The following is a 144179-nucleotide window of genomic DNA, read 5'->3' on the forward strand; positions in this document are numbered from 1 at the left end:
CCAGGCCATGCAGTCTACTATTACTACAGGTGTATAACATCCAGCCCAGGCCATGCAGTCTACTATTACTACAGGTGTATAACATCCAGCCCAGGCCATGCAGTCTACTATTACTACAGGTGTATAACATCCAGCCCCAGCCATGCAGTCTGCCATTACCACAGATGTATAGCATCCAGCCCCAGCCATGTAGTCTACCATTACCACAGGTGTATAACATCCAGCCCCAGCCATGTAGTCTACCATTACCACAGGTGTATAACATCCAGCCCCAGCCATGTAGTCTACCATTACCACAGGTGTATAACATCCAGCCCCAGCCATGTAGTCTACCATTACCACAGGTGTATAACATCCAGCCCCAGCCATGTAGTCTACCATTACCACAGGTGTATAACATCCAGCCCTGGCCATGCAGTCTACTATTACTACAGGTGTATAACATCCAGCCCAGGCCATGCAGTCTACTATTACTACAGGTGTATAACATCCAGCCCTGGCCATGCAGTCTACTATTACTACAGGTGTATAACATCCAGCCCAGGCCATGCAGTCTACTATTACTACAGGTGTATAACATCCAGGCCAGGCCATGCAGTCTACTATTACTACAGGTGTATAACATCCAGCCCAGGCCATGCAGTCTACTATTACTACAGGTGTATAACATCCAGCCCCGTCCATGCAGTCTACCATTACCACAGATGTATAGCATCAAGCCCCAGCCATGTAGTCTACCATTACCACAGGTGTATAACATCCAGCCCCAGCCATGCAGTCTACCAATACCACAGGTGTATAGCATTCAGCAACGGCCATGTAATCTGCCATTACCACAGGTGTATAACATCCAACCCCGGCCATGTAGTCTTCCTTTACAGACATTGATGACAAAATGGCTCATTGTAAAGAGCACCCTGAATTCAACCATGGTCCTGTAATAGGATGTCGCCACTTCCACAAGTCCCTTCCTGATATGTCTTCCCTCCTAGATATTCCACCATCACCTGTAAGTGGTATTATTATACAGTGGAAAGAAACACAGCAACTTAGCCACGAAGTGGAGAGCACGTATAGTTAGAAAGCGGTGTCACCAACTGCTGAGGAGCATAGTGCATAGAAGTCCCTAGCGCTTTGCTGACTCCATAACTGCAGAGTCCAGACCTCCTCTCCCATTAACATCACAGCACAAAATGTTTACAATGTACAGTTGCTGAAAGCCCCGGTGTTAGGGCTTCTAGGTTGTGTAGTGGAAATTTCATAGATGATATGTCCAAGCTGGCTATAGCCAAGATCCTTTATTTAACCAGGAAGCTTATCGCCAGGCACTGGAAGGAGTCTGCACCTCCGAATGTATCAGAGTTAATTAGAAATGCTAATAATATGATCTTTATGGAATGGAAAGTATACTTAAAGTGGGGCACTTGAGAAACAGCAGAGAGCTTGGGTATCCAAACCAGGATTGGCCTCGGTGGCCCTGTTGCAGATATATTAAATACCAATTATCGTGTTGTATTATAAAACCCTGTTTTGCTGGGATGGCCCTACGTTGACTGCACGGAAGGATGGGGAAGGGGGGGTTTGTTTGGAGTGATATTGATTATTATTATTGCTGTGCTTCCACGATTAACTCATTGAAGACATGCTTACTAACATATTTGTGCATATATATATGTATGAAAATTAATTAAAAAAACTTGATAAAAAAAAACTGCACAAAGACTGTGCTGTGCCCAGGGTGTTTCATGTCATTGGTTTCCATAAGACATTGTGGACAATTATATGGTGACAGCTTTGTGGGTTAAGTTTGTGGAAGACCCTTTTCTGCTCCTCCATGACTGAACCCAGCGCACAAGTTCCATAAAGACATAATGGGGGAGAATCTGGAGGAACTGACCGGCCGCAGAGAGTCCTGACCTGAACCCCATCCAACATCAGAGCAGAGACTGCAAGCCCGGCCCTCTCCTCCAACATCAGGGTCTGACCTCACACGTTCTTCTGGATGAATGGGCAAAACTTTTCACAGACACCCTCCAAAATCTTGTAGAAAACCTTCCCAGAGGAGCAAAGGGGGATAAACTCTATATTATTGCCTAAGGGTAGAGAATGGGAGGTCATAGAAGCTCCTGGAGATGTCCCAATACTTTTCTCCCTATAGCGTATAGATATACAAAATAGTGACCTCATCAAATTGAGACAGAAACTCTTGATGATCAAACGAGACAAATCAGAAATAATATCACATGGAAAATACCAAAAATCCTGGTGAACGGCGTACCTCACCTCTATTAGTAGTAGAAAATCACACCCTGATTCGGGTGAAACAACAAATGTGTCCTATAAGCAGGATAGCTGTGCCTGCCTGTCTCTAATGAACTGTACTGCGCAAGCGTTCCCACGTGGGTCCTGGAACAAGTGCTTGTCTCCCAAAAGGAAGACTTGGAAAATCTCCGGTAAGCCTGGCCTGTGTAAAGCTGCATGACTGCACCCAAATAAAACCTCTGCCCTCCTGGATACCTGTTCCTAAAAGTATAGTTTTTGGTAAACTACAAATCCGAGCATGTCCTGAAGGTCTGTTTGCAGCTACGTGTGCCACCCACACTGGCCGGCTTTTGACCGTTTTTCGGGTGTTGATACGCACACTTTTATTGCACATTCCCAAGTGTCTGATGATGATACAACATCCCGGTGCCGCGCACAATCCATGGAGGCCTGCTTTTTAAACCTCCCTGTGGTGCCCAGGAAATGCCCCAGCTCTTCCAGGAGCTTCTCGGATATTTCAGGTGAGCTCGTGCTGCAGAGTATTGCACTCAGAGACGGTGCAGAGCATTACACTGGTTTCTATGGACTCCTCACAGACCTGGACAAGATATCCCTGCAGAGCATTATACTACACTGAACAAAAATATAAACGCAACACTTTCGGTTTTGCTCTCATTTTCATGATCTGAACTCAAAGATCTGAAACATTTTCTACAGACACAAAGGACCCATTACTCTCAAATATTGTTCACAAATCTGTCTAAATCGGTGTTAGTGAGCGCTTCTCCTTTGCCGAGATAATCCATCCCACCTCACAGGTGCGGCATATCAAGGTGCTGATTAGACAGCATGAATATCGCACAGGTGTGCCTTAGACTGCCCACAATAAAAGGCCACTCTGAAATGTGCAGTTTGATCACACAGCACAATGCCACAGATGTCGCAACGTTTGAGAGGGAGCGTGCAGTTGGCATGCTGACTGTAGGAATGTCTACCAGAGCTGTTGTCCGTGCAATAAATGTTCATTTCTCTACCATAAGCCGTCTCCAAAGGCATTTCAGACAATTTGGCAGTACATTCAACCAGGCCTCACAACCGCAGACCACGTGTAACCACCCCAGCCCAGGACCTCCACATCCAGCATGTTCACCTCCATGATCGTCTGAGACCAGCCACCCGGACAGCTGCAGCAACAATCGGTTTGCATAACCAAAGAATTTCTGCACAAACTGTCAGAAACCGTCTCAGGGAAGCTCATCTGCTCGTCGTCCTCATCGGGGTCCGGACCTGACTGCAGTTCATCGTCTTATCCGACTTGAGTGGGCAAATGCTCACATTCGATGGCGTCTGGCACGTTGGAGAGGCGTTCTGTTCACGGATGAGTCCTGGTTTTCAATGTTCAGATCTGAAACATTTTCTACATACACAAAAGACCCATTACTCTCAAATATTGTTCACAAATCTGTCTGAATCTGTGTTAGTGAGCGCTTCAAAAGTGCATAAAAGAAGTAAAAAAAACTTGATTAAATTAATAATCTAGGGAAGTATGGTAAATGCGGTAACACTGCTTAAGGTCTCATGCACACGAACGTATTTTCTTTCCATGTCCGTTTTTTTTTGTGGACCGTATGCGAAACCATTTATTTCAATAGGTCCGCCACCCATATATTTATTGTAATCCTATATGCGGACAGGCTTACAGACGGTGGTATTTGTGCCGCGCACAGGAACAGGGCTGCTACTGTCTGGATGCTGTGGGAAGGCGAAAGGGGCCGTCATTGATGGAAGGTATGTGTCACCGAGATTGCTGGCCTCAGTGAGGTAAGTCGGTAGTTTTAAGTGTCAGCGGCAGCTAGTGCTCATTGACACTGTTTATTGTTAGTATAACTGTAAAGCCGATCCAGGCCGGCTCTTACTGAGAGTAGCCAAAGTGCTGGGTGGGTGGCTGCTCCCCACGCTCCAGGCCGGGTCTTTATGGCCTTTATAAAAACTCAGCCAGCAGTCTCAGCGGGGTGTGATTATCCTCCATCTGACAGGGAAGCTGTGAAAACAGTAGAAAACAAATCCAGCTCACCCTGCATATCGTGTCGCCCGCGCACGGACCGAAACCAGGCAAGCTCTCCAATCAGCAAAAGTAGAAAAGATAGTCCAGCACTTTAGGGGGATATCGATACTCCGTCTTTATTGGTACAAATTACAATCCCATACGGTGGACCCCACTGCACACTTGCACATCCAAGTTGACGCGTTTCGACCAGTCACTGGTCTTAGTCGTAACTAAATGTCCCATCTTGGCTCTGGACTTAAATATACACCTCCCACCTGTAATAATGAGGGGGGAGGGGATCCAGCCACAGAGCAAGGTAAGGCATTAACTCTGTTTCATGCAATCACCATTAACCCTATGTGTGGAATAAGAACATTTCTAAAAATACATATAATAAATACAATACAAACACAAGTTAAAAGATGCTCAAACCATGGTCAGATTGCGACGGGAAAAAAAGAGGGGATATATTTGATCTATTTTGCAGTTTTAGTTGCATGTATAGTTCCCCTGGAAAAAAAAAAAAATCGCATAATGTGAACAGGCTTGGTCTACCTTCTCAATAGTGCTGCCTACGTAGAGTAAATTACAGCTAGTGCATTTGATAATATAAATAACACCTGTCGTATTACAGTTAATGTGATTGCTGACACTTCAGCTTACATTTTATTAACCCCTAATTGAACTCTGGTTCAGATAGATATAGTATATACAAGATGGAGTTCTATCTCTCACAGGGAGTCATCTGGGAATGCAAAAAACGCAGGACCGGATTCTACAGCGGTTTTACTGGCCAAGTGTGTTCAGAGAGGTAGAAGAATATTGTAAGTCTTACCCAACCTGCCAGATAACGAGCCCCCAGCCACATTTCCGTAGTCCCGTGGTAGCCCTCCCGATTATCGAGGTCCCGTTCGAGCGGATCGCTATGGATCTCGTAGGCCCGGTACCAAAGTCTGCTAGAGGGCACCAACACATCTTGGTCGTCCTCGACTACGTCACTTGGTACCCAGAGGCGGTGCCACTTCAGCATACATCAGTCAAACTCATAGCTAAGGAGTTAATGGAGATGTTTTCTCGTGTGGGTCTGCCTAAGGAGGTTCTGACTGACCAAGGGATCCCGTTTATGTACAAGGTCATGAGGGAACTCTGTAAGTTGCTCCACATGAAACAGCTACGGACGTCCGTGTATCATCCGCAAACGGATGGCCTGGTAGAGAGGTTTAATCAAACATTACAAAATATGCTAAAAATAGTGGTCTCTAAGGATGGGAGGGACTGGGACCTTCTTCTGCCCTATCTCATGTTCGCAGTGCGAGAGGTACCCAAGGCCTCTACTGGATTCTCGCCCTTCGAACTGCTATACGGCAGACACCCTCGCGGTCTGTTGGACATGGCCAAAGAGGCGTGGGAACAACAACCCACACCGCACAGAAGTGTTGTTGAGTACGTCACCCAGATGCAAGGATGGATGGAAACAGTGTTACCTCTGGTTAGGGAGCATATGGAGGCAGCGCAGCGAGCCCAGAGTAGGATCTATAATCGGCAGGCTCGGGTCTGGAACTTTAACCCGGGTGATCGGGTATTGGTTCTGGTACCAACCGTAAACAGTAAGTTCCTAGCTAGGTGGCAGGGGAACTATGAGGTACTTGAAAAAATGGGAGAGGGTGATTACAAGGTACACCAGCCAGGGAGTCGAAAGCCGGAGCAGGTGTACCATGTGAATCTGCTCAAACCCTGGAAAGATAGGGAAACCTATTCGGAAGACGGCCCATGACCAGGGTTCCTAGGGGAAGCGGTTTCGGACCCTCTGTCTGAAGCAAGGGAAGCGGCTGCCACAGAGAAAATTGCTGACAGTCTCTCCTCTAAACAGGCTCAGGAAGCCAGGAAGTATATTAGTCGGAACACGGAAGTGTTCTCGGACCTTCCTGGACGCACTTCCATAATCCGACATGACATTGTCACTGAGCCTCAGGCAAAAGTCCCGTTAAAACCATACCGGGTTCCCGAGGCTCGGCGACAAGCCATCGCGGAGGAAGAGCAGCTAATGCTCCAGCTAGGTGTTATTGAGGAGTCAAAAAGTGAATGGGCCAGTCCGATAGTCTTAATACCCAAGCCGGACGGGACATTGCAGTTCTGTAACGATTTCCGCAAACTGAATAAGTTGTCCAAGTTTGACGCATATCCCATGTCCCGAGTGGATGAGCTTATTGAGAAGGTAGACCAAGCCTGGTATTTTTCTGTGTTGGACCTCACCAAAGGGTACTGGCAGGTACCCTTGACGGAGGCTGACAAGGAAAAAATGGCTTTTATCACGCCAGAGGGGTTGTATCAGTACAAGGTATTACCCTTTGGTCTACATGGCGCTCCCGCCACGTTTCAAAGGCTAATGGACACTCCGTCCACATCGTCGGTACACTTCAGCGTACCTGAACGATATTGTTATCCACAGCACCGACTCGGAAAGTCACCTACCTAAAGTACAGGCTGTAGTGGACTCCCTTAGGAAGGCTGGCTTAACCGCTAACCCAAAAAAGTGCACAATAGGGTTAGAAGAGACCAAGTACCTGGGGTATGTAATCTGGCGCGGAATTATCAAACCTCAGGTGAACAAAATTGAGGGAATTAGGAATTGGCCCCGACCTGTCACTACTCGGCAAGTAAAGTCGTTCCTGGGTATGGTGGGATACTATATGAGGTTTGTCCCCAATTTTGCTACAGTCGCCGCACCAATGACAGGCCTTTTGAAAGGACGCAAGTCAGTGACGGTCCAGTGGAATGAGCAGGCGGAAAAGTCTTTCTCCGCTTTGAAGTCGGCCCTGGGTGGGTCCCCGGTATTGGTGACGCCAGACTTCAAGAGGGAGTTTGTAGTACAGACTGATGCCTCTGAAGTAGACCTCGGAGCTGTACTCTCTCAGGACATCAATGGGGAGAAACATCCTGTTGTTTTCCTGTGCCGAAAGCTTACCCCAGCCGAGACCCGGTACAGTATAGTGGAGAGAGAGTGCCTGGCCATCAAGTGGGCACTCCAGTCTCTTTGCTATTATCTGTTGGGGAGAAAGTTCCGTCTGGTGACCGACCACTCCCTTCTCAAGTGGATGAGCCAGGCCAAAGAGAGGAATGCTCAGGTCACCAGGTGGTTCTTGTCATTACAAAACTTTAAATTTGCTGTGAAACATAGGGCAGGCCGGTTACAGGGAAACGCAGATGCCCTGTCCAAGGGAAAACTGTCTGGCGGGTGTTCACCCCCTCAGGGTTGAACAAATGGGGGAGGTATGTAGAAAGGCGCAAGGGGCCGTCATTGATGGAAGGTATGTGTCACCGAGGTTCCTGGCCTTGGTGAGGTAAGAGCCAGTAGTTTTAAGGGTCAGCGGCAGCTAGTGCTGACTGACACTGTTTGTTGTTAGTATGGCTGCAAAGCCGATCCGGGACGGCTCTTACTGGGAGTAGCCAAAGTGCTGGTGGGTGGCTGCTCCCCACGCTCCAGGCCGGGTCTTTATGGCCTATATAAAAACCCAGCCAGCAGTCTCAGCTGTGTGTGGATGATCCTCCCTCTGACAGAGAAGCTGTGAAGTCTCTGTGCTTTGAGATCTAAGGATGTGTGCCGTGCTAAAGTGCTGAGAGCCGCATTGCTGGGAACCAGGCCCCTAAAGCCTGTTGTGGACTGCTGCTGACAAAACCGCTGACAAGGTGAATGTTTTTTGTTCTGTGGACTTGCCATGGTGTGAATGAACACCAAGACGGGGAACGGTCATTTTGTTTATGTGTGAATAAACACTGCACTGTTTAAGTCAAAGACTTTGTTTTTGCCTCTGTACTGCGTCTGCTAATCTGCCTACCAGAGCGAATCCCCACAATAGATAGATGTCATTATGAGGACATTTTTTTTGTCTCGATATTTTACAAGTAAGTTGTCCCCATTGTAAAGGCCCTTTATTTCCCCAGACTTTAATTTTTGGTTGACTAAAGTCTTGGGCAGGCCTCTTTGACTGCGGCGTATGGTGCCACATGCCACTGTCTTTCTGACTGAAAGGCACCTGAAAAGGGGCACGCTGGTGTAATAATTGGCGACGTACGAGTGGTACCCCTTATCTAAAAGAGGGTGCAAAAGATCCCACACTATTTTACCTGCCACATTGAGGGAAGGGGGTCATTCAGGAGGTCAAAACTGGGTATCTTTGCCTTCATCTGTAGCCAGATCCGCTCTCACAGAGCTTATACATTTTTAGCTCAAATCGTGCCCTCTTCCTTGGCAAATATTGGCAAAATTGAAGCCTGCCTCTAAAAAGGACAAGTGACTCATCCACGGCAATATTTTCTTCTGGGGTGTAGGCCTCTTTAACTTTTTCATTTAAATAATTTATAAGGGGCCTAATTTTATAAAGCCTGTCATGGCTGAGGTCATCACATGGGGGGCACTGTGTGTTGTCAGCGAAGTGAAGAAATCGCTGTCTTGTCATTGTATCCCTGTACATGGGGGTATTATACAACACATCAGATGACCAATAAGATCTCATAGTGTTAGACCCATATTTAGAAGAAGGCCCTAAAAATTTTAAATGTCCGCCACAACAACAGGGCACTATACGCCATTCTTGGTGTAATATGAGGTGGGGTGACTAGTATATGAGAGTATATGACTCTGTGGGCATCCATTCGGGGTCAATGGCGCTAGTGCCAGGCAAAGAGTCTCGTCTGCGAGTCCGACTTTGCTGCAGCTCGTCATCACTAGTGATAGGGGACGATGACGAAATTTGAAACTGTTCTATCTTGCTTGCACTTTCTGTATCAGAACAGATACATGTGTATGCCTCCTCTGCCGTATACATCCACTCAGCCATTTTATATGATGCAAACTACAACTAAAATTGTATTTTTCAAACCGCTAACCCTAACGCTAGTCCAAACAATTTCTATATATATATATATATGTAAAACGAACTCCACGGCACTTCCAAAAACAAGCGTGCGTTTATTCACCAAATAGCAGCGACGTTTCGGTCCGCTCCATGGAACCTTTCTCAAGCAGTGATAACAACAAACTAGTGCTCGATGCAAGTATAAATACACATCCACATGATAATTGATATTTACAAACAATGATGAATACTTATATATAAATATGCATAATATGAATAAAAGACAATAAATTGCATATTCAATGTGGTCCTCAGTGATGCAAATATCAGGTGCTATAGTTCATATAAACAAACCCACAGAGATGATATATAATAAAAGTGTAAAATATAATGACATCATTGTATAAAATAAAAACACTTGTGAAGTCCCAAAATCAAGGCATGATTAGATGAATAGAACCATGTGTGAAAAAACAGGTGTGATATAATTAAAACACGATTGACAGAAGAGGAAAAGGATTCTGTACTAGCCAGCATGGTAATTCATGTGTACACAGCGTCTCCAGTTACAGACTGCACATGTCTGAACTAAGAGGAAACCTCACCCAGTCAGAGAGGAGCCCAGAAATGGTGCTCTGGATGCTGAAGCCCAGGTGGGCAAGTTCGTCTTCCACCATCCATTGAAAGCCTAAGTCATGGAAAGTGGGCAGGTTGTCGGTGACACCAAACCATTAGGAACAATTGGCGAGCAAGGCAATGAGTTACACTCAACCTCAGGGCATGGTGGACCCAGTTAATGGTCCTCTGTGGCCAGTACCACCCATCCAAACCAGTAATATACCGTAAATACAGAAGCCACGAGTGAGGACACCACAATCAAGTACATGGGAAAACTGTGATGATTACCAAAACACCACCAATTTTAGTGTAAAAACCAAGAGAAAAGAGTACATTTTGGTCAACTCTGCCTGTGGTTCTCTTGAGGGTCCTGCTGCCACATACATCAGTAGAAGGAGAAGACGTCCCATACCACAAGAATCAGGAGACATTGAGTGATGAGAACAGATGAGGATGAGGAGCTATTTATTGTTAGTGGAAATATTGGTCATGCAATCAGTGCAGCTTGTTATAGCCCTGATATAAAGGGCCATCAACCCGCGGTTATTGACATAGAGTCAATTGTCAGAGTTGCCAATAGAAGGAACATTCTTACGGCCCATATTCTTACAGTCCAAGTTACCTAAGCCAGTCTTCCACCTTTACCATCGGAACGGTATCATTCCATGGGAGGAATATCTTGCAGTCCAAAGAACATAAACCACGCTTCTACCTCTTTAGTCGAGACTGTACCATTCCATGGGAGGAGCCCGCAGTAGGCCCAGGTTCCTACAGGTGTACAACTTCTGTTATTCAGACTTTGCCAGTCGGACAGTCCATGTGAAGAACATCATAAAAGGCAAATTTTTCTGTACTCCAAGCCAGTCTTCCAGCAAATCCATTAAGACTTTGCCAGTCCATGAGAGGAACATCTAGTAAGCCCATGTACCTACTGTGAATAACAAGTTGGTGGTCCTTGAGCGCAATGGCAAATGTCTGTCCAAATTTGGATGATCACGCCACGCGCATGTAGTTCCTACAGATCACTGCTGAAATTTGCCAGCCTGGCTGATCACGTGTTTGTCACAGAGAACATGAACAAGGATTCACACTCATCTTTGAAACACCGGTCGAGGTTTTATCTTGTGTATGGCCAGCTGGCACCATAACGAGTCATGCACCTGTGCCAACAATATCTGATCAGTACAAGGTTTTCATGGCTGAATCCTCAAATTTTCCGCATTATTACATGCCACGAATTTCACTGTATAAATACAGTACAAATTATTATCTCAGATGATTATTCACACATACATTGTGGACATCCCCTACATTCAACCTGGTGAAGCTGGGTGACAACCTGTAGGGCCAATAATATAACTTATCACACAGGTTGTCACCCACTCTTTTACATTCTTTTGAGGCTGACAACCATCTTTTACCATGTTTTGAGGTTGTCATCCAGCTTTAACCATCTTTTGAGGTTGTCACCCAACTTTTACTATCTTTTGACGTTGTCACCCAGTTTTTACTATTTTTTTAATGGAAAGTCTGCCTAATTGTGCAGCTGGGGGGGGGGGGGGGGCTCATATAAGGGGGGTCCCTCTATTAGGGGTCATGAAAAGGGGGGAAAAAAACAGTTACTACTTGACAGAAGACATCATAACTCCATGATGAGGAGTGGTCATTAGCAACCAACATGATCACTGCTGCCATCTTACTTAATGATTCCCCTATCTATTCCTGAATCGGTAACAATGCAGAATAATTAAAGATCCACTGGACATTATTCACACGGCTTCATATTCTCTGGATACAGATCCTACTGGAAAGGATTTCTCTGGAGGGATTGATTACGGCCTTGTGTGTATAAAACCTCAGCAGCTCATCCCATGCAATCACTTGCACATTATTAGGCTAAATTGAAATTCTATTGCAATATCGTGTAAAATCACAACCTGATATTGTAACATTTAGAAAATAAATTGCAACATTGTTAGATTTTTAAGACTTCATATAGCCATATGATTCCATGTGACCCCCAGAGATCTAGCAAGATAGTCATTAGCCTGCAGACAAGGGGGGGGGGGGGGGGGGGGGCAGGGTGAGATCACCTATGGATCACTGATTAACCACACGTCAATGAAGGGTTACGTGCAGTTCGCGGCCCCTACAGCCGGACATATATGACATTATCTGCCCCCGAGCCTTCGTCTTTGACCTCACGGTGACCAGAGATTCCATTCCTAATTCATAATGGGACATTCATTTTCTGTCCACATACCCTGATTCTTCTCCCCATGAGTCCGCACAGCTGGTCCGGGCATTATCTAGATGGAAGAGTCCACTACTGCCAGACCTGCTCTTGCACGGTGCACTCTCCTGCACTTCGGGAGGTTTTCACTTCATTTTGGCGATAGGAGCGGGACCTGTACCTATCTGACATTGGTGGCTTATCCTACCGATAGGCCATGAATGTCTGAGATGGGAATACCCCTTTAAGCTGGGCATGCACGTTAGATGTATTTTGGCCGAATGTGTACGGGGGCCTCCTGATGTTAGATGTTGGGGAAGATGCGTATCAGGCGGTTGTAGTTCAACATGCCCAATCCTTTTCTTCTCAGGCTCAGCTGAACATATAATTACCAGTGGGAGTGTGGCAGTAAATGCTAATTCCTGGAAGTTATCCCCTTCAATGCAGTGAAAAAACCTTACCAGTCCTACTGGGGCTATCGTCACTTAGCCTGCTATTAGCCCATCTGTGCCTATACAGAATTCCCCAATTCTGTAGGAATCTACAAGAAAAGTTGTATCGTTAAATGTCCCCCAAAAGGTCTTGTTTAGGCCCCTTGCAGACGAGCGTCTCCGGATTAGGTCCAGGTGCGTTGCGTCTGCGATCAGAGAAAAGTTCGGGTTTGGGTTAGGTGTTGTGTAGATTGTATTATTTTCCCTTATAACATGGTTATAAGGGAAAATAATAGCATTCTGAATACAGAATGCATAGTAGAGGGTCAATTGAGGGGTTAAAAAATAAAAAAAATTAACTCACCTCATCCACTTGATCGCGCAGCCGACATCGCCTTCTTTCTTCTACTTTCAGGACCTGCAAAAGGACCTTTGATGACGTAATTGTGCTCACCACGTGGTGACGTCAGCGCAGGTCCTGCTGAATGAAATTAGAAGGATGCCGGCTGCGTGAACAAGTTGATGAAGCGAGTTCATTTTTTTATTTTTTAACCCCTCCAGCCCTATTGTACTATGCATTCTGTATTAAGAATGCTATTATTTTCCGTTATAACCATGTTATAAGGGAAAAAAAAACAGTAAATTGACTTTAATGGGGGTTGCTCATCCCTATCATCTCCTAGGAACCCTGCATCAAAATAGCACCGCATCCGCACTTGCTTGCGATTTTCACGCAGCCCCATTCACTTCTATGGGGCCTGCGATGCGTGAAAAACGCAGAATATAGAACATGCTGCGATTTTCACGCAACGCACAAGTGATGCGTGAAAATCAACGCTCATCTGCACAGCCCCATTGAAGTGAATGGGTCCGGATTCAGTGCGGGTGCAATGCGTTCACCTCACGCATTGCACCCGCGCGGAATTCTCGCCCGTGTGAAAGGGGCCTTAGGCCTCTTGCACACAAAAGTTTTTTTTTCTGTTTACGTTCCGTTTGTTGCGTTCCGTATACGGAACCATTCATTTCAATGGATCCGCAAAAAAAACGGCAGGTACTCCGTATGCCTTCCGTTTCCGTATTTCCGTTCCGTTCAAAGATAGAACATGTCCTATTATTGTCCGCATAACGGACAAGGATAGGACTGTTCTAACAGGGGCTAGATGTTCCGTTCTACAAAAAACTGACTGCACACGGACGTCATCCGTATTTTTGGCGGATCCATTTTTTGCGGACCGCAAAATACTGAAAAAGCCATATGGTCGTGTGCAAGTGTAACATTTTTTTTTTTTAAATGAACAAAAAAGCAGCTTCTAGCCCCTCCCCCAGCCACTATAACCCATAAAACCGATATAGTGAAAAAAATATATATTAAAGGGGTTCTGCAGTTTGTTTAAACTGATGATCTATCCTCTGGATAGATCATCAGCGTCTGATCGGCGGGGGTCCGACACCTGGGACCCCCGCCGATCAGCTGTTTAAGAAGGCAGCGGCACTCCAGCGGTGCTCCAGCAGCGGCGCGGCCTTCTCACTGTTTACCGCTGGCCCAGTGACGTCACGACTAGTATCACTGGCCTGGGCGGGGCTAAGCTCTGTTCACTTGAATGGACCTTAGCCCCGCCCAGGCAAGTTGATACTAGTTGTGACGTCACTGGCCTGCGGGAAACAGCGGAAGGCCGTGGCGCTGCTATAGCGCCGCTGCCTTCTCAAACAGCTGATCGTGGGGGTCCCGCCGATCAGAAGCTGATGATCTATCCAGAGGATAGATCATCAGTTTAAACAAACTGCAGAACCCCTTTTAAATACTAATATTAAAATAAAAATGACAAAATAAAGCCCCGAAAAAAAAAGTTTGACGGACTAAAGAAAAAACTGAAAATGCATCTATGTCATCATCCTTAACATAAAATACATGAATGAAAGGTCACATATATGTCACCGTGACACAGGCATATACTGTGTCATTATGTCGGATGATGAAGTTTGGAGATTTCTGGCTTCCACTCTTGGGTTCCTCTTGTGTAACTTTTCCTAAAATCCATAGATTCCGGTCATTCCAGTGACATCTCCAAATTCTCCAAAGCCTGTGAGGCTTTTTTGGATCAATATTGGTGTGAGCTCTCCAAGGGGAATGCACTGCTGACTCCTCCCTGCAAATAAAGAGACATGGACTCTGTTCTCATTGGTCAAACAATCCATCAGAGACGAAAACTGTGAACGAGGGGGCAGTGGGTGATCCCACAGGTGAACAGCCAGTTTAAGACGGGGGCTTCTACTTCTCATTGGTGACCATTCACTTCTGGTAGAGCCAGATAATGGAATCTTGAGAGGTCTTCTGGTTGTATCACAACAGAGGAGGATAGATCTGACCATGACCTCCATGTCCTCCTGGTGGTGGCTCCATGTTTTGTGCCTAGTTATCCTTCAGCATGTGTGGGTAACTGCGCAAGAGCTGTCCCCGACCAATGGTAAGTCCTGAGCTTTTTTTGTGAATTCTGAAAACAAAATCCTGATTTAGATGTAGCAGAGCAGAATTTATTATTTGGCAATGACGAATTGTTTATGCGACGATAGATCTCAAATAGGTTAGAAGTCAAAGTGTTTTAATATAACAGCTCAACATATTGATTCATCTAATGTCAAATAATTCCTCCCTGCCTTGTGCATTTCATTCTGTGGACACAATGTTATCTTGATATTAGATCTGGGACTGATCCTGAGTTACATCCTGTATTATACTCCAGAGCTGCACTCACTATTCTGCTGGTGCAGTCACTGTGTACATACATTACTTATCCTGTACTGATCCTGAGTTACATCCTGTATTATACTCCAGAGCTGCACTCACTATTCTGCTGGTGGAGTCACTGTGTACATACATTACTTATCCTGTACTGATCCCCTGAGTTACATCCTGTATTATACTCCAGAGCTGCACTCACTATTCTGCTGGTGCAGTCACTGTGTACATACATTACTTATCCTGTACTGATCCTGAGTTACATCCTGTATTATACTCCAGAGCTGCACTCACTATTCTGCTGGTGCAGTCACTGTGTACATACATTACTTATCCTGTACAGATCCTGAGTTACATCCTGTATTATACTCCAGAGCTGCACTTACTATTCTGCTGGTGCAGTCACTGTGTACAGACATTACTTATCCTGTACTGATCCTGAGTTACATCCTGTTTTATACTCCAGAGCTGCACTCACTATTCTGCCGGTGCAGTCACTGTGTACATTACATTACTTATCCTGTACTGATCCTGAGTTACATCCTGTATTATACTCCAGAGCTGCACTCACTATTCTGCTGGTGCAGTCACTGTGTACATACATTACTTATCCTGTACTGATCCTGAGTTACATCCTGTATTATACTCCAGAGCTGCACTCACTATTCTGCTGGTGCAGTCACTGTGTACATACATTACTTATCCTGTACTGATCCTGAGTTACATTTTGTATTATACTTCAGAGCTGCACTCACTATTCTGCTGGTGGAGTCATTGTTACTACAGGATACTGTAAGCAATGTGTGTTTAGCAGAATAATGAATGCCGCTGTGAAGTATCAATACAACTTTGTATGGTTTTATGTAAATTCCAAATGTCCTGTCGGCTCAAGTAGCTGTATTGACAACTAGAATTCTTTGTTTATTGCTTTTAATCCTTACTTGAATGCTGGGATATGATGAACTGAATTGAAAGACCCCATCCCTGAGACGGCTTTACTGAAAGTGTCATAGCTTGTGCTGGTTGGAAGCAGTGATGGCACAGAGCTACTCTCTGAGCCTAACAGGTATTGTCTCAGGGTCCTCCCTTTCTGTCTTCATAGTGTGGCAGTGGTAATATACGGCTGACCTCCAGAAGGTCTCTGAAGATGAGAAACTTGGTGAACATCACGTCCATCTCTACTTGGTTTCTGTAGTTTAGGTCACATAGACCGATATTGTAGACAGTGATGTCCTGGAATTGATGTTACAGAAAGGTTAGAAGAACAATTATTTGTTACATTTTATACTGCCCCATAATTTATGTGTTTCCATTACAGAGACATACTTGGGTAACATTACTGCATGGCCAGATGCTGACAAAACAACTGGAACCCCCAGCCCTACAGTACAGATGTACCCAAGTCATAATACCACAAGACCAGACCAGGTCTATGTCACCAGTGAAGAAACATCTGGGACCCCCAATAGCACTCTAGAGACATACGGGAGCAATGTTACTACAGAACCAGACCAGGTCTACACCAATAGCAAAGAAACATCTGGAACCCCCAGTAGCACACTAGAGATATACAAGAGCAATGTTACTACAGAACCAGATCTTCACTATATCACCAGTGAAGAATCTCTCAGTACTGTTCTAGAGACATTCTCAAGTAATGCTGCTACAGGACCAGACCTCTATATTTTTGAGGATACATCTAGAACACCCAACTCTACAATATACACAAATAATGTTAATACAGGTCCAACCATGATCAGAGAAGAGACATCTAGAATACCCAACACTACTCTAGAGTCATACTCAAGTACTTCAGGACCACCCTTGACTTTAATCAATGAGGAGACATCTGGAACCTCCAACACTACTGTAAAGCCATACCTAAATAATGCTACTACAGGAACACCCCTAAACAGTGAAGAGACATCTGGAACAGCCAACAGTACTTTAGCCTCCTACTCAAGTACTACAGGACCACACTTGACCTTCCTCAGTGAGGAGACATCTGGAATCTCCAACACTACTGTAGAGACATACCTAAATAATGCTACTACAGGAACACCCCTGATCAGTGAAGAGACATCTGGAACAGCCAACAGTACTCTAGCCTCCTACTCAAGTACTACAGGACCACAGTTGACCTTCCTCAGTGAGGAGACATCTAGAACCTCCAACACTACTGTAGAGACATACCTGAATAATGCTACTACAGGACCAATCTTGCTCAGTAAGGAGACACCCGGAATGCACAACACTCCTGTAGACTCGTACTTAAGTAATGTTACTTTAGGATCACACTCGACTTTCATAAACGATGAAACATTTGGACCCCCTTACACTACTCAAGACTCATACTTAAATAATGTTACTTCAGGACCAAACCTGAGCTACATTAGTGATGACTCATCTAGAACCCCTACTTCAGGATCAGACTTGACTTATATCAGGGAGGACACTGCCAGGACCCCCAACACTACTTCAGAAACATACCTATATAATGTTACCAAAGGCTACATTAGTGAGAACACATCTGGAACCCCCAACAGTACTCTAGACTCATACTCAGGTAATGCTACTTCAGGATCACATCTGGCCTACATGACAGAGGAGACGGTCGGAACCCGCAACACTTCTTTGGAGACATTCCAGAATAATGTTACTATAGGCACAGATCTGGCCTACATCAGCGAGGAGTCCACTGCAACCCCTAACACAACATCCTATACTTCAGGTATATTTTCTACATGAGGTGGGGAGGGGATCATTGGGATATCTGCAATAAATATTAACCAAAACGTTGTAGGTGATATATATTATCGTTATAATAATATATCACCAAAAAAATAGTCCCATGTGGGTAATGTTACTACACCACTGAGGAGACCTCGGGACCCACAAGTCACTGCTGAAGTTAGAATGCCTTATGCCAGTGTAACAGTATATATGAACCACAGAGGGGTATTTACAATCGTATCTTTTCAACAAATGGTTATAATTGTTTTCCAGATAAAGTATAGATTTTAGAGAATGTAATCTACTTTATTATATAACAGCTAGGCAGAAGTAGATTCATGAGCTATGATATAGGTCAATACTAATATAAAATAGTGTGCTCCAAAAGTAATAATAATGTGTTATTCACTGGGTTCCAGGTCAGTGCAGATATGATATGTACAAGAGGTCTTGGCCGAGAATATTTCTGACATTATATAGTGACGTAGAAGAATATTACTGAGATTATACAGTGTGTACTAGATCAATACTGACATTATATAGTGTACTAGATTATTATTGGTTTTAGAATATGTACTAGAATAACTAGATTATCACTGATTTTCTATATATTGTGTACTAGATTATTACTAAAATCAAGGAGAGCGTTACCAGATTATTACTGATTATATATATACTATATACTAGATTGTTACTGACATTACAGAGAATGTGTACTAGATTATTACTTATATTATATACTATGTACTAGATTGTTACTGACATTATAAAGAATGTGTACTAGATAGTGATTTTACATATTTTACTAGCAGAAGGACTCGGCTTGGCTCGGGTATATTTCATCTATTTCAGTTAATGTTTCTGTGTGTTGTTAAAAAAATATAGACAGTATCCCCTATAACATTGACCTCTACAGCACCCCGCCCCCTTAACAGTGACCTCCACAGCCCCACACCCCATAACATTGACCTCCCCACAGTGCCCCGCCTTCTTAAAATGGGACCTCCACAGCAGCCCACCCCCTTAACTTTGACCTTCACAGCAGCCTGCCCCTTTAACAGTGAGTTCCAGAGCACTCCACCCCCTTAACCACCTCCGGACCGCCTAACGCAGGATCGCGTTCCGGAGGTGTCAGCGCTGCACACAGTCACGCATATATGCGTCATCTCGCGAGACGCGAGACTTCCTGTGAACGCGCGCACACAGGCGCGCGCGCTCACAGGAACGGAAGGTAAAAAAAGGGATCTCCAGCCTGCCAGCGGCGATCGTTCGCTGGCAGGCTGGAGATGTGTTTTTTTTAACCCCTAACAGGTATATTAGACGCTGTTTTGATGACAGCGTCTAATATACCTGCTACCTGGTCCTCTGGTGGTCCCCTTTGTTTGGATCGACCACCAGAGGACACAGGTAGCTCAGTAAAGTACCACCAAGCACCACTACACTACACCCCCCCCCTGTCACTTATTAACCCCTTATTAGCCCCTGATCACCCCATATAGACTCCCTGATCACCCCCCTGTCATTGATTACCGCCCTGTCATTGATCAACCCCCTGTAAAGCTCCATTCAGACGTCTGCATGATTTTTACGGATCCACTGATAGATGGATCGGATCCGCAAAACGCATCCGGACGTCTGAATGAAGCCTTACAGGGGCGTGATCAATGACTGTGGTGATCACCCCATATAGACTCCCTGATCACCCCCCTGTCATTGATTACCCCCCTGTAAAGCTCCATTCAGATGTCCGCATGATTTTTACGGATGCACTGATAGATGGATCGGATTCGCAAAACGCATACGGACGTCTGAATGAAGCCTTACAGGGGCGTGATCAATGACTGTGGTGATCACCCCATATAGACTCCCTGATCACCCCCCTGTCATTGATTACCCCCCTGTAAAGCTCCATTCAGATGTCCGCATGATTTTTACGGATCCACTGATAGATGGATCGGATCCGCAAAACGCATACGGACGTCTTTAATGAAGCCTTACAGGGGCGTGATCAATGACTGTGGTGATCACCCCATATAGACTCCCTGATCACCCCCCTGTCATTGATTACCCCCCTGTAAAGCTCCATTCAGATGTCCGCATGATTTTTACGGATCCACTGATAGATGGATCGGATCCGCAAAACGCATACGGACGTCTTTAATGAAGCCTTACAGGGGCGTGATCAATGACTGTGGTGATCACCCCATATAGACTCCCTGATCACCCCCCCTGTCATTGATCATCCCCCTGTCATTGATCACCCCTCTGTAAGGCTCCATTCAGATATTTTTTTGGCCCAAGTTAGCGGAATTTTTTTTTTTTTTTCTTACAAAGTCTCATATTCCACTAACTTGTGTCAAAAAATAAAATCTCACATGAACTCACCATACCCCTCACGGAATCCAAATGCGTAAAATTTTTTAGACATTTATATTCCAGACTTCTTCTCACGCTTTAGGGCCCCTAGAATGCCAGGGCAGTATAAATACCCCACATGTGACCCCATTTCAGAAAGAAGACACCCCAAGGTATTCACTGAGGGGCATATTGAGTCCATGAAAGATTGGAATTTTTGTCCCAAGTTAGCGGAACGGGAGAAAAAAATAAAAAATATCAATTTCCGCTAACTTGTGCCAAAAAAAAAAAATTTCGATGAACTCGCCATGCCCCTCATTGAATACCTTGGGGTGTCTTCTTTCCAAAATGGGGTCACATGTGGGGTATTTATACTGCCCTGGCATTCTAGGGGCCCCAAAGCGTGAGAAGAAGTCTGGTATCCAAATGTCTAAAAATGCCCTCCTAAAAGGAATTTGGGCACCTTTGCGCATCTAGGCTGCAAAAAAGTGTCACACATCTGGTATCGCCGTACTCAGGAGAAGTTGGGGAATGTGTTTTGGGGTGTCATTTTACATATACCCATGCTGGGTGAGAGAAATATCTTGGTCAAATGCCAACTTTGTATAAAAAAATGGGAAAAGTTGTCTTTTGCCAAGATATTTCTCTCACCCAGCAAGGGTATATGTAAAATGACACCCCAAAACACATTCCCCACCTTCTCCTGAATACGGCGATACCACATGTGTGACACTTTTTTGCAGCCTAGGTGGGCAAAGGGGCCCATTTTTTTATACAAAGTTGGCATTTGACCAAGATATTTATCTCACCCAGCATGGGTATATGTAAAAAGACACCCCAAAACACATTCCTCAACTTCTCCTGAATACAGAGATACCAGATGTGTGACACTTTTTTGCAGCCTAGGTGGAAAAGGGGCCCATATTCCAAAGAGCACCTTTTGGATTTCACAGGTCATTTTTTACAGAATTTGATTTCAAACTCCTTACCACACATTTGGGCCCCTAGAATGCCAGGGCAGTATAACTACCCCACAAGTGACCCCATGTTGGAAAGAAGAGACCCCAAGGTATTTCGTGATGGGCATAGTGAGTTCATAGAAGTTTTTATTTTTTGTCACAAGTTAGTGGAATATGAGACTTTGTAATAAAAAAAAAAAAAATCATCATTTTCCGCTAACTTGTGACAAAAAATAAAAAGTTCTATGAACTCACTATGCCCATCAGCGAATACCTTAGGGTGTGTACTTTCCGAAATGGGGTCATTTGGGGGGGGTTTGTACTGTCTGGCCATTGTAGAACCTCAGGAAACATGACAGGTGCTCAGAAAGTCAGAGCTGCCTCAAAAAGCGTAAATTCACATTTTTGTACCATAGTTTGTAAACGCTATAACTTTTACCCAAAGCATTTTTTTTTATCAAAGACATGTAGAACAATAAATTTAGAGCAAAATTTATATATGGATCTCGTTTTTTTTGCAAAATTTTACAACTGAAAGTGAAAAATGTCATTTTTTTGCAAAAAAATCGTTAAATTTCGATTAATAACAAAAAAAGTAAAAATGTCAGCAGCAATGAAATACCACCAAATGAAAGCTCTATTAGTGAGAAGAAAAGGAGGTAAAATTCATTTGGGTGGTAAGTTGCATGACCGAGCAATAAACGGTGAAAGTAGTGTAGGTCAGAAGTGTAAAAAGTGGCCTGGTCTTTCAGGGTGTTTAAGCACTGGGGGCTGAGGTGGTTAACAGTGACCTCCACAGGGGCCCGCCTCCTTAACACTGACCATAGGTTACAGTCCCCTTAACTGTGACCTCCACCATTCCCGGCCCCCTTAACAGAGACCTCCACAGCGACTGCCCCTTTAACAGTGACTGCCACAGTACCCCACTCCCTTAACAGTGTCTGCCACAGTACCCCGCTCCCTTAACAGTGACCTCACAGTACCCCGCTGCCTTAACAGGGACTTCACTGCTCCCCCTTTAACAGTTGCCTCCACAGCGGCCGCCCCCTTAACAGTGACCTCTACAGCAGCTGCCCCTTTAATAGGGACCACCACAGTCCCCCACCTTCTTAACAGTAACCTCCACAGCGCCCGTCCCTTTAACAGTGACCTCCACAGCGGCCGACCCTTTATTTGTGACCTCCACAGTACACCGTCTCGTTAACAGTAATTTCCACAATAACCCGCCCCCTTAACAGTGACTTCCACAGAGCTCCGTTCCCTTAAAATGTGACCTTCACAACACGCCGCCCCCTTAACAGTGACCTCTACAGCACCCCGCCCCTTAACACTGACCTCCATAGCGGACTGTCCCCTTAACTGTGACCTCCACCTTTCCTTGCCCCCTTAGCAGAGACCTCCACAGAGCCTGCCTCTTTAACAGTGACTTCCACAGTACCCCCCCCCCTTAACAGTGACCTCCACAGCGCCTGCCTCTTTAACAGTGACCTCCACAGTGGCTGCCTCTTTAGTAATGACCTCCACAGTACCCCATCTCCTTTACAGTGATTTCCACAACACCCCGAACCCTTAACAGTGGCCTCTGCAGCAATCTGCCTCTTAACACTGACCCCACAGCAGCCTGCCCCCTTAACAGTTACCTCCACAGCACTCCGCTCCCTTAACAGTGTCATCCACAGCGCCCTGCCCCTTTAAAGCTGACCTGCAGCAGTGAAGAAAAATAGCTGGGTTGTTATGGAAACCTGGAGTAAAGCTGTGTGTATGTGGAGACTAAGAGCCTGCGAGCTTCTATTGGCTGATAAGGGTCATGTGACCGTGTGTATGGCAGTTGGGATATGAGGAGAAAGACCTGCAGGCATCTATTGGCTAATGTAGGTCATGTGATGTGCCATATTTGCATTTTTTGGGAATATCTCAGGAAGAGAGAGCTAAGACCTGGTCTAAAACCTTCCCGGACACCTGATGTACCTGTGTGCCAAATTTCGTGATTGTAAATGCGTCGGTGCAGATTCCTTTAGCGGACATACACACAGTCAGCTTTATATATTAGATGTACTAGATTATTACTGACACAGAGAGTGTTATAAATTTACTGACATTCTAAAGAGGTTGTGAATTTCATGTATGTTTCAGATTATTTTTTTTATTATTTATTTTACATGTTTTTCATACAGGCGTTACTAAACCACCAGATCTGGTCTACACAACTAGTGAGGAACCCGCACCTGAGGCCCCCCACACGACTCTACAGACCGGAGGAGCTCCGTACATCAGTATGACACCTGTTCCTAGTAATATTATTGACAGATAATTTTTAACGTAGGTTTATTAAAGGGATAATTTGTACTTATAGCCCCATTTTAGAGTAAGGCTACTTTGACACTTGCGGCAGAGTGATCCGGCAAGCAGTTCCGTCGCCGGAACTGCCCGCCGGATCGTCAAAACGTATGCAAACTGATGGCATCTGTAAGACTGATCAGGATCCTGATCCGTCTTACAAATACATTGAAATACTGGATCCGTCTTTCCGGTGTCATCCAGAAAAACGGATCCGGCATTTATTTATTTATTTATTTTTTTCTATTTTTTTTCCGGTCTGCGCATTCTGGTATTTTGAATGCCGGATACGGCACTAATACATTCCTATGGCATTCAGGCAAGTGTCCTGATCAGTCAAAAAGACTGAACTGAAGACATCCTGATGCATCCTGAACGGATTGCTCTCCACTCAGAATGCATGGGGATAATCCTGATCAGTTCTTTTCCGGTATAGAGCCCCTAGGACGGAACTCTATGCCGGAAAAGAAAAACGCTAGTGTGAAAGTACCCTAAGCACAGCGAATGTAGGGGAGGTGACCTTACGGAGAACCCAACTGGATTTGCTAAATGTAAGAGCCAAGACATAATGCTCATCAATAAAGAACTGCAGGGGCTCACTGTAACGAATCCTCAGAATATTCTTCCCTCCATTTACACATTTATCATAGTGTGGACATGTCTTCTGTGGGTGTTGTACGTTCCCATCGCTGTACCCTTCCCTCCAGAGGATGCAGCATTTCTTCTTTAGGGAATCTTCAGATAATGGTTTCCTTACAGCACAGTCAGTGGAACCAAATTGTCAGATCAACTTGGTGCAGTTATATTAAACAGTACCAAAATTGCAAGATCCAGCGAAGCCACTGGCATTAACATTTCCTGCTTCCCAATTGTTTGTAGCCTTAGGGCACAGCAATAACTGCACCGAGCACTTGACCCGGGAAGCTGAAAAAAAGCTACAACTCTCACCCTACTTCAAAAGGCTGCCTGTGGCTATGAAAATTGAATGTTGGGATTTGTAGTTCTGTACAATGTACAGTTGCAAGAAAAAGTATGTGAACCCTTTGGAATGATATGGATTTCTGCACAAATTGGTCATAAAATGTGATCTGATCCTCATCTAAGTCACAACAATAGACAATCACAATCTGCTTAAACTAATAACACACAAAGAGTTAAATTTTACCATGTTTTTATTGAACACACCATGTAAACATTCACAGTGCAGGTGGAAAAAGTATGTGAACCCTTGGATTTAATAACTGGTTGAACCTCCTTTGGCAGCAATAACTTCCACCCAAGGTTTCCTGTAGTTGCAGATCAGACGTGCACAACGGTCAGGAGTAATTCTTGACCATTCCTCTTTACAGGACTGTTTCAGTTCAGCAATATTCTTGGGATGTCTGGTGTGAATCACTTTCTTGAGGTCATGCCACAGCATCTCAATCGGGTTGAGGTCAGGACTCTGACTGGGCCACTCCAGAAGGCGGATTTTCTTCTGTTTAAGCCATTCTGTTGTTGATTTACTTCTATGCTTCGGGTCGTTGTCCTGTTGCAACACCCATCTTCTGTTGAGCTTCAGCTGGTGGACAGATGGCCTTAAGTTCTTCTGCAAAATGTCTTGATAAACTTGGGAATTCCTTTTTCCTTCGATGATAGCAATCCGTCCAGGCCCTGACGCAGCAAAGCGGCCCCAAACCATGATGCCCCCACCACCATACTTCACAGTTGGGATGAGGTTTTGATGTTGGTGTGCTGTGCCTCTTTTTCTTCACACATAGTGTTGTGTGTTTCTTCCAAACAACTCAACTTTGGTTTCATCTGTCCACAGAATATTTTGCCAGTACTGCTGTGGAACATCCAGGTGCTCTTGTGCAAACTGTAAACGTGCAGCAATATTTTTTTTGGACAGCAGTGGCTTCCTCTGTGGTGTCCTCCCATGAAATCCATTCTTGTTTAGTGTTTTACGCAGGGGCGTTGCTAGGGTCTCAAAACATCCGGGGCACAAGCCCCAATAAATATGTTGCCCCCCCCCCCACTTTGCTGTACTTGCTATACAGCAGCACTTACCTGTCACGTCCAGGGTCTCCAGGTGACGTCTCCCCTCTGTTATCAAATTCTCTGTAGATCTTCTCTCTCATCATCTTCTCCACTCGATCTGGACAACTTCTCTCAGCCGCCTCGTCTCTGCAGAGTGTGACACACAGACATCTTAGCTTCCTCATATTTTATCATTATCCCCCAACTGGAGTCCCCACAGTGTTATCCTGCTGCTTGCTGTGCCCCCCCCCCCCCCCCAGGGGTGTAGCTATAAGGGGTGCAGAGGTAGCAGTCGCTACCGGGCCCAGGAGCCTGAAGGGGCCCAAAGACACTTGTGCCGCATAAGAAGACACACAAAGCACTGAGGGAAGGGGGGCCCAAGCTGAACTCTTGCACCGGGGCCCATGAGCCTTTAGTTACGCCCCTGCCCCCCCCCCTCAATACCCCCAAATACTATCCTGAAGAAACATTACTGCCCCCCATAGTAATAGTGCTCCTCATAGTCCCACCAATAGTAATTCCCTTCTAGAATGCCCTCATTAGTAACACTGCCCCAACCGTGATAATGCTCAACAATGCCCCCATTATTAGAAGAGCCCTCCCATATTAATAATACCCTCAAAGAGTAGAAATAAGGACCCCTATTGTTCCCCCAGTGGTAATAAAGCTCCCTACAGACCCCTCAGTAGTAATAAGGCCCCCATAGTGCGCTTAGTAGAAATAAGGCCGATCTATAAGACCCTCCTATAGAGCCCCCAGTAGTAATAAGACCGCCTATAATGTCCCCTGGATCTGCAGTGCCCCCTGCAGTTATAATCCTCCCTCCACCATACAGTCCCATGTAAATAACATCACCTCCTCCCCAGCCGCCTCCAACACACAGTCCCATGTAAACATCACCCCCTAAGGCTACTTTCACACTTGCGTTCTTGCGGATCTGTCCTGTACTTGTACAGGACGGATCCGCACCGATAATACAAACGAATGCATCCGTTCAGGACCGATTCGTTTGTATTAGATTTGAATTTCTAAGTCCCAATACGGATCCGTCCTGACTTACATTGAAAGTCAATGGGGGACGGATCCGTTTACAATTGCACCATTTTGAGTCAATGCAAAGGGATCCGTCCCCATTTACTTACATTGTAAGTCAGGACGGATCCGTTTGGCTCCGCAAGGCCATGTGGAAACAAAAACGCTGCCTGCAGCATTTTGGGGTCCGCCTCCAAAATGGAACGGGGGGCCTTACGGAGCCGAACGAATGCATTCTGAATGGATCCGCATCCATTCAGAATGCATTGGGGTTAAACTGATGCATTTGGGGCTGCTTGTGAGAGCCTTGAAACCGATCTCACAAGCGGATCCCCAAACACAAGTGTGAACGTAGCCTAAACATTAAGCCCCATGTACATAAACATCATTCCCCCCCACCATCCACTTTCAACATACAGTCCCATGAAAATAACATCACTCCCTCCCCCAACCACCTCAAGCACACAGTTCCATGTCAATAACATACCTCCCTTCAGCCCTAACATACATCCTAGTTAAATAACTACAACCCCCAGCATTGCTCTGCCTCTCCCTTCACTTACCTCTCCTCATATATAGACATCAGCATTAGGCTCCTTCTCCTCTTCACTCCGGTCCAATCCTGCACTGGTCACATGATGGTGACATCATCCAGGTCATCCTATCACAGCCTGTTTTGCTGATCACATGACCTGTGATGTCACCACAGGTCCTTCATCTCTTCCCAGTGTATTAGATTCAATTGTATTGCCGTTCTGTGTACGGCAATACAGTTGTATCTAGCAGGCAGGACATTCGGGGAATGGGACAAAACATCCGGGGCCCAGGCCCCGAATGTTTTAACCTAGCGACGCCCCTGGTTTTACGTATCGTAGATTCGCTAACAGGGATGTTAGCATATGCTAGAGACTTTTGTAAGTCTTTAGCTGAAACTCTAGGATTCTTCTTCACCTCGTATGTGCTGTGTTCTTGCAGTCATCTTTACAGGACGGCCACTCCTAGGGAGAGTAGCAGCAGTGCTGAACTTTCTCCATTTATAGACAATTTGTCTTACCGTGGACTGAGGAACAGCAAGGCTTTTGGAGATACTTTTATAACCCTTTCCAGCTTTATGCAAGTCAACAATTCTTAATCGTAGGTCTTCTGAGAGCTCTTTTGTGCGAGGCATCATTCACATCAGGCAATGCTTCTTGTGAAAAGCAAACCCAGAACTGGTGTGTGTTTTTTATAGGGCAGTGCAGCTGTAACCAACATCTCCAATCTCATCTCATTGATTGGACTCCAGTTGGCTGACACCTCACTCCAATTAGCTCTTGGAGATGTCATTAGTCTAGGGGTTCACATACTTTTTCCACCTGCACTGTGAATGTTTACATGGTGTGTTCAATAAAAACATGGTAACATTTAATTCTTTGTGTGTTATTAGTTTAAGCAGACTGTGATTGTCTATTGTTGTGACTTAGATGAAGATCAGATCACATTTATGACCAATTTGTGCAGAAATCCATATCATTCCAAAGGGTTCACATACCTTTTCTTGCAACTGTATATAATATGTGCAAGTTATATGGGTGACAGTAAAATGTCCTAAAATGTTAGCCTTTCTTGTGTATCTTGTTCTCTGACATATTTCTCAAATATTATCAAAGGTGCAGTGTACTGTGTGCAGGATGAAGACTGCCCCCCATTCACCATGTGCACAGGGCAGGGGGGTCTCCGTGTGTGTCAGTGTCACCTGGGATCTTATTTCCATCATTACTTGGGGTGTATCACAGGTAAGATCCAGATATGCACATACAGGGCAGATTCTAGCTTTTCTGCTGCCTGAGGCGAAAAATGAAATGGCGCTCCCCTTCCCCTCCTAAGTACTTAGTGGTCAGGGACAGGGGAGCACCTAGCCTTTCTGCTGTCTGAGGTAAAAATTAAAAAAGGTCACCCAAATGACAAATTCTCAACCTAACCCATTCCCTCCAGACCGGTGGGGATCAGCTTTTTGAGGAGAGGGCAGCGCTCATATGAGAGCTGCTTTCTCTGCTCTGTTCACCCACTCGCCGCACCATTTGCAGTGATGAGCCGGTAAACAGAGCAGAGAAGGCAGTGATCATATGGAAAAAGAAAAAAAAAAGCGGAAACCCCCTTTAAAGACATACTTGGAAAACATTCCATACAGCGCTACAGAACATACAGGGTCATACAGCGCCACATATCTACCTCTTACATCCAGTGACGTCTCCTCTCTGATGTAGACATTCTCTTTCCTCATCTTCTCCATTCAGACCAGACCGCCATGGTGACTTCTTTCAGCCATCCCTTCTCTCTGCAGATTTTACCAAACAGACATCTTAGTTTCCTACTTTTCCATCATCTTCCTCACTTTCTGAACACCCCATTCTGCCGCCCCCAATACCGTGCCCGCTGTGCTCCCCAATACTATACCTCAGAAACAGTTCCCCTAAAAAATACTGGTACCACACAGATAGTGAACCAGTACAAAAAATACCCCTTTACCTTTCATATCAGACCCCATATCAAACCTCAGATGAGACCCCCATCTCAGACCAGACCGTCTTTAGACCTCTATGTCAGACCTCAGATCAGACCCCCAATAGACCTCCATGTCAGAAACCCCCATCTCAGACCAAACCCCCCATGTTTCAGACCTTAGACCAGACCCCCATCAGGCCTCTCAGACCCCCATATCAGACCTCAGACCAGACCTCCAGACCCCCATATCAGACCTCATTAGACTTCCATACCCCCATATTAGACCCCCAGACCCCCATTTAAGACCCTCAGACCCCTATCTCCGACCCCTATTAGACCTCCAGACCCCCATTAGACCTCCAGAGCCCCATATCAGACCCAATTAGATCTTTAAAACCCATTAGACCTTCAGACCCCATATCATACCCCCATTAGACTGCCAGGCCGCCATTAGACTTACAGACCCCCAATCAGACCTCAGACCAAACCTCCAGACCTCTATATCAGATCTCAGACCAGACCTCCAGACCCCCATATCAGACTTAAGACCAGACCTCCAGACCCCCATATCAGACCTCCAGACCCCCAGAGCCCTATATCAGACCCCCATTAGACCTTCAGACCACTATATTAGACCCCCATTAGACCTCCAGACCCCCATATCAAACCTCAGACCAGACCTTCAGACCCACCATTAGACTTCTAGATGCCCATATTAAACCAGACCCCCATTAGACCGCCAGGCCCCCATTAGACTTACAGACCCCCATTAGACTTACAGATCCCCATATCAGACCTCAGACCAGACCTCCAGACCCCCATTAGACCTCCAGACCCTAATATCAGACCCCCATTAGACCTCCAGTCCCCCATATCAGACCCCATTAGATCTCCAGACCCCCATTAGACCTCCAGACCCACATATTGGACATCCAGGCCCCCATTAGACATGCAGACCCCCAATCAGACCTCAGACCCCCATTAAACCTCAGATCCCCCATATCAGACTATAAAATAAATAAAGTAACTTACCTCTCCTGCTCTGCCGCTCCTCTCCTGGTCCGGCAGTGTCCCAGGCTCTTATCTCTTCTCAGGTCCCGCGCTGTACAGTCACCTGACCTCCTGCAGCGTCAGGTCACAGTGCGCTCTGTACATCTTGACGCTGCAGGCAGCCAGAACACAGCAGCGCGGGACCTGAGAAGAGCGAGCAGGAGGAGGGGTAAGTACAGCACTCACAGCACTTCTCTCCCCTGCCCCCTGAATACTAGAGAGAGCTTCCATTATGGAAGCGCTCACTAGTATTCACTTTATAAGATGCACTGCATCTTATAAAGGGAAAAGTACAGCTCTACTGGCAAGGGGGGCATCGGCCCAAGTTGCCGTCTAAGGCTAGATTCTCATCTCGCCTCATGGCAAAAGCGGGCCTGTCCACATTCATCAGAGGTAGACTGCATCTACAAAACCTACAGACATTTGAGCTGTGTATCTGAGACCAAACTCTATATTCCTCATTACCAAAATTTTAAAACACAGTGATTTGCACTCTGATCAGTAAAAATGACATGCCACAGCCACAAATGACAAGCCACAGCAGTACATACTACTTAAAAGGGTTGTCCGAGTTATGAAAAAAAAATATATAGCACCGAAAATCTGATGGGCAGCAATATATAACTAAGCTAAGCAAGTTTTAGGTAAAAAAAATATATATTTCCTCATTTCCCTGGTTCTTTTCTGGCCCTTTGTTTACATTCAATAAAAACAATCTCTGCCCCTCTCCCTGCTCTGCAAAGGGAGTGAATACAAGAGCTGCCCTGAGTGACATGTCTGCCTGCTGGGTGACTCAGCAGCATGTTGTATGTGTAGGACTACAAGTCCCAGCTGTACAATAACAGTGCTGATACACACAGGATCTTCCCCCTACCTGTTCTTGTGCAATGCTCTGCAGAACTCCTGTCAGCTATTGTACCCTAACTCCTTAGCTATGAGTTTGGCCGTGGTATGTCGCAGTGGCACCGCCTCCGGGTACCGAGTGGCGTAGTCTAGAATGACTAAGATGTGTTGGTGTCCTCTAGCGGACTTCGGTATTGGGCCTATGAGGTCCATAGCGATTCGCTCAAACGGCACCTCGATGATCGGGAGAGGTACCAAGGGACTGCAGGAAAAGGTGCTGGGGGCTAGTTGCCTGGCAGGTCGGGCAAGACTTACAGAATTCGTCCACCTCCCTAAACACACTGGGCCAGTAAAACTGTTGTAGTATCCTGTCCTGTGTCTTCTGCATTCCCAGATGACCCCCGAGAACATGCTGGTGGGCTAACTCTAACACGAGTTTGCAAAAATCCTGGGGCACCACCAACTGTTCAATGGATTCACCTTGCATCTGGTTTACCCGGTACACCATATTCTGATAAACCACAAAACGGGGGAACACTGACTCTGCCCCTGGTTGTTGTAGTTCACCCTCTACTATTAATACATTTTCCCAGGCTTGGGATAGGGTTGGGTCCCGACATTGGGCGGTAGCAAAATTATCCGCGGAGACATTGAGGTCTGCCAGCTCAGGACCCGGTGGCAAGTCCTCCATGTCTCCCACCATCACACTTAGCGGGGTTGTCTCCCCCTCTTTCACCGAAGTGGTGGTCACCACTACCGCTGGCCCTTCGGACTCAGGTTCCCAGGGTTCTGGTCTCCCCCCTGAGCTGGGCCACTCTGCTAGGGTTACCCCTGTCTCATAGGTATCAGTCACTCTCATAGCAGGCCACCGTGCCGGGAAGCCACTCCCTATAATAAGTTTGTAGTGTAGATTGGTGGCCACCTCATGGGTCCACCTGCCGGCAACCGTGGATAGAGACACCATAGCTGTTGGATAGTCTTTTAAGTCTCCATGAATACACATGACCCCGACTTTCCGGCCAGTATACTCAGTGGACCGTACCAGGGAAGCCCTTACCAGGGTCACCAGACTCCCTGAGTCCAACAGAGCCTCCGTCGGAGTGTCTCCCACCTCCACCTGGCTGGCACAAGTGATTCAGAGTCTCCGGAGCAACCACTGCACACAGCTTCCTAGTATATAACGACTGACGGAAGCAATAGTTCGTGTCCATAGGTTCCACCTGATGTGGACAGTCAGCTCGTACATGGCCAGGCTCCCGACACCACCAGCAGATTATCAGAGCTGGGTCCACAGGGGGTACATCCCAGGTGGTTTGGTGTGCACAAATCGCCGGGTCTGGGGTGGAGAGTTACGGGATTTGACTACCCCCCTCCCAAAAGAACCTCCAAAAGTTGTACATGGCCACTACTATAACTACTATAATACTGCTCCTACAGTATGTACAAGAATATAACTACTATAATACTGCTCCTATGTACAAGGATATAACTACTATAATACTGCTCACTATGTACAAGAATATAACTACTATAATACTGCTCCTATGTACAAGAATATAACTACTATAATACTGCTCCTATGTACAAGAATATAACTACTATAATACTGCTCCTATGTACAAGAATATAACTACTATAATACTGCTCCTATATACAAGAATATAACTACTATAATACTGCCTCCTATGTACAAGAATATAACTACTATAATACTGCCTCCTATATACAAGAATATAACTGCTATAATACTGCTCCTATGTACAAGAATATAACTACTATAATACTGCTCCTATGTACAGGAATATAACTACTATAATACTGCCTCCTATGTACAAGAATATAACTACTATAATACTGCCTCCTATGTACAAGAATATAACTACTATAATACTACCTCCTATGTACAAGAATATAACTACTATAATACTGCCCCTATGTACAAGAATATAACTACTATAATACTGCTCCTATGTACAAGAATATAACTACTATAATACTGCCTCCTATGTACAAGAATATAACTACTATAATACTGCTCCTATGTACAGGAATATAACTACTATAATACTGCCTCCTGTGTACAAGAATATAACTACTATAATACTGCTCCTATGTACAAGAATATAACTACTATAATACTGCCTCCTATGTACAAGAATATAACCACTATAATGCTGCTCCTATGTACAGGAATATAACTACTATAATACTGCTCCTATGTACAAGAATATAACTACTATAATACTGCTCCTATGTACAAGAATATAACTACTATAATACCGCTCCTATGTACAAGAATATAACTACTATAATACTGCTCCTATGTACAAGAATATAACTACTATAATACTGCTCCTATGTACAAGAATATAATTACTATAATACTACCTCCTATGTACAAGAATATAATTACTATAATACTACCTCCTATGTACAAGAATATAATTACTATAATACTACCTCCTATGTACAAGAATATAATTACTATAATACTACCTCCTATGTACAAGAATATAACTACTATAATACTGCCTCCTATGTATAAGAATATAATTACTATAATACTACCTCCTATGTACAAGAATCTATTTTCTGCAGCAGTGCCCTATGATTATAAGTTACTGTAAGTTAACTTTTTAGTTTTCTTTTTCTGGAAGCCAGAACATTCCTAGCCAGGATTCCTTCCTCCGTTTTGTACTGGGATTCGATATCAGTGAACACGACTGGACATAGCAGTAATGAGGATGATATCAGACATATGGAGGCCGCTCAGTACCATTCTGACATCTTTAGAGTGCGGGTCTTGGTAAGAATTATTGTCTGTGAATAATGTACTTGGAAGGACGGCATTTTGAACAGTTGTTAACACAACCTTTATGGCGTGATTTGGCTTCTTACTTGAACTGAATGATGTAAAAACATTTCCCTTTAATTCCAGTTTCAGAATGTTTTTGGTCACATTCCGGGTTATCTATCTACGTCGGTCACTGATGTCGAGTGAGTAAAACTATGTACTGCAGTACCGTAAATGTGACAGAGAAAGAATCCTATATAAAGATATATACAGCATCTACTAGGGAGATCCCAGGAGATTACTGCATACAGATATATACAGCCACCACTAGAGGGAGCTCAGGAGATTACTGCATACAGATATATACAGCCACCACTAGAGGGAGCTCAGGAGATTACTACATATAGATATATACAGCCACCACTAAAGGGAGCTCAGGAGATTACTACATACAGATATACACAGCCACCACTAGAGGGAGCTCAGGAGATTACTGCATACAGATAGATACAGCCACCACTAGAGGGAGCTCAGGAGATTATTACATACAGATATATACAATTACTGCTAGAGGGAGCTCAGGAGATTACTACATACAGATATATACAGCTAGCACTAGAGAGAGCTCAGGAGATTACTACATACAGATATATACAGCCACCACTAGAGGGAGCTCAGGAGATTGCTGCATTCAGATATATACAGCTACCAATAGAGGGAGCTCAGGAGATTACTACATACAGATATATACAGCTAGCACTAGAGGGAGCTCAGGAGATTACTACATACAGATATATACAGCCACCACTAGAGGGAGCTCAGGAGATTGCTGCATTCGGATATATACAGCCACCACTAGAGGGAGCTCAGGAGATTACTACATACAGATATATACAGCTAGCACTAGAGGGAGCTCAGCAGATTACTACATACAGATATATACAACCACCACTAGAGGGAGCTCAGGAGATTACTACATACAGATATATACAGCCACCACTAGAGGGAGCTCAGGAGATTACTACATACAGATATATACAGCTAGCACTAGAGGGAGCTCAGGAGATTACTGCATACAGATATATACAGCCACCACTAGAGGGAGCTCAGGAGATTACTGCATACAGATATATACAGCCACCACTAGAGGGAGCTCAGGAGATTACTACATATGGATATATACAGCCACCACTAGAGGGAGCTCAGGAGATTGCTGCATACAGATATATACAGGCAGCACTAGAGGGAGCTCCGGAGATTACTACATACAGATATATACAGCCACCACTAGAGGGAGCTCAGGAGATTACTACATACAGAAATACACAGCCACCACTAGAGGGAGCTCAGGAGATTACTGCATACAGATATATACAGCCACTGCTAGAGGGAGCTCAGGAGATTATTACATACAGATATATACATTTACTGCTAGAGGGAGCTCAGGAGATTACTACATACAGATATATACAGCCACCACTAGAGGGAGCTCAGGAGATTGCTGCATTCAGATATATACAGCCACCACTAGAGGGAGCTCAGGAGATTACTACATACAGATATATACAGCCACCACTAGAGGGAGCTCAGGAGATTACTACATACAGATATATACAGTCATCACTAGAGGGAGCTCAGGAAAATACTACATACAGATATATACAGTCACCACTAGAGGGAGCTCAGGAGATTGCTGCATTCAGATATATACAGCCACCACTAGAGGGAGCTCAGGAGATTACTACATACAGATATATACAGCCACCACTAGAGGGAGCTCAGGAGATTACTACATACAGATATATATAGTCATCACTAGAGGGAGCTCAGGAAATTACTACATACAGATATATACAGCCACCACTAGAGGGAGCTCAGGAGATTGCTGCATTCAGATATATACAGCCACCACTAGAGGGAACTCAGGAGATTACTACATACAGATATATACAGCCACCACTAGAGGGAGCTCAGGAGATTACCACATACAGATATATACAGCCACCACTAGAGGGAGCTCAGGAGATTACTACATACAGATATATACAGCCACCACTAGAGGGAGCTCAGGAGATTACTACATACAGATATATACAGCCACCACTAGAGGGAGCTCAGGAGATTACTACATACAGATATATACAGCCACCACTAGAGGGAGCTCAGGAGATTGCTGCATTCAGATATATACAGCCACCACTAGAGGGAGCTCAGGAGATTATTACATACAGATATATACATTTACTGCTAGAGGGAGCTCAGGAGATTACTACATACAGATATATACAGCCACCACTAGAGGGAGCTCAGGAGATTACTACATACAGATATATACAGCCACCACTAGAGGGAGCTCAGGAGATTACTACATACAGATATATACAGTCACCACTAGAGGGAGCTCAGGAGATTACTACATACAGATATATACAGCCACCACTAGAGGGAGCTCAGGAGATTACTACATACAGATATATACAGCCACCACTAGAGGGAGCTCAGGAGATTACTACATACAGATATATACAGCCATCACTAGAGGGAGCTCAGGAGATTACTACATACAGATATATACAGCTAGCACTAGAGGGAGCTCAGGAAATTACTGCATACAGATATATACAGCCACTACTAGAGGGAGCTGAGGAGATTACTACATACAGATATATACAGCCACCACTAGAGGGAGCTCAGGAGATTACTACATACAGATATATACAGCCACCACTAGAGGGAGCTCAGGAGATTACTACATACAGATATATACAGCCATCACTAGAGGGAGCTCAGGAGATTACTACATACAGATATATACAGCTAGCACTAGAGGGAGCTCAGGAGATTACTACATACAGATATATACAGCCACCACTAGAGGGAGCTGAGGAGATTACTACATACAGATATATACAGCCACCACTAGAGAGAGCTCAGGAGATTACTACATACAGATATATACAGCCACCACTAGAGGGAGCTCAGGAGATTACTACATACAGATATATACAGCCACCACTAGAGGGCACTCAGGAGATTACTACATACAGATATATACAGCCACCACTAAAGGGAGCTCAGGAGATTACTACATACAGATATATACAGCCACCACTAGAGAGAGCTCAGGAGATTACTACATACAGATATATACAGCCACCACTAGAGGGAGCTCAGGAGATTACTACATACAGATATATACAGCCACCACTAGAGGGCACTCAGGAGATTACTACATACAGATATATACAGCCACCACTAAAGGGAGCTCAGGAGATTACTGCATACAGATATATACAGCCACCACTAAAGGGAGCTCAGGAGATTGCTGCATTCAGAGATATACAGCCACCACTGAATGTTCATGCACCAGTTCATGCTCCGATGCTCTCCTTTGCCCTGTGCTAAATTGCGCAGGGAAAAGGCATTTTCAGGAGTTCCGGTGACGAACCAGGCTCTCCATGGGGCTACCAGGAAGCCTGGTGACGTCACCGGCACTGATGGGCGGGCTTTAGCGCTGCCCTAGCCAGTAAAACATCTAGGGCAGCAGTAAAGCACTCCCATCTGAGCCGGTGACGTTACCGAACACACAAGCCTCCGTCCGGCAATGTGTTATTGTAAAAAAAAGAGCCCGTGCCCTGCGTGATCTAGCGCAGGGCAAGGGAGCGCATCGGAGCATGAGATGCTCCGATGCTAACATCAGGGGGGCTGCCTGGGTGAAAATATGGGTATGTCGGGGTTCAGCTCTGAACGCGGACAACCCCTTTAAAGTCATAGGAGGGAGCTGTTTGAGGCACTTTCTAGGGTGAGGCTCATGGCGGCTCTGCCTTCTGCAGGTTGGATGAAGGTCACGTGACAATCGCCCATTCATTCTCCACCCTGTATCCAGTCTCTGAGGAGGACGTGTGGAGTGCGCTGACCGTCTCCCCGCCGCCCTGCGCGGAACCTCATCCCGACTGTGTGTCTCCGCTGACCAGTGACAACTATAAGGGTACGATGAGTCCTGACCGACTGTTGTCAGGAAATGTTTAACTTACGATAACGTCTCAACAAGGTGATCTAGAAAAATCTGTGGTAGCAAGCTCCATAACTGCACTGCTCTAACTGGAAAGAATCCTTCCCTCCTATGTCCTCCTGTGTCCACTTTAAGGTTCACTCTCCACCCCCTTACTTACCCCTTATCTTTATTGCAGGTCTTAGCCTATGTGACTATGATATGTGTGACTCCTCCTCCAGTGCCTGCCTCATCCACGGGGGGCTTGTGACCTGCGAGTGCCGTCCAGGATTTTATAAGTTCAGCCCCATGGACCGCTCATGTAGAGGTGAGAGGGACAGCAAGCACTGTTACTGCAGTCTAACCTGTCATTTACCACATCTGCCCGAAAGAAAACCGGGACACCGTGTAATGAAAACTTCTGCAATTTTCTGCTTTATCTTTTCAAGATCTCTGCTTGCTGCCATTGAATAAAAGCATGCATTATTTTTCTCCAAAGGCTGGATCTAATACAGCTGACAGTTTGTTACAATTGTATCCAGTCTAAGCAATCTTCTGTCAGGATTCCAGAGCGATTCCTACTGAGCTGTTACGTTGTAACAAACTATAGTGAGACTTACTATACTGACAGTTACCTGACAGAGAATTGTATAGACTGGATACATTGTATCAGGTCTGTATAGGAGCTTTCTGGATTCAGTAGCACCAAGCAGTGATTTTGATCTGATTGGCCATTCCTTTTGTGTACAGGGACCCCTTTCTCGTGATCTTCAAGGGCCCCAGCAGATGGACCCCCACCAATCAGATGATTATCCACCATTAAATGGATAGATTTGGAATTAGAATCTGTTTTCCCTTAGTCCTGTCAGCAGCACAGCTTATAGGGGATTCTCCGCCCTGCGGGGCTGACAGTACGGGTGGAGATTTTAACTGACACCTAAACGCCATATGTGCAGTGATAAGAGACGTCAAGGAATATGAAGTTTTGTTCTGCAAGTCTCTGATCCTGCAAGCGTCCTGGAGGGGGAGCTTCACTGGGAAGTGCTCTCTGTATGGAGCGGCTTCCCAGCCCTTCCCCTCTCCCCTGAGTGACAGCTTGTTGGATGTTACAGCTGTCACTCATAGCAGAGGGGAAGGGAGTGCTTCACAGTGAAGCTCCGCCTCCTGGGCACTTGCAGGATCAGAACCTGGCAGAATTAAACCTCATATTTACACTACTCCTGATAATAAAAGCTCCACAAAACGTATGAATGTCCTGTCCTTACCTAGTATTGTCACACCTGCTCCCTTTAATAGTGCAAATTTGGGAAATATAAGATATTAAAAATGTATCTTTTTTGGGAGGGAATGGAAAAGACTATTATCACTATTAGCCATTATTTAGATTTTTTTTTACATCTTATGCAATGAGTAAAAGGAAAAGAGAGATTATTTTGCCTTTTTCTTTTTTTTTCTTGCTAAACATTTTATCAAATTTTAAGTTTCTTCCCACTATGGGACTGTAAGAGGCATTCACGTAATCACTTGTATAATACACTGCAATACCTCTGCATAACAGTGCATTATATGTGTCATTCTTTCACTGACAGGCAGCCTGGCCTAATATGGCAGATGGCTGACCTAGAGGCCTGCTGCTGCCATGAGATCCACTCAGGGGCTTTATGCTTGCATCACAGGGCGACCAAAAAGTGTGACAGAGGGAGCCTGTTCTTTTAATTGCTTAGATGCCATGGTTTCTATTGGCAGCAGCATCTAAGGGGTTAAACTGGCTGGATCAGATTATCTCCTATCCCTGAAGTTGTGGCTGAAGCCCGGATGCTGATCTTGTGGGTTCAGTGGCAGCATCCACGACACCCACCAGGACTGTATATATCAGTCATGGATCACAAAGAGACAAAATATTACAGCGTCAGAAACCTTTCAATATACAGTGATTAACACCTACTGACATTAGACTGGAAACCCCCGACAGGATATCTGCATGTAATCTACAGTATATCAACGTGTGCCCTGTGTTAGGTGTCACTCCTGATGTCGATTTATTTTTCACAGAATGTGGAAGCGGATTCCAGTGGACAGAGAACGGGTGTAAGAGGTTTGTACTCTTCTATGATTATGTGGTGCGATGTCCATGACCTGATTTACTGTGTACATACATTACTTATCCTGTATTATACTCCTGTGAGCTGCTATCACTGTGCACATACATTACTTATCCTGTACTGATCCTGAGTTATATCCTTTATTATACTCCAGAGCTGCACTCACTATTCTGCTGGTGCAGTCACTGTGTACATACATTACTTATCCTGTACTGATCCTGAGTTACATCCTGTATTATACTCCAGAGCTGCACTCACTATTCTGCTGGTGCAGTCACTGTGTACATACATTACTTATCCTGTACTGATCCTGAGTTACATCCTGTAATATACTCCAGAGCTGTACTCACTATTCTGCTGGTGCAGTCACTGTGTACATACATTACTTATTCTGTACTGATCCTGAGTTACATCCTGTATTATACTCCAGAGCTGCACTCACTATTCTGCAGTCACTGTGTACATACATTACTTATCCTGTACTGATCCTGAGTTACATCCTGTATTATACTCTAGAGCTGCATTCACTATTCTGCTTGTGCAGTCACTGTGTACATACATTACATTACTTATCCTGTACTGATCCTGAGTTACATCCTGTATTATACTCCAGAGCTGCATTCACTATTCTGCTTGTGCAGTAACTGTGTACATACATAACATTACTTATCCTGTACTGATCCTGAGTTACATCCTGTATTATACTCTAGAGCTGCATTCACTATTCTGCTTGTGCAGTCACTGTGTACATACATTACATTACTTATCCTGTACTGATCCTGAGTTACATCCTGTATTATTCTCCAGAGCTGCGCTCACTATTTTGATGGTGGAGTCACTGTGTACATACAATACTTATTCTGTACTGATCCTGAGTTACATCCTGTATTATACTCCAGAGCTGCACTCACTATTCTGCTGGTGCAGTCACTGTGTACATACATTACTTATTCTGTACTGATCCTGAGTTACATCCTGTATTATACTACAGAGCTGCACTCACTATTCTGCTGGTGCAGTCACTGTGTACATACATTACTTATCCTGTACTGATCCTGAGTTACATCCTGTATTATACTACAGAGCTGCACTCACTATTCTGCTGGTGCAGTCACTGTGTACATACATTACTTATTCTGTACTGATCCTGAGTTACATCCTGTATTATACTCCAGAGCTGCACCCACTATTCTGCTGGTGCAGTCACTGTGTACATACATTACATTACTTTTCCTGTACTGATCCTGAGTTACATCCTGTATTCTACTCCAGAGCTGCACTCACTATTCTGCTGGTGCAATCACTGTGTACATACATTACTTATCCTGTACTGATCCTGAGTTACATCCTGTATTATACTCCAGAGCTGCACTCACTATTCTGCTGGTGGAGTCACTGTGTACATACATTACTTATCCTGTACTGATCCTGAGTTATAGCTTGTATTATACTCCAGAGCTACACTTACTATTCTGCACCTATTTCACTCAAAGTACACCTGGAGGATATCGGGCGTGGAGTTGCTTCTTTTTTGCAACTTTTTAAAAAGTCCCACTTCATAAATATGACGTATTAGTGATCTACTCATCGGAAAAACTGACTAACTTCTCACTCCACTCCTGAAAGTGGCAGGGGTAGGCGCAGCTTTCAAAACATTGCAAAGATTTTGCGCAAATCCACTTTTCCACAGCATACCTGGCGTACCAGATGTGATTAACGTCCCCCATTGTTTAATTGCTTTTGTATGACGATATAAACAGTGTCATCAAGAGAGTGCCCCTATAAACAGCTTCACCCAGAGTGTGCCCCTATACAGTGACATCCAGAGAGTTCCTTCTTCAAATAGTGAGTGTCACTATAAACAGTCACATCTAGAGAATGACACCATAAACAATCTCAATTAAGGGTGACCCTATAAACAGGGTATCATGTAATTGCCTGGTCTACCAGTAGATGGCGGCAACATTGGCAATGTTAGTTTCCCTGGAGAGGAACCTCCTATTTCCATTCCAGCCCTCACTAGAGAGGGAGGAGTTTAGCTAGTGAAGTTCAGTTCCAGCCTACCCTTCCAAAGGGAAGGTTGTGTGTTGGCCAGCAGAGCACTGCCTGCTCTGCTGGGCCTGAAGGCCCTGCCTGCAAGTTCTACATGGTTGCTTGTCCCCTCCTGGGCTCACATTGCCTCAAAGCTAAGAGAAATTGAAGCCAGGAAGAAGTTCCTAGGACTAAAGATCAAGTGAGAGACAGACTACAGCTGAACTAAGTTCCGTCAGAAGAGGAAAGTTCCTATTTACTCCAGCTAGCATAGCAGAGCTGAGATTGTTGCAGAGAAGCATTTGCCTGCCAAAGTTAAGCCAATACCTGCTGATGACCAAGATACCGTTTGGAAACTGGATTACCGTTTATGCCAAGAAAAGCTGTGTTCAACGTTACTACAAGTCTGGACTCCATTTATTTTACTTATTCATCATCCAAGTTCAACCACCCTTTTTGCACTTGCTTCGGACTACACCACGTCTGGGATCCAACGATATCCAGGTAGGAGCACCGTGACTCGTGTAAACAACAGCTATAGAGATTGTACACCACTCTGGCAATCTTACCTTGGGTACACATTGAGGAACATATTTCGTAGAAACCTCCTAAGGGGCAAGGGATACCCCAGACGCGGGCAGGAGGCCACTGCATTTCCACGTGGGTAGAGTCCCACGTTTCATCAGGAGTGATATAGTTGGTTGATGGCTATATAATAAATAGAGATGTCCACCGCTGATGGTGTGCCGACACCCTAGCCCCGGCGCAGTAGTGACCCTGCATTGTTGTACAGAGACGCTGGGTAAATATAATTGAAGCCACGCCGTGACTGCCAGCCAATCAGGAGTTAGGGTGCCCCCTCATCGGCGGAGTGACAGATGCTGCATACGTGCGCTAACAGGTAAAGGAGGAAAGTAACAGCGGCTATGTAAAGCAATCATAACGGACATCAATACTACATGCTGGGCTAACTGTTTTGAGGTGGATCAGCCTCAAGAGACATCAAATAAATGAGTGCTATAAAGTCACACAACAAAGCGGACTAACGCAAATGAGCATGAAAAAAAAATGATGACAGAAAAATAAAGTTTGACATTGGAGCTCAATGATGTATCAATAGGAGAGCCTATCATACCTCTTCCTAAATGAAGCAAGCATATGAAATTGCCTCATTTAGTCCATTTGTACTCCCTGTCTTCATGGTGAATATCCAGTAGGCTTCTTTGCGAAGTAACATGGTGTTAATGTTACCCAATGTCACCCCCTCCGAATGGGCTTTTTGTACCAGCTCAATGCCTTGGAATTTAAGCTAAGGAGCTAAGGGATTGATGATAAGCTTGTTTAATAACTTCCTGCGGATAGCCCCTTGTGGTAAACAGAGTTCTCAAATCACTAGCTGCTATCCTAAAGTCTGCCAACTCCGGGCTCTAAAGCACTGCCCTTTAGGGATACCTCTTTTGGGAGCCGCCAGATGCCCACTATCCAAACATAGGAGATTGTTGGTCACTGTCGTTTTTTTTTTTTTAAACATATTGGTCATAATTTAGCCGTCATTCCCAATTTTGATGGACAGATCTAAGAATGTAAGCTGTCTGTCATTGATGTCACATGTAAAAAAGAGGCCCAGCTGGTTATCATTAAGGGTAGCCACAAATTGCATAAACGCATCTTTTGTGCCTCTCCACAGTAAGAACACATCATCAATGTATCTAATCCAGATAGGGATTAGAGATGTGTATTGATCCATCGATTCATTGAAAACTACTTCTCTTTCCCACCAGCCCAGGTAGAGATTTGCGTTGGTCGGGGCACATGGACTGCCCATCCCAACTCCCCTGGAAAATGTAGCCAGTGCCCATCCAGAGAGTGCCCCTATAAACAGTGTAGTCTAGAGCAGTGTTTCCCAACCAGTGTGCCTCCAGCTGTTGCAAAACTACAACTCCCAGCATGCCCGCACAGCCAAAGGCTGTCCGGGCATGCTGGGAGTTGTAGTTTTGCAACAGCTGGAGACACACTGGTTGGGAAACACTGGTCTAGAGAGTGACCTTATAAACACTGTTGTCCAGAGAGTGTCCCTATAAACAATATAATCCAGAGAGTTCCTGTATAAACTCCTTCAGAGAGTGCCCCTATAAACAGGGTTGTCCTGAGGATAACCCCATAAACAATGTCAACCAGAGAGTGCCCCTATAAACGGTGTCATTCAGAATGCCCCTATAAGCAGTGTCATCCAGAGAGTGCCCCTATAAACAATGTCATCCAGAGAGTGCCCCTATAAACTTTGTAGTCCAGAGAGTGCCCCTATAAGCAGTTTTAACCAGAATTCCTCTATAAATGGTGTCATTCAGATAGTCTCACTATAAACAGTCATATCCAGAGAGTGCCCCTATATACAGTGTCATATAGAGAGTGATCCAATAAACAGTGTTGATCAGAAAGTGCACCTATAAATAGTGTCAACCAGAGTTCCTTTATAAAGTGTCATCCAGAGAGTGCCCCTATAAACAGTGTTGTCCAGAGAGTACACCTATAAACACTATCACCCAGAGAGTTCCTTCTTCAAACGGTGTTATCCTAAGAGTGTCACTATGAACAATCTAGAGAATAGAGGATACTGCTATACACAATGTCAGAGTGTGCCCCTATAAATAGGGTCGTCTACAGAATGCTGCTATAAATAGCCACACCCAGAAAGAGCCCATATAAACATTGTTGTCCAGAGAGTGACCCTATAAACAATATTATCCAGAGAGTTCATCTATAAACTATGTTTTCCAGAGAATACACCAATAAACAGTGTCATCCACGAGTGCCCCTATAAACTTTATAGTCCAGAGAGAGCTCCTATTAATAGAGTTGTGTAGATAGTGCCTCTATAAACAGTGCCATCCAGTGTGTGCCCTATAAATAGTGTTGACTCTATAAACAGTATTATTCAGAACTCTTCTATAAACCGTGTCACCCAGAAAGTGCAACTATAAACAGTCACATGCAGAGAATACCCCTATAAACAGTGCCATCCAGAGAGTGCCACAATAAAGAGTGTCATCTGTACAGTGCCCCTTTAAACTTTGTAGTCCATAGAGTGCCCTATAAACAGAGATCTCCAGAGTGCCCTGTAAACAGTTACATCTAGAGAGTTCCCCTATAAACAGTCATCCAGAGAGTGCCCCTATAAACAGTGTCAACCAGAGTGCCTCTATAAACAGTGTCATCCAGAGTGCCTCTATAAACAGTGTCATCCAGAGAGTGCCCCTATAAACAGTGTCATCCAGAGAGTGCCCCTATAAACAGTGTCAACCAGAGAGTGCCTCTATAAACAGTGTCATCCAGAGAGTGCCCCTATAAACAGTGTCAACCAGAGAGTGCCCCTATAAACAGGATCATTTAGAGATTGCCCCTATAAACAGTATTGTACAGAGAATGTTCCTACAAACAGAATCGTGAAGAGAGTGCCTTTATAAGCAATGTTGCTCAGAGTGCCCCTATAAACATTATTGTTCAGACAGTAACTCCACTTTCCTTTTTGCGATCCATTTTTTGATTGTGTTCCTTTTTGTTTTAGGTGCCCAATAGGATTTGGTGGGTTTAACTGTGAGGAATGTAAGTAATAACGGAACTTTATTTGGACTGACCTCTAGGGATTCTTTAAGGCAGTGGCAAACTTGACAGTTGTCCACGGCTCCAATTTTAAAGTGGATGGCTAGAAGCAAACAAAATTTACCATTTAAACTTTTTCTACCTTGGACCACGCAAGAGTAAAGATATTATCCCTTCACTTCTCTAGACCACCAGGGAATGCAAATGAATCCCTTCAATGCTCTAGATCACCAGGAAAAGTCAAATTAATCCGTTAAATAGTCGCTGTACTTTAAACAATCTATGCATAAATCAGTAGGACAGGTGACAGGTGAAACTTTGTAATATATCATATTAGAGAAGAATGTCTTTTTACAAAAAAAACTGACAGTCTTTGCTGAATCCATCATTGGAAACAAGAGAGCTGTCAGTTTACTGAAGGATCCATTTACATGCTGCCCATAGCAGCCTATGGAGAGGGGTGGGGGAGCAGGGAGAAAGTGCAGAGAGACACACACACAGGCATGTTGCCTATAGACATGAATGGAGAGGGAAGGGGTGAGGAGGAGTGAGCTGCTAGAAGGAGAAAATTGCATTTTTTCTGATATTTATCAAAAATGTTCTACTATTGTTTTGCGCAATAACCGTTTAACTGCCCTAGGACTGCTAAATGTATCCCTGTACTTCCCTGGAACATCAGGCAATGCAAAATTAACCCCTTTAGTATCCTAGACAACCATTAGATGCAACATTAATTCCTTCATTCCTGACCTCCAAGGAATCCAAAGTAAATTCCTTCACTATCCCAGACAACCAGGGAATGCTTATCAATCCCTCTAATGCTCTAAACCACCAGGAAATGTACATGAATCCCTTCAATGCTCTAGACCACCAGGGAATGAAAAATGAATCTCTTCATAGGACATCTAATATCATGGCTGATGGCTTGATTTACCTCTTAGGCCCCTTTCACACGGGCGTTGCAGGAAAATGTGCGGGTGCGTTGCAGGAACACCCGCGATTTTTCCGCGCGAGTGCAAAACATTGTAATGCGTTTTGCACTCGCGTGAGAAAAATCGTGCATGTTTGGTACCCAAACCCGAACTTCTTCACAGAAGTTCGGGCTTGGGATCGGTGTTCTGTAGATTGTATTACTTCCCCTTATAACATAGTTATAAGGGAAAATAATAGCACTCTGAATACAGAATGCATAGTAAACTAGCGCTGGAGGGGTTAAAAAAAATAAAAAAAAATTTAACTCACCTTAGTCCACTTGATCGCGGCCCGGCATCTCCTTCTGTCTACTTTTATGAATAGGACCTGTGGTGAGCATTAATTACAGGAACAGGACCTTTGATGACGTCACTCCGGTCATCACATGGTACGTCACCATGGTAAAAGATCATGTGATGGATCATGTGATGACCGGAGTGACGTCATCAAAGGTCCTGTAATTAATGCTCACCACAAGTCCTATTCAACAAAGGAGACAGAAGGAGATGCTGGGCCGCGATTTAGGTGAGTTAAATTATATATATTTTTTAACCCCTCTAGCCCTATTGTACTATGCGTTCTGTATTCAGAATGCTATTATTTTCCCTTATAACCATGTTATAAGGGAAAATAATAATGATCGGGTCTCCATCCCGATCGTCTCCTAGCAACCGTGCGTGAAAATCGCACCGCATCCGCACTTGCTTGCGGATGCTTGCGATTTTCACGCAACCCTATTCACTTTTTGGGGCCTGCGTTGCGTGAAAAACGCAGAATATAGAGCATGTTGCGATTTTCACGCAACGCACAAGTGATGCGTGAAAATCACCGCTCATGTGAATGGCCCCATAGAAATGAATGGGTCGGTATTCAGTGCGGGTGCAATGCGTTCACCTCACGCATCGCATCCGCGCGGAATACTCGCCAGTGTGAAAGGGGCCTTAAAGTGCACATGATGTATTACAGCATCTGTTGCATTTGTATTTGCTTCTGCATGCATATTATTTATTAGTGGGAACATTTTTTTCTTCTCACCATCGTAAAAACATTCGCTGTAGGGAGGCCGGTCCAATATCCTCTTCGTTTAAAATGATCTTCTTGATCTTGGTGATAGCCAGCTGGCCAACCAGACACATGCCTGACAACATTTGAATCTCAGTTTGCAGAACATTAAGATTCTTTCTGATTCTCCCAGTAGCACCCAAAAAAACCTCCAATAACACCCACTTTTGTGCCTATTTCTATAAGCCACCTTTTGGGGCCATTTTAAAAGGCAATACAGCAAATGTGGGACAGTTGGGCATTTGCAGACATTCTCCAGATGGAGTTCTGGGAAGTCCTGCCAAATGGAAGTCAATAGAAATTATGTAATTGGGGATTTTGGGGTACATTAGGGTGTTATGTGATGTTTGGGGCGTTGTCAATGTCTCTTATTCTTTCCCAGCATACCTATTGGTGGTGATTGTGGAGTCCTGTGTGGGCTGCGTCCTCTTGGTGTCACTGATCACTCTGCTCGTCTTTTACTTCAGGTGAGTTCTGCTACTCTCTACCTGTACTGCACCCAAAGCATGAGACACAAGGCATTAGGTGTTAAGTGCTTCTTTATGTGACACTGATCTCCCTTGAAGATACAGCTATTATAATGCAGCTAGACATAGGCAGTATCAATATCAGTAAGTCAGGTGCACCTGTCCAGATATACCGCAATTTCTTTTTCGGTGTTTTCAGGATCCACCTCCTTTTGGGGGGCTTATTAGCACTGAGCATTCTTCCTGTACTACATGGGATGAATGTTTTGTCTGTTCTGAGTTTTATCTCTGCACTTTGCTCAGTGAACTGATTTTACCATTCTTCATGTTACCACTGATAGTGATTCGCAGTGACCCTGATTTCATGCACAATGTCACCAAAGACCTGGCAGTGAGATGATATTTTTGGGAACATGTGTACAGTCTGCAGGACAAGTCTCAGTTTGGGATGAATGATCCTTCCTTGAATTTCTGTCTGTCTCATGTTAACAATTATCCAATTAATATTTCCATACTCCGCTGCTCCTTGGTCACAGATAAGGTATCAGGGCACCTTGCTCTGGAGAGCCAAAAACATTTAGGCTACCCTTGCCTCCTAGAAGGATGTCAGGGTCCAGTAGGAATCTCTAACCTTAAGCTGAAATAACAAATTCATTTCTTGTAGACTTAATTTGACATTCAGCCTCCTGATAATGTTTCATAATGAGGGACCGCAATGGGCACGTCAGCAACCCAACCCAGCCTACTATTATATTGTATGTATACCTATGTCCTGTGAAGAGACTTTTCATTTCATATGAGGTTCTAAGTGGTCAATGTTCACATCTCTTAATGTGTAATGCCACCTTTAAGATAGATTTTATCATTTACAACTAGATGTAATCTATAATAGGTAAATCCTTTACTTTTTTGTGATGATCTTGGCATTTATGAAATCCAGTCACATCCAGAGATCAGGATTCTCCCGAGCATCCTCTGAATGCAGGTAATGAAGAAAGAGATGCTGAGGGAGGAGAACTTTGGATGTTATTGAAATATAAGAATAAATCGGACACTGTACAGTCATGTAATGTAGGAATAACTAAATCTCCTACAATGCATTGCAGCAGGGCTAAGCTATATATTAGATTTTGGCCTGTTGGGTACTGATGGATTCCAAGTAGCAGATATGAAAAACCACAGAACATTTCTTTATGTTTCTGCCAGGAGAAAGGTGCCTAAGAATCCTACGTTCATAGACAGCATTGTCCTAGGGGTCCCCACTGATCAACCATCCCTCCGGCTGCCAAGGGCTCAGTTTTCATGGAGAAGAGAGTGGGAATGGAACGAACCACCAGGAAAAGTCCTGACAGACATCCACCAAGAGGCAGCTAGTCAGGTAAGTTTATGACACCCATACAAAATGGAATGCTCTGGGAAAAACCGGCACATTGTATTATACCAAGTGCAAGTCCTGAGAGGGCGGGGCATGACACATCAGACCCTTGCCTGCATTGGTCCTGTAACACAGTGTTTCCCAACCAGTGTGCCTCCAGCTGTTGCAAAACTACAACTCCCAGCATGCCAGCACAGCCAAAGGCTGTCCAGGCATTCTGGGAGTTGTAGTTTTGCAACAGCTGGAGGCACACTGGTTGGGAAACACTGCTGTAACAGAATGAGGATTATAGGTGGCATACTTTTTTCCATGTTAGACAAATATAGAGATTGCTGCAGCTCTCACCTCACACTAAGCAGAGCACGGATGTACAGACCTGGACTCAGTCTGGAGCAAAATGAAAAAAGAAAACGAATTCCAGCTCTTCACAATAAAAGGCTTCTTTATTCCACTTCTTTAAAAACAGACATCAAAAGCAGAGTAGTATGCTGTGACGCGTTTCGGGCTGTTATATCTTAGCCCTTCATCAAGACAACTAAACAAACTTAAAATCTCCTTTTTATACACAGTGAGGAACAACCCTTCCCATTTGATTGGTCAGTTTCCATGCTCCAGAACAGCATCAGGTGTTCCTGACCTGTTAATTACTAAGAGAAACACCCCAATCAAGTGAGAAGTGATCCACAGTTTCAGAAAAAGAAAAAATAAATAAAATGAAAATACTTCATTTATATTGTAAAGTTAGGTCATGTTTCCTATTCAATCCTCTAGGTATACATGTTCCCAAATTAAACATCCAGTATGTTTCACGACTGTACAATTTTTGCCTACGGTCTCCTCCTCTAATTGGAGCCGTGACTCTCTGAATTCCTTGCACACAAAACGCAGAGGTATCGCCCTTATGTACTACCGCAAAGTGTGATGTGGCCGCTGAGACATTGCGTGTTGCAACATGTGGGATGTCGCTCAGATGCTTCCGAATTCTTATTTTTAGCTGGTTGATTGTACATCCCACATATTGCAGCATACAAGCACGGCATGTGATGACATAGATTACATATTCAGTATTGCAGTTGATATATTGCCGCATTTTGTGTATGCTATTGTTCGATGTAGATGCAATATCTTTACTCACTGACATGTATGTGCAACATATGCACTTTTTGCTTCCACATTTGAAGTTTCCTTTCGTGCTCAGCCAGACTGGTTCACACCCTGCGTTTTCCATATACAAACTAGGACTGACTTTTTGTCCTACAGTTGGTGCTTTTTTTGCAATGCATCTAATACCTGCCTCCGCGATGTCCCCCCAACCCTCATCAAAACCTATAACCGGGAAATGTCTACGTAAAATGTTGCAGATAAGGGGATATTCTACACTAAAATTAGTGACAAAAGTCGCAGGATTGCTCAAATTTCGATTGCGGACCTGCGTGTTATCATTTTTTCCTCTATTTTTTCTTTTCTTTTTATTCGCATTCTTAGCTTGAGTAAATATGAGTGACTCTCTGCTCACCGAAGTTGCATATTCCTTGGCTTTTCGAATATTTTCTCTCGAATATCCCCTGATCTGTAACCTGGTTGAAATGTCAGATGCCTCCTTCTCAAACAAATCGAAAGATGAGCAATTTCTACGTGCCCTCAACATCTCCCCTTTGGGTATATTCTTGGCCACATGTGGGGGATGGCAGGATGATGCATGAAGCAATGTATTCCCAGCTGTAACCTTACGATGGGTACAGGTGTCAACTTTTTTGATCATATGATCAGCTGATAATACTAAGTCCAAAAAGACAATTGAAGTGGGATCGCTGGTCATAGTCAGTTTTATCGATGGAATACAACCATTCAGAAAATCCACAAATATTATCAAGTCTTCTGCATCACCCTGCCAAACCCACAACATGTCATCAATAAAGCGCCCATACCATTTCAGAGATGTTAGATATGAATTATGGTCCGAAAATAAAAAATTCATTTCCCACCATGACATAAACACATTTGCCACTGAAGGCGAAAATTTAGCACCCATTGAAACTCCGGATATCTGTAGGTAGTATAAACCATTAAACATAAAATAGTTATGCTTGAGTAAAAAATCAGTACATACACAGATATAATTACGGAGTTCCAAGGTGTAATTGCTAAATGTATCTAGAAACCATGTCAAGGCTAAGATTGCCAAGTGGTGGGGGATATTGGTGTACAAAGAGTTAATGTCTGCAGTGACCCACATGAACTCCTTCTCCCATGTAAATTGTTGGAAATTCTGAAGTACACTGCACGTATCTCTCAAATAGCCAGGTATGTGGGGTACAAGAGGTTTTATTTTCGGACCATAATTCATATCTAACATCTCTGAAATGGTATGGGCGCTTTATTGATGACATGTTGTGGGTTTGGCAGGGTGATGCAGAAGACTTGATAATATTTGTGGATTTTCTGAATGGTTGTATTCCATCGATAAAACTGACTATGACCAGCGATCCCACTTCAATTGTCTTTTTGGACTTAGTATTATCAGCTGATCATATGATCAAAAAAGTTGACACCTGTACCCATCGTAAGGTTACAGCTGGGAATACATTGCTTCATGCATCATCCTGCCATCCCCCACATGTGGCCAAGAATATACCCAAAGGGGAGATGTTGAGGGCACGTAGAAATTGCTCATCTTTCGATTTGTTTGAGAAGGAGGCATCTGACATTTCAACCAGGTTACAGATCAGGGGATATTCGAGAGAAAATATTCGAAAAGCCAAGGAATATGCAATTTCGGTGAACAGAGAGTCACTCATATTTACTCAAGCTAAGAATGCGAATAAAAAGAAAAGAAAAAATAGAGGAAAAAATGATAACACGCAGGTCTGCAATCGAAATTTGAGCAATCCTGCGACTTTTGTCACTAATTTTAGTGTAGAATATCCCCTTATCTGCAACATTTTACGTAGACATTTCCCGGTTATAGGTTTTGATGAGGGTTGGGGGGACATCGCGGAGGCAGGTATTAGATGCATTGCAAAAAAAGCACCAACTGTAGGACAAAAAGTCAGTCCTAGTTTGTATATGGAAAACGCAGGGTGTGAACCAGTCTGGCTGAGCATGAAAGGAAACTTCAAATGTGGAAGCAAAAAGTGCATATGTTGCACATACATGTCAGTGAGTAAAGATATTGCATCTACATCGAACAATAGCATACACAAAATGCGGCAATATATCAACTGCAATACTGAATATGTAATCTATGTCATCACATGCCGTGCTTGTATGCTGCAATATGTGGGATGTACAATCAACCAGCTAAAAATAAGAATTTGGAAGCATCTGAGCGACATCCCACATGTTGCAACACGCAATGTCTCAGCGGCCACATCACACTTTGCGGTAGTACATAAGGGCGATACCTCTGTGTGCAAGGAATTCAGAGAGTCACGGCTCCAATTAGAGGAGGAGACCGTAGGCAAAAATTGTACAGTCGTGAAACATACTGGATGTTTAATTTAGGAACATGTATACCTAGAGGATTGAATAGGAAACATGACCTAACTTTACAATATAAATGAAGTATTTTCATTCTATTTCTTTTTTCTTTTTCTGAAACTGTGGATCACTTCCCACTTGATTGGGGTGTTTCTCTTAGTAATTAACAGGTCAGGAACACCTGATGCTGTTCTGGAGCATGGAAACTGACCAATCAAATGGGAAGGGTTGTTCCTCACTGTGTATAAAAAGGAGATTTTAAGTTTGTTTAGTTGTCTTGATGAAGGGCTAAGATATAACAGCCCGAAACGCGTCACAGCATACTACTCTGCTTTTGATGTCTGTTTTTAAAGAAGTGGAATAAAGAAGCCTTTTATTGTGAAGAGCTGGAATTCGTTTTCTTTTTTCCATGTTAATATCATCATATTTCTTGTGTTTTATTTGCCTTGGGTTGCAGGAGAATCATGTGTAGTATCTCTTTTGCTATGTAATGTCTGTAGATACAAGGCCAAGTTCATAACTGTGGAGTAGCAGAGTTGAGTTTGTAACTGTGAAGTACCAGAACTGACCATAGACACATGATCAAGCTTGGTAGTAAGACATAGGGCTGGATAGGACTAGAACCAACACTATGGACCACACATTAAACCTCAAGCAGTGACTTCAACTGCAGGGTTTAAAGTGTAACTGTCTTTACAGTTTATATTTAATCCCTTAAGGACACCACTATACATATATGGCGGAAGTCTGGGGTTTAAACATGGCACTCGCTTAGAAGCTGAGCCGGTGCCATGGCCGATGGGTTTCTGCTATTTTAAACAGCAGATACCCATTGGTGGTATCACCAATCACAGACATTTAACCCAGGTCAATTGTGTCCAAGGCATCTGAGCACAGAAACCCTGAGAGAGTGCGAGCACAACCACCACAGCTGGATTGCAGGGTGGTCATAACACCTGGAAACAAGGAGGCAATATGGACAATCACAATACTTTAGTGAATGCCTTGTATTAACTTTTTCTATGTGATAAATGTCATTTGCTGAAGTGAGACAACGCCTTTAACCCTTTCTGCCCCGGAGGGTTTTTTGTTTTTGCGTTTAAGTTTTGCGCTCCCTGCCTTCCCAGAGCCATAACCTTTTCATTTGTCTGTTCACATAGCCATATGAGGGATTCTTTTTTGCAGAACAAGTTGTACTTTCCAACGCCACTATTTAATATTGCATATGATGTAGTGGGACGCGGGAAAAAAATTCCAAATGGGGTGAAATTGCAATTTTTTATTTACCACGTTCGATGTACAATAAAACTGACCAGTTACTTTTATTCTACAGGTGAGTAAAAATCCGGTGATACCTTATATGTATAGTTTTTCTTGCGTTTTGATAGTGATAAAATAATAAAAAGTGGGAAAAAAATCAGTTTTATTTTTTCGTCGCCATATTTTGACCCATTATGTGTACGGAGCTGTGTTGGGGCGAATTTTTTACGGGGCGATCTGAACTTTTTATTGATACCATTCTGGGGTGTGTATGACTTTTTGATCACTTTCTATAAAAAAAAATTGTAGAAAATGAAGCGACCAAAAACGGCGAATCGTCCATTTTGACGCTTTTTTCCATTTTGCTGTTTGCTGTATGGGAACTAGATTTTTAGATTTTTATACTATGGGCGTTTTCGCACATGGAGACACCCATGATATGCATTTTTTAAATTTTTTTAGTTCTTTTATTTTTATTTTGGGAAAAGGGAGGCGATTAGAATTATTATTATTATTTTTTTTTTTTAAAGAATTTTTCATTTTTTTACACTTTTTTATAGTTCCCATAGGGAACTATAACAAGCAATCATTAGATTGCTATTTTCATAGACCCCAATGCTCTAGCATTGGAGTCTATGAGAAAATTGCTACTTTCCTATGGAGCCCTATTACAGGCAGGGTCTCCATAGGAAATACTATGCAGCAGCCTCCTGTCTTTCACAAAGACAGGGGCTGCTGCACACAAGCTTAGGCTCCTCCGATCGCCACACAGGATTGACCACGGCATCTGAGGGGTTAAATGTCTGCGATCGGCATTACTGCCGGTTGCGCACATTAGCCGCGGGTGTCTTCTATAAGAAACAGCAGGCCACCCGCGGCTATGGCACCCGCTCCGCTTAGGAGTGGGCACCATCTTTAAAGACCCGGCCAGCACCGCACTATTATAAAGTGAAAGCAAAGTTAAAAAAACGTTTTTAAAATTATAAAAATTGAAATCACCTGCTTTCTTTAGGCCAGTGACATCACATTCATCAGTCATGTGGCCTAGGCACAGCTCTGCCCTATTGAAATGAATGGGGCTGAGCTGCGATACCAAGCACAGCACATTTTCTAAAGGAGCTCAAAAAAATGAAAGGCGGAAGCTGATTGGTTGCAATGGGCAACTAAACCAGTGTTCCTTTGCGCCACATTTGATAAATGTAGCCCTGTAACTAGGCATTGCTGAGGGGAGTCTGTCTTCAGTGTTCAGGTCCACTGAGCACTGAAGATGCCTGTGTGTAATGTAGAGAGGCCTCCAGCCCACTCCCTATCCCTGACTCCCTATATGTGCTCTGTCTTTGCTGAATCCCTTCTTACATGACTTGCTGTCAGATCTAACGGATGGCAGCTCTGCTAGTTTAGTTGTTACTAATAGACCGTTCTCGCCGTGGCCGCAGCTTCAATCCGCTCCACCGCGATCCTCAGCACTACCTTCCATTGAAATGCATGGGAGGCAGAAAGGACACGGCTGTTGGCTGGATTTTGGCAAAATTTCAGCACGGCTGTCAAAGCTAAAATTATGCGGTAAAACAGCCATGTGAATGGCCCCTAAGAGAAGCACAGGGAAGAGAGCTAAACAAGTAAAGCTGCCTGAGATAATTGTTAGTGAGGCAAGGATATAGCAGAGATCGAACACATATACTGTAGAGAGGCAGAGGCTAGGTAGCGACAAGAGGCAGTCAAATACGAGCCCTATTATACTAGCAGCAGCTAATCTCCAGAGTCACCGCCGGGTGCAGCACGGACAGCTGGTAGACGGGCTCAGAGTGACTCAATAAGGTCCTGGCAGTTTGTCACAGGTATCTGTAGTGAACAAAACAATCGAGGTGGTCCCATCACTGCTGAGGAGGTGAGGGGGGGGGGGATCCATAGAGTGAACACAACCATCAAGGTGGTCTCACAGATGATCAGTTGAGCTCAAGTCTGGGGAATTAGGGGTAGTACTTGAAAGTCTTGGTCATGCTTTTCCAACTGATGTCGGATATTTCTTGCCATGTGACATGTCGCATTATCTTGCTGGAAGATCCTATCCTCTCCAGGGAAGACAATCATCATGTACAGTCGTGGCCAAAAGTTTTGAGAATGACACAAATATTAGTTTTCACAAAGTTTGCTGCTAAACTGCTTTTAGATCTTTGTTTCAGTTGTTTCTGTGATGTAGTGAAATATAATTACACGCACTTCATACGTTTCAAAGGCTTTTATCGACAATTACATGACATTTATGCAAAGAGTCAGTATTTGCAGTGTTGGCCCTTCTTTTTCAGGACCTCTGCAATCCGACTGGGCATGCTCTCAATCAACTTCTGGGCCAATTCCTGACTGATAGCAACCCATTCTTTCATAATCACTTCTTGGAGTTTGTCAGAATTAGTGGGTTTTTGTTTGTCCACCCGCCTCTTGAGGATTGACCACAAGTTCTCAATGGGATTAAGATCTGGGGAGTTTCCAGGCCATGGACCCAAAATGTCAATGTTTTGGTCCCCGAGCCACTTAGTTATCACTTTTGCCTTATGGCACGGTGCTCCATCGTGCTGGAAAATGCATTGTTCTTCACCAAACTGTTGTTGGATTGTTGGAAGAAGTTGCTGTTGGAGGGTGTTTTGGTACCATTCTTTATTCATGGCTGTGTTTTTGGGCAAAATTGTGAGTGAGCCCACTCCCTTGGATGAGAAGCAACCCCACACATGAATGGTCTCAGGATGCTTTACTGTTGGCATGACACAGGACTGATGGTAGCGCTCACCTTTTCTTCTCCGGACAAGCCTTTTTCCAGATGCCCCAAACAATCGGAAAGAGGCTTCATCGGAGAATATGACTTTGCCCCAGTCCTCAGCAGTCCATTCACCATACTTTCTGCAGAAGATCAATCTGTCCCTGATGTTTTTTTTGGAGAGAAGTGGCTTCTTTGCTGCCCTTCTTGACACCAGGCCATCTTCCAAAAGTCTTCGCCTCACTGTGCGTGCAGATGCGCTCACACCTGCCTGCTGCCATTCCTGAGCAAGCTCAGCAATGGTGGCACTCCAATCCGGCAGCTGAATCTTCTTTAGGAGACGATCCTGGCGCTTGCTGGACTTTCTTGGACGCCCTGAAGCCTTCTTAACAAGAATTGAACCTCTTTCCTTGAAGTTCTTGATGATCCTATAAATTGTTGATTGAGGTGCAATCTTAGTAGCCACAATATCCTTGCCTGTGAAGCCATTTTTATGCAACGCAATGATGGCTGCACACGTTTCTTTGCAGGTCACCATGGTTAACAATGGAAGAACAATGATTTCAAGCATCACCCTCCTTTTTACATGTCAAGTCTGCCATTTTAACCCAATCAGCCTGACATAATGATCTCCAGCCTTGTGCTCGTCAACATTCTCACCTGAGTTAACAAGACGATTACTGAAATGATCTCAGCAGGTCCTTTAATGACAGCAATGAAATGCAGTGGAAAGGTTTTTTTGGGATTAAGTTAATTTTCATGGCAAAGAAGGACTATGCAATTCATCTGATCACTCTTCATAACATTCTGGAGTATATGCAAATTTCTATTAAAAAACTCAAGCAGCAACTTTTCCAATTTCCAATATTTATGTAATTCTCAAAACTTTTGGCCACGACTGTAGGGATGTACGTGATCTACGAGGAAAGAGTCATACCCAGATTGGCAGAAAGACCTTTCACATGGATGAGTGGCCCAAATAATGCCAGGAAAACCTTCCCCAGACCATAATGCTGCCCCCACCATGTGTCCTTCCAGCAATGGCTGCAGGGGGTTTGTTCTCTGATGTTTCTTTCCTGACACGCCAACGTTCATCTGTTCCATTAAGCAGAAAACGTGACTCATCAGAGAAGACAACCCTTTACCAATCAGCGGAGGTCCAATTCTGGAACTGCCACGAAAATTGAAGCCTTTTCTGCTGAGACAATTTGTTTAGCAGAGATGCAGTTGCCGTCCGTCTGTTCCGAAGCCCCATACGCAGTCGGGTTCACTGAACTGTTGTGTTAGAAAAATGTCTGGTCGCCACCTGGTTCATTTTGGTGGTGAGCTGCTCCACTGTAGCGCATTGGTTGGCCCTCACGTCCCTTTGTAGCTGATGTTCATCTTTCATATTAATAGCATGTAGTGCTCGGCAGTTTCCACATCTCTTATTCACAATGCTGCCATGTGTCCACTCACGAAACACTTTCACCACAGCAGCACAAGAACGGTTCACACAGCGCAAGCTCAGAAATACCGCCACCCGGGGCCTGAAAGCCAATAATCATCCCTTCCTTCAACTCTAATAAATCGCCCCTTTTACCCAAGACATCAACAAGGGATATGTGTGCAGACAGCCTATCACACCTTATATACCCACTGAGGGATCTGTGTGCAGACAGGCTATCAGGCTATCACACCTTATATACCCACCGAGGGATATGTGTGCAGACAGCCTATCACACCTTATATACCCACAGGGGATATGTGTGCAGACAGCCTATCCCACACATTATATACCCACCGAGGGATATGTGTGCAGACAGCCTATCACACTCCTTATACACCCACTGAGGGATATGTGTGCAGACAGCCTATCACTCTCCTTATACACCCACTGAGGGATATGTGTGCAGACAGCCTATCACACGCCTTATGTACCCACCGAGGGATATGTATGCAGACAGCCTATCTGTCACGGGGTAGAGTCGCGGGTAAAAAGATAGAGCGGAGGTGCACCCCCTGAGCTGCCACCCGGTCCCCTGTCCCTGCCTACTTGCACCACCCGCCCTAGGTGACGGGGCGCAACTGGGCGACAGTCCCTGACCTGAGTAAGTGCAAGCAGAGAGATAGAGACAGCAGGGAAGCGGACAGCCAATGAGAGGTAGCACTAGAGAGGACAGAGAGGTGGAACCAGCAAGGTACCACCAAAAACGGAAGGGCGAGGCAGGTCAACTAGCCGGGGTCAGTCCAGTAGGTCACATCAGTACAAGAGAAGAGGCAAAGACAAAATCCAAAAGCAAGCCGAGGTCAAAATCCAAGAGGTAGCGTCAAGGTTCAGGGAGCAGGCAGAAGAGGTGTCAGGAAGCAGATCAAGGGTCAAATCCAAAGGTAAGCTAAATAACAATAATAATACACAGCCTAAGGGACCAAAATCACAGGCAACCTGTAGCCAGCAGGTTGCCTGTATTTATAGTGGGGAGTGAGGGTCATGTGACGTGGCCAGTGTCACATGACCGACAGACAAACAAGTCGATGTCACGCCCTCGGTGCGTGCCGCGACATTTTTGCAGCGCATGCTGGTTGCCGGTGGCAACTTGTTTTTATGCATGTGTGTGCGCTTTCCCTTTTAGGATGTTTCCTTTCCCTGCTTTGGTGTGCACGGGGTTAAGGTGTGCTTGGTAGGTGTGGTGGTGAGACCTCAGGTCTCCTATATGTTGGTGTGGTGGAGCCTGAGTCTCAGTTTGGTTTGTTTGTCAGCTTGGTGTGGAGCTCTGCTCCTGGACTGAATGATACTGTCTGTGTGAGCTATCCTTATTTGTTATTTTGTATATCTTGCTTTGTCTGTTGTCCCCTCTGGTGTGTTTCTGTCATTCCTCCCCCCATCTGGTGTATGTAGTTATGGTGCGGGTTTTGCTTGGAGGTTTAATTGTTGTATGAGGCTCCGAAAGAGGCAGGCTTTCCCGGAAGGGTTTAAGCGAAGACTCACCTGTGGGCTTTTCCAGCTTGGAGCCACCTTCCATCATGGCTACGGCAGGTAAGTGAGGATTGCATAGTTATGTTACTGTGTAACTAACCTGCCGTACTGTTTAGCCCATGGTCTTCTATCCTGCTTGACACTGGGCCGTTTGAGACACCATTCATCCGTGGTGTTGGATGAATGGGTGGTCTCTGCCCTGTCATTAGGCCTAGGGCTTTGTAGGGATAGTAGGGTCAAAGGTTGGTGAGCATGAGCCCCCTTACCTTCTGAGGCGGCTCATGCGGTAGGAGTCTAAGGTGAGTTCAGGGTTGTGCTAGGTGGTGACCTGCTCCCTGTTCCTTCCTATCTGGCATTGCAGTCTCTGCCTTTGCACAGTGGGGGGTTTTCCCCACTCCCCTCCGTGACAGTCGAGCACCGAGTGTTAAGCTCGGCGCTCAAGGCAGACCTAGGAGCATGGAGCCTCCCAGCTAGCAAAAGCCACCCTGAGAACGAGGCTGAACACAGATCCTCGCTCCCAAAGCTAAGCAGCAGGTCTGCGGCTGATGGGAGACTGAGTGCACCTTCAGAGCCCCGTTACACTATCACATACCATATATACCCACTGAGGGATATGTGTGCAGAGAGACTATCACACACACCTTATATTCCCACCGAGGGATACGTGTGCAGAGAGCATATCACACACCTTATATTCCCACTGAGGGATATGTGTGCAGACAACCTATCACACCTTATATACCCACTGAGGGATATGTGTACAGACAGCCTATAACACTCTTTATATACCCACTGAGGGATATGTGTGCAGACAGCCTATTACACACCTTACATACCCACCGAGGAATATGTGTGCAGACAGCCTATCACACCTTATATACCCATCGAGGGATATGTGTGCAGACAGCCTATCACACCTTATATACCCACCGAGGTATATGTGTGCAGACAGCCTATCACACACCTTATATACCCACCAAGGGATATGTGTGCAGACAGCCTATCACACCTTAAATACCCACCAAAGGATATGTGTGCAGACAGCTTATCACACCTTATATACCCACAGAGAGATATGTGTGCAGACAGCCTATCACACCTTATATACCCACCGAGGGATATGTGTACAGACAGCCTATCACACCCCTTATATATTCACCAAGTGATACGTGTGCAGACAGCCTATCACACTTTATATACCCACAGAGAGATATGTGTGCAGACAGATTATAACACCTTATATACCCACCAAAGGATATGTGTGCAGACAGCTTATCACACCTTATATACCCACCGAAGGATATGTGTGCAGACAGCTTATCACACCTTATATACCCACGAGAGATATGTGTGCAGACAGCCTATCACACCTTATATACCAACTGAGGGATATGTGAACAGACAGCCTATCACACACCTTATATACCCACCAAGGGATATGTGTGCAGACAGCCTATCACACACCTTATATACCCATCGAGGGATATGTGTGCAGACAGCCTATCGCACACCTTATATACCCACTGAGGGATATGTGTGCAGACAGCCTATCACACACCTTATATACCCACCGAGGAATATGAGTGCTGACAGTATATAACCCACCTTATATACCCACCAAGGGATATGTGTGCAGATAGCCTATCACACCTTATATAACAACCAAGGGTTATGTGTGCAGACAGCCTATCACACTTTACATACCCACCGAGGGATATGTGTGCAGACAGCCTATCACACACCTTATATACCCACCGAGTGATATGTATGCAGACAGTCTATTACACCTTATATACCCACCAAAGGATATGTGTGCAGACAGCCTATCACACCTTATATACCCACCGAGGGATATGTGTGCAGCCAGCCTATCACACCTAATATACTCTCCTAGGGATATGCGTGCAGACAGCTTATCACACACCTTATATACCCACCGAGGGATATGTGTGCAGACAGCCTATCACACCTTATATACCCACCAAAGGATATTTGTGCAGACAGCCTATCACACCTTATATATACACCGAGAGATATGTGTGCAGACAGCCTATCACACCTTATATACCCACTGAGGGATATGTGTACAGACAGCCTATCACACCCCTTATATATTCACCAAGTGATACATGTGCAGACAGCCTATCACACCTTATATACCCACCAAGGGATCTGTGTGCAGACAGCCTATCACACCTTATATACCAACTGAGAGATATGTGAACAGACAGCCTATCACACCTTATATACCAACTGAGGGATATGTGAACAGACAGCCTATCACACCCCTTATATACTCATCGAGGGATATGTGTGCAGACAGCCTATCATACACCTTATAAACCCACCGAGGGATATGTGTGCAGATAGCATATCACACCTTATATACTCACCGAGGGATACATGTGCAGACAGCCTATCACACCTTATATACCCACTGAGGGATACGTGTGCAGACAGCCTACCACACTCCTTATATACCCACCAAGGGATATGTGTGCAGACAGCCTATCACACCTTAAATACCCACCAAAGGATATGTGTGCAGACAGCTTATCACACCTTATATACCCACAGAGAGATATGTGTGCAGACAGCCTATCACACCTTATATACCCACCGAGGGATATGTGTGCAGACAGCCTATCACACACCTTATATACCCACCGAGTGATATGTATGCAGACAGCCTATCACACCTTATATACCCACCAAAGGATATGTGTGCAGACAGCCTATCACACCTTATATACCCACCGAGGGATATGTGTGCAGCCAGCCTATCACACCTAATATACTCTCCTAGGGATATGCGTGCAGACAGCTTATCACACACCTTATATACCCACCGAGGGATATGTGTGCAGACAGCCTATCACACTTTACATACCCACCGAGGGATATGTGTGCAGACAGCCTATCACACACCTTATATACCCACCGAGTGATATGTATGCAGACAGCCTATCACACCTTATATACCCACCAAAGGATATGTGTGCAGACAGCCTATCACACCTTATATACCCACCGAGGGATATGTGTGCAGCCAGCCTATCACACCTAATATACTCTCCTAGGGATATGCGTGCAGACAGCTTATCACACACCTTATATACCCACCAAGGGATCTGTGTGCAGACAGCCTATCACACCTTATATACCAACTGAGGGATATGTGAACAGACAGCCTATCACACCTTATATACCAACTGAGGGATATGTGAACAGACAGCCTATCACACCCCTTATATACTCACCGAGGGATACGTGTGCAGACAGCCTATCATACACCTTATAAACCCACCGAGGGATATGTGTGCAGACAGCATATCACACCTTATATACTCACCGAGGGATACATGTGCAGACAGCCTATCACACCTTATATACCCACCGAGGGATACGTGTGCAGACAGCCTACCACACTCCTTATAAGCCCACCAAGCCAGGTCAGCACATGTGACTTCCTTCATGAGCTACATGCTGCCGACATCAAAAGTAGGAAGTGGTACTAATAATGTGACGTGACCTTGCAGTTGTCTTCAGCGCTACGTGGTGACGCTCAGTTAGAGGACACTGTACACCCTGTTTTCTAGTAAAGAAAAGCACCTTTCACTAAAAAAGTATATTACACAAATAAATTGTTTCCTGAGGCGATGTAAGGTATTTCAACAACTTTATTCAGACACAAACAATATAACAAATGTTATAAACTGTCTTATCTATACAGGTGGCAGTAAACATGTTAACATGTATAACTCAATGATTTTCCTAGTCTACGACGTAAAGTCATAGTTTTATTAAAGACACGGAGGCGAGTATTGCTATCTCTTCCTTTACTCTCCACCAATAGCAGCAAAGAAAAAATTGACATAATCATAACAACAAAGGACCCTCCCCTGTCAGATCCTATATCAAGCAGCTCCTCTTCTGAATCTTCCTCTTTCTTTGTATCCGGACACCATCAGCATAACCGTAACAGGTCCACCAAACCGTAGAATCCATCCAACCTGGCTAACACTTCTGTAAACTCAGAATGACGTAAAACTCCAGACACCGTGGGAACTCAGCCGGAAGTACGGCATCCTAATCCGGATCGACCCTCAACCTGAAAAAGAGAACAGACCATAGGTCCAGGTGAAACATATGCGTCAAGACCCACAGCGTCCGGAAATTCCAGTATTCAAAATATACCCGACAGGGATAGAAGGACAGATAAACAATATAAAATTAATAATAATAACAGTTAAATAGATTTGACAACTCTAATACTAAAAGGTACAATAATAATAAAAACAGTATTAACAAGATCTACCATACCAGGAAAATAAGGAAAATCCACTGCAATAAAAAACCGTGAGGAGACCCCAGGGCGGGAAAAGGGTGGGCAATACTCGCCTCCGTGTCTTTAATAAAACTATGACTTTACGTCGTAGACTAGGAAAATCATTGAGTTTTACAGCAAGACACGGAGGCTCATATTGCAAGTTCAAAGCCGATCTATAATAGAAGAAAACAAATGAGACTGGGGACGAAAATAAAATTCCCTAAAAGTGGTAACATTGGACCAGTCCGCCAAACGCATAACGTCCTCCAATCGGGCCCCTGAAACCGCCAAAGAAGTGGCAGAGGCACCCCAGGCGGAATGCACAGTGAAGACGGAAGTGTCAATCCCAGCTAGTGACATGACCCACTTAAGCCAGCGTGCCAACGTCGGACTAGAAACCGGTCTGAAAGGATGGCGAATAGAAAGAAACAGTTGAGACACCACAGTAGAACAATGGGCCCTAGTCCTGGACTCATATTCCCTCAGGCAAGCCACAGGACACAAGATTGGAGCAGAAGGAAAACTGGGATAGGAAACAGACCTGATGCTAGTCTTAGTGCGACGTGAAATGTTGAAAGTGACCCCCTCCGGGGTGAAAGAACGGGCGTCAAAATGGAGGGCCCGAACATCCGAGACCCGTTTGCAAGAAATAAGACAAAATAAAGCCAACAATTTAGCAGACAACTGTCTTAATGAGAGAGCTGAATTATCCGGCCAAGATGATAAAAAGGAAAGGACCAGAGAGACGTCCCAGGTAGTCAAAAAATGAGGCCGAGGAGGGCGCTCCAACCGAGAACCTCTCAAAAGGCGAGAAACCGAAGGATGTTGACCCGCAGGGACGCCTTCATAACCCAGATGGGTAGAGGAAATAGCTGACCTGAAGAGGTTGATGGTCCGGTACGCCTTGCCCGCCTCAAAAAGTGAGGTGAGGAACTGCAAAAGGTGAGCTACAGGCGCCGAAACGGGATCCATACACCAGCTAGCCCAATTTCTCCATGCTGCCCGATAAGACTTTCTGGTGCCGGGAGCCCATGCGTTGTCCAGTAACTGTCGAGTCGCCTCCGAAATGCCATCGACAGCTCCAGGTGTCCGGAGTTCCGGCATGCCAACAGCCGCAGGGAGCCGTCGAGTAGGAGTGGGTGGTAAAGACCCTGAGGGTTGCGAAGGAGGTTCGTGCGAGACGGAAGAAGAAGAGGTACCTCCACTAGGATCCCCAACAACGTCGGATACCAGACTTGAGACCCCCAGAACGGGACCACTAACACCAAATCCGCCCGATGGCGACGAACCTGAAGGAAAGTCTGTGGGATCATCGCGAACGGGGGAAAAACGTAAAGGCGGGACGCAGACCAGTCCTGGAGGAACGCGTCCCCCGCCACCGCTTCCGGATCTGGACGCCAACTGTATGGTCATTGGGCCCCACAAGTCCGAAATCGCCGAGAACACCTCCAGATCCAACTGCCAATCGCTGCCGTCCGACAGGTAGCAAGAGTTCCAATCTGCGCGAACGTTGCTCAGACCCGGCAAGTATTCCGCCTGCACCATGATGTCCCTGGAGAGGCAAAACGACCAAAACTGCTTCGCTAACCGCGCCAAGGTTGCTGAGTGGGTACCTCCCAACCGGTTGACGTAAAGGACTGCCGAGACGTTGTCCATCCGCAGTCTGATGCATGCATTGGCGATCCCATTGGAGAAGCTCCTGACAGCAAAGGAACCGGCCAGAAGCTCCAAGGCGTTGATGTGGAGGCGAGACTCCTCCACCGACCAAGATCCTCCCGTGGAAACTCCGTTGCAATGAGCCCCCCATCCCTGGAGGCTCGCATCCGACTCGATGGTCAATTCCGGAAGGAAACCGAAGATCGCCCTGCCATTCCATGCTTCCAGATTGGCGATCCACCAACGCAACTCCTCTCGGGCTTCCGAATCCAGGACCACCACGTCCGCAAACGAGGCACCGATCCGAAGATGCACAATCTTCAGCCTCTGGAGAGCACGGTAGTGCAATGGTGGCGGGAACACGGCCTGAATTGAAGATGCCAACAGTCCGATGATCCGGGCCAGGTGGCGTAATGAAAGTTGAGGGATGAGTAGAGCATGTCTCAACTCCTTGCGGATCGCACGTAACTTTGCCATTGGAAGACTGAGGGATTCCGAGATCGAATCCACCAAAAAGCCCAGAAATTCCATCCGCTGAGATGGGATGAGGCATGACTTCTCCGTGTTGAGGAGGAAACCGATGTCCGTCAGCAGGGTCGCCGTCCACTGCAGATGTTCTAGCAGCCCCGCACTGGATTCAGGCATCAGGAGGATGTCGTCCAGGTAAACTATGAGGCGTATGCCCCGACTCCTCAACCATGACACGACCGGACGCAGCAGTTTGGTGAAGCACCAAGGAGCTGAAGACAACCCGAACGGGAGACAAGTGAACCTCCAGATCTCTCCTCTCCACCAGAAATGGAGAAGATCCCTGGAACGAGTGTCCACCGGGACCGTCAGGTAAGCATCCTTCAGATCCAGCTTTACCATCCAGTCTCCCGGTGTCAACAGATTCCGAAGGAGGTGAATCCCCTCCATTTTGAAATGACGGTAGCGCACCACCGTATTCAGGGCGCGAAGGTTGATGACCGCCCTATCTGACCCCCTTTTTTCTGAACAAGGAATATATTGCTGATGACCCCCCACTCTGAAGGAGGGGCCCGTTCCATCGCCTGTTTTTGGAGGAGAGAAGACCGTTCCGAATCTATTAGTGCGCAATCCGGGCGCGACAGCGGTATGGGTGGGGGGGGGAACCATGCACGGGGACCCCGTGAGTTCTATGCAGAAGCCCCTGACCGTGGACAGCACCCATGGATCTGATGTGATGAGGCTCCAGACATGAGAAAAGAGTTGGAGTCTGCCCCCTACACAAGGTACCGTAGAATCCCCAATCAGAGGAAGACTTACCGAAGGGTCTGCGAGATTTGGGGTTGCCTCTGAAGGAGCAAGATCATCACTGGCCTCCTCTGGTCGAGAAGAAAGGAGATGGGTTGATTTGTTCTTAGAAGGGAGGTCTCTGACCAAAGGAACCTCTACCTGTGCCACGGGCCTGAAAGTTTGCATGGCCGGACAGGCGGCCCCTGCTACTGCCGGCCCGATTAGAGACCCGTCCCTGAAATACCCTGCGCATAGATGACTGGGCCTTGTCTAGCGCGGTGAAGGTACCAACAAATCGCCCCATATCCTTAATAAAGGAATCGGCAAATAGGAGACCCTGGGCGTCCTTACCTGCTTCTGTGAGCGCCAAATTAGACAATTTGGGGTCGATTTTGAATAAAATGGCTTTACGCCTTTCGATTGCCAAGGAGGTGTTGGCATTCTCGGCGATACACATCGCCCTTTGGGTCCAACCCCGCAACTCTTCAGGGCCAATAGGGGAGCCCTCCGTCCTAGCTGCCTCAGCTAGTTCAAAAATCTTGGCCAGCGGGCCAAAGATATCCAGCACTTTATCCTGGCAGCTGCGTAGAGCTGAATCCAGGCCCTTTTTAGGGTTCCAACCAGTTTTGGCCAAAAACTGTGACATCTTGGGGTCCACCACAGGGGTGTCACACACCTTGTTGGGGACTAGCGGCAAGTTTATTCTGTGTTTCACGGCTCAGAGGGTGACGCACCCAGTGCTCCAAATAACTACCCACATGTTCAGTGGGAAGCCACTCCGCCGATCTAGGGTGATGCAAGGTGTCGGGGTCGAACATAGGTTCGCCCGCAGAATCTAGCAGTGCATCAGACCGGGTAATGGCGGAGGAGGACGCTACGTCCTTGGCAGAGGAGGCCACAGTAGCGGAGACTGAGGGGCCCTGAACAGGGTGAGATACATCCTCCTCTGACACATAATACACATCCGCAAAAGCCTCCTCGTCCGATGCTCTGTCCGAGTCAGACACATTAGGGGATAGTGCTCTAGCGCACCTCCATGTTCGCGCCCGTTCTGCCTGGCGTGATGAGGCCCTTTTACGTGAGCTATGCACGTTACCTTGGGTGGCAGGATGCGCACCAGTCAAGATCTCCTGTGAAACAGGAGGTTCAGTGTAGGTAGGCTGCGGTGTGTTCTGGGTATCCTGCAGAGCTACTCTGGTAGGCTGCGCTGATAGTGCCTGGGTAATGCTCTGGGACAATATAGTGGTCATGGAGCCCATGGCTGCCATGATAGCATCAGACACAGAGCGCTGAAGTGCCAGCGCCTGTGCATCCTCCCCAGATGCCCTATGATCTTCAGGAGAGGAGGGGGGAACATTAGTGGGAGACTGGGCAGGGTGGGACATGATGAGGCAAAAACAGGAAAATAACTGGCCGCAAGTAAGGGGATGCAACTAGAACTAAGCAATGTCTAGCCTAGCAGTGCAAAGCGCCAAATACCACAATATGGAAGAACTCCCTAGTAAAGACGAGCGGCCGGCAGGAGCAGCATGCAGGGAGGAACGCTGTGGACGAACTGCCCACGAGAAATCGCGTCCAAGTATAAGAAAATGGCCGCCGAGATCTCGCGAGACGATCGCGTCATAAAGATGGCCGCCGAGATCTCGCGGCCGGCAGGGGAACAAGGCCCGAATCGCGGGCAAACTAAGGCGCAGAATGATGGGGAGGGAGGCCCCGCCTCCCAATACAGAGACAAGCGGCGGGAGGGAGGAAGCGCTGTGGAGTAAAACGGAGCAGAGCGCGGTAAGGGGAATGGGAAAATGGCAACGGAGAGCCAACAATGGGGACAGTGAAAGCCAGAAGGCTAGTACAGGAACCTAAAGGGGATAAAGACAGTGGGAAGAACCCACCAGGAAGCGCTGCACATAAGGGTTAGTCACCCTAGATGCAAGCAGCGCAGACAAACAACCTGTAAGCAAAACAGCAATATCACAGGAGAAAATGTAGGTGCACTTAGCTGGTGGAGCAGCAAAGAAAGAAGAAGATTCAGAAGAGGAGCTGCTTGATATAGGATCTGACAGGGGAGGGTTCTTTGTTGTTATGATTATGTCAATTTTTTCTTTGCTGCTATTGGTGGAGAGTAAAGGAAGAGATAGCAATATGAGCCTCCGTGTCTTGCTGTAAAACTCCTAACATCCTCCCTTTCTTGTGAAATCAAGTAATATATAACATAACATTATATCTTGTTGGTGTCCTAATAACCCTAGTTCTAGTACGTCTTGGTGTGCCAGGAGCTTCACATTGTTGCATATGATCATCCATCCCTGTTTCTTCAGAAGTTGTCTCATCTGGAGATGTACCTGGTGTAATCACTTCACTTATTTCAATGTCAGATTTGTCATCCGCAGTCATCAGAAACTTCCTGGTCCATTCTGTACAACTGTCCATTTGCTTCCACTTTATAAGATCGTGGAGCAACTTTCTCCAAACAAATACCTTGTCGCCAAATTTCATCTGTTGGCGACGGTGATGGTTGTATTCGCACTGGCTGACCAATGCTTAGTTCGGGAAGTTCCTTGGCTCCTTTATCATAATATGCCTTTGCTTTTTTGCGTCTTTCAGTTAGGTTCTGGACCACTCCTTTTATAACCTTTGGAAACAGCAGTTTCTGAGCAGTCGGAAGTAAAGTCCTGGTCCTTCTTGACATTAGCCGTTGTACAGGACTACTGCTGGTGCCTTCTGATGGGGTATTTCTCCAGTCAAGAACCGCTTTCCAGATATCCTTGTCATCTCGTTTAGCTTTCTTTATGAGTGTTTTTGCTACTTTTACAGTAGCTTCAGCTTTACCGTTAGACTGACTGTGATATGGGGATGATGTAAGGCTACTTTCACACTAGCGTTCGGAGCGGATCCGTCTGATGTTTCATCAGACGGATCCGCTCCGATAATGCAGACGTTTGCATCCGTTCAGAACGGATCCGTCTGCATTATTACTTAGAAAATTTTCTAAGTCTGAAAGTAGCCTGAGCGGATCCGTTCAGACTTTACATTGAAAGTCAATGGGGAACGGATCCGCTTGAAGATTGAGCCATACAGGGAGTGCAGAATTATTAGGCAAGTTGTATTTTTGAGGATTAATTTTATTATTGAACAACAACCATGTTCTCAATGAACCCAAAAAACTCATTAATATCAAAGCTGAATATTTTTGGAAGTAGTTTTTAGTTTGTTTTTAGTTTTAGCTATTTTAGGGGGATATCTGTGTGTGCAGGTGACTATTACTGTGCATAATTATTAGGCAACTTAACAAAAAACAAATATATACCCATTTCAATTATTTATTTTTACCAGTGAAACCAATATAACATCTCAACATTCACAAATATACATTTCTGACATTCAAAAACAAAACAAAAACAAATCAGTGACCAATATAGCCACCTTTCTTTGCAAGGACACTCAAAAGCCTGCCATCCATGGATTCTGTCAGTGTTTTGATCTGTTCACCATCAACATTGCGTGCAGCAGCAACCACAGCCTCCCAGACACTGTTCAGAGAGGTGTACTGTTTTCCCTCCTTGTAAATCTCACATTTGATGATGGACCACAGGTTCTCAATGGGGTTCAGATCAGGTGAACAAGGAGGCCATGTCATTAGATTTTCTTCTTTTATACCCTTTCTTGCCAGCCACGCTGTGGAGTACTTGGACGCGTGTGATGGAGCATTGTCCTGCATGAAAATCATGTTTTTCTTGAAGGATGCAGACTTCTTCCTGTACCACTGCTTGAAGAAGGTGTCTTCCAGAAACTGCAGTAGGACTGGGAATTGAGCTTGACTCCATCCTCAACCCGAAAAGGCCCCACAAGCTCATCTTTGATGATACCAGCCCAAACCAGTACTACACCTCCACCTTGCTGGCGTCTGAGTCGGACTGGAGCTCTCTGCCCTTTACCAATCCAGCCACGGGCCCATCCATCTGGCCCATCAAGACTCACTCTCATTTCATCAGTCCATAAAACCTTAGAAAAATCAGTCTTGAGATATTTCTTAGCCCAGTCTTGACGTTTCAGCTTGTGTGTCTTGTTCAGTGGTGGTCGTCTTTCAGCCTTTCTTACCTTGGCCATGTCTCTGAGTATTGCACACCTTGTGCTTTTGGGCACTCCAGTGATGTTGCAGCTCTGAAATATGGCCAAACTGGTGGCAAGTGGCATCTTGGCAGCTGCACGCTTGACTTTTCTCAGTTCATGGGCAGTTATTTTGCGCCTTGGTTTTTCCACACGCTTCTTGCGACCCTGTTGACTATTTTGAATGAAACGCTTGATTGTTCGATGATCACGCTTCAGAAGCTTTGCAATTTTAAGAGTGCTGCATCCCTCTGCAAGATATCTCACTATTTTTGACTTTTCTGAGCCTGTCAAGTCCTTCTTTTGACCCATTTTGCCAAAGGAAAGGAAGTTGCCTAATAATTATGCACACCTAATATAGGGTGTTGATGTCATTAGACCACACCCCTTCTCATTACAGAGATGCACATCAACTAATATGCTTAATTGGTAGTAGGCTTTCGAGCCTATACAACTTGGAGTAAGACAACATGCATAAAGAGGACGATGTGGTCAAAATACTCATTTGCCTAATAATTCTGCACGCAGTGTATAGTGTCATCTTCATTGTAAGTGTGGACGGATCCGCTCGCCTCCGCACGGCCAGGCGGACACCCGAACGCTGCAAGCAGCGTTCAGGTGTCCGCTCACTGACGGAGCGGAGGCTGAGCGCTGGCAGGCGGATGCATTCTCAGTGGATCCGCCTCCACTGAGAATGCATTGGGGCCAGACGGATGCGTTCGGGGCCGCTCGTGAGCCCCTTCAAACGGAGCGCACGAGCGGACACCCGAACGCTAGTGTGAAAGTAGCCTTAGATGTTCAAATTCCCACTCTCTACAAAATCGTGAAAACTCTGAGCTGACAAACTGTGGTCCGTTATCTGTAATTACAGAATCAGGGATTCCATGTCTGCTAAAATGTGCTTTGGAACAATCTATAATTGTTTTAGAGGTGGTATCAGAAACTAAATCAATTTCCCAGAAATCTGAATAATAATCAACAATTATTAAGTAATCTTGTCCTGTTAGGCTGGGTTCACACGGGCGTTGCGGGAAAATGTGCGGGTGCGTTGCGGGAACACCCGCGATTTTTCCGCGCGAGTGCAAAACATTGTAATGCGTTTTGCACTCGCGTGAGAAAAATCACGCATGTTTGGTACCCAAACCCGAACTTCTTCACAGAAGTTCGGGCTTGGGATCGGTGTTCTGTAGATTGTATTATTTCCCCTTATAAGATAGTTATAAGGGAAAATAATAGCATTCTGAATACAGAATGCATAGTAAACTAGCGCTGGAGGGGTTAAAAAAAATAAAAAAATAATTTAACTCACCTTAGTCCACTTGATCGCGTAGCCCGGCATCTCCTTCTGTCTCCTTTGCTGAACAGGACCTGTGGTGAGCATTCATTACAGGTAAAGGACCTTTGGTGACGTCACTCCGGTCATCACATGATCCATCACCATGGTAAAAGATCATGTGATGGATCATGTGATGACCGGAGTGACGTCACCAAAGGTCCTTTACCTGTAATTAATGCTCACCACAGGTCCTGTTCAGCAAAGGAGACAGAAGGAGATGCCGGTCTGCGCGATCAAGTGGATTAAGGTGAGTTAAATTATTTATTTATTTTTTTAACCCCTCCAGCGCTAGTTTACTATGCATTCTGTATTCAGAATGCTATTATTTTCCCTTATAACCATGTTATAAGGGAAAATAATAATGATCGGGTCTCCATCCCTATCGTCTCCTAGCAACCGTGCGTGAAAATCGCACCGCATCTGCACTTGCTTGCGGATGCTTGCGATTTTCACGCAACCCCATTCACTTCTATGGGGCCTGCGTTGCGTGAAAAACGCAGAATATAGAGCATGCTGCGATTTTCACGCAACGCACAAGTGATGCGTGAAAATCACCGCTCATCTGAACAGCCCCATTGAAATGAATGGGTCGGGATTCAGTGCGGGTGCAATACGTTCACCTACCGCATTGCACCCGCCCCCCATTCACTGAAGGGGGGACTGCTGAAAGGGATTAATAACTACTGTGAAGGGCCTCCCCCCCTTTCACAGTAGTTATGCCCAGATATGTGCCCCCTTCACAGTAGTTATGCCCACACTGCTTCTAACAGAGGCTCACTAATGGACGCTGAGATTAGATCACCCCATACGAAAGCATTGAATCAATGCTTTCCTATGGGGAAAAATCTGACCCTGGAGGTCATCATGCAGAGTGTGAATAAGTCCAGCGTCAGATACCGGACCAAAGGTCTGTTTTAATCCAGGAAGCCCTCAGGTGGCTGCCAGCGACTAGAGGCTGACTTATTGCTGGAACGTAAACATTGCAGTTTCTCTAGAACATTGCAGCTCGATTTGCAAAAGGGACACTGTACACAGACCACATCAATGAGCTGAAGGTCTGGGTGCCTTTTGTGTCGTTTTAACTTTGAAATCTTATTAAAGATTGTGTAGGGTGTGGCTGGAGGCGGGACAAGGTTGGGGCTTGCAGCAGAACATGGGTGGGGCCTGTATGGGGGCCCTTGATTTATTTTGCCCGGGGGCCCTGAGGGTTCTCAGTCCGCCCCTGGATATTCTGCAAAGTTTATCTCTTCCAGTTCCTTAGAAAATGCATCCTCTGATTGCATCAAGAAAATCTCATAATCTGGGGTGTCCTTGTCCATTGTTTTACGAGGTAATGCTGCTCTTGATAAGAAGTCTGCAATATACATTTCTGATCCTTTTTTGTAAACCACATTCAGGTTGTATTTTTGCAACTGTAGCATCATGCGCTGTAGACGTTTTGGTGCTACTAGGAGAGGTTTTTTAAAAATGCTCTCTAGTGGCTTATGATCAGTCTCAATGTTAATAATATTTTTTCCATGTAAGTACTGATTAAACTTCTGGCATGCATATACAATGGCAAGACATTCCTTTTTAATCTGGGCATATCTATGTTCTGTTGAAGACAGTGTACGTGATGCAAACGTCACTGGCTGACCTCCTTGCAAAAGTGTTGCTCCAAGACCTTTTTCACTGGCATCACATTGGACTGTTACTTCTTCATTGACTTTGTAGTATCTCAAAACTGGATGTTTAGTAACAATATCTTTAATTTGCTTGAGGGCTTTATCATGGCTGGATTGCCAGGCCCACAAGCTGTCTTTGTCTGTCAGTCTGCGTAGTGGTTCACATACATCCGAAAGATGTGGTAAGAATTTTGAAAGGTAGTTTACAAACCCTAGCAGTCTCTGAACTGCTTGTACATTGTCAGGCTTTGGTACCTCTAAAATTGCTCTGACTTTTTCTGGATCAGGACGCAGGCCTTCTGCTGTGAGTAAATGTCCCATGTATGGTACCGAAGATAGCCTCAATCTCAGCTTCTTTTTATTGAATTTTAGGTTCTCTCTAAGAGTCCAATCAAATTCTTGTCATGATCCTTTGTGGCCTCCTCTGTAGTGTCACCACAGCCATACACCAATATATCATCTGCAATAACTTCCACTCCGGGCAGGTCTTCTACTGCTTCATGTTGTCTACGTTGATATTCTTCTGGTGCAGTAGCAATCCCAAAAGGCAAACGCCCAAAGGGAGTTCAGAATGTAGTGAGATAACTGCTTTTAGTGGCCAGTTTTACTTGCCAGAAGCCATCCTTAGCATCCAAGACAGAAAATACTTTTGCATTAAACTTGGTAGGATTTCCTCTATAGTGGGCATTGGATAATGTGAGCGTTTTAGTGCTTTATTTAAGTCTTCAGTATCAATGCATATTCGCAGCTTGCCTGGTTTCTTAACAGCAACCATACTACTTATCCATGTCGTAGGTTCTATGACCTTTTTTATCACTCCCAGTGTCTCTAATCTCTCTATTTTCGCCTTTAAGTCTGCTTTAAGTGGAGCCGGCACTCTACGTGGTTGGTGTTGAACAGGAGGTATTGCTCCATCTATTTCTAGGTTATACTCTCCAGGTAGACACCCTAGTCCTTTGAAAATGTCTCTATATTCAGTTGTGATCATTTCATAAGAAAAGGGTGAAGTTGTAGTTGTTTGCTGGTCATCATGTAATAATACATTATGTTCTACATTCAGTGTAAGGAGGACAATTTTCTGACATGTTTCTGCTGAGAGAAGTGGTTTGTGTTTACCTTGGACAACTTGGAATTGCAGTGGATACGTTTTATCTTTATATGTACAATTTAGATTACATTGGCCCATAGGTATCATATAGGTATCATTGTACCATTTTAATTTGACATTACTCTTCTGTAATGTTGGCTCTCCTTCTTTAACAATTTTGCAATAGTCTTTGTATGTCATAAGGTTGCAGGTGGCCCCACAGTCTAAGGGTCCATTCACATGTCCGCAATTTCGTTCCGCATTTTGCGGAACGGAATTGCGGACCCATTCATTCCCATGGGGCAGCACGATGTGCTGCCCGGATCCGGAATTGCGGATCCGCAATTCCGATCCCGAAAATTATAGAACATGTCCTATTCTTGTCCGCAATTTTCTATGAGAATGCCGGCGATGTGCGGTCTGCAAAATGCGGAACGCACATTGCCGATGTCCGTGTTTTGCGGATCCGTGGATCCGCAAAACACACACGGACGTGTGAATGCACCCTAACTGACAGTGTAACCTTTCCCCTGCTTCTCTGTCAATGCTGAGTTCAAACCACTGTGATCCTGGACTGCTTACTGCTCCTATTTGATGAATAATAGTGAATACTGATTCTTCTGAGCTGCTGCTCTTGATCTGTGAAGCCATATGTATTCTGCCATGTGCTTTCTGCCTTTACTGCAGGTTTCTCCATATGCAGGACAGTGGTCTCTGCCCCAGGGGTGGTTGTTTCCACAGTATCTACATCTGATTGTTTTTACTTTGCTTTCTTTCATGGGCTTTTTATATGTTCTAGCAGTATAATGTACGGCTTCAGTTTCACTTTTGCTTTCTTGCATTGCTTGTATTTGCATTTCTGTAAGTTCATGGCTTCTACACATGTCCATGGCTCTCTGTAGGTTCAGGTCTCTTTCTAGCATTAATGTCTTTTGATCCCAGAACTATTCTGTCTCTGATAAGTTCATCATGTAATACTCCAAACTCACATGTAGCGGCGAGCTGCCTCAGCCTAGTCACATACTGATCTATAGTTTCCAATGGGCCTTGGTTTTTGGTATTGAATATGTACCTCTCATAAATGATGTTACGTGAAGGCATAAAATGGCTCTGTAATGCCTCCAGAGTTTTCTCTGTGTCCTGCTTGTCGGCATCAGAGTGAGAGGTGCTGATGAATACGCAGACCGTCTCTCCCATCACTGAGCGCAGTGTCGCTGTCCTTACCTTTACGCAGACCGTCTCTCCCATCACTGAGCGCAGCGTCGCTGTCCTTACCTTTACGCAGACCGTCTCTCCCATCACTGAGCGCAGTGTCGCTGTCCTTACCTTTACGCAGACCGTCTCTCCCCATCACTGAGCGCAGTGTCGCTGTCCTTACCTTTACGCAGACCGTCTCTCCCATCACTGAGCGCAGTGTCGCTGTCCTTACCTTTACGCAGACCGTCTCTCCCATCACTGAGCACAGTGTCGCTATCCTTACCTCGGGGTCTTTCTTATCGAGTTCAGTTGCCACCTCATAATCTTCCCACTGGCATTTGAAATATGTCCAGTTAACTGCCAGGTCCCCTTTACAGTCCATGGGAGACGGCACAGGGAAGTTGTGTGCAGCCATTTTCTGTAACACGGTGTGTCTCTTATTAATAAATTACCAGAGAAACAATTCTTGTTGATCTTTTGTTCTGATATTAGGACTTTAGTGGCTTCTAAAACACCAAAGCCCTCTCCACTTCTGACACCATGTTTCCTGAGGCGATGTGAGGTAAGTCAATAAACTTTATTCAGACACAAACAATATAACAAAGGTTATAAACTGTCATATCTATATAGCCTACAGGTGGCAGTATAACTCCTAACACAAACAAGCAGAGGAGCAGGCACAACACCTTCTGGAGTATAAAATGTGACCACAATTTATTAAAATACAATAATGGGGTCATACGGTGGAAAACATATACCCAATAAAATAAAATAGATAATAAAATCAATCGAATATAATCACATAAATCCACTGATTGAGGAGGTATAAAAATGAACCATTATCCCTAGATAGAGAGTGATAAGGTTCACAAATACATCATCATTGTTCACCAGAGGCCCGTAAAAATCATCAAAACTCGATATCCAATGTAAAAAAGTCTCCATGTTGGAGACACAGCGATATGTGTATAAAGGAGGTCTCAGTACTGAATACACAGCAGTGTATATAGGAACACAGCCGAATGGATATGATCACAGCCAAGTGTAACTGAGCGCACAGCAATTCAGCGATTCAGAGTTGCCTCACTGAGGCTCTTACCACTCTGTTGGCGATACAGTGTCCGTTCTGTGTAAAGGCATAAGAGCCAACTCACGTGTAAATACGGGCACTGGTTCCAGGAGACGGAGGGTAGTAAAACTCTGTGAGGACAATCCGCCCAGGACGCTGACTCCACGTGATGAGGATAAAAATAATTTATATAGAAAAACGCAGATTACCTTACGTGTTTCGAGGAGACTTGCCTCTTCCTCAGTGGCTACTGAGGAAGAGGCAAGTCGCCTCAAAACGCGTCCCGAAATCTGTGTTTTTCTCTATACTCTCTGAGGGTCCGAACCAAAAGGAAAAAGAACCCCTTTTGCCTGCAAAGAATTACTTTTATCCTCATCGAAATACTGTATTTTCTAGAATTGCCATATAGGACCTGTGACTGACAGGACCTGTGAGTCACATGGCCATAGCAGCTGACCGCTGTGTCTCCAACATTGAGACTTTTTTTACATTGGATATCAAGTTTTGATGATTTTTATGGGCCTCTGGTGAACAATGATGATGTATTTGTGAACCTTATCACTCTCTATCTAGGGATAATGGTTAATTTTTACACCTCCTCAATCAGTGGATTTATGTGATTGATTTTATTATCTATTTTATTTTATTGGGTATATGTTTCCACATTTTATCAAGCGTATGACCCCATTATTGTATTTGAATACATTGTGGTCACATTTTTTACTCCAGAAGGTGGTGTGCCTGCTCCTCTGCTTGTTTATTACTTTTACTTTATACTGGGTAGGTGACCCAGTGAGCAGTGAACCCACCGTTACTCATCCATCTAGGTGTTGAGCCTCCCATTTGTGCACATATTACACAAATGTCTATCATCACTTTTCCTAAACTATAATAAAATAAACTGAAACCGCAGTTACACTTTTAAATATCAGAGTTCTTCTGACGCAGCCAATGACAGGGCACGATGCTGAATAGCAATTGAGTCTGGTCTCGCTGTTTTGCTGAAGAAACAGGGCAAAAACAAATTAGACTTACCAGAGTTGGATTGTGGCCAGACTACATAATGGAAGACTCGAACAAGACACCTGGGTCAAAAGGCATATGGCCAGCAGGGTACAGGTGAGTAACTGCCATAAAATTCTGCAAGTCTGCAGTCACCACTAGAGGGAGGCATATCAATTTATATAGTTTTGTAGTAGTCCTTGGCACTCAGCTGTTGAACACGTGGTGCACATGGTGTAACAGAAATCCGTAGAGAGTACACAGAGGGAGTGTGCATATGTATTTATACAGCTTTCAACTTTATAATAAATCTGTATGCAGTGAGCTCCCCCTAGTGGTGGTTGCATATCACTTTTTGCAGTGAGCTCTACAAAATGGTGGCTTCAAGAATTTTATCTTTTAAAAGTTTAGGTTATGTCATAAAATTGCATTTTTTTCATTTTTCTTGTGTTTCGATTGCCCCTTACCCTGACACCTCCTGGCAGAATTAACCTTTAATTCGCCGTTTCTTTGGGCAGGAAGGACCAGCCATTCATATGAAAACGTTTGGAGTTCCGGCAAGGTTTTCCGCACCAAACATCGATCATGGCCGCCATAATCTATCTTTTATCAGTGATTAACCAGAAGAGCCGTTATGAAGATACAGAGTCTTATAATATATGTGGCGCCAGTTATATCTGTGATATGTGTGATACCTGGTCAGGAGGCACCAGGAGAGATCATGGAGGGGTTAACCAAACGTGATCAATGTATAATGAAAACTTTTGCAACTTTCTAATATACTTTGTGTTTCAATGTTTAACCATTTTTAAGATCTCTGCTTGCTGTCTGTCAGTGGGAACATTCATGTTTACATCCAGAGGCTGAAAACCTGTACAGACCTAACACGTCTCACAGCTGAGGGTGTGTTAGAATTGTGTTGCAGAGGCTGGGCTTTGGTGTGGCCACACACCCAACAAGTGTCACCACGCGTTGCTGCTCTCCAGAAGGGATGGTAATGCGCGTTGCACCCCAATGGGAAGTAAGTCCACAGAGTCAGGGTCTGCAGTGAACCAGTGTGTTTCCTTACTGGAGGAACTCAAGTGCAAAACAATGTGGATAATGCACTGAGCTGGCTACTCCTGTCTCCTCCTGAGCAGAAGAAGGTTCTGTGCTGAGGAAAGTCGTGAGCTAGCTATCCCTCTCTCTCTCCCAGAAGGCTGGTACCCTGGCCAAAGGCTGGTGGCCCAGGGTTTGAGGCTTAGCATCCCCAACACCCATCTCAGCATCTTCTTCTGATCACTCATGAAGTCTGGCAGTGTCTCTCCTACTAATCAGTGGTTCCTGTCTGCAGCACACTAGGGGTTCTGACTTCTCTCCTTATATACAGTTTTTTTGCTGAACTAGAACCTTCTAGTGGTAGGTGTACAGTGGAGAATAACAGCCTAAACAGAAACAATGTTACAATTTTAGTCTGTCAGAGACTTTTATAGAGTTTTGAATTGATGCAAGTCAGTGGGGATGACTAAGCAGCTTTTTAACGCATAAACAGGTCTTCAGACATAAACAACAGTACAGTTTTTATTTTAGGACATGATCAGATATCATAGTCAAATATCAGAATAATGTCAGTTTGAGGCAAAATACTCACCCTGATAACAGACTGTGGCCCCTGACTCTAACTTTGGTATCTGACTATGACACCTGACTCTGAAATCTAACTTTGATATCTGACTCTGACATCTGACTAAGATATCTGACTCTGACAACTGACTGACATTTGACTCTGATATCCGACATGTGACCCTGAGATCTGACATTGACACCTGACTGTGACATCTGACTTTGATATTGGACATCTGACTGAATTTGAAATCTGACTCTGATCCCTGACATCTGACTTTGACATCTGACACTGACCTCTGACTCTAACACCTGCCTCTGATATCTGACATGTGACTCTGAGATCTGACATTGACACCTGACTCTGGCACCTGACTGAGACAGCTGACTTTGATATCTGACTCTGACTGACATTGACATCTGACTCTAACACATGACACCTGACTCTGACTCTATCACCTGACTTTGACCCCTGACTATGACCCTTGACACCTGACATCTTATTTTGACATCTGACTTTGATATCTAACACTGATGTGTGACTACTCAATACTTAAACATATATATATATATATATATATATATATATATACTTAGTTTTTGGAGCTTTACAGACTCAGAAAAGCCAAGGAAAGGTACTATCTGTTTTCTGTATATGAGTCCCACATAGTGGTGTGAGCAGTTTAAAACAGGTAAAGTTGCTGACAGACTCCCTTTAAAAGGCATCTGTCAGCAGTTTTGTCCCTATGTCCCTATGACACTGGTTGACCTTTTACATGTGCCTTAAGAGGCATTCCGTTATTCATTCCATCATAATAGAAGACTATGGCCTGTATAATGGATCCGTCCGGTTTCCGTTATGCATTCCGTCATGGAATTGCATTATGGTCCGTGGTAACGGAATCCATAACGCAATTCAGTAAACGCCACAACCCAAACTCGAATTTCAAAATATGAAGTAGGGGTGCACTTACTTTAGGTGAAATGGGGGTTTAGTTATTTTTGGGTGCAATAAATGGTTCATTTACTTTAGGGTGCAAAAAGAGGTTCACTTACGGGTGCAAAGTGGCTTCATTTACTTGAGGGAGTTGGCAGTTCAAATACTTTAGGGTGCAAAGTGGGTTTACTTATGTTGAATTGCAATAGGGGGTTCACTTACTTTGAGTTGCAATAAGCGGTTCTCTTACTTGAGGGTGCAATAAGGGATTCACATCCTTTAGGGTGCAATAGGGGTGCAATAGCTCCATTTATTCTCTATGGGGCGCTAGAGACAGCTGAGTACAGCGCCGGCTATTTCCAGTGGTCACATAGAGAATGAATGGAGCAGCGGGGAACATGTGTGACCTGTCACACCATTAAAAAGAGGAAACAGGACCCCCGTTCTTGGGATAAATTGGGGTCAGAGCATCAGACCCCCACTAATCAGATAGTTATGCCCTAGGCTGGGAAGAGGGGATAGACTTGAAATCCTCTACTGCTTCAGCACCGGCAGCAGTGATGCCTGTAAATACGGGATATCATCACTGCCGCCATGTAAACCACGCTGCCACTGGAGAATGTGACGCACTGTGCAGAATTTTTGGGGGACATAAGTCTCACCTCTTTGCAGGTCACAACCCTTAACAAACCCCAAGCAAAGGTGCTAGAAGTGCAACATGGGCAAGGGCACAAAAGGAGGGGCATACCTGGAGAAGTGGTATTAGGGGGCACCTGAGACAGGGTAATAGTGGGGGCTCCTGAAGCAGGGGTATTAGGGGGGCAGCGGGAGCAGGGGCGCAAAAGGAGGGGCATACCAGAGAAGTGGCATTAGGGGGCACCTGAGACAGGGTAATAGTGGGGATCCTGGAGCAGGGGAATTAGAAGGGCAGCTGGAGAAAGGGCACAAAAGGAGGGGTATACCTGAAGCAGAGGCATTGGGGGGCAACTGAGATAAGGTAATAGTGGGCATTCTCGAGCAGAGGTATTAAGGGGCCAGCTGGAACAAGGGCACAAAAGGAGGGGCATACCTGAAGCAGTGGCATTAGGGGGCACCGGAGGCAGGGTAATGGTGGGGGCTCCTGAAGCACTGTTACCAGGGGGGGCAACTGGAGTAGGGGTACTAGTGGGGGGCACCTGGAGAAGGGCCAATATTGCGGGAGCATCTAGAGTAGAGGCATTGGGGGAGGCAGCTGGAGCAGGGGCACTTATAGGAGTGCACCTAAAGCAGAGACATTGGGGGACCTAGAGCAGAGTCATTAGGAGGAATTCGGGATAGGGACACTAGAGAGGGGTAACTGGGGCAGGGACCCTTGCTGCAAAAATAAAGCTGAACCCTGCAGAGAGCAGCATGCATACACATACTGTATATAGGACTGACTGTGCTAGAAACAGATCCCCTATTTCCCCCTTACAGACTCCAACCTCTGAAATCAGCCCAGCACAGCAGAGGAGTCCTTATTAACAGCAGCCACATCTCCTGTCGGCAGGAGGGTGGCCAGACATGTTCTCTCCTCCTTCACTGCAAGCAGCACTGGAAGTTTAGTGGATACTGCGGTGCCTCTTGTAGAATCTTACACCACTGTGTGATACTGCCACCTGCTGGATACAATAATTATGTCTCCTGTGAAACAGAACAGCAATGATTAGTCCTGCGTCTTCTGAAACTGTATCTCTGGGTGCAGGAGGCCGTGGGTCCTCAAGGGAATCCATCTCCTCCCCGGTGGGCAAATCCGAGCCTGGAGGATTTACTTACTTTAGGGGTTTTCTTTGGCTATTTGATTTAAGCTAGCAAATTCACAGTGTATCTGAAGCTCATTTGACCCTGACGGGCGAGGAAAGTCAAACATCACTTGAATTTGTCATCTGCTGCCAGACTTGGAACCCAAAACCTAGTAGATATAAGCCATAGGCTACTCCAGGGCACCAATTCCAAACTAAAAAATAGCAATGCAATAGGCAATGAGCTGATATTTTCTTGCAATATTTGAAGAGCACCAGAAAGCAGGATCAACCCCATTAAACCAGCCACACTGCAGTGGGGGTTGGCCCTGCTTATGAAATTGATACCTATCTTGTAAAAATCGATTCCAAGAAAAAAAGTTTTTATACTTTATGCAGATGAAAGCTTCACCGATTGGGGCGGGGGGGGGGGGGGGTCTAGTCCCTCGGTGCACCTTAGCTCCTCAACTTTGCAGTGCAAGTCACGGCCCTTGGTGCACTGAAGCCTTTATTTGCATAGAGAATCGCAGGGGTAAAAATTGAGGATGAATGCTTGTTGCCAATAATTTCCCTGTTGCCACCGATTATCTGACGAACTAGAAAACGCTCATTCATTTGTTGATCGGGTCGGTCTTCCTGGGATCTACAGCCCACAGACAATGAAACTGGAGGATGAGAGACGAAAGCAGTGATTGCTCATCCCCCAGAGCCTCAGGCGGCAGGCAGTATGTGTACCTGGACTGGGGCACTGCTTGAATGGGCAAAGTGGGGGTTGCAAAAATACACTGCAGACGACCAGTGTGCGCTCTCGATGTTCTCTCCTCAGCATAGAGAAAGGAGGGCCGGACAAGTGGAGTTTAGAACAGAGACTGCACCCCCCCCCCCCCCCCCCCCCCACAAACCTGACCCTCTTCCTGCACCCATCCTACTCTGTCATATCACATGCCACCTATAAGTCACATCTATCTACAAAGTGCAGAAGTAAAATCTGAAACCACCGCTCAAATTCTGTGCAGATTCCGCAATCATTTCTCCTGCAGAGTTGGATTAGCTCTGTATAAACCTCATTCACTGGTCCTGTATATACACCCCCATCTCTATATATACCCCCAGCTCTATATATACCCCCATCTCTATATATACCCCAGCTCTGTATATACCCCCAGCTCTATATATACCCCCAGCTCTATATATACCCCCATCTCTATATATACCCCAGCTCTGTATATACCCCCAGCTCTATATATACCCCCAGCTCTATATATACCCCCATCTCTATATATACCCCAGCTCTGTATATACCCCCAGCTCTATATATACCCCCAGCTCTGTATATACCCCCATCTCTATATATACCCCCAGCTCTGTATATATACCCCCAGCTCTATATATACCCCCAGCTCTGTATATACCCCCATCTCTATATATACCCCCAGCTCTGTATATATACCCCCATCTCTATATATACCCCCAGCTCTATATATACCCCAGCTCTGTATATACCCCCAGCTCTATATATACCCCCAGCTCTGTATATACCCCCATCTCTATATATACCCCCAGCTCTGTATATATACCCCCAGCTCTATATATACCCCCAGCTCTGTATATACCCCCATCTCTATATATACCCCCAGCTCTGTATATATACCCCCATCTCTATATATACCCCCAGCTCTATATATACCCCAGCTCTATATATACCCCCAGCTCTGTATACACCCCCAGCTCTGTATATACCCCCAGCTCTGTATATACCCCCAGCTCTGTATATACCCCCATCTCTATATATACCCCAGCTCTGTATATACCCCCAGCTCTATATATACCCCCAGCTCTATATATACCCCCATCTCTATATATACCCCAGCTCTGTATATACCCCCAGCTCTATATATACCCCCAGCTCTATATATACCCCCATCTCTATATATACCCCAGCTCTGTATATACCCCCAGCTCTATATATACCCCCAGCTCTGTATATACCCCCATCTCTATATATACCCCCAGCTCTGTATATATACCCCCAGCTCTATATATACCCCCAGCTCTGTATATACCCCCATCTCTATATATACCCCCAGCTCTGTATATATACCCCCATCTCTATATATACCCCCAGCTCTATATATACCCCAGCTCTGTATATACCCCCAGCTCTATATATACCCCCAGCTCTGTATATACCCCCATCTCTATATATACCCCCAGCTCTGTATATATACCCCCAGCTCTATATATACCCCCAGCTCTGTATATACCCCCATCTCTATATATACCCCCAGCTCTGTATATATACCCCCATCTCTATATATACCCCCAGCTCTATATATACCCCAGCTCTATATATACCCCCAGCTCTGTATACACCCCCAGCTCTGTATATACCCCAGCTCTGTATATACCCCCATCTCTATATATACCCCCATCTCTATATATACCCCAGCTCTGTATATAACCCCAGCTCTATATATACCCCAGCTCTATATATACCCCCAGCTCTGTATACACCCCCAGCTCTGTATATACCCCAGCTCTGTATATACCCCCAGCTCTATATATACCCCCAGCTCTGTATATACCCCCATCTCTATATATACCCCAGCTCTGTATATACCCCCAGCTCTATATATACCCCCAGCTCTATATATACCCCCATCTCTATATATACCCCAGCTCTGTATATACCCCCAGCTCTATATATACCCCCAGCTCTGTATATACCCCCATCTCTATATATACCCCCAGCTCTGTATATATACCCCCAGCTCTATATATACCCCCAGCTCTGTATATACCCCCATCTCTATATATACCCCCAGCTCTGTATATATACCCCCATCTCTATATATACCCCCAGCTCTATATATACCCCAGCTCTATATATACCCCCAGCTCTGTATACACCCCCAGCTCTGTATATACCCCAGCTCTGTATATACCCCCATCTCTATATATACCCCCATCTCTATATATACCCCAGCTCTGTATATAACCCCAGCTCTATATATACCCCAGCTCTATATATACCCCCAGCTCTGTATACACCCCCAGCTCTGTATATACCCCAGCTCTGTATATACCCCCAGCTCTATATATACCCCCAGCTCTGTATATACCCCCATCTCTATATATACCCCAGCTCTGTATATACCCCCAGCTCTATATATACCCCCAGCTCTGTATATACCCCCAGCTGTATATATACCCCAGCTCTGTATATACCCCCAGCTCTGTATACACCCCCAGCTCTATATATACCCCCAGCTCTGTATATACCCCCATCTCTATATATACCCCCAGCTCTGTATACACCCCCAGCTCTATATATACCCCCATCTCTATATATACCCCCAGCTCTGTATATACCCCCATCTCTATATATACCCCAGCTCTGTATATACCCCCAGCTCTATATATACCCCCAGCTCTGTATATACCCCCAGCTCTATATATACCCCCAGCTCTGTATATACCCCCAGCTCTGTATATACCCCCAGCTCTGTATACACCCCCAGCTCTGTATATACCCCCAGCTCTGTATATACCCCCATCTCTATATATACCCCAGCTCTGTATATACCGCCAGCTCTATATATACCCCAGCTCTATATATACCCCAGCTCTGTATATACCCCCAGCGCTGTATATACCCCCAGCTCTGTATATACCCCCAGCTCTGTATATACCCCCAGCTCTGTATATACCCCATCTCTATATATACCCCAGCTCTGTATATACCCCCAGCTCTATATATACCCCCAGCTCTGTATATACCCCCATCTCTATATATACCCCAGCTCTGTATATACCCCCAGCTCTATATATACCCCCAGCTCTGTATATACCCCCAGCTGTATATATACCCCAGCTCTGTATATACCCCCATCTATATATATACCCCCAGCTCTGTATATACCCCCAGCTCTGTATATACCTCCAGCTCTGTATATACCCCCAGCTCTATATATACCCCCATCTCTATATATACCCCAGCTCTATATATACCCCCAGCTCTGTATATACCCCCAGCTCTGTATATACCCCCAGCTCTGTATATACCCCCAGCTCTATATATACCCCCAGCTCTGTATACACCCCCAGCTCTGTATATACCCCCAGCTCTATATATACCCCCATCTCTATATATACCCCCAGCTCTGTATATACCCCCATCTCTATATATACCCCCAGCTCTGTATATACCCCCAGCACTATATATACCCCCAGCTCTATATATACCCCCAGCTCTGTATATACCCCCATCTATATATATACCCCCAGCTCTGTATATACCCCCAGCTCTATATATACCCCCATCTCTATATATACCCCCAGCTCTGTATATACCCCCATCTCTATATATACCTCCAGCTCTGTATATACCCCCAGCTCTATATATACCCCAGCTCTATATATACCCCAGCTCTATATATACCCCCAGCTCTGTATATACCCCCAGCTCTGTATATACCCCCATCTCTATATATACCCCCATCTCTGTATATACCCCCATCTCTATATATACCCCCAGCTCTGTATATACCCCCAGCTCTATATATACCCCCAGCTCTATATATACCCCCAGCTCTGTATATACCCCCATCTATATATATACCCCCAGCTCTGTATATACCCCCAGCTCTGTATATACCCCCAGCTCTATATATACCCCATCTCTATATATACCCCCAGCTCTGTATATACCCCCAGCTCTGTATATACCCCCAGCTCTGTATATACCCCCAGCTCTATATATACCCCCATCTCTATATATACCCCCAGCTCTGTATATACCCCCAGCTCTATATATACCCCCAGCTCTGTATACACCCCCAGCTCTGTATATACCCCCAGCTCTGTATATACCCCCAGCTCTGTATATACCCCCATCTCTATATACAGAATATATATATATATATATATATATATACAGTACAGACCAAAAGTTTGGACACACCTTCTCATTCAAAGAGTTTTCTTTATTTTCATGACTATGAAAATTGTAGATTCACACTGAAGGCATCAAAACTGTGAATTAACACATGTGGAATTATATACATAACAAACAAGTGTGAAACAACTGAAAATATGTCATATTCTAGGTTCTTCAAAGTAGCCACCTTTTGCTTTGATTACTGCTTTGCACACTCTTGGCATTCTCTTGATGAGCTTCAAGAGGTAGTCCCCTGAAATGGTTTTCACTTGACAGGTGTGCCCTGTCAGGTTTAATAAGTGGGATTTCTTGCCTTATAAATGGGGTTGGGACCATCAGTTGCGTTGAGGAGAAGTCAGGTGGATACACAGCTGATAGTCCTACTGAATAGACTGTTAGAATTTGTATTATGGCAAGAAAAAAGCAGCTAAGTAAAGAAAAACGAGTGGCCATCATTACTTTAAGAAATTAAGGTCGGTCAGTCAGCCGAAAAATTGGGAAAACGTTGAAAGTAAGGGCTATTTGACCATGAAGGAGAGTGATGGGGTGCTGCGCCAGATGACCTGGCCTCCACAGTCACCGGACCTGAACCCAATCGAGATGGTTTGGGGTGAGCTGGACCGCAGAGTGAAGGCAAAAGGGCCAACAAGTGCCAAGCATCTCTGGGAACTCCTTCAAGACTGTTGGAAGACCATTTCAGGGGACTACCTCTTGAAGCTCATCAAGAGAATGCCAAGAGTGTGCAAAGCAGTAATCAAAGCAAAAGGTGGCTACTTTGAAGAACCTAGAATATGACATATTTTCAGTTGTTTCACACTTGTTTGTTATGTATATAATTCCACATGTGTTAATTCATAGTTTTGATGCCTTTATAGTCATGAAAATAAAGAAAACTCTTTGAATGAGAAGGTGTGTCCAAACTTTTGGTCTGTACTGTATATATATATATATATATATTTATATATCTTCAGCTCCACATACATACCCCCAGCTATATATATATATTGTGAGAGGTACCTTTCTTTCCGGGGATCATCATCACAAATACCTTCGCAGACAACAGGTTTTCATGTCCCAACTCATGCTTTATTGCAACACAAGCACAAACAAATGATACAAAACAAAATGAAAGCCTGCCCGTCTGGACTCTACCTAAACACAGTATATCCCTGACTCACCTAAGTCACCGTTCACACACACATGAACCCATGCGGCTTTCCCAGCCTAATGTCCATCAGCCTCCGGGCTGTTACCACACCGGTGTCTTTTGGGGGATTGTGGTCTAGTCGTCCACCCGACACTGACCATGCGACCCTTATCCCTAGGCATCGCGGGAGCCCTCAAACCTCAGGCTAATCCCAGCCTGGTGGTCTCTCAGTGCTCCTAGCTCAAACCACACACAGAACCGCTCCAGGCTTCTGTACAACACAAGACACACCGCTCTCACTTTGAGGACAGCTTTATGCTCCGTTGATTGTGGCTCCTTTTGCTGCCTCAGGCCTGACCACTGATGGGAAAGAGATGGAGAATCCTGCCATTCCTCTCTCCTAACAGCCATGAGGCCTGTCACTGTCTCACAATATATATACACCCAGATCCATATAATTACTGATATATACACCTATCAAAGGAATGGCTTCACCAGAAGAAGATTACAGTTTTGGAATGGCTCAGCCAGAGTCCAGACCTGAATCCGATTGACAATCTGTGGGGTGATCTGAAGAGGGCTGTGCCCAGGAGATGCCCTCGCAATCTGACAGATTTGGAGTGTTTTTGCAAAGAAGAGTCAAAATGTGCCATGCTGATAGACTCATGCCCAAAAAGACTGAACGCTGTAATAACATCAAAAGGTGCTTCAACAAAGTATTAGTTTAAGGGTGTGCACACTTATGCAACCATATTATTTTATTTTTACATTTTTTCTTCCCTCCACCTAAAAGATTTCAGTTTGTTTTTCAATTGAGTTGTACAGTTTATAGGTCACATTAAAGGTGGAAAAAGTTCTGAAATGATTTATTTTTGTCTCATTTTTTCACAGAAACCTGACATTTTAACAGGGGTGTGTACACTTTTTATATCCACTGTATATATATATATATATATATATATATACACTCACCTAAATAATTATTAGGAACACCTGTTCTATTTCTCATTAATGCAATTATCTAGTCAACCAATCACATGGCAGTTGCTTCAATGCATTTAGGGGTGTGCTCCTGGTCAAGACAATCTCCTGAACTCCAAACTGAATGTCAGAATGGGAAAGAAAGGTGATTTAAGCAATTTTGAGCGTGGCATGGTTGTTGGTGCCAGACGGCCCGGTCTGAGTATTTCACAATCTGCTCAGTTACTGGGATTTTCACGCACAACCATTTCTAGGGTTTACAAAGAATGGTGTGAAAAGGGAAAAACATCCAGTATGCGGCAGTCCTGTGGGCAAAAATGCCTTGTGGTTGCTAGAGGTCAGAGGAGAATGGGCCGACTGATTCAAGCTGATAGAAGAGCAACGTTGACTGAAATAACCACTCGTTACAACCGAGGTATGCAGCAAAGCATTTGTGAAGCCACAACACGCACAACCTTGAGGCGGATGGGCTACAACCGCAGAAGACCCCACCGGGTACCACTCATCTCCACTACAAGTAGGAAAAAGAGGCTACAATTTGAACGAGCTCACCAAAATCGGACTGTTGAAGACTGGAAAAATGTTGCCTGGTCTGATGAGTCTCGATTTCTGTTGAGACATTCAAATGGTAGAGTCCAAATTTGGCGTAAACAGAATAAGAACATGTATCCATCATGCCTTGTTACCACTGTGCAGGCTGGTGGTGGTGTAATGGTGTGGGGGATGTTTTCTGGGCACACTTTAGGCCCCTTAGTGCCAATTGGGCATCGTTTAAATGCCACGGGCTACCTAAGCATTGTTTCTGACCATGTCCATCCCTTCATGACCACCATGTACCCATCCTCTGATGGCTACTTCCAGCAGGATAATGCACCATGTCACAAAGCTCGAATCATTTCAAATTGGTTTCTTGAACATGACAATGAGTTCACTGTACTAAAATGGTCACCAGATCTCAACCCAATTGGGATGGGGTAGAACGGGAGCTTCGTGCCCTGGATGTGCTTCCCTCAAATCTCCATCAACTGCAAGATGCTATCCTATCAATATGGGCCAACATTTCTAAAGAATGCTATCAGCACCTTGTTGAATCAATGCCACGTAGAATTAAGGCCGTTCTGAAGGCAAAAGGGGGTCCAACACCGTATTAGTATGGGGGCACTAATAATTCTTTAGGTGAGTGTCTATACACACACACACACACACACCAGGCTCCATCTATATATACCCCCAGCTCTATATATATATATATATATATATATACATACACCCCCCCCCCAGCTCCATATATTGTGGGGATTCGCTCTGGTAGTTAGGATAAGCAGGCGCAGTACAGAGGCAAAATACAAGTTCGTAATTCAAACTTCAGTGTTTATTCACACATGGTGCCAAAAACAAAACTTCACTTTTGCAGTATTGGTTCTACAGTACTTCACACCCAATGGCAAGTTAATATAACAAAAAGTCACCTTGGTGGCAGTTCTGCATCAGAAAGTCCAAATACAGGTTTAGGCGGCCTGTTCCCCTGACACACGGGTCTCAGCTCTCCAGCACAGCACAGGCCTCAGATCCCAGCACACAGACATAGCTTCTGAGCCCAGCTGCCTATTTAAGGACAGCCAGGTGCTGCCAAAACCTGACCGGCACTTAAAATCCGGTCCGGTATTTGACCTCACCTGTCTGTAAATCAGTCCAGCAGCACATGCTGGGAGGAAAATACCTGTTTTCCCAGACCAAACCTCTCACGGTGTCACATACAACCCCACCTGCTTTTTGTTTGACCCTGAGGGGGTGAACACATGCCAGACAGTGTACCCGGGACAGGGCATCCGCGTTTCCCTGTAACCGGCATGTCCTGTGTTCAACCGAAAACTTTAAGTTTTGTAGGGAGAGAAACTATCGGGTGACCCGGGCATTCCTCTCTTTGGCCTGGCTCATCCACTTGAGAGGGAAGTGGTCAGTCACCAGGCGGAATTTTCTCCCCAATAAGTAAGGCGTTCCCTTCAACTCCTCGTGCCCTAAAGGAGGGGCCCCTGCCATTTAACCCCTAAAGTACTATATCCCAGCAGATTACATGCATATGAACCCTGTGAAGGGGCCAGTATCAGATAAACAGACCGAAGTGGGGGGAAAAGGGGGACAGACCACCAGTCCCTACGCACCCTCCATAGGCAGTCGGGTGCTATCCAGACTGCTGGTACCGAAAGGAGGGGGGGTGTAACTTTAACCAGCCCATGGCCCCTTCCAACCGCCAACCCCGATAACAAATGACACCAACACATACTTTAACTTTCTTAATTGCTGGGTGGTGATCGGCAACAGCTTCTTTATTAATTTTAACGCGGCAATACCCAAAACATCTCCATAACCATCGGCGCGGTATGCCAACCACTGGACTCCCAGCGGGCAAGTCCGCCATCAGCTTCCAGAAAATCTCCACTGTATTCAAATGCCGCTCCGACCACCACCCAGCAAAAACATGGCCTATTCAACCCCATCCTGAATGCCAGAAAGAAAAATATCTAATCCAATATCTGAGAGATGCACCCCATCTGGTCTCATCAAGGACCGGTTGTCGCCTTCCAGCTGATGGTGGCGGACCATAATACCACCACGGGACCTCATGAAACTGGAAATACAGGAATTACCGTACGTCTACATTTTTCGACCGCCTCTGCATCCCTGGCGCCATGCCATACTACCTGGGGAATAATCTCCGACCACACCAGAACCACTTCCTTGAAAAATGAAGGTATTTGTTCAATGTCAGACCGCATGAGGGTCATGAGCTCCGCCAATTGCAGCAGGCAGAGGTCCTTACTAGAGTTGAGCGAACACCTGGATGTTCGGGTTCGAGAAGTTCGGCCGAACTTCCCGGAAATGTTCGGGTTCGGGATCCGAACCCGATCCGAACTTCGTCCCGAACCCGAACCCCATTGAAGTCAATGGGGACCCGAACTTTTGGGCACTAAAAAGGCTGTAAAACAGCCCAGGAAAGAGCTAGAGGGCAGCAAAAGGCAGCAACATGTAGGTAAATCCCCTGCAAACAAATGTGGATAGGGAAATGAATTAAAATAAAAATTAAAAAAATAAAAATGAACCAATATCAATTGGACAGAGGTCCCATAGCAGAGAATCTGGCTTCACGTCAGCAGAGAATCAGTCTCTTCATGCCATAGCAAAGAATCTGGCTTCATGTCAGCAGAGAATCAGTCTCTTCATGCCATAGCAGAGAATCTGGCTTCATGTCAGCGCAGAATCAGTCTTCATGTCATAGCAGAGAATCAGGCTTCACGTCACCCACCACTGGAACAGGCCACTGTCACACATTTAGGCCCCGGCACCCAGACAGAGGAGAGCGGTCCCGTAACAGAGAATCTGGCCTTATGTCAGCGCAGAATCTGTCTTCATGTCATAGCAGAGAATCAGGCTTTACGTCACCCACCACTGGAACAGGCCACTGTCACACATTTAGGCCCCAGCACCCAGGCAGAGGAGAGAGGTCCCGTAACAATGAATCTGGCCTGATGTCAGCACAGAATCTGTCTTCATGTCATAGCAGAGAATCAGGCTTCACGTCACCCACCACTGGAACAGGCCACTGTCACACATTTAGGCCCCGGCACCCAGACAGAGGAGAGCGGTCCCGTAACAGAGAATCTGGCCTTATGTCAGCGCAGAATCTGTCTTCATGTCATAGCAGAGAATCAGGCTTCACGTCACCCACCACTGGAACAGGCCACTGTCACACATTTAGGCCCAGGCACCCAGGCAGAGGAGAGAGGTCCCGTAACAGAGAATCTGGCCTTATGTCAGCGCAGAATCTGTCTTCATGTCATAGCAGAGAATCAGGCTTCACGTCACCCACCACTGGAACAGGCCACTGTCACACATTTAGGCCCCGTCACCCAGACAGAGGAGAGCGGTCCCGTAACAGAGAATCTGGCCTTATGTCAGCGCAGAATCTGTCTTCATGTCATAGCAGAGAATCAGGCTTCACGTCACCCACTACTGGAACAGGCCACTGTCACACATTTAGGCCCAGGCACCCAGGCAGAGGAGAGAGGTCCCGTAACAGAGAATCTGGCCTTATGTCAGCGCAGAATCTGTATTGATGTCATAGCAGAGAATCAGGCTTCACGTCACCCACCACTGGAACAGGCCATTGTCACACATTTAGGCCCCGGCACCCAGACAGAGGAGAGCGGTCCCGTAACAGAGAATCTGGCCTTATGTCAGCGCAGAATCTGTCTTCATGTCATAGCAGAGAATCAGGCTTCACGTCACCCACCACTGGAACAGGCCACTGTCACACATTTAGGCCCAGGCACCCAGGCAGAGGAGAGAGGTCCCGTAACAGAGAATCTGGCCTTATGTCAGCGCAGAATCTGTATTGATGTCATAGCAGAGAATCAGGCTTCACGTCACCCACCACTGGAACAGGCCACTGTCACACATTTAGGCCCCGGCACCCAGACAGAGGAGAGCGGTCCCGTAACAGAGAATCTGGCCTTATGTCAGCGCAGAATCTGTCTTCATGTCATAGCAGAGAATCAGGCTTCACGTCACCCACTACTGGAACAGGCCACTGTCACACATTTAGGCCCAGGCACCCAGGCAGAGGAGAGAGGTCCCGTAACAGAGAATCTGGCCTTATGTCAGCGCAGAATCTGTCTTCATGTCATAGCAGAGAATCAGGCTTCACGTCACCCACCACTGGAACAGGCCACTGTCACACATTTAGGCCCAGGCACCCAGGCAGAGGAGAGAGGTCCCGTAACAGAGAATCTGGCCTTATGTCAGCGCAGAATCTGTATTCATGTCATAGCAGAGAATCAGGCTTCACGTCACCCACCACTGGAACAGGCCACTGTCACACATTTAGGCCCCGGCACCCAGACAGAGGAGAGCGGTCCCGTAACAGAGAATCTGGCCTTATGTCAGCGCAGAATCTGTCTTCATGTCATAGCAGAGAATCAGGCTTCACGTCACCCACCACTGGAACAGGCCACTGTCACACATTTAGGCCCAGGCACCCAGGCAGAGGAGAGAGGTCCCGTAACAGAGAATCTGGCCTTATGTCAGCGCAGAATCTGTATTCATGTCATAGCAGAGAATCAGGCTTCACGTCACCCACCACTGGAACAGGCCACTGTCACACATTTAGGCCCCGGCACCCAGACAGAGGAGAGCGGTCCCGTAACAGAGAATCTGGCCTTATGTCAGCGCAGAATCTGTCTTCATGTCATAGCAGAGAATCAGGCTTCACGTCACCCACCACTGGAACAGGCCACTGTCACACATTTAGGCCCAGGCACCCAGGCAGAGGAGAGAGGTCCCGTAACAGAGAATCTGGCCTTATGTCAGCGCAGAATCTGTATTCATGTCATAGCAGAGAATCAGGCTTCACGTCACCCACCACTGGAACAGGCCACTGTCACACATTTAGGCCCCAGCACCCAGGCAGAGGAGAGAGGTCCCGTAACAATGAATCTGGCCTGATGTCAGCACAGAATCTGTCTTCATGTCATAGCAGAGAATCAGGCTTCACGTCACCCACCACTGGAACAGGCCACTGTCACACATTTAGGCCCCGGCACCCAGACAGAGGAGAGCGGTCCCGTAACAGAGAATCTGGCCTTATGTCAGCGCAGAATCTGTCTTCATGTCATAGCAGAGAATCAGGCTTCACGTCACCCACCACTGGAACAGGCCACTGTCACACATTTAGGCCCCGGCACCCAGGCAGAGGAGAGAGGTCCCGTAACAGAGAATCTGGCCTTATGTCAGCGCAGAATCTGTCTTCATGTCATAGCAGAGAATCAGGCTTCACGTCACCCACCACTGGAACAGGCCACTGTCACACATTTAGGCCCCGGCACCCAGACAGAGGAGAGCGGTCCCGTAACAGAGAATCTGGCCTTATGTCAGCGCAGAATCTGTCTTCATGTCATAGCAGAGAATCAGGCTTCACGTCACCCACTACTGGAACAGGCCACTGTCACACATTTAGGCCCAGGCACCCAGGCAGAGGAGAGAGGTCCCGTAACAGAGAATCTGGCCTTATGTCAGCGCAGAATCTGTATTCATGTCATAGCAGAGAATCAGGCTTCACGTCACCCACCACTGGAACAGGCCATTGTCACACATTTAGGCCCCGGCACCCAGACAGAGGAGAGCGGTCCCGTAACAGAGAATCTGGCCTTATGTCAGCGCAGAATCTGTCTTCATGTCATAGCAGAGAATCAGGCTTCACGTCACCCACCACTGGAACAGGCCACTGTCACACATTTAGGCCCAGGCACCCAGGCAGAGGAGAGAGGTCCCGTAACAGAGAATCTGGCCTTATGTCAGCGCAGAATCTGTATTCATGTCATAGCAGAGAATCAGGCTTCACGTCACCCACCACTGGAACAGGCCACTGTCACACATTTAGGCCCAGGCACCCAGGCAGAGGAGAGAGGTCCCGTAACAGAGAATCTGGCCTTATGTCAGCGCAGAATCTGTCTTCATGTCATAGCAGAGAATCAGGCTTCACGTCACCCACCACTGGAACAGGCCACTGTCACACATTTAGGCCCCGGCACCCAGAGAGAGGAGAGCGGTCCCGTAACAGAGAATCTGGCCTTATGTCAGCGCAGAATCTGTCTTCATGTCATAGCAGAGAATCAGGCTTCACGTCACCCACTACTGGAACAGGCCACTGTCACACATTTAGGCCCAGGCACCCAGGCAGAGGAGAGAGGTCCCGTAACAGAGAATCTGGCCTTATGTCAGCGCAGAATCTGTATTCATGTCATAGCAGAGAATCAGGCTTCACGTCACCCACCACTGGAACAGGCCATTGTCACACATTTAGGCCCCGGCACCCAGACAGAGGAGAGCGGTCCCGTAACAGAGAATCTGGCCTTATGTCAGCGCAGAATCTGTCTTCATGTCATAGCAGAGAATCAGGCTTCACGTCACCCACCACTGGAACAGGCCGCTGTCACACATTTAGGCCCAGGCACCCAGGCAGAGGAGAGAGGTCCCGTAACAGAGAATCTGGCCTTATGTCAGCGCAGAATCTGTATTCATGTCATAGCAGAGAATCAGGCTTCACGTCACCCACCACTGGAACAGGCCACTGTCACACATTTAGGCCCCGGCACCCAGACAGAGGAGAGCGGTCCCGTAACAGAGAATCTGGCCTTATGTCAGCGCAGAATCTGTCTTCATGTCATAGCAGAGAATCAGGCTTCACGTCACCCACTACTGGAACAGGCCACTGTCACACATTTAGGCCCAGGCACCCAGGCAGAGGAGAGAGGTCCCGTAACAGAGAATCTGGCCTTATGTCAGCGCAGAATCTGTCTTCATGTCATAGCAGAGAATCAGGCTTCACGTCACCCACCACTGGAACAGGCCACTGTCACACATTTAGGCCCAGGCACCCAGGCAGAGGAGAGAGGTCCCGTAACAGAGAATCTGGCCTTATGTCAGCGCAGAATCTGTCTTCATGTCATAGCAGAGAATCAGGCTTCACGTCACCCACCACTGGAACAGGCCACTGTCACACATTTAGGCCCCGGCACCCAGACAGAGGAGAGCGGTCCCGTAACAGAGAATCTGGCCTTATGTCAGCGCAGAATCTGTCTTCATGTCATAGCAGAGAATCAGGCTTCACGTCACCCACTACTGGAACAGGCCACTGTCACACATTTAGGCCCAGGCACCCAGGCAGAGGAGAGAGGTCCCGTAACAGAGAATCTGGCCTTATGTCAGCGCAGAATCTGTATTCATGTCATAGCAGAGAATCAGGCTTCACGTCACCCACCACTGGAACAGGCCACTGTCACACATTTAGGCCCCGGCACCCAGACAGAGGAGAGCGGTCCCGTAACAGAGAATCTGGCCTTATGTCAGCGCAGAATCTGTCTTCATGTCATAGCAGAGAATCAGGCTTCACGTCACCCACCACTGGAACAGGCCACTGTCACACATTTAGGCCCAGGCACCCAGGCAGAGGAGAGAGGTCCCGTAACAGAGAATCTGGCCTTATGTCAGCGCAGAATCTGTATTCATGTCATAGCAGAGAATCAGGCTTCACGTCACCCACCACTGGAACAGGCCACTGTCACACATTTAGGCCCCGGCACCCAGACAGAGGAGAGCGGTCCCGTAACAGAGAATCTGGCCTTATGTCAGCGCAGAATCTGTCTTCATGTCATAGCAGAGAATCAGGCTTCACGTCACCCACCACTGGAACAGGCCACTGTCACACATTTAGGCCCAGGCACCCAGGCAGAGGAGAGAGGTCCCGTAACAGAGAATCTGGCCTTATGTCAGCGCAGAATCTGTATTCATGTCATAGCAGAGAATCAGGCTTCACGTCACCCACTACTGGAACAGGCCACTGTCACACATTTAGGCCCAGGCACCCAGGCAGAGGAGAGAGGTCCCGTAACAGAGAATCTGGCCTTATGTCAGCGCAGAATCTGTATTCATGTCATAGCAGAGAATCAGGCTTCACGTCACCCACCACTGGAACAGGCCACTGTCACACATTTAGGCCCCGGCACCCAGACAGAGGAGAGCGGTCCCGTAACAGAGAATCTGGCCTTATGTCAGCGCAAAATCTGTATTCATGTCATAGCAGAGAATCAGGCTTCACGTCACCCACCACTGGAACAGGCCACTGTCACACATTTAGGCCCCGGCACCCAGACAGAGGAGAGCGGTCCCGTAACAGAGAATCTGGCCTTATGTCAGCGCAGAATCTGTCTTCATGTCATAGCAGAGAATCAGGCTTCACGTCACCCACCACTGGAACAGGCCACTGTCACACATTTAGGCCCAGGCACCCAGGCAGAGGAGAGAGGTCCCGTAACAGAGAATCTGGCCTTATGTCAGCGCAGAATCTGTATTCATGTCATAGCAGAGAATCAGGCTTCACGTCACCCACCACTGGAACAGGCCACTGTCACACATTTAGGCCCAGGCACCCAGGCAGAGGAGAGAGGTCCCGTAACAGAGAATCTGGCCTTATGTCAGTGCAGAATCTGTCTTCATGTCATAGCAGAGAATCAGGCTTCACGTCACCCACTACTGGAACAGGCCACTGTCACACATTTAGGCCCAGGCACCCAGGCAGAGGAGAGAGGTCCCGTAACAGAGAATCTGGCCTTATGTCAGCGCAGAATCTGTATTCATGTCATAGCAGAGAATCAGGCTTCACGTCACCCACCACTGGAACAGGCCACTGTCACACATTTAGGCCCCGGCACCCAGACAGAGGAGAGCGGTCCCGTAACAGAGAATCTGGCCTTATGTCAGCGCAGAATCTGTCTTCATGTCATAGCAGAGAATCAGGCTTCACGTCACCCACCACTGGAACAGGCCACTGTCGCACATTTAGGCCCAGGCACCCAGGCAGAGGAGAGAGGTCCCGTAACAGAGAATCTGGCCTTATGTCAGCGCAGAATCTGTATTCATGTCATAGCAGAGAATCAGGCTTCACGTCACCCACCACTGGAACAGGCCACTGTCACACATTTAGGCCCCGGCACCCAGACAGAGGAGAGCGGTCCCGTAACAGAGAATCTGGCCTTATGTCAGCGCAGAATCTGTCTTCATGTCATAGCAGAGAATCAGGCTTCACGTCACCCACCACTGGAACAGGCCACTGTCACACATTTAGGCCCCGGCACCCAGGCAGAGGAGAGAGGTCCCGTAACAATGAATCTGGCCTGATGTCAGCACAGAATCTGTCTTCATGTCATAGCAGAGAATCAGGCTTCACGTCACCCACCACTGGAACAGGCCACTGTCACACATTTAGGCCCCGACACCCAGACAGAGGAGAGCGGTCCCGTAACAGAGAATCTGGCCTTATGTCAGCGCAGAATCTGTCTTCATGTCATAGCAGAGAATCAGGCTTCACGTCACCCACCACTGGAACAGGCCACTGTCACACATTTAGGCCCAGGCACCCAGGCAGAGGAGAGAGGTCCCGTAACAGAGAATCTGGCCTTATGTCAGCGCAGAATCTGTATTCATGTCATAGCAGAGAATCAGGCTTCACGTCACCCACCACTGGAACAGGCCATTGTCACACATTTAGGCCCCGGCACCCAGACAGAGGAGAGCGGTCCCGTAACAGAGAATCTGGCCTTATGTCAGCGCAGAATCTGTCTTCATGTCATAGCAGAGAATCAGGCTTCACGTCACCCACCACTGGAACAGGCCACTGTCACACATTTAGGCCCAGGCACCCAGGCAGAGGAGAGAGGTCCCGTAACAGAGAATCTGGCCTTATGTCAGCGCAGAATCTGTATTCATGTCATAGTGTAGTGTACGGGAGCTGTAATGCCCGCCACTACAGAAGGGTCACTTGTGTGCTGTCGTTTCCCCTTATTTATGGGGAGGTTGGTACAAGTCATCTTCATAATGTAATGTTATGTATTTCCCTGTTACTGTGAAATGTGCATGTACAGGTCTGCTAGGGGTGTCATTCCAGCTCTGAGTCACTAGAGGGAGCTAGGGAGCCCTAGGTTATATAAGGCCCAGTCAGGGAGAGGAATAGGAGATTTTTGACTGGGTTACAGATCAGACTATGTCTGAGTCAAGTCCAGGCCTGAAGCCTGCAAACCAGGAGAGGGTATTGCAGTCCCTGTAACCGGGTTCCAGATCCAAGGAGAAGGTTCCCCCCCTGAGTTCATACATGCAGAAGCAGGAACACCACCGTTAATCAGCCTGAGGAGACTGGGGAGTTCAGAAGCTTCTAGAGTCAGTGCTGGGAGAGACAGAGGCAAGTCCAGAAAAGCAAGAGGTACTAAAGACGACAGAGGAGGTACTTGATCATTATAAAACCAAGGATATAAGCCAGAGCTAGGGCATTGGGCCTTGGAGAAGAGTTTCTATGTTCCAGGATCAGTCAGGAATAGAGTGCAAGCCGCCTGTACTGCAAGTCCTGTGTTTAACACTCTGAAGTCACCTTGCTATATATTGCCTGCATCAAATGTCTTGAAACCAACTGTCTTCAAAGGAACTGCGCTTCCATCTATGTCCCTGTATGATGACTACTAAAGTTTGAGTTCTGTTTTAACATCACGTGGTTCCTCAGTTATTCCTGCTATCAGCAAACGGCGTGCCACCGTTTAATTGGCACTGGCGTCACGAACATTACTTATCATTACCTGCCCTTGCAGAGAGTCAGCTGTCTCAGGTTAGTGGTCACAATTGCACTACAACACCCAGGAACATTATTAACCCTAACTTGAGTACGCTGCACCTCTCTTTTGGCGTCACGAACAGGATACACAAGCTTTCTAGTGCAAGAAGCGTGAACTTTGTGCCTTATACAGTTGCCCTGTGACCAAAGTGACAAATTGCCTGTTTTATTAAAATGGACTTTGTGGACTGAAAAACATACCAAAAGTGTCCCAAAAACCTCCAAAAAGCACTGTGCAGTGTTGCGCTATCAGGAGGAAAGAAATCGCCACATCGGAGTGTGGTTTTATGGACTTTTTACCATCCTGCTTGCTGTCAGTGAATAGACAGCGTTTCTTGCTAAAAGATGGCCGCTGAGCTTGCTGGATTTACTGCTGCGTCATCTTCATCCCGAAAATGCGGGAAAAGTTGGCGCCTTTTACTGAAAAAGCGGGAAAAGGTTCAAGGTCAGGCGCTGTCTGGATATTTGCATGTCTGCCAGCATGGACTCCGCCTTCCACATACTGGAATACCTGGGGGGCGGCCTCCCAGTGCAATGGGAGGATCTGGCTGAACTTATTGGCGCCACCCTGTCGCTCTCCAGAGAAGGATCGAGCATGTTGGAGAGTGAGGACTGCTTTGCTGCGACGTCCGCCCCTGAGTTACCAAAAATGACTGATATCGGTGTAGAGCCAGAGGACGCTCCACCGGCCTACTCTCCGGGACCGGAGAGACCCGCCTGCCCGCCACCGAGGAAAGAAACAGAGCCCTGCTATGGCTCTTGGAGAGACTTTTTTCAGCCCTCTTTCAAGTGGTCCGCGTTAATGGCAGAGATTCGGGAGGCCGCTATAAAGAGAAATACCAAAACTAAAATATATTATGGAGAGTTAACCAAGTCGATTCATGAGAGGCACACGAATACCCAACCCCACCTGGAAAGGAGAAAGGGGTTGGTGGTGTCCTTTGACAAGACCCGTGGCTACGGGTTCATACAGGACTATGTTACTGGCAGAGACTTATACGTCACCCGGAGATCTGTCAAGAGAGATTACCTCCCTGCGCATCTGCATAATCTCCGCGAGGGAGAGGAAGTAGAGTTCACCCCTGCCGAGAGCCTGCGAGGCCCATATGCAACTGCCGTGTCCCGTCCCAAGAGAGAACCGGAGGACTGGGAGGCAGAAGAGGACTATTCTGGCTGCGAGCGGGAACCTGAACGCTCTCCAGAACCACCAGCCCATCACGCGTTCCAGGAGCGGGGCTCTTTCATTGGTCCTAATGTATTCTGGCAGCCAACCGTGTTGGAGAAATGGGTGAGTCCCTATCCGTCCCCCGAGCTGCCTCGCCGGGAGAAGACCATCCAAGACCTGGAAAATCTCAAAGGACTCCGCGTTACCCTGGAGAATATCCGGAAGGGTAGGAGACCCGATGCGCCACCGGAGCCTGCAGCGGCCGCGTCTGATGCATCCTACACCGTACCTGCGCCAGCGGCGCCAGCAGAAGACAGCGATTCTGACACTGAAAGTATAGGTGACCAGATCGTCCGGCTGGAGGAAAAGTTGCGGGAGCTGTGCAAGATTGCCACCGCCAGGATCCAGACGCCGCCTAAGAAGGACGAGGTAAGGGTGCCTGTCACCACCCGTAAACCACCTTCTGCTAACATTGCTCCGTCAATGTCCCATAGAAGTCCCGCTAATCCTGTGACTTGCTGCACAGAGCCCACCGGACCGCTTGCGGCGGCGGTAGCAAGTCCACCCCAGCCTACTATAATTATGCCGGGACCGGTACGGTCCACAAGAGTCTATACTCCTAGGCCTATGGGGCCTATACCTATCAGGGGTCCCTTCACTTTGCAGCTGCCCCCTGACACTGTGATGTGGGCACATCCTCCTGTAGAGGACTACTACAGGCCATATTTGCCAGCAGAGCCGGGTGATTATGACAGACCCTTTTGAATTAGCCTGCTGGGCCTTTGATTTATTTTGCCCAAAGATGATTTTGAAAATTTAACCCTTCCAGGACAGGAGTTCTGGTTTTTTTTGTCCTTTGTTGCTGCTGCCAGTTACCCACGGCTCAGTGGTAGTGGTCACCCACTGAAATGATAAAGTCAACAAAGCCAAGTTTGTTTCCAGGACCTCCTGCCTGCTTCTGCTATCACACACCAAGTTGTGCCTGTTCCGTTGTTGCACCTTTTACCCTTAACCCCCTTTTCAGGTTGATCAGGGGTATTACAGCACTTGTTTTTAGCTGTCATTTTTATTGTGCAACGGAACTCCAAGAAAATGTGCCCAGTGATAGACTCAAAAGTACCTGAGCCTCTGAGATCTTTGTTTTTAAGAAAATGTGCCTAGAGATGGACTCCACCGCACGAGAGCCTCTGTGATTTATAAGACAGGAACCTGGGTACGGACTCATATTTGTTCTTTGAGCCTCCAAGGACTTTTAAAATGTTTACATTGTTTTGCTGTTCTATTAAGGACAATTTGCACATATGGACTATCCTGGTGATAATGTTACGCTGTGCCAGGTCAGCGCCCCAGTTCCATTTACTATCCTGAGAGAAGAGAACGACGCCCCTTGTCACTACCCTTCACCTTTGCCAATTGGACCTGATATGAATGTATATGCAGATGAATTACGTATGTGTATGCCTGCATGTGTCTTTTTCTATTTCAGGTGAAAATTCCAGTTGGGCGGGCCCTGATGGAGTACGAGGTCGTACTCAGCTTAAAGCAGCGGGGTATGTAGTGTACGGGAGCTGTAATGCCCGTCACTACAGAAGGGTCACTTGTGTGCTGTCGTTTCCCCTTATTTATGGGGAGGTTGGTACAAGTCATCTTCATAATGTAATGTTATGTATTTCCCTGTTACTGTGAAATGTGCATGTACAGGTCTGCTAGGGGTGTCATTCCAGCTCTGAGTCACTAGAGGGAGCTAGGGAGCCCTAGGTTATATAAGGCCCAGTCAGGGAGAGGAATAGGAGATTTTAGACTGAGTTAGAGATCAGACTATGTCTGAGTCAAGTCCAGGCCTGAAGCCTGCAAACCAGGAGAGGGTATTGCAGTCCCTGTAACCGGGTTCCAGATCCAAGGAGAAGGTTCCCCCCCTGAGTTCATACATGCAGAAGCAGGAACACCACCGTTAATCAGCTTGAGGAGACTGGGGAGTTCAGAAGCTTCTAGAGTCAGTGCTGGGAGAGACAGAGGCAAGTCCAGAAAAGCAAGAGGTACTAAAGACGACAGAGGAGGTACTTGATCATTATAAAACCAAGGATATAAGCCAGAGCTAGGGCATTGGGCCTTGGAGAAGAGTTTCTATGTTCCAGGATCAGTCAGGAATAGAGTGCAAGCCGCCTGTACTGCAAGTCTTGTGTTTAACACTCTGAAGTCACCTTGCTATATATTGCCTGCATCAAATGTCTTGAAACCAACTGTCTTCAAAGGAACTGCGCTTCCATCTATGTCCCTGTATGATGACTACTAAAGTTTGAGTTCTGTTTTAACATCACGTGGTTCCTCAGTTATTCCTGCTATCAGCAAACGGCGTGCCACCGTTTAATTGGCACTGGCGTCACGAACATTACTTATCATTACCTGCCCTTGCAGAGAGTCAGCTGTCTCAGGTTAGTGGTCACAATTGCACTACAACACCCAGGAACACTATTAACCCTAACTTGAGTACGCTGCAATAGCAGAGAATCAGGCTTCACGTCACCCACCACTGGAACAGGCCACTGTCACACATTTAGGCCCCGGCACCCAGACAGAGGAGAGGTTTATTCAACTTTGGGTTGCCCCACAATATAATGGTAAAATGAAATTAAAAATAGTATTGAATGAGGAAGTGCCCTGGAGTAGAATAATATATTGTTAAGGGGAGGTAGTTAATATCTAATCTGCACAAGGGATGGACAGGTCCTGTGGGATCCATGCCTGGTTCATTTTTATGAACGTCAGCTTGTCCACATTGGCTGTAGACAGGCGGCTGCGTTTGTCTGTAATGACGCCCCCTGCCGTGCTGAATACACGTTCAGACAAAACGCTGGCCGCCGGGCAGGCCAGCACCTCCAAGGCATAAAAGGCTAGCTCTGGCCACGTGGACAATTTGGAGACCCAGAAGTTGAATGGGGCCGAACAATCAGTCAGTACGTGGAGGGGTGTGCACAGGTACTGTTCCACCATGTTAGTGAAATGTTGCCTCCTGCTAACACGTTCCGTATCAGGTGGTGGTGCAGTTAGCTGTGGCGTAGTGACAAAACTTTTCCACATCTCTGCCATGCTAACCCTGCCCTCAGAGGAGCTGGCCGTGACACAGCTGCATTGGCGACCTCTTGATCCTCCTCTGCCTTCTCCTTGGGCTTCCACTGGTTCCCCTGTGACATTTGGGAATGCTCTCAGTAGCGTGTCTACCAACGTGCGCTTGTACTCGCGCATCTTCCTAACACGCTCCAGTGTAGGAAGTAAGGTGGGCACATTGTCTTTGTACCGGGGATCCAGCAGGGTGGCAACCTAGTAGTCCGCACACGTTAAAATGTGGGCAACTCTGCTGTCGTTGCGCAGGCACTGCAGCATGTAGTCGCTCATGTGTGCCAGGCTGCCCAGAGGTAAGGACAAGCTGTCCTCTGTGGGAGACGTATCGTCATCGTCCTGTGTTTCCCCCCAGCCACGCACCAGTGATGGGCCCGAGCTGCTTTTGGTGCCACCCCGCTGTGAACATGCTTCATCCTCATCCTCCTCCACCTCCTCCTCATCCTCGTCCTCCTCGTCCTCCAGTAGTGGGCCCTGTCTGGCCACATTTGTACCTGGCCTCTGGTGTTGCAAAAAACCTCCCTCTGAGTCACTTTGAAGAGACTGGCCTGAAAGTGCTAAAAATGACCCCTCTTCCTCCTCTTCCTCCTGGGCCACCTCCTCTTCCATCATCGCCCTAAGTGTTTTCTCAAGGAGACATAGAAGTGGTATTGTAACGCTGATAACGGCGTCATCGCCACTGGCCACGTTGGTGGAGTACTCGAAACAGCGCAACAGGGCACACAGGTCTCGCATGGAGGCCCAGTCATTGGTGGTGAAGTGGGTCTGATCCGCAGTGCGACTGACCCGTGCGTACTGCAGCTGAAACTCCACTATGGCCTGCTGCTGCTTGCACAGTCTGTCCAGCATATGCAAGGTGGAGTTCCACCTGGTGGGCACGTCGCATATGAGGCGGTGAGCGGGAAGGCCGAAGTTACGCTGTAGCGCAGACAGGCGAGCAGCGGCAGGGTGTGAACGCCGGAAGCGCGAACAGACGGCCCGCACTTTATGCAGCAGCTCTGACATGTCGGGGTAGTTGCGAATGAACTTCTGCACCACCAAATTCAGCACATGCGCCAGGCAAGGGATGTGCGTCAAACCGGCTAGTCCCAGAGCTGCAACGAGATTTCGCCCATTATCGCACACCACCAGGCCGGGCTTGAGGCTCACCGGCAGCAACCACTCGTCGGTCTGTTGTTCTATACCCCCCCACAACTCCTGTGCGGTGTGGGGCCTGTCCCCCAAACATACGAGTTTCAGAATGGCCTGCTGACGTTTACCCCGGGCTGTGCTGAAGTTGGTGGTGAAGGTGTGTAGCTGACTGGATGAGCAGGTGGAAGAAGAGGAGGAGGAAGCTGAGTAGGAGGAGGAGGAGACAGGAGGCAAAGAATGTTGCCCTGCGATCCTTGGCGGCGGAAGGACGTGCGCCAAACAGCTCTCCGCCTGGGGCCCAGCCGCCACTACATTTACCCAGTGTGCAGTTAGGGAGATATAGCGTCCCTGGCCGTGCTTACTGGTCCACGTATCTGTGGTTAGGTGGACCTTGCCACAGATGGCGTTGCGCAGTGCACACTTGATTTTATCGGACACTTGTTTGTGCAGGGAAGGCACGGCTCTCTTGGAGAAGTAGTGGCGGCTGGGAACAACATACTGTGGGACAGCAAGCGACATGAGCTGTTTGAAGCTGTCTGTGTCCACCAGCCTAAATGACAGCATTTCATAGGCCAGTAGTTTAGAAATGCTGGCATTCAGGGCCAGGGATCGAGGGTGGCTAGGTGGGAATTTACGCTTTCTCTCAAATGTTTGTGAGATGGAGAGCTGAACGCTGCCGTGTGACATGGTTGAGATGCTTGGTGACGCAGGTGGTGGTGTTAATGGTACATTCCATGTTTGCTGGGCGGCAGGTGCCAACGTTCCTCCAGAGGCAGAGGAAGAGGCCGAGGCGGCGGCAGCAGCAGCAGAAGAGGCCGAGGCGGCAGCAATAGAAGAGGTAGCAGGGGGAGCCTGAGTGACTTCCTTGTTTTTAAGGTGTTTACTCCACTGCAGTTCATGCTTTGCATGCAGGTGCCTGGTCATGCAGGTTGTGCTAAGGTTCAGAACGTTAATGCCTCGCTTCAGGCTCTGATGGCACAGCGTGCAAACCACTCGGGTCTTGTCGTCAGCACATTGTTTGAAGAAGTGCCATGCCAGGGAACTCCTTGAAGCTGCCTTTGGGGTGCTCGGTCCCAGATGGCGGCGGTCAGTAGCAGGCGGAGTCTCTTGGCGGCGGGTGTTCTGATTTTGCCCACTGCTCCCTCTTTTGCTACGCTGTTGGCTCGGTCTCACCACTGCCTCTTCCTCCGAACTGTGAAAGTCATTGGCACGACCTTCATTCCATGTGGGGTCTAGGACCTCATCGTCCCCTGCATCGTCTTCCACCCAGTCTTGATCCCTGACCTCCTGTTCAGTCTGCACACTGCAGAAAGACGCAGCAGTTGGCACCTGTGTTTCGTCATCATCAGAGACATGCTGAGATGGTATTCCCATGTCCTCATCATCAGGAAAAATAAGTGGTTGTGCGTTAGTGCATTCTATCTCTTCCACCCCTGGATGCCCTTGGGAAACCCTGGCAGCAGAGTCTTCAAACAGCATAAGAGACTGCTGCATAACTTGAGGCTCAGACAGTTTCCCTGATATGCATGGGGGTGATGTGACAGACCGATGGGCTTGGTTTGCATGCGCCATCTGTGCGTATTCTGCAGAAGACTGGGTGGGAGATAATGTGAACGTGCTGGATCCACTGTCGGCCACCCAATTGACTAATGCCTGTACCTGCTCAGGCCTTACCATCCTTAGAACGGCATTGGGCCCCACCAAATATCGCTGTAAATTCTGCTGGCTACTGGGACCTGAGGTAGTTGGTTCACTAGGACGTGTGGCTGTGGCAGAACGGCCACGTCCTCTCCCAGCACCAGAGGGTCCACTAACACCACCACGACCATGTCCACGTCCGCGTCCGCGTCCCTTATTAGATGTTTTCCTCATTGTTCCCGTTCACCACAATTTTGAGAATGGCAAATTTGGGAATGCTTTTTCAACCCAGAACAAAAAGTCTGCTTTGACGGTCACTACAAATAACTTGACCAGCTAAAACTGTGCAGATTTGGTTGAATAGAGATGTGAGACCTGTTTTTTTTTGCGCTGTGTGACAGTTATAGGTTTAATCACAGAATGACACTTCTATCAGCACGCTAGCGTGTGTCTTAGGTTTTTCTGAATGACACTATCAATAACTTCAATGTAAGATTTTCTTTTTGGGATAGATTTCAAGTAGGCCTCAAATACCACAAACTAGTTATTTTCAGAATGGCAAATTTTGGAATGCTTTTTCAACCCAGAACAAAAAGTCTGCTTTGACGGTCACTACAAATAACTTGACCAGCTAAAACTGTGCAGATTTGGTTGAATAGAGATGTGAGACCTGTTTTTTTTTTGCGCTGTGTGACAGTTATAGGTTTAATCACAGAATGACACTTCTATCAGCACGCTAGCGTGTGTCTTAGGTTTTTCTGAATGACACTATCAATAACTTCAATGTAAGATTTTCTTTTTGGGATAGATTTCAAGTAGGCCTCAAATACCACAAACTAGTTATTTTCAGAATGGCAAATTTGGGAATGCTTTTTCAACCCAGAACAAAAAGTCTGCTTTGACGGTCACTACAAATAACTTGACCAGCTAAAACTGTGCAGATTTGGTTGAATAGAGATGTGAGACCTGGTTTTTTTTGCGCTGTGTGACAGTTATAGGTTTAATCACAGAATGACACTTCTATCAGCACGCTAGCGTGTGTCTTAGGTTTTTCTGAATGACACTATCAATAACTTCAATGTAAGATTTTCTTTTTGGGATAGATTTCAAGTAGGCCTCAAATACCACAAACTAGTTATTTTCAGAATGGCAAATTTGGGAATGCTTTTTCAACCCAGAACAAAAAGTCTGCTTTTACGGTCACTACAAATAACTTGACCAGCTAAAACTGTGCAGATTTGGTTGAATAGAAATGTCAGGTCTATTTTTTAGGCGCTGGGTGACAGGCTCAACTTGCCCCTGATGTAATATATGGCCAAAAAATAACCACACTGTTGATGGTTAAATGCACTTGGGTGACACAGGCTCAGCCTGCAGCTGATGTAGTATATGGCCAAAAAATAATCAGACTGTTGATGGTTAAATGCACTTGGGTGAAACAGGCTCAGCCTGCAGCTGATGTAGTATATGGCCAAAAAATAACCAGACTGTTGATGGTTAAATGCACTTCGGTGACACAGGCTCAGCCTGCAGCTGATGTAGGATATAGCACAAAATAACCACACTATCGATGGTTAAATACACTTGGTGATAGCTCGTGCTGGCGCACCACAAGTCACAAAATGGCCGCCGATCACCCCAGAAAAAAAGTGATCTAAAAACGCTCTGGGCAGCCTCAAAAAAGTGAGCAAGTCAATAATAGCACTTCAATGATCCACAGCTGCAGATCGATCACAGAATGAAGTCTTTTGGAGGAGTTAATCTGCCTAATCTCGCCCTAACGTCGCAGCTGCAACCTCTCCCTATGCTTGAATCAGCAGAGTGACGTGCAGCGCTACGTGACCCAAGCTTATATAGAGGCTGGGTCACATGCTGCACTGGCCAATCACAGCCATGCCAATAGTAGGCAAGGCTGTGATGGCCTCTTGGGGCAAGTAGTATGACGCTTGTTGATTGGCTGCTTTGCAGCCTTTCAAAAAGCGCCAAGAAAGCGCCGAACACCGAACCCGGACTTTTACGAAAATGTTCGGGTTCGGGTCCGTGTCACGGACACCCCAAAATTCGGTACGAACCCGAACTATACAGTTCGGGTTTGCTCATCCCTAGTCATTACCACCCACATTGACAACCAGTATTACCGGACCTGTAGAGCGCAGGCCTATGTCAACCAGCTCCGGGAGGATTTGCGACCACCTGAGGTCCCGGATTCCCCTCCAGAAGACATCCACCTCACGGAAACCCAGCGTCCTCCCGCCGGGTCTGCATTCCGCGCTCTACGCCGCCAAGAAGATTTAAGAGTGACCGACCATCCAAACGGCTGGACGCCCCAGACCTGTAACAAAGATAATTAGCACACAAACACAACTTAAAACCCCAGATTGTTTTCCCAAAGCTTTTTTTTTTCATTTTTTTTATATCAAGAGGTCCGGGCAAATATATCTGGTGAAACAAACGTACCGCCATCTATCTGCCAATCCGCATTACCTCAGCCTTTGGCAAGCCTGCCCTAGCCGCCTCTGTGGCGGCCCCGATACGGAAAGAATGGGTGCCGAATTCTTTCGAATCAGCCACTGCCCGCGCGAGACAAGTGCGAAAGACTGATGTAAATTGGAATCTGGTTAGGGGGAACCATCCGAATGAGAAAAGAAATTGGAGCCCCCCGAACAGACTGCGCTATAGCCTGAGACCAACTGAACCAGGCATGCTGTCCCTGGGACCGGGTGAAGGGGGATCCAAGCCCCTCTGCCGAACTGATCATCTTGGAGCGACGGATGCGAATCCTGAGAGAATTATTGCCCAGGACCACATCCTGACATGACAGGCCGCCAGGCTTACGACTAGAGGGAGCCAGTAACTCGCCAATATGGAGGGCGGCGAAAAATGCTAGGCTAAAGCTTGCAGAAAACAATGCAACCTCAAATGTGAATCACTTCTGCAATATAGATAGTGAGGCGGCACAGCTGCAAACATACCACACGCAGCAATCGAAGCGGACGGCAATCCCACTGGTCTCCCGACCAAACACACTCTCGACGGTGCACAGCTGAAGACAAGTGAAGGTACGTATGCTCAATATCGAAGGAGAGAATAATCAGCGGCACTCACCAGTGTGTAGTTTTGACTTGATACCTTATTCAATGAGCTTCATACCTGGCACGGGGCAGACAGACAAATCTTGCACGCATCAAACAGCGACGGCCGTTTCGCGCTAATTGCGCTTCGTCGGGCTGTGCGTCAGCGCATGTATTTGCGCCGCCCTTTTAAACACAGGCACCGCACGTTGCCATAGAAACAGACAACAAAGTGTGCCTACACAAAGGAACATTACAACATAACAAATAAAGACTTAAAGGGAACCTGTCATGTGGATATTTGAATATAATCTAACTAATTATATACAATCATTAACTACTAAAAAGTACTTTAGATGTATTCACTTACTGGTGTGACAGATGGTTACCTCATAATGTACACACAAAGATGCCACATGCAGCATGCTAATGAGCTGATTTGAGTCCAGCGTGATGTCAGTGAGTCCAGCGTTTTTTTAAAATTCAGAGCTATAGCCACTCCCCTGCCCACCTGCTGCTGATTCATATGGAAAATAACTGTCAATCAGCAGCAGGTAGGCGGGGAGAGTCAGGAGCTCATGAATATTCATGACTCATCATTATGAGCTGGAGATTTTCAATACAAGATGTTGGCAGATTGACTGGGTCAATTAAAGAAAGTGACCCAGCATTTTGCTAAGAGAACCAATCACTTATTTATGTTGCCCTTAGTTAGGACACCATAAAACTGGTGACAGGTTCCCTTTAAACAGAATTCAATATTAGCGGCAACAATAAATAGCACATATATGCATAGTTAGAACATCATTAGAGAAAGACACTCAAATCATTTCTATCATTTAAACCGAGCTCTCCTAATGCTTGGGTCCGTAGAATCCACCGTGCTTCTCTTTGCAGGAGCAGGCGGTATCTACCCCCCCCCCCCCCCCAACTACTGTCTCCAAACCTGCGAAGGATATACAATCTATATTACTTCCATGGACATTTCTTATATGGTCAATGAATCTCGGGCATCCTTTACCTGTCCTGACAGAATTCAGATGTTCTCTCACTCGTTCGTACAGACATCTAATTGTTTTATAGAACCTGCCACAGCTACAAAGCAGTAAATACACTACATATGTGCTCCTACAGTTGATGAAACGCCCAACTCTATACTGGAAACCCGCAGACGCAATAATCTTTTTTTTGGGAATTATACTTACATAATGAACAGCTGCCACATTTGAAATGACCTTTCGGTATACTATCGGTCAGCCAGTTATTTCTTTTAATAGGGGTAAACCTACTCCTTACAAGTTTATCTTTAATTGTATGGCTTCTTCTAAAAGATATAAGTGGCTTATGTTCTGTAAGTTCACCCAAAGTCGCGTCTCTCCTTAAAACATCCCAGTTCTTAAATATCGCGGAGCGGATCTGTTCCCGCCATAAGGCTATATTTAAAAGAGAATGCAAATCTGGTACCGTCCCTTTTTTCCTGTACTTGCCTCCTCCTATTTTTTCTTTCAGTCAGTAAATTGCTCTGGGAGAAAACCTCTTCCACTCTCTTCATGTCCCTATTTAACAATTCCTCCGGATAACCTCTTTCTAGCAGGCGTTGTTTCAGCTCCATTGCTTGTTTGTGGTAACCCTCATCATCCTTGCTGTTTATTCTCCTGAGTCTGATAAATCGGCCATACGGCACGGCCTTTTTAACACTGAGTGGATGGAAGCTGTCGTGGTGGAGCAAGGAATTGGTCGCCGTGGGCTTGCGAAAGCCCTCCGTGACCAATCCGTCGCCCCCAGCCACGACAGCCACATCCAAAAATTCCAATCGTGTGCCCCCGAAATTCAGGGTAAATATCAGCCCCATATCATTCTCATTAAGGTATTACACAAATTCATTGCATTGCACCTCTGTGCCTTCCCATACTATAAATATGTCATCCATAAAACGTAAAAATGCCTTCAAATGGGATAGAAAAGGATTCAAGGTGGAAAAAATGTATCTGTCCTCTAATCTAGCAAGATACCCCGTGTTGCGGGTGTGGAGGCGGTCCTTGACATCGTGACCAATTTGGGAAAGAGCCAAATATTTTGTGAATTCATTGGTGAGGCACTGGGATTCATTTTAACCAATACCGTGTTTAGGTTTGGAAATGATTGGTATAGGCAGAAGTTGGGTACGGCTATGGGGACCCCTGTCTCCTGCACTTTTGCAAATATGTATCTCACTAGATTAGAGGACAAATTTATTTTTTCCACCTTGAATCGAATTGAATTGAATAGAAGTTTAAATACCGCCATAAAGATTAGAATACATGATTAACTAATTGATAATCAATAATACATAATTAAGTGTACAAAGTGATACCAGCAGCGCAGATGGGGAGATAGCAAGAAGAACCCCTAGGGAGGGCCCTCATGCCTGGCAGAACTAAGAATAGTCTGCCCAAAGGCCGAGTACTCAGCTAATCTGGCATCTAGTCTATAATGGGAGATGAATGTTGATTCAGAGCTCCAGGAGGCAGATTTACAAATCATGTAGAGATTGGGAAACAAAAGGATTCCCCATTAGCCTCCTTAATCCATCGACTGATGGATGGTTTAGACGCCTTACGGCCTTTAAACTTACCGGCAAACTGGATTAGAAGATTTTCATCTTTCCTGAACTCCTTGATCTATCCACATAGATCCGGAGGCATCTCAAGACATCCAAAGCATGTATAGCAGGTTCCTCGGAGGAGGTAGAAGGTCTAGAAAGAACCGGGAGGGATATCACCTGGTTGATATTCTGGAAAGAAGGAACCTTAGGCCTAAAGTATGGGAGAAATCTTAAAAGGACCCGGTCTTGCAAAAAAATGGTATAGGGCTCGTGCGCTGATAGAGCTCGAAGCTCAGAGACCCTCTTGGCCGAAGTCACAGCAAGAAGAAAAAACAAGTTTTCATGTGACAAACTTGAAATCTACCTCCTCCAAAGGCTCAAAGGGGGGAGATGCTAACCCCCTGAGAACTACTGATAAATCCCATTGAGGGATGGGTTTCAGTACTGTAGGCTTTAATCTTTCAGCTCCTTTAAGGAACCGTTTAATGAGCGGGTCCTGCGAAAAAGACTTGTTGAAACAAGCTGAAATGGCTGAAACTTGACCCCTCAAGGTAGATGGAGCAAGGCCTTTGTCACGGCCATCTTGCAGAAACTGAGGGATGATGGGGAGGGGCGGATCTGCAGACGCCACCTCCTTTGAGGAACACCAAGAAGAGAATATCCTCATAATCCGTGAGTAGGCTCTCTTAGTAGAGTCTGCTCTTGAATGAGACTGCGTTCTCGGGACCGACTCTGAAAGCCCTTCTATTCTGGGAAGGGACTGATCAACCTCCAGGCTGTCAGGTTGAACCTGTGCAGATCTGAGTAGAGGTGAGTGTCCCATGACACCAGGGTCTGCCGTGGGGGGAGCCTCCAATAATGTCCCCGACTCATCTGAATGAGCTGGGTAAACCAGGATCTCTTGGGCCAAAACGGTATGATGGCTATTACCGAGGCCTGATCCTGACGAATTTTCATCAATACCCTCGGTATGATGGAAAAGGGAGGGAAGATGTAAGCCAGCCTGAACCTCCAGGATATTGACAGAACATCTATCGCCAGGGGGTTGTCCTCCCTGTAAAGGGAGCAAAACCTCTCCACCTTGGCGTTGAACCTTGTTGCCATAAGATCCACCTCTGGCATTCCACACTTGAGGACTATCTGCTTGAATATCTCCGGATGTAAAGACCACTCCACTGTTGGAAGACCGCGGCTCAACCGATCCGCTATCATATTGAAGGAGCCTCGAATGTGGATCGCAGTTAAGTGTGAAAGGTTCAATTCTGCCCAATCCAGAATCACCCCAATCTCTAATAAGAGGGTAAGTGATCTTGTGCCTCCCTGCTTGTTGATGTAAAGTACCGCAGTCATATTGTCTGACTGGACCTTCACAGCTTTGCCCCGGATCTGAGGGGCGAAGTGAAGGAGGGCTAGCCAGATAGCTTGAATCTCGCAGAGATTGGATGAGAGGAGCCGCTCCTGAGGAGACCAGGATCTGTGCACTGGAGAATCGTCTAGATGAGCACCCCAGCCTACTTGGGACGCATCTGTTGTCAATATGACCCAGGTTGGCTGGGTCATAGACTTCCCGTCTAAAAGATGGCTCCACCATCTGAGGGAATGCCGAGTTTGCCAAGACAGGGAGAACAGGGAGTTCAGCCCGGCGCGGCTGCCATTCCATTTGGAGAGAACCTCCGACTGCAGCGGCCGGAGGTGCCATAAAGCCCAAGGGACTGCTTACGCAGACGCTGACATGAGTCCCAACATCTTCATGAGAGTCCAAATTGGAACTCACCAAGGCACGGATAGGAATTCTGCCATGTTCTGTATTCGGGATCTTCTTTCTGGAGTCAACTGGAGAGATCTCCCAACGGAGTCGATTATGAAGCCTAAATATCTTACTGAAGTCGACGGGCTCACGTTCGACTTCTGCCAGTTGATGATCCACCTTAGGTGGAACAGAAAGGAAATCGCTACATGAAGATGGTGGGTCAGGACCACAAAAGAAGAGGCTTTTAAAAGCCAATTGTCCAGATAAGGAATGATAGTCAGTCATTGGAGTGCCAGCCACCACCACAGAAACTACCCCCTTGGTGAAAGTGTGAGGGGCAGAAGAAATGCCGAAGGGAAGGGCAACGAACTGAAGGTGTCTGGTGACACCTGACACCTGGACCGCGATCCTGAGATATTTCCTGGAAGCAGGATGAATCGGGATGTGCAAATATGCATCCTTGAGGTCCAGGGATGCCGTCACATCTCCAGGATTGAGAACGTGAACCACTGACCTGATGGTTTCCATACGGAACCTTACTTTCCTTACGTAACGATTGAAGAATCTCAAATCGACAATCATCCGGAGATCCCCTGACGCCTTGGGAACCAGAAACACTGGTGAGTAAATCCCTAAACCCTGTTCCCCTGCCGGAACCTCCTCCAGAGCCCCCTTGTGGATGTAATCCTGAATGTAAGCCTCCAGAACCGACTGCCTTGCGGCCTGTGGAAGTTTGGTTCTGATGAGAAAAGAAGATTGATTGAGTACCCCTCTGATATGACATTCAGGACCCAGGGATCCGAAATCTCTCGGATCCAGATGTCCTTGAAGTGGGAGAGTTGACCTTCGATGGGAAGATGAGGCAGGGGAGTGGGGAAGTCTTCTGGCAGGATGGCAGGAGTCACGGGAGTCATCCAAGAGCCTTGAGGAGGCCCGTAGTCAGGAGGTGGATTTTTTATCCTTGGCTCCTTCACGAGAACGCCTTGAACCTCTTCGCTGCGCTCCCCAGTCCCTCTGGGCTCTTGACTGCTGGTCAGACCTACCACCACGGTTTTGTCTGCCCCACCCCCGAAAGGACTGTTGGGGAAGACTCTTCCCCTATTAATCTGACAGGTCTTCCATAACCTTATCCAACTCTGAGTCGAACAAACGGTTGGGCTCAAAGGGAAGGCTACATGGAATTGTCAGCGACCCAAGGCTTAAGCCACAAAGGCCTGCGGGCCGCTGACACCAGGGTTATGGTTTTGGCCGCCAACTTCAGCTGTTGTTGCGCTGTATCAGACAGTAAATTCATCGCCAGGTTGACAGTCTTGAAAGGCGCCAGAATGTCGTCCCGAGACACCTTCTGATCCACATCCATCTGGATCTGGTTTAATCGAGACCGGAGGAAGGTAGAAACTTCTGTAGCAGCGATGGCCGTAGACGCGGAAGCTGCAGCTGCCGTATAACCTCTCCTGAGTGTGCACTCTGCTCTCCTGTCAAGGGGATCCTGCAGACTCGACCCAGGGTTTAGCCATCAGAAACATGGTTCTGAATCTTTAGTTAGAATCTGACCCCTTTCGGGTTTCTTCCACTCTGTGCGCATGACAGAGAGGAGGGTCTCATCCGCTTTAAAGACACGAAGTGCCCGACTAGCGGGATCAGAGGGCTCCCCCAGGTCAACATCATGGTCACCCGACCTGATAGACTTAAGTAACTTTTGCGTCTTATCAGGAAGAAAGAAGCATGAAGTAAGCTCCTCCTCATCCGAGGAGGAGGAACTCAAGGAGACTACGGACGGTCTCTCTACTGGAGCCGAAGACTCCATAGGAGTCTGAGTAGGAAGCCTCTCATCCAGCAGGCTTATAACCCCTTTAATGGATCCATCAACATAGGTCTTTACCCACTGATACATATCCTGCATCGTAGGTTCGGTGGAATGTTGAACCCTTGGACGGCAGCCGTCACACCTGGAGTAGGGACAGCTATCCAAAAGCGCGCTACAATCATAGCACGAAAAATGTTTCCGCCTTTCTGCCATTCGAATCCCGTGGAGGCTTTTTTTTTTCTCAAAGTCAACGGAACAAGGGATTCCCAACCAGTCTCCCAAGCTGGTTCCTACCAAGCCCCAAGCTGCTTATCTTCTGCGATCTGACGAGTGCAGGTAAATTCAGCTTAGAATAAGCGTTGACCGACCTCACTGCGGGAAAAAAGAAAAAAAGGATAAGTAAAACATTTGTAAACAACCAATAAATGTTTCAGGAGAAAGGTAAAAGAAAAGGCAGACTGGCGGATAGCTGAAAATGAGGACAAGAAATAAGGCACCAACAAGTGGAGGAACACCAGCTTATGGGACTCTGGGAGCTAGCTTAAAAAGCATGTGCAGCCAGAGAACGACCTGGTTCACAATGTTTCCTTAAATAGGGGAGGGAGTGGCTCAGAGCCGAGTCCCCGCCCCCAGAGGAGAAAACACATAACAGTAAATAAAAAGGTTTCCCCCCAGGAAGGAATACAATAAAACCTCCAACCGGAGGGAAAATCGAGGATTATATATAAAAAAAATCGCAATAATGACGCGAAATCGCGTCGCAAGGAAAAAATTCCGGAAGATGGCGGCGCCCAGCGGCCGCAAGGAAAAGGACCGAGGACGCCGAAAAAAGCACCGCAGTGAAGCACCGCTGCGCAGCGCCGGCAGCAGGTAAGCTGCCGGACAAGCCATAGTAGTAAAAGCGGAGGCAAAGCCCGCAGATAACATGAAAAAAAAGATTCCCCCCTAAGAGAGGGGGAATCACCGCCTAGTCCACCTGTCCGGAGGACAAAAAAAACACAATGGGCTGGAGGCGATTCCCTCCTTTATAGTGGAGGTTTAAGTGTTTAATTATTACTTGGGCTCATTAAAATTCCGCTGGTCCTACCAGTCCATGGGGGGTGGTTAACCCCATCTGTGCTGCTGGTAGGACGTAAGGGAATACATCTCTCCAAAAAAGAAGGAGATATATAGGGATAAGGTGGGGCAACCAGGCAGGATCAATGGCATAGTTACACCCACCACTTTATGGTCTCACGTTAGGGGGCACAGGTTCGTGTCCCTCAACCCGGGAACAAAATAATCCCAAAAGCTCCAAGATCCCAGAGATCCGTATTTGTGGGCACTTTATTAGAGATCATAACCAACAGCAAAGCCCCTCATAAAAGAAAGTAGCATGTATAAACATATTTCCAAATCCCTGTGTCTAAAGTAAAACGAAGTCCACTTGTTGCAATTATAATCCCCAGGAGGCCAGACCTTTAATAATAAATGTAGATGATCTTTGTGTCTCTCAATGCGGATACCAACAGGATGTAGCAGGGAAAGTATGACAAAGTAAATGTCGATCTAACAAATAAGAAGAAAATAGCTGTAAGGTATATGCAAAAAACCCCAAAAAAACGACTTAGTCATAGACATCATTTAAATTACTTAACAGCAACACATGATAAAGAAATTCAACCACCACTGGATATAAGATGAGGCCCAACCTCAACCAAAGAGACGCCACTTGAACTCAGTATTCAGGCCCTCGGGTTTGAGGTTCTGTAATCGGTGAATCCATTGGAGTTCTCTTTGCTTGAGTACCAACTCTCTATTCCAAGGGTGGAATGTGATCCAACATTCTAAATTTGAGATCCTTTGCTTTGTGTCCGAAATTGACAAAATGCTTAGGGACAGGTAAATCTTTTCTTTTTTTGCCGGATACCTGTGTTGGTTTAATCTCGTTTTCAGGTCCCAAGTGGTCTCTCCAACTTAGAGTAGGCCACAAGGGCACTGAAGCAGGTAGACTACATATGAACTGCCACAAGTGAGGAAATAGAGAATATCATGATGTGTCCCCAAAGTGGGGGGTGTGAAAATTGCTCCTTTTAACATATAAGGACGATTGATACAATTGAGACAGGGATAACAACCTAGCCTCTTGGTACCAATGTATGTTTGTACCTGCCACTTGTTAGATATATCGGCCTTCACAAACCTATCACGAAGGTTTGGTGGACGTTGATTGGACATAAGTGGTGGTTAGAGATGTCCCGAACTATTAGCCGGCGAACAGTTCCCAGCGAACATCGCTTGTTTGCGTTCGCCGCGGCGGGCGAACATATGCGATGTTCGGTCCGCCCACTATACGTCATTATTGAGCAAACTTTGACCCTGTACCTCACAGTCAGCAGACACATTCCAGCCAATCAGCAGCTCCCAGACCCTCCCACCTCCTATTAAAAAGCAAGGACAGCATCCATCTTAGATTCATTCGGAAGCTGCAGTGTTAGTGAGAGCAGGGAGAGTGCTGCTGCTGCTGCTGAATTAATAGGGAAATCGTTAGCTAGGCCAGTGTTCTGTGTCCACTGCAGTCCTGAAAGACTCATCTACTGTAAGGACAGCGTCCTGACAGCACCCCAAAAAGCCCTTTTTAGGGCTAGTACATCAGTCTGCTTTATTTTATTTTTTTCTCTGTAATATAATTGCAGTTGCCTGCCAGCGTGTGTCAGGCCCACAGAGTGTACTGTGGCCACTGCCAGTGCCCACCACTCATATCTGGTGGCACAGTAGCTTGCAGATAAAACAGTAAAACAATTTTTTCTCTGTAATATAATTGCAGTTGCCTGCCAGTGTGTGTCAGGCCCACAGCGTGTACTGTGCCCACTGCCCACCACTCATATCGGGTGGCACAGTACCTTGCACACATAGTACCACTAATCTAAAAAAAAATGACAGGCAGAGGCAGGCCACCCCACAGGGGCCGTCGTGGTCGTGGTGCTGTGATTCCCTTTGGCCCTAGAATAATGCCCAGTGTTCAGAGGCCACGTACCCTGAACTCGAAAAGTTCTGAGGACATAGTTGACTGGCTAACACAGGACACCCAATCTTCTACAGCTTCCACTCGGAACCTTGACGCACCATCCTCCTCCAGCTCAGCTTCGGGCACCTCTCAAGTTACCACTCGCCCGCCTGCCGCCACCACCAACACTAGCACTACAGCCACCACAGCCGCTTCACTTGATCTGTCAGAGGAGTTATTTACACATCAGTTGGAAGAAATTAGTGATGCGCAACCATTATTGCCAGAGGATGTAGATAACAGGGATATGTCTCAGTCAGGCAGCATTACACACATGGACGTACGGTGTGATGATGATGATGTTGTACCCGCTGCTGCTTCCTTTGCTGAGTTGTCAGATACAAGTGAAGCGGTTGATGATGACGATGTGTCCGTGGATGTCACGTGGGTGCCCGCTCGAAGAGTAGAAGAACAGGGGGAAAGTTCAGATGGGGAGACAGAAAGGAGGAGGAGACGAGTTGGAAGCAGGGGGAGGTCGTCGCAAGGAGCTAGTAGCACAGTCAGACAGCATGTATCGGCACCCGGGGTCAGCCAGACAGCACGCCAATCAACGCATGCTGTTGCCACCACCAGAATGCCGTCATTGCAAAGCTCAGCAGTGTGGCATTTTTTTTGTGTGTCTGCCTCTGATAACAGCGATGCCATTTGCAACCTGTGCCAAAAGAAACTGAGTCGTGGGAAGTCCAACACCCACCTAGGTACAACTGCTTTGCGAAGGCACATGATCTCCTATCACAAACGCCTATGGGATCAACATATGATGAGTACAAGCAGCACACAAACTCAAAGCCACCATCCTCCTCCTGGTCCAGCATCTTCAGCCACGTCAACCACTGTCCTCCTTGCCCCCTCTCAACCACCTGCCACTCTGCCTCTCACCTTCAGCAGTTCCTGCTCATCTGCCCACAGTCAGGTGTCTGTCAAGGAAATGTTTGAGCGTAAGAAGTCAATGTCACAGAGTCACCTCCTTGCCCGGCGTCTGACAGCTGGCTTGTCGGAACTCTTAGCCTGCCAGCTTTTACCATACCAGCTGGTGGAGTCTGAGGCCTTCAAAAAATTTGTAGCTATTGGGACACCGCAGTGGAAGGTACCCGGCCGTTTTTTTTTTTCACAAATGGCAATCCCCAACCTGTACTCTATTGTGGAAAAGGAAGCCATGGCATGTCTGGCACACAGTGTTGGGGCAAGGGTCCATCTGACCACTGATACCTGGTCTGCAAAGCACGGTCAGGGCAGGTATATCACGTACACTGCGCATTGGGTAAACCTGCTGACGGCTGCCAAGCATTGAATGCGTGGCTCTGCAGAGGAGTTGATGACACCGCCATGACTGGCAGGCAGGCCTGCTGCCACCTCCTCTACTCCTCCTACTCCATCCTCTTCGATAACCTCCTCGGCTGAGTCCTCTTCTGCTGCGGCGTCTGGCTCCATATCAACTGCACCCCCCAGCTCCCCAGGGGCTATTCCACATCCCAGATACTACAGTGTCACGCCGTCTTGGGGTTGACTTGCCTGAAAGCAGAGAGTCACATCGGACCAGCACTCCTGTCCGCCCTGAACGCACAGGTGGATCAGTAGCTGACCCCGCACCAACTGGAGATCGGCAAAGTGGTGTGTGACAACGGAAGCAATTTGTTGGCGGCATTGAATTTGGGCAAGTTGACACATGTGCCGTGCATGGCACATGTGTTGAATCTGATCGTACAACGCTTTGTGCATAAGTACCCAGGCTTATAGGACGTCCTCAAGCAGGCCAGGATGGTGTGTGGCCATTTCAGGCATTCCTACACGGCCATGGCGCACTTTTCAGATATTCAGTGGCGAAACAACATGCCAGTGAGGCGCTTGATTTGCGACAGCCCGACACGTTGGAATTCAACACTCCTAATGTTCGACCGCCTGCTCCAACAAGAAAAAGCCGTCAACGAGTATTTGTATGACCGGGGTGCTAGGACAGCCTCTGCGGAGCTGGGAATTTTTTTGCCACGTTACTGTAACGGTCGCGTACAAACACACACAGGGGGGAGGGAAGTGACCACTGCGCTCCACCCTCACCCCTGGCCCTGCCTACTTGCCTCGCGAGTCCTAATGACAGGGGACAACTGGACGGCAATCCCTAACTTGGAGTAAGTGCAGGGATGACAGACAGACAAACAACAGGACGTGAACGGACCGAGTCAATACCAGGAAAGCTGCAAAGTACAAATGGAGCAAGCAGAGAATTGTCAGGAGAAGCCGGGGTCATAAATACCAGGAGAGCAGAGAAGTACAAGAGGAGTCCTAAGAGAGTAGTCAGGTGGGAGCCGAGGTCACAATACCAGGACGGAAGCGCAGTACAGGAGGAGCAGGCAAAAGGATGGTCAGGGAACAGGATCAGGTAAGTATTCAGCAGTCCAACATATAGCCAGGAACCTAGAAATTAACAGGCAACCTGTAGCCAGCAGGCTGCCTGTATTTATAGTGGGGAGTGAGGGTCATGTGACGTGGCCAGCGTCACATGACCGACAGACCAACCAGTCGAGCGCCGAGTGATCAGCTCGGCGCTCAAGGCAGACTAGGAGCAGGGAGCCACCCAGCTAGTAAAGCTGCCCTGGGAATAAGGTCAAACACAGAACCTCATTCCAAAAGCTAAGCAACAGTTCTGCGGGCAATGGGGGACCGAGTGCACCTTCGGAACCCCGTGACAGTTACTGGACGCTCATGCGCAATTCCTGTTGGCTCATGCGTCCTTTTGAGGAGGTGACAAACCTAGTCAGTCGCACCGAAAGGCACCATCAGCGACATCATCCCATTTGTTTTCTTCCTGGAGCGTGCCCTGCGAAGAGTGCTGGTTCAGGCCGTAGATGAGCGTGAAGAGGAAGAGGAAGAGTTGTGGTCACCATCACCACCAGAAACAGCCTTATCAGCATCGCTTGCTGGAGCTGCGGCAATGCTGGAAGAGGAGTCTGAGGAAGAGGAGTCAGAGGAGGAATGTGGCTTTGAGGAGGAGGAAGACCAACCACAGCAGGCATCCCAAGGTGCTCATTGTCACCTATCTGGTACCCGTGGTGTTGTACGTGGCTGGGGGGGGAGAACAGACCTTCAATGAGATCAGTGAGGACGAGTAACGGGACATGAGTAGCTCGGCATCCAACCTTGTGCAAATGGGGTCTTTCATGCTGTCATGCCTGTTGAGGGACCCTCGGATAGAAAGGCTGAAGGAGAACGACCTGTACTGGGTGGCCATGCTACTAGACCCCCGGTATAAGCAGAAAGTGGCTGAAATGTTACCGAATTACCGGAAGTCGGAAAGGATGCAGCAGTTCCAAAACAAGTTCAAAAGTATGCTTTACACACTGTATAAGGGTGATGTCACAGCACAACGGAAATCTAACAGGGGAAGAGGTGAAAGTAATCCTCCTCCTACCACGACCACTCCGGCAAGGACAGGACGATTTACAGACGTGTTGTTGATGGAGGACATGCGGAGCTTTTTAAGTCCTACGCATCCCCACAGCCCTTCGGGGTCCACCCTCAGAGAACGACTCGACCGACAGGTAGCAGACTACCTCGCCTTAACTGCAAGATATTGACACTCTGAGGAGCGATGAACCCCTTGACTACTGGGTGTGCAGGCTTGACCTGTGGCCTGAGCTATCCCAATTTGCGATAGAACTTCTGGCCTGCCCCGCTTCAAGTGTCCTGTCAGAAAGGCCCTTCAGCGCAGCAGGAGGTATTGTCACTGAGAAGAGGTCCAAAAAGTCTAGATTACCTCACCTTTATTAAGATGAATGAGGCATGGATCCCGAAGGGACTGACAGTGGGGGATGCATTTGACTAAAAAAGGCCTGATGAGATGCCTTGGGCTAAAAATGGTCCACACGCTGCTGTATTTAATCTCTGCATGCCAGATGACTTGCGTGACTTATCTGCCACCAACTAGGGTTCAAGCCAAAATGTTTTAGTGCACTTTCTGCCTGGAAAACATACATTTTTCCGGCCGCTGCTACAGCAGCGGCTGCAACAATACCTAGTTTTTCAGGCATGTGTACATGCCTAATTTTTCTGGCCTCTGGTGCTGCACTGTGGCTGCAAAAACAAAACAAAATAAAAGGCACATACATGTGTCAATTCCCCTTCGTGATCGTTACCTTGTTGTGGTGAAGGGGCTTGCGTATCACAATGAAGCGACCACCTCTATGAGTGTGTTGGCAATGGCAATGTTGACACACCCCAGATGATAAGGTCGTTGCTTCATTGTGAACAGACCAAAAGCGATCGGCTGGATAATTTTGCATAGAAAAAACATTAATTTTCTTTGTGATCATAAGGTGATCATTAAAGCCTACTAGGCCAACAATGGGCCCACACTGCAGAATCATTGTTTTCTGGGTCACTTAACTGTCACTGAACTACCTCAGCACGACCATAGGCTTTGAAAAACTGCCATCGCCTGCAATCTCCCAAACGTGCGCACAAGCAAAGTCATCACTATACTAAGATTGACGCATAGAGGAATAAAATTTATGTTATGAGTGTGTCAACTATTGCCAACTCTTTGCAGTTGTCTAAAATCTATTCGATACACGTCCCCTGATAGGGGACGTAACAGGGATTAAACTTATAAGAATAGTACTACTTAACATACCACTCATATAGGGTGGCACAGTACATTGCACGGCGCACGCGCAGTGCCCCAAATTGAAAGTAAGAGGACCAACCAAGCATCTTTTTCCATCTTCCGGTTCCTAAAATCTATTCCATACACCGGCCCCTGATAGGGGACAAAACAGAGATTAAACTGGTAAGAACAGATTTTTTTAGTTTAAAAAAAAGAGCACAGCCTCTGCGGAGCTGGGTATTTTTTGGCCGCGTTACTGAACGCTCATGCACAATGGCTGTAGGCTCATGCGTTCTTTTGCGGAGGTGACAAACCTGGTCAGTCAAACCCAAGGCAACATCATCGACCTCATCCCATATGCGTTTTTTCTGGAGCGTGCCCTGCGAAGAGTGCTGGATCAGGCCGTAGATGAGCATGACGAGGAAGAGTTGTGGTCACCATCACCACCAGAAGCAGCCTTGTCGTCGTCGATTGCTGGACTTGCGGCAACGCAGAGAGAGGAGTCTGAAGAAGAGGAGTCAGAGGAGGAAGGTGGCTTTGGGGAGGTAGAAGACTAACCACAGCAGGCGTCCCAGGGGGCTTGTTGTCACCTTTCGGGGACCCTTGGTGTTGTACGTGGCTGGGTGGAGGAAGAGACCTTCAATGACGTCAGTAAAGACAAGGAACGGGACATGGCTAGCTTGGTATCCAACCTTGTGCAAATGGGGAGTTTGCGGTTGTGCAAATGGACTGTTTGCGGTTGTTTGCGGTGCGTTAAACAGGGAGTTTGGTCTGTCACTGTGAAGCGGGCGTAACCCTTACACTACCTGATCGATACAACATAATACCTGATAGTATACACACACTGGATGTTTTAAAGCACGTTATTCCAAACAATTTAGGAATGTTAGGTGATTTATGCCCTTTATGGATTAAAACCCGACTCTGCGTCAACTACGTAATTTTCCATGGGAGTTTTGCCATGGATCCCTCCTCCGGCATGCCACAGTCCAGGTGTTAGTCCCCTTGAAACAACTTTTCCACTATTGTGGCTAGAAAGAGTCCCTGTGGGTTTTAAAATTTGCCTGCCTATTGAAGTCTATGGCGGTTCGCCCGTTCGCGAACATTTGCGGAAATTCGCGTTCGCGAACAGAAAATTTTATGTTCGCGACATCTCTAGTGGTGGTACGGTAAATCCTTTAATGTGTTTCAATGTATATAATATAAAAAACTGCGCTGCTTCAACTTGAGTGCAGTTCACACTGAAGGAGACAAAAGGTATCTATCGATGTGATTCCTCAGTTTTGGTTCCCACTATGGTCGATGTTCAAATCTCCTAAAAGTCAAAGAAGAGATGGCCCAACATAGTGAAATATCGCTAACTGAGTTTAAATAACGTGATTTATTGTTCTCACAGATGTGCACGTCCTCTCATAAAACGCCCTGGGCGTTTTATATTCGTGTTGTTTTATGGATCTTGTGAGTACAATAAATCGTGTTATTTAAACTCAGTTGGCGGTATTTCACTATGTTGGGCCGTCTCTTCTTTGACTTTTAGGAGATTTGAGCATCGACCTTAGTGGGTGTAAGCCGTGTACCGGGGTGGGCTCCCCAGGATACAGCGAAGTCACAGACAAGAAAAGCGACACTGACACCAGCTTTATATGCAAGAACAGAAACTTTACTTTAACTATAGTAATAACAACAATATAAGTATACACAGACTAAGTTATATCCCAGGCCCCCAGTCACCGTCCCTGTCCGAGGGACAGGCCTAGCCCGATGGCGCACACAGCAGAGCCTGCAAGTCGTGCTGTGCCTCTAAAGAGGACACACCTAGCCAGTGGCAGACGCAGCAGAGCCTGCAAGTCAAATACTGCGCCGCAGTTCAGTACTGTACGGCCTAGGAAAAACATATAACCCTAATATCTAACTACTTTCAGGGCTAGGCTAGTCTCTGTTACTTCATGCGCCACACAGTATAAGACAATCAGTAACCAGGTGTACTGAGCTGCGTCCATTCTGGGCCCGAGAACGCTGCTTACTCGGGATGGCCACCAACCTCTTAGCAACCGTGCGGCCTTGCTTGATAATCAGACTTCTGCCCACACGCTGTAAATGGTCTTCCTGGAACAATCTCTCTTTCAAAGAGCCGGATCCAGTAAGGGACAACAGCTAATCTCCTTCCTCTGCGTGTCCATTCACTCCCGGACATCCGCAAGCCAGGATGGAATTGGATTCAGTCTCCCACAGAACAATCCTTCCACCATGTAGGATCAGCTCACACTTCCTGGTTCTCTTCAGAAGCACACAGCATGAGTCATCATCTGCTTTACATATCCAAATCCCAGAGTGTGCTGGCTGTAGCTGCAAAACAGTGACCTCTAGTGCCCGGAATGCCAAATGACAGTTTCAATACAATTAGGCACAAACATTATACAGGAAGAGCTGTTCCACAATCTCACATGCCACCCCACTAGACGTTGTTGTCCTCAGCAACCCTTCCCATACGAACTCATCCTGTGCATAGCGCTGTAGAGGCACACCAGCATTGGGTCTCGCTGACCTTCTCAGATTGAAAAGTTCAGAAATACTGGGGACGTCAGGCATATTTGACATGGGAGGAGCTGTTGACTGTTCAGCATTGCACCTGGGTGGAAAACCTGCCATGGCCGGAACCTCTATGGATACCTGGGTAGGGACAACCCACCATTCCTCCTCTTCCTCATATGAGGGACTTTCTTCCATACTCTGAGCGTGAGGAGGCACCCCCTCCACGCACACTGGCTCATCAAAATTGCAACATCTCAACATATTACGGTGCAAGTTTCGTGAGGGTCCCCCTGTCCCTACTGGCTCTACCTCATAGACCGGAATAGAAGGGTCTACCCTTCTCTTCACCGTGTATGGAACCGCCTCCCACCGTCCATCCAACTTCCCAGACTGCTGTTTGGCTTTGACCATCACCTGATCACCCGGGACATACCCATCTTTATGCACTGGTCTTGGGTTAGGGTGTACCACCTGCCCCAGGCGCTCTCCCACAACCTTGTGGACCGCTCTCAGCCAGTGGCGGTGGTCCTGCACCCATGCTGTGGTACTTCTCGGTGGGGGCTCCATCGGGTTGGGCATGTGGAGATCTTTAATCTCCCGTCTGGCTCTTCCAAACATGAGCATATGTGGAGAGTATCCGGTGGTACTGTGTACCCTGTTGTTATAGGCCCACATCAATTCGGGTAGGTACAAGGGCCACTGGGCTTTTTGACTGTCTTCCAGAGTCCGCAGCATCTGAAGCAAGGTGCGATTGAAGCGTTCGCACACCCCGTTTCCTTGTGGGTTATACGGAGTGGTTCGGGAGCGTTCAATCCCATACATATGGTACAGTTTGTTCATTAGAGTACCCTGAAAGCATGCTCCCTGGTCAGAATGTATCCTCCGTGGACACCCGAACACCTGTATAAAATGTTTACAGACAGCTTCGGCAGCCGACTCTGCGGTTTGGTCCTTGGTGGGCACAGCCACCGCATACTTGGTAAAGTGATCTCTCATGACTATACAGTACGAGTGTCCCGAGGTAGAGTATCCAATCTGTACATAATCGATCATCAGAAGTTCTAGGGGCGCTGAGGTGCGGATGGTCTGCACAGGAGCCCGCTGTTCAGTACTCTTACTCAGCCCGCAGGATCGACACTTAAGACATGCCGCGGCCACCATGTCGGCCAGATCTGGACAGTATACAAGCCGTTGGAGCCACTTGAACGTTTTGTCGCTCCCAAAATGAGCTCCCTTTTCATGAGCTTCCCTGGCGGCCTCCGGTCCCAACGACATGGGAATGACAATCTGTTGCCGGTACTGCAGTTCTGACTGTAAGTATATAATCCGGCACAGGAGGCCCTGGGTAATTGTCAGCTTGTCCCACTGCCTTAACAACTTCTGGCCCTCTGGGGTCAGACGGGGCTCGTTCTTCTGGCCGAGGCAAGATCTTGCTCCGAACCCATTCTTTCACTTTCCACAAATCCCAGCAGCCATTCTGGACTCTCTCCCAATCAGTCAACATTTTCCCCAGCACCAGGGTCATTCCAGACGCCACCCCACTTGAATGTGCCACATCCGGGAACAGAGGTAAGCGACCAAGGTCAGGAGTTTCAGTGTCCTCTAACTCCTCATCGGCTCTCTGAGTCGACTGTCCTACTCGAACTCGAGAGAGTGCATCATTGTTGCCGTTCTCCCTACCGGACCGTAATTTGATGCGGTATTGGTACTTAGAAAGGTGGGCCAACCATCTTTGCTTGAGTGCACCGAGCTTGGCATTCTCCAGGTGTGCCAATGGGTTGTTGTCTGTCATCACGGTCACTTCTGCACCAGTCAGGTATTCTGCAAACCTTTTGGTCATGGCCCACACCAGTGCCAGTAGTTCCAGTTTAAAGGAGCTATAGTTATCAGGGTTGCGTTCTGACTCTCTTAGGACCGGCTCCCACAGGCGATGACTCTCTCCCGTCCAACCTGGACTTGGGATAGTACGGCCCCCAGACTATGTAGGCTTCCGTCAGTATACAGCAGGAATAGGGTATCAAACCGCGCGTAAGCCAGGATCGGGCATTGGTCAGCGCCTCTTTCACCGCTTCAAAGGCCTCTTGTTGCTGGGGCCCCCAGTCGACAGGACATTTCTTCCGGCCGTCAGCCTTGTCTCTTGGTAACTCGTTTAACGGGCCCACCAGATCAGCGAATTTGGGTATAAACCTCCTGTAGTAGCTGGCCAGTCCCACGAACGCCCGTACCTCCCATAGTGTACTTGGCCGGGGCCAATTTTGAACGGCCTCCACCTTCCTGGGGGCCGGCTTTACCCCCTCCTGGGTGACCACATGTCCAAAGTACTCTATCTGCTGTCGGAACAGCTGGCACTTTTTGGGCTTTATCTTGAGCCCATGGTCTTGTAGCTGTCCCAAGACTTGTCCCAGCTTCTGGAGGTGATCTTCAAAGGAGGCCCCAAACATTACTATATCAGCCAGTTATATCAACACTGATTCGAAGTTGAGGTCCCCCAGACAGTGTTCCATCAATTGCTGGAATGTCCCCGGAGCATTGGAGAGGCTGAAGGGCAACTGGTTGAACTCGTAGAGTCCCATAGGTAGAATGAAGGCCGTCTTGGCTTTGTCCTTCTTGGCCACCGGCACCTGCCAGTACCCACTAGCCAGGTCAAGAGTCAAGAAGAACTTTGCTTGGCTTTGGCTGACAATGACTCCTCAATCCTCGGAATGGGGTAGGCATCCCGGACGGTCTGAGCATTCAGCTTCCGATAATCCACTCAGAATCGGAGACTCCCATCTTTCTTCCGCACCAAGACTACTGGAGCAGCCCACGGACTTTGACTCTCCTGGATCACCCGGTTCTCCAACATTCTGGCCACCATGTCTTTCACCTCCTAATATATCTTAGGTGGGATCTGCCGGTAATGTTACCTGATCGGTGCAGCATCGCCAGTTGGGATTTCGTGTTTGATGGCAGTAGCACACCTAAAGTCCTCATCATGTCTCGAGAAGACCTCCTGAAATTCCCAAAGGGTGTCCTCCAGCAGCTTTTGTTCCCCTGGGGTCAGGGTTCTGCAGTCCACCCCCATACGGCCATGATCACTTGACCGTTTCACTCCACTGTCGAGGCTTCCCTTGAATGGATCTCCACAGCATAGGTCCAGGCTGATCTCCTATCCGGCTGTAGCGTGAAGCCCCTTCGTCGAGCAATAACCCTTTCGGACACAAACTTTGGCCAGCAGGGTATTTCCAGGGACGGTTATCCCGCAGTCCTCAATATTACAGCAGCATATAGGCACACATCCTTCATAATGGCGAGGGCCCGGGCTACCAGTGGGCGAATCTGTGTTTCTTCTCACATCTCAAATGGCCCGACCGGACAGGTTACTCTTTCTCAGGCTACAGCTCCTCACCATTTGTTGTAAGATCTTCTGGGTAGGCCAGCATGTGGTGGCCTGTTGCTAGTACTTCGGTTCTTCCCTGGCATAGAGTTGATGGTCTAGGTCTCTCAGTACATTCATGCCCAGGGTCACGTCTATTCCTTTCCGGAACGAATGGTCCACCAGCACGACCCCTTTTATGCCAATATTTTGCCCAAACAGTCGGACCCACATCCAGACTATTGCTCGAACATTCATCTCTCTGTTATCAGCAGCCGTCAGCCTGATGACACTCCCGTCTTCGTGCTCCATCATATGACTGAAGTGCCTCTCGAAGAACTCCAGAGGCATAAGGGTGCATTCTGACCCTGTATCAACTAGGCAGCAAACCCTCCGGCCTTCCAACTCGCCTTCTAATATGGGGCTGCTGGCATACAGATCATGTTCTTTTCAGTATATTTCAGTATATTACTGTCTATGTAGTGTAAAAACTGTGGGAGGAGATAGGGTGGTAAATTTGGCTATGATAATAAGAATATATATGTGAGATAACAGTGAGTGGTATTGCCATGCAAGAACACTTAATTATCTAAGAGATATTAGGATTTAGACAAAAAGGGTATTCCTCTAAAGTCATACAGAAGCATTTATCAAATAAATTGAACTACCAATGGTCAGACAAGAAGACAGACAAGATTCCCTTCACGCGTATACCCTTTGTTACTACTTTTTCAGAACAGAGAAGTCAGATTAATGGTATCATCAGAAAACATTGGCCAATTTTGACTAGTAATCTAAAACACATTAAAGAATTTACCGTACCACCACTTATGTCCCATCAGCGTCCACCAAATCTTCGTGATACAGTAGGTTGGTGAATGCCGATGTATCTAACAAGAGGCAGGTACAAACATACATTGGTACCAAGAGGCTAGGTTGTTATCCCTGTCTCAATTGTATCAATTGTCCTTATATGTTAAAAGGAGAAACTTTCACACACCCCACTTTGGGGACACATCATGATATTCTCCATTTCCTCACTTGTGGCAGTTCATATGTGGTTTACCTGCTTCAGTGCCCTTGTGGCCTACTCTATGTTGGAGAGACCACTTGGGACCTTAAAAAAGAGATTAAACCAACTCAGGTAACCAGCAAAAAAGAAAAGATTTACCTGTCCCTAAGCATTTCGTCGATTTCGAACACAAAGAAAAGGATCTCAAATTTACAATTTTGGATCACATTCCACACTTGAAGAAGGGGGGAGCTAGAGAGTTGGTACTCAAGCAAAGAGAACTCTAATGGATTCATCGATTACAGACCCTCAAACCCAAGGGCCTGAACACTGAGTTCAAGTGGCGTCTCTTTGGTTGAGGTTGGGCCTCATCTTATATCCAGTGGTGGTTGAATTTCTTTATCATGTCTTGCTGTTAAGTAATTTAAATGATGTCTATGACTAAGTAGTTTTATTATTTTTTTTTTACATATACCTTACAGCTATTTTCATCTTATTTGTTAGATTGACATTTACTTTGTCATACTTTCCCTGCTACATCCTGTTGGTATCCGCATTAAGAGACACAAAGATCATCTACATTTATTATTTAAAGGTCTGGTCTCCTGGGGATTATAATTGCAACAAGTGGACTTCGTTTTACTTTAGACACAGGGATTTGGAAATATGTTTATACAGTTGCAAGAAAAAGTATGTGAACCCTTTGAAATGATATGGATTTCTGCACAAATTGTTCATAAAATGTGATCTGATCTTCATCTAAGTCACAAAAATAGACAATCACAGTCTGCTTAAACTAATAACTAGAGTTGAGCGAACACCTGGATGTTCGGGTTCGAGAAGTTCGGCCGAACTTCCCGGAAATGTTCGGGTTCGGGATCCGAACCCGACCCGAACTTCGTCCCGAACCCGAACCCCATTGAAGTCAATGGGGACCCGAACTTTTCGGCACTAAAAAATTAACCAATATCAATTGGACAGAGGTCCCATAGCAGAGAATCTGGCTTCACGTCAGCAGAGAATCAGTCTCTTCATGCCATAGCAGAGAATCTGGCTTCACGTCAGCAGAGAATCAGTCTCTTCATGCCATAGCAGAGAATCTGGCTTCATGTCAGTAGAGAATCAGTCTTCATGTCATAGCAGAGAATCAGGCTTCACGTCACCCACCACTGGAACAGGCCACTGTCACATATTTAGGCCCAGGCACCCAGGCAGAGGAGAGAGGTCCCGTAACAGAGAATATGGCTTCATGTCAGCAGAGAATCAGTCTTCATGTCATAGCAGAGAATCAGGCTTCACGTCACCCACCACTGGAACAGGCCACTGTCACACATTTAGGCCCCGGCACCCAGACAGAGGAGAGAGGTCCAGTAACAGAGAATCTGGCTTCATGTCAGCACAGAATCAGTCTTCATGTCATAGCAGAGAATCAGGCTTCACGTCACCCACCACTGGAACAGGCCACTGTCACATATTTAGGCCCAGGCACCCAGACAGAGGAGAGAGGTCCCGTAACAGAGAATCTGGCTTCATGTCAGCAGAGAATCAGTCTTCATGTCATAGCAGAGAATCAGGCTTCACGTCACCCACCACTGGAACAGGCCACTGTCACATATTTAGGCCCCGGCACCCAGACAGAGGAGAGAGGTCCCGTAACAGAGAATCTGGCTTCATGTCAGCAGAGAATCAGTCTTCATGTCATAGCAGAGAATCAGGTTTCACGTCACCCACCACTGGAACAGGCCGCTGTCACATATTTAGGCCCCGGCACCCATACAGAGGAGAGAGGTCCCGTAACAGAGAATCAGGCTTCATGTCAGCACAGAATCAGTCTTCATGTCATAGCAGAGAATCAGTGTTGAGTTTTGGAGTACCGCACTCCAGTTTGGTTCACTGGTGCCTGCAAGGACTTATTCAGTCGCGCTATAGTAGTAAGAAGATTGCAGCACACAGTTTTTCTTGTTGCTTTTAAATTTTAATTTAACATTTTTGTCATCACATAATTAGAGTTCCAGTGCAATTTTTCACAGCTATATGCATAGAAGAGAATGACCAGACGTTTCGGCCTTTCACGGCCTTCCTCAGTGGTCTTAAATCTTGGATGCTGTGTAGTAAGGCACTTGCGCTGGATGCATCCAGCGCAAGTGCCTTACTACACAGCATCCAAGATTTAAGACCACTGAGGAAGGCCGTGAAAGGCCGAAACGTCTGGTCATTCTCTTCTATGCATATAGCTGTGAAAAATTGCACTGGAACTCTAATTATGTGATGACAAAAATGTTAAATTAAAATTTAAAAGCAACAAGAAAAACTGTGTGCTGCAATCTTCTTACTACTATAGCAGAGAATCAGGCTTCACGTCACCCACCACTGGAACAGGCCACTGTCACATATTTAGGCCCCGGCACCCAGACAGAGGAGAGAGGTCCCGTAACAGAGAATCTGGCTTCATGTCAGCAGAGAATCAGTCTTCATGTCATAGCAGAGAATCAGGCTTCACGTCACCCACCACTGGAACAGGCCACTGTCACATATTTAGGCCCAGGCACCCAGGCAGAGGAGAGAGGTCCCGTAACAGAGAATCTGGCTTCATGTCAGCAGAGAATCAGTCTTCATGTCATAGCAGAGAATCAGGCTTCACGTCACCCACCACTGGAACAGGCCACTGTCACACATTTAGGCCCCGGCACCCAGACAGAGGAGAGAGGTCCCGTAACAGAGAATCTGGCTTCATGTCAGCAGAGAATCAGTCTTCATGTCATAGCAGAGAATCAGGCTTCACGTCACCCACCACTGGAACAGGCCACTGTCACATATTTAGGCCCCGGCACCCAGACAGAGGAGAGAGGTCCCGTAACAGAGAATCTGGCTTCATGTCAGCAGAGAATTAGTCTTCATGTCATAGCAGAGAATCAGGCTTCACGTCACCCACCATTGGAACAGGCCACTGTCACATATTTAGGCCCAGGCACCTAGGCAGAGGAGAGAGGTCCCGTAACAGAGAATCTGGCTTCATGTCAGCAGAGAATCAGTCTTCATGTCATAGCAGAGAATCAGGCTTCACGTCACCCACCACTGGAACAGGCCACTGTCACACATTTAGGCCCCGGCACCCAGACAGAGGAGAGAGGTCCCGTAACAGAGAATCTGGCTTCATGTCAGCAGAGAATTAGTCTTCATGTCATAGCAGAGAATCAGGCTTCACGTCACCCACCATTGGAACAGGCCACTGTCACATATTTAGGCCCAGGCACCCAGGCAGAGGAGAGAGGTCCCGTAACAGAGAATCTGGCTTCATGTCAGCAGAGAATCAGTCTTCATGTCATAGCAGAGAATCAGGCTTCACGTCACCCACCACTGGAACAGGCCACTGTCACACATTTAGGCCCCGGCACCCAGACAGAGGAGAGAGGTCCCGTAACAGAGAATCTGGCCTCATGTCAGCAGAGAATTAGTCTTCATGTCATAGCAGAGAATCAGGCTTCACGTCACCCACCATTGGAACAGGCCACTGTCACATATTTAGGCCCAGGCACCCAGGCAGAGGAGAGAGGTCCCGTAACAGAGAATCTGGCTTCATGTCAGCAGAGAATCAGTCTTCATGTCATAGCAGAGAATCAGGCTTCACGTCACCCACCACTGGAACAGGCCACTGTCACACATTTAGGCCCCGGCACCCAGACAGAGGAGAGAGGTCCCGTAACAGAGAATCTGGCTTCATGTCAGCACAGAATCAGTCTTCATGTCATAGCAGAGAATCATGCTTCACGTCACCCACCACTGGAACAGGCCACTGTCACATATTTAGGCCCAGGCACCCAGGCAGAGGAGAGAGGTCCCGTAACAGAGAATCTGGCTTTATGTCAGCAGAGAATCAGTCTTCATGTCATAGCAGAGAATCAGACTTCACGTCACCCACCACTGGAACAGGCCACTGTCACATATTTAGGCCCCGGCACCCAGACAGAGGAGAGGTTCATTCAACTTTGGGTTGCCCCGCAATATAATGGTAAAATGAAAATAAAAATAGGATTGAATGAGGAAGTGCCCTGGAGTACAATAATATATTGTTAAGGGGAGGTAGTTAATGTCTAATCTGCACAAGGGATGGACAGGTCCTGTGGGATCCATGCCTGGTTCATTTTTATGAACGTCAGCTTGTCCACATTGGCTGTAGACAGGCGGCTGCGTTTGTCTGTAATGACGCCCCCTGCCGTGCTGAATACACGTTCAGACAAAACGCTGGCCGCCGGGCAGGCCAGCACCTCCAAGGCATAAAAGGCTAGCTCTGGCCACGTGGACAATTTGGAGACCCAGAAGTTGAATGGGGCCGAACCATCAGTCAGTACGTGGAGGGGTGTGCACAGGTACTGTTCCACCATGTTATTGAAATGTTGCCTCCTGCTAACACGTTCCGTATCAGGTGGTGGTGCAGTTAGCTGTGGCGTGGTGACAAAACTTTTCCACATCTCTGCCATGCTAACCCTGCCCTCAGAGGAGCTGGCCGTGACACAGCTGCGTTGGCGACCTCTTGCTCCTCCTCTGCCTTCGCCTTGGGCTTCCACTGGTTCCCCTGTGACATTTGGGAATGCTCTCAGTAGCGCGTCTACCAACGTGCGCTTGTACTCGCGCATCTTCCTATCACGCTCCAGTGTAGGAAGTAAGGTGGGCACATTGTCTTTGTACCGGGGATCCAGCAGGGTGGCAACCCAGTAGTCCGCACACGTTAAAATGTGGGCAACTCTGCTGTTGTTGCGCAGGCACTGCAGCATGTAGTCGCTCATGTGTGCCAGGCTGCCCAGAGGTAAGGACAAGCTGTCCTCTGTGGGAGGCGTATCGTCATCGTCCTGCGTTTCCCCCCAGCCATGCACCAGTGATGGGCCCGAGCTGCTTTGGGTGCCACCCCGCTGTGAACATGCTTCATCCTCATCCTCCTCCACCTCCTCCTCATCCTCGTCCTCCTCGTCCTCCAGTAGTGGGCCCTGTCTGGCCACATTTGTACCTGGCCTCTGCTGTTGCAAAAAACCTCCCTCTGAGTCACTTCGAAGAGACTGGCCTGAAAGTGATATAAATGACCCCTCTTCCTCCTCTTCCTCCTGGGCCACCTCCTCTTCCATCATCGCCCTAAGTGTTTTCTCAAGGAGACATAGAAGTCGTATTGTAACGCTGATAATGGCGTCATCGCCACTGGCCATGTTGGTGGAGTACTCGAAACAGCGCAACAGGGCACACAGGTCTCGCATGGAGGCCCAGTCATTGGTGGTGAAGTGGTGCTGTTCCGCAGTGCGACTGACCCGTGCGTGCTGCAGCTGAAACTCCTCTATGGCCTGCTGCTGCTCGCACAGTCTGTCTAGCATGTGCAAGGTGGAGTTCCACCTGGTGGGCACGTCGCATATGAGGCGGTGAGCGGGAAGGCCGAAGTTACGCTGTAGCGCAGACAGGCGAGCAGCAGCAGGGTGTGAACGCCGGAAGCGCGAACAGACGGCCCGCACTTTATGCAGCAGCTCTGACATGTCAGGGTAGTTGTGAATGAACTTCTGCACCACCAAATTCAGCACATGCGCCAGGCAAGGGATGTGCGTCAAACCGGCTAGTCCCAGAGCTGCAACGAGATTTCGCCCATTATCGCACACCACCAGGCCGGGCTTGAGGCTCACCGGCAGCAACCACTCGTCGGTCTGTTGTTCTATACCCCGCCACAACTCCTGTGCGGTGTGGGGCCTGTCCCCCAAACATATGAGTTTCAGAACGGCCTGCTGACGTTTTCCCCGGGCTGTGCTGAAGTTGGTGGTGAAGGTGTGTGGCTGACTGGATGAGCAGGTGGAAGAAGAGGAGGAGGAAGCTGAGTAGGAGGAGGAGGAGACAGGAGGCAAAGAATGTTGCCCTGCGATCCTTGGCGGCGGAAGGACGTGCGCCAAACAGCTCTCCGCCTGGGGCCCAGCCGCCACTACATTTACCCAGTGTGCAGTTAGGGAGATATAGCGTCCCTGGCCGTGCTTACTGGTCCACGTATCTGTGGTTAGGTGGACCTTGCTACAGATGGCGTTGCGCAGTGCACACTTGATTTTATCGGATACTTGGTTGTGCAGGGAAGGCACGGCTCTCTTGGAGAAGTAGTGCCGGCTGGGAACAACATACTGTGGGACAGCAAGCGACATGAGCTGTTTGAAGCTGTCTGTGTCCACCAGCCTAAATGACAGCATTTCATAGGCCAGTAGTTTAGAAATGCTGGCATTGAGGGCCAGGGATCGAGGGTGGCTAGGTGGGAATTTACGCTTTCTCTCAAATGTTTGTGAGATGGAGAGCTGAACGCTGCCGTGTGACATGGTTGAGATGCTTGGTGACGCAGGTGGTGGTGTTGGTGGTACATCCCATGTTTGCTGGGTGGCAGGTGCCAACGTTCCTCCAAAGGCAGAGGAAGAGGCCGAGGCGGCGGCAGCAGCAGCAGAAGAGGCCGAGGCGGCAGCAGCAGAAGAGGTAGCAGGGGGAGCCTGAGTGACTTCCTTGTTTTTAAGGTGTTTACTCCACTGCAGTTCATGCTTTGCATGCAGGTGCCTGGTCATGCAGGTTGTGCTAAGGTTCAGAACGTTAATGCCTCGCTTCAGGCTCTGATGGCACAGCGTGCAAACCACTCGGGTCTTGTCGTCAGCACATTGTTTGAAGAAGTGCCATGCCAGGGAACTCCTTGAAGCTTCCTTTGGGGTGCTCGGTCCCAGATGGCGGTGGTCAGTAGCAGGCGGAGTCTCTTGGCGGCGGGTGTTCTGATTTTGTCCACTGCCCCCTCTTTTGCTACGCTGTTGGCTCGGTCTCACCACTGCCTCTTCCTCCGAACTGTGAAAGTCAGTGGCACGACCTTCATTCCATGTGGGGTCTAGGACCTCATCGTCCCCTGCATCGTCTTCCACCCAGTCTTGACCCCTGACCTCCTGTTCAGTCTGCACACTGCAGAAAGACTCAGCAGTTGGCACCTGTGTTTTTCGTCATCATCAGAGACGTGCTGAGGTGGTATTTCCATGTCCTCATCATCAGGAAACATAAGTGGTTGTGCGTTAGTGCATTCTATGTCTTCCACCCCTGGGGAAGGGCTAGGTGGATGCCCTTGGGAAACCCTGGCAGCAGAGTCTTCAAACAGCATAAGAGACTGCTGCATAACTTGAGGCTCAGACAGTTTCCCTGATATGCATGGGGGTGATGTGACAGACTGATGGGCTTGGTTTTCATGCGCCATCTGTGCGCTTTCTGCAGAAGACTGGGTGGGAGATAATGTGAACGTGCTGGATGCACTGTCGGCCACCCAATTGACTAATGCCTGTACCTGCTCAGGCCTTACCATCCTTAGAACGGCATTGGGCCCCACCAAATATCCCTGTAAATTCTGGCAGCTACTGGGACCTGAGGTAGTTGGTTCACTAGGACGTGTGGCTGTGGCAGAACGGCCACGTCCTCTCCCAGCACCAGAGGGTCCACTAACACCACCACGACCATGTCCACGTCCACGTCCGCGATGTTTTCCTCATTGTTAGCGTTCACCACAATAAGAAAAATATTATTCGGGCCAATGTATTGAATTAAAATTCAGGCCTTTTTTTACAGACACCTAACACTGTCTGGCTATCTATTTAGGTACCGTATTACACTAATAAAGGCACAACAGTAATGACAGATTTAGCTGAATATAAATGTGAGGCCTATTTTTTACGCGCTGTGTGACAGGTATACGTTTAATCACAGAATTAGACTTGTATCTGCACTGCAGCGTGTGTGTTAAGTTTTTCAGAATGACACTATCAGCACCTTGAATCTAATATACCCTTTTAGGGATAGATTTAAAGTAGGCCTGATACAGCAGAAACCACTAATTTTGAGAATGGCAAATTTGGGAATTGTTTTTCAACCCAGAACAAAAACTGTGCTTTTACGGTCACTAAAAATAACTTGACCAGCTAAAACAGTACAGATTTGGAGGAATATAAATGTCAGGCCTATTTTTTAGGCGCTGGGTGACAGGCTCAACTTGCCCCTGATGTAGTATATGGCCAAAAAATAACCACACTATTGATGGTTAAATGGACTTGGTGAAAGCTTGACCCTGATGTAGGATATAGCAAAAAATAACCACACTATTGATGGTTAAAGGCACTTGGTGGCAGCTTGTGCTGGCGCACCACAAGCCACAAAATGGCCGCCGATCACCCCAGAAAAAAGTGATATAAAAACGCTCTGGGCAGCCTAAAAACACTAAGCAATTGAATAGCAGCAGTTCAATGATCCACAGCTGTAGATCGATCACTGAATGAAGGCTTTTGGAGGAGTTAATCTGCCTAATCTCGCCCTAACGTCGCAGCAGCAACCTCTCCCTACGCTTGTATCAGCAGAGTGACGTGCAGCGCTACGTGACCCAAGCTTATATAGAGGCTGGGTCACATGCTGCACTGGCCAATCACAGCCATGCTAATAGTAGGCATGGCTGTGATGGCCTCTTGGGGCAAGTAGTATGACGCTTGTTGATTGGCTGCTTTGCAGCCTTTCAAAAAGCGCCAAGAAAGCGCCGAACACCGAACCCGAACCCGGACTTTTACGAAAATGTTCGGGTTCGGGTCCGTGTCACGGACACCCCAAAATTCGGTACGAACCCGAACTATACAGTTCGGGTTCGCTCATCCCTACTAATAACACATAAAGAATTAAATGTTACCATGTTTTTATTGAACACACCATGTAAACATTCACAGAGCAGGTGGAAAAAGTATGTGAACCTCCTTTGGCAGCAATAACTTCAACCAAACGTTTCCTGTAGTTGCAGATCAGACGTGCACAACGGTCAGGAGTAGTTCTTGACCATTTCTCTTTACAGAACTCTTTCAGTTCAGCAATATTCTTGGGATGTCTGGTGTGAACCGCTTTCTTGAGGTCATGCCACAGCATCTCAATCGGGTTGAGGTCAGGACTCTGACTGGGCCACTCCAGTAGGCGGATTTTCTTCTGGTTAAGCCATTCTGTTGTTGATTTACTTCTATGCTTTGGGTCATTGTCCTGTTGCAACACCCATCTTCTGTTGAGCTTCAGCTGGTGGACAGATGGCTTTAAGTTCTCCTGCAAAATATCTTGATAAACTTGGGAATACATTTTTCCTTTGATGATAGCAATCCGTCCAGTCCCTGACGCAGTAAAGCAGCCCCAAACCATGATGCCCCCACCACCATACTTCACAGTTGGGATGAGGTTTTGATGTTGGTGTGCTGTGCCTCATTTTCTCCACACATAGTGTTGTGTGTTTCTTCCAAACAACTCAACTTTGGTTTCATCTGTCCACAGAATATTTTGCCAGTACTGCTGTGGAACATCCAGGTGCTCTTGTGCAACTTGTAAACGTGCAGCAATGTTTTTTTTGGACAGCAGTGGCTTCCTCTGTGGTATTCTCTTATGAAATCCATTCTTGTTTAGTGTTTTACGTATTATAGATTCGCTAACAGGGATGTTAGCATATGCCAGAGACTTTTGTAAGTCTTTAGCTGACACTCTAGGATTCTTCTTCACCTCATTGAGCAGCCTGCGCTGTGCTCTTGCAGTCATCTTTACAGGACAGCCACTCCTAGGGAGAGTAGCAGCAGTGCTGAACTTTCTCCATTTATAGACAATTTGTCTTACCGTGGACTGATGAACATCAAGGCTTTCGGAGATACTTTTATAACCCTTTCCAGCTTTATGCAAGTCAGCAATTCTTAATCGTAAGTCTTCTGAGAGATCTTTTGTGCGAGGCATCATTCACATCAGGCAATGCTTTTTGTGAAAAGCAAACCCAGAACTGGTGTGTGTCTTTTATAGGGCAGGGCAGCTGTGACCAACACCTCCAATCTCATCTCATTGATTGGACTCCAGTTGGCTGAAACCTCACTCCAATTAGCTCTTGGAGATGTCATTAGTCTAGGGGTTCACATACTTTTTTCACCTGCACTGTGAATGTTTACATGGTGTGTTCAATAAAAACATGGTAACATTTAATTCTTTGTGTGTTATTAGTATAAGCAGACTGTGATTGTCTATTGTTGTGACTAAGATGAAGATCAGATCACATTTTATGACCAATTTGTGCAGAAATCCATATCATTCCAAAAGGTTCACATACTTTTTCTTGCAACTGTACATGCTACTTTCTTTTATGAGGGGCTTTGCTGTTGGTTATGATCTCTAATAAAGTGCCCAGAAATACGGATCTCTGGGATCTTGGAGCTTTTGGGATTATTTTGGTCCCGGGTTGAGGGACACGAACCTGTGCCCCCTAACGTGAGACCATAAAGTGGTGGGTGTAACTATGCCATTGATCCTGCCTGGTTGCCCCACCTTATCCCTATATATCTCCTTCTTTTTTGGAGAGATGTATTATGCCATGGACAGTGGTTATCACACCTCCCTTTTTAATATCGCTCTCTATGTACCTTTGCCTCATTGCCCCCATGAATCCATTTAGAGTATGGACTCCAGATATATGGAGTATATTGCTATGTTGGGGGTTATTCTCTCTTTATATATTTCAAGTTCCTGTGTCTGATTATTTTTTAATCATTAATTTCCAATTAAGATGGATGGTTTAAAGCAGTGGTGCCCAGCCATTTTTCGCCCGAGGGCCGCACTAGACGTGGTATAAATGTCGTATGAACAGTAAAAATAGAAAAGATGGATGGCACACTAGTATCTGGTGTTGCAAGGATTAAAAATATCTCAATAATTCATTAGTACACCAAATTACATAAAAAGGAATAAAAAAATTAAATAGTTATCAATTATAAATAGAATAAATTCTATCCCACAATAAATAATACTAGTATAGATTCCTACGTGGATAATAGTATTGTGATGAATAGCGTAACTAGAACCACAGTGTTGGTATTACTAGACGGTAATGGTACTGGTGTTAACAGCAATCTCTGCATCTCTTATATTAATTCAAAAAGGTGGCAGTGAACATAGCAATAAACATAGCCGTCTCTAGATGGCAGCAGTTCACAATAGTATTAAAGGGGTTCTGCAGTTCTGGATAGATCATCAGCATCTGATCGGTGGGGGTCCGACACCCGGGACCCCCACCGATCAGCTGTTTGAGAAGGCAACGGCGCTCCAGCAGCGCTGCGGCCTTCTCACTGTTTACCGCAGGCCCAGTGACGTCACTACTAGTATCAACTGCCCTGGGCGCGGCTAAGCTCTGCTCACTTGAATGCAGCTTAGCCGCGCCCAGGCCAGTGATACTAGACGTGACGTCACTGGGCCTGCGGTAAGCAGTGAGAAGGCCACGCGCTGCTGGAGCGGTGTCGGACCCCGGCCGATCAGATTCTGATGATCTATCCAGAGGATACAGTCAGGTCCATAAATATTGGGACACTGACACAATTCTAACATTTTTGGCTCTATACACCACCACAATGGATTTGAAATGAAACAAACAAGATGTTCTTTACCTGCAGACTGTCAGCTTTAATTTGAGGGTATTTACATCCAAATCAGGTGAACGGTGTAGGAATTACAACAGTTTGCATATGTGCCTCCCACTTGTTAAGGGGCCAAAAGTAATGGGACAGAATAATAATCATAAATCAAACTTTCACTTTTAATACTTGGTTGCAAATCCTTTGCAGTCAATTACAGCCTGAAGTCTGGAACGCATAGACATCACCAGACGCTGGGTTTCATCCCTGGTGATGCTCTGCCAGGCCTCTACTGCAACTGTCTTCAGTTCCTGCTTGTTCTTGGGGCATTTTCCCTTCAGTTTTGTCTTCAGCAAGTGAAATGCATGCTCAATAGGATTCAGGTCCGGTGATTGACTTGGCCATTACATAACATTCCACTTCTTTCCCTTAAAAAACTCTTTTGGTTGCTTTTGCAGTATGCTTTGGGTCATTGTCCATCTCCACTGTGAAGCGTCGTCCAATGAGTTCTGAAGCATTTGGCTGAATATGAGCAGATAATGTTGCCCAAAACACTTCAGAATTCATCCTGCTGCTTTTGTCAGCAGTCACATCATCAATAAATACAAGAGAACCAGTTCCATTGGCAGCAATATATGCCCACGCCATGACACTACCACCACCATGCTTCACTGATGAGGTGGTATGCTTAGGATCATGAGCAGTTCCTTTCCTTCTCCATACTCTTCTCTTCCCATCACTATGGTACAAGTTGATCTTGGTCTCATCTGTCCAAAGGATGTTGTTCCAGAACTGTGAAGGCTTTTTTAGATGTTGTTTGGCAAACTCTAATC

General features: G+C 46.6%; 1 protein-coding gene and 1 long non-coding RNA gene across 5 annotated transcripts; one reads left to right on the forward strand and one right to left on the reverse strand.

The window, feature by feature from the left end:
* The first annotated feature begins 14639 nt into the window (after positions 1-14639).
* LOC121000740 (protein HEG-like) lies at positions 14640-79342 on the forward strand. Of its 4 annotated transcripts, none has more exons than XM_040431362.1 (13): positions 14640-14912; positions 16503-17915; positions 23394-23504; positions 28269-28394; positions 33654-33802; positions 33935-33993; positions 37624-37778; positions 37981-38109; positions 39834-39876; positions 45480-45517; positions 47931-48015; positions 49222-49393; positions 79059-79342. In XM_040431362.1, exons 1-13 carry the CDS (start codon positions 14816-14818, stop codon positions 79158-79160), a joined length of 2679 nt encoding a protein of 892 aa, XP_040287296.1. In that variant the 5' UTR covers positions 14640-14815; the 3' UTR covers positions 79161-79342. The 4 variants fall into 4 exon arrangements, with proteins under 4 accessions (XP_040287296.1, XP_040287295.1, XP_040287297.1 ...); XM_040431361.1 differs by having other exon boundaries at positions 23406-23522; XM_040431363.1 differs by having other exon boundaries at positions 23406-23504.
* LOC121000741 lies at positions 46392-68998 on the reverse strand. The gene is made up of 3 exons (XR_005778887.1): positions 68900-68998; positions 57095-57104; positions 46392-46404 (listed from the first exon to the last, which is right to left on the reverse strand). It is a non-coding gene; the product is annotated as an uncharacterized LOC121000741 (long non-coding RNA).
* Positions 79343-144179: the final 64837 nt, after the last annotated feature.

The sequence above is a fragment of the Bufo bufo genome, chromosome 5 (genome assembly GCF_905171765.1).
Source record: "Bufo bufo chromosome 5, aBufBuf1.1, whole genome shotgun sequence".
Lineage (NCBI taxonomy): Eukaryota > Metazoa > Chordata > Amphibia > Anura > Bufonidae > Bufo > Bufo bufo.

What these genes read in the sequence shown, in the direction of transcription:
- LOC121000740 (XM_040431361.1), top strand. Translation starts at nt 14,816, where the DNA reads ATGACCTCCATGTCCTCCTGGTGGTGGCTCCATGTTTTGTGCCTAGTT. An exon ending in GACCAGTGACAACTATAAGG is followed by an intron (nt 37,779 to 37,980) that starts GTACGATGAGTC and finishes TCTTTATTGCAG; the next exon opens with GTCTTAGCCTATGTGACTAT. An exon ending in CATGGACCGCTCATGTAGAG is followed by an intron (nt 38,110 to 39,833) that starts GTGAGAGGGACA and finishes TATTTTTCACAG; the next exon opens with AATGTGGAAGCGGATTCCAG.